At 40.1% G+C, this 141,565-nt stretch overlaps 9 protein-coding genes across 10 annotated transcripts; 5 read left to right on the forward strand and 4 right to left on the reverse strand.

Moving 5' to 3' along the window:
* Positions 1 to 580: 580 nt before the first annotated feature.
* On the reverse strand, positions 581 to 8,115 carry cops2 (COP9 signalosome subunit 2). The gene is made up of 13 exons (XM_083900947.1): positions 7,977 to 8,115; positions 7,466 to 7,579; positions 6,929 to 7,006; positions 6,704 to 6,829; positions 5,790 to 5,879; positions 5,619 to 5,696; positions 5,338 to 5,512; positions 5,071 to 5,249; positions 4,212 to 4,264; positions 2,928 to 3,025; positions 2,727 to 2,809; positions 1,531 to 1,589; positions 581 to 1,125 (listed from the first exon to the last, which is right to left on the reverse strand). Exons 1-13 carry the CDS (start codon positions 8,028 to 8,030, stop codon positions 981 to 983), a joined length of 1,332 nt encoding a protein of 443 aa, XP_083757073.1. The 5' UTR covers positions 8,031 to 8,115; the 3' UTR covers positions 581 to 980.
* Positions 8,116 to 49,645: 41,530 nt separating this feature from the next.
* fgf7 (fibroblast growth factor 7) lies at positions 49,646 to 53,930 on the forward strand (the record flags this gene model as incomplete). Its single annotated transcript, XM_083900625.1, has 3 exons — positions 49,646 to 49,931; positions 53,500 to 53,606; positions 53,712 to 53,930. 3 exons carry the CDS (start codon positions 49,646 to 49,648, stop codon positions 53,928 to 53,930), a joined length of 612 nt encoding a protein of 203 aa, XP_083756751.1.
* Positions 53,931 to 67,470: 13,540 nt separating this feature from the next.
* dtwd1 (DTW domain containing 1) lies at positions 67,471 to 72,007 on the forward strand. Its single transcript, XM_083900462.1, has 5 exons — positions 67,471 to 67,568; positions 68,803 to 69,121; positions 69,274 to 69,411; positions 71,359 to 71,644; positions 71,752 to 72,007. Exons 2-5 carry the CDS (start codon positions 68,864 to 68,866, stop codon positions 72,003 to 72,005), a joined length of 936 nt encoding a protein of 311 aa, XP_083756588.1. The 5' UTR covers positions 67,471 to 67,568; positions 68,803 to 68,863; the 3' UTR covers positions 72,006 to 72,007.
* A 278-nt stretch (positions 72,008 to 72,285) lies between these two features.
* Positions 72,286 to 87,406, reverse strand: nnt2 (nicotinamide nucleotide transhydrogenase 2). Its single transcript, XM_083901169.1, has 21 exons — positions 87,070 to 87,406; positions 85,353 to 85,582; positions 84,826 to 85,025; positions 84,246 to 84,333; positions 84,025 to 84,113; positions 83,753 to 83,940; positions 83,487 to 83,620; positions 82,949 to 83,140; positions 82,289 to 82,439; positions 81,686 to 81,847; positions 81,482 to 81,592; positions 81,250 to 81,395; positions 79,664 to 79,859; positions 78,348 to 78,581; positions 77,262 to 77,422; positions 76,777 to 76,956; positions 76,527 to 76,686; positions 74,960 to 75,041; positions 73,784 to 73,902; positions 73,259 to 73,374; positions 72,286 to 72,662 (listed from the first exon to the last, which is right to left on the reverse strand). The coding sequence occupies exons 1-21, from the start codon at positions 87,197 to 87,199 to the stop codon at positions 72,516 to 72,518; spliced, it is 3,216 nt and encodes a 1,071-aa protein (XP_083757295.1). The 5' UTR covers positions 87,200 to 87,406; the 3' UTR covers positions 72,286 to 72,515.
* Positions 87,407 to 89,939: 2,533 nt separating this feature from the next.
* Positions 89,940 to 96,141, forward strand: afg2b (AFG2 AAA ATPase homolog B; the record flags this gene model as incomplete). Its single annotated transcript, XM_083900626.1, has 11 exons — positions 89,940 to 90,045; positions 90,650 to 91,259; positions 91,350 to 91,535; positions 92,121 to 92,405; positions 92,495 to 92,680; positions 92,931 to 93,089; positions 93,174 to 93,383; positions 93,775 to 94,002; positions 94,096 to 94,230; positions 95,263 to 95,388; positions 96,001 to 96,141. Exons 2-11 carry the CDS (start codon positions 90,666 to 90,668, stop codon positions 96,139 to 96,141), a joined length of 2,250 nt encoding a protein of 749 aa, XP_083756752.1. The 5' UTR covers positions 89,940 to 90,045; positions 90,650 to 90,665.
* Positions 96,142 to 96,465: 324 nt separating this feature from the next.
* cUnh15orf48 (chromosome Un C15orf48 homolog) lies at positions 96,466 to 98,330 on the forward strand (the record flags this gene model as incomplete). Its single annotated transcript, XM_083901120.1, has 4 exons — positions 96,466 to 96,601; positions 96,712 to 96,800; positions 96,964 to 97,024; positions 98,262 to 98,330. Exons 1-4 carry the CDS (start codon positions 96,554 to 96,556, stop codon positions 98,328 to 98,330), a joined length of 267 nt encoding a protein of 88 aa, XP_083757246.1. The 5' UTR covers positions 96,466 to 96,553.
* A 6,945-nt stretch (positions 98,331 to 105,275) lies between these two features.
* slc30a4 (solute carrier family 30 member 4) lies at positions 105,276 to 115,388 on the reverse strand. 2 transcript variants are annotated; one of them, XM_083900970.1, is made up of 9 exons: positions 115,280 to 115,388; positions 114,343 to 114,394; positions 113,474 to 114,011; positions 111,837 to 111,983; positions 110,839 to 110,992; positions 109,156 to 109,381; positions 108,246 to 108,351; positions 108,019 to 108,153; positions 105,276 to 106,371 (listed from the first exon to the last, which is right to left on the reverse strand). In XM_083900970.1, the coding sequence occupies exons 3-9, from the start codon at positions 113,871 to 113,873 to the stop codon at positions 106,217 to 106,219; spliced, it is 1,323 nt and encodes a 440-aa protein (XP_083757096.1). In that variant the 5' UTR covers positions 113,874 to 114,011; positions 114,343 to 114,394; positions 115,280 to 115,388; the 3' UTR covers positions 105,276 to 106,216. The 2 variants fall into 2 exon arrangements, with proteins under 2 accessions (XP_083757096.1, XP_083757097.1); XM_083900971.1 differs by lacking the exon at positions 114,343 to 114,394 and having other exon boundaries at positions 115,280 to 115,326.
* Positions 115,389 to 115,468: 80 nt separating this feature from the next.
* Positions 115,469 to 118,899, forward strand: bloc1s6 (biogenesis of lysosomal organelles complex-1, subunit 6, pallidin). The gene is made up of 6 exons (XM_083900852.1): positions 115,469 to 115,603; positions 115,752 to 115,837; positions 116,602 to 116,761; positions 116,897 to 116,984; positions 117,066 to 117,152; positions 117,229 to 118,899. The coding sequence occupies exons 2-6, from the start codon at positions 115,789 to 115,791 to the stop codon at positions 117,346 to 117,348; spliced, it is 504 nt and encodes a 167-aa protein (XP_083756978.1). The 5' UTR covers positions 115,469 to 115,603; positions 115,752 to 115,788; the 3' UTR covers positions 117,349 to 118,899.
* Positions 118,900 to 132,328: 13,429 nt separating this feature from the next.
* mibp2 (muscle-specific beta 1 integrin binding protein 2) lies at positions 132,329 to 135,197 on the reverse strand. The gene is made up of 8 exons (XM_083901061.1): positions 134,911 to 135,197; positions 133,882 to 133,972; positions 133,621 to 133,669; positions 133,251 to 133,437; positions 133,090 to 133,161; positions 132,898 to 133,004; positions 132,709 to 132,800; positions 132,329 to 132,615 (listed from the first exon to the last, which is right to left on the reverse strand). The coding sequence occupies exons 1-7, from the start codon at positions 134,934 to 134,936 to the stop codon at positions 132,715 to 132,717; spliced, it is 618 nt and encodes a 205-aa protein (XP_083757187.1). The 5' UTR covers positions 134,937 to 135,197; the 3' UTR covers positions 132,329 to 132,615; positions 132,709 to 132,714.
* Positions 135,198 to 141,565: the final 6,368 nt, after the last annotated feature.

Genomic DNA, 141,565 nt, shown 5'->3' on the forward strand with positions numbered 1-141,565 from the left:
ACAAAAACATGTTTTTTTTCATCCCTTGCCAATGTACAAATTGGAGAAGTCCTTCTATTTCTTTTACATCAATTGGCATCTTTCATGTTGCATTACTGCCCCCCTCTGTATTTAATTATCCATTTGCGAATCCATCAACTGTAAAAGTAAAAAAAAAGTTTTAATCTCAAATAGTTTTTTCTATTTTTGGAGCCAAACAAGATGTACTTCAAGCAAAAAACAAGTTCAACATAGGTATAATCAAATGCAAATCTTTACAACTTGCCAAACATCCAGAGCGTGTTCACTGAAAAAAGGGTAAACAGTTAGTGGTTGCAAGTCACAGAAAACGCAGGCTACATCAATATTCCTTCTAAATTTCACCCAAAGTGCTATTATTATAATAGATATGAATATTAATTAAACTTTAAGTAAATTTCTGTTGGGAAGAGTCCAGCTGAGGCCAAGAAAGCCTTTTACTGGCCGGAAACACCATGAGAGTTTGCAAATAACTTACAACAATGATACAACTCAAGACAAAAGATTTCTTCAGGGCTCCTTCTTTTGAGTTAAAAAGATTTTTTATTCCACTTCAACCCTATTTCCACACCCTGTAGCTAGTCAAAGGCAGGTAAATCTTTTTAGTGCTGAAATAATTTTGTTTATTACCAACAGGCAACAGTATACATTAAATACTGTGTACACGGTTTTAACACACATTTAGATTCCTTTTGTACAGAAATGAAGTGTTTGTGTGTTGTACATGGGTCTGCCAATCAGGAACATGAAAAAACAAAAACAAGTGTCAGTGATTTCCTCTTGTCGGGACAAAACAACACACTTTGAACATGTTCTTGTGGGTCTGAGTCTTCTTGTTGGCATTCGCAAAACCTGTGCTGCGGAGCTCGTCTCGGAGGTTATACTTGAAGAAGCACAGTAGCATATTTTATGGATGTATTCAAACATGCCATATTCCTCGCCTCATGATTTTTTACATGTCATCATGTGAGCTTGCTAACAATGGCTTGGTTCAGAGAGTTCAGCTGATTTGTCCATTTGTCTAAAGCTGTGTAGCGGGCCCCTCCTCTCTTCTGGTAGTCCAGTTCCAGTAGCTGGTTTACTTGGTCAATGCGGCCGTGGATTGTGCTAAATAAAATGAGAAGGAAACAATTTAGTGAGGCTCACATAATTCACCCCAAAACCCCCATTTGCGGCTGATTTCAAATTAGCCAAATTGATTAAATATAATATTAACATACCAGCTAAAGGCCCGATGTTAATAATTACTAGTGTAAACGAATCACTCAACAGTTCTTAGTACGTCTATGTTTAGAGTCAGCCGAAGTTTTGATTTACGTCCAAGTCGTTCACGACAGCAAACCAGTGCAGCTGGTACAAGTAGCAGAACATAGCAAACTACTATCAGCGCAAGACGATCAAGTACAAAATGTAACTGAAACCGTGAACTATGAGGAACGACGAGTGTTTACGGGAAGGAGGTAATTATTTTTCTCTCAAGCTTCTCAGTAGTCACGTGGGGCAGAAACTTACTTATCCAAGATACACTGCACCAGCAAACTCTCCACATCGCACACATCGATGTTCAGCTCCTGAGAGAACAGAAGTAGAAAAGATTCAAACGTTTTCAAATTGACATTTGTAATTTTACTTTTCTATTTTCAATTATCTATGCCGATTTGATTTTAAAATGTGACATAAATGATCGAAACAATTTATACTTTTAAGATCTCATCTTATTTAAAATCTATATAACAATAAATATTAAACTGTAGCTTGACATAAAAAGTTATGCTGGCATGGTTATACAAATCATTCTGCCCTATTGTTTAAGATTGAGGGAGCGGAGTAAACAAACTGAATGGTTATGATACAATGTGACAGAAACCACAGAAACCACAAGAACGGGACTAATCAGAGTTGTGAAAGTGACCTCAACTTTTTGACATAAAAAAAATCTATGTGTGATCAGTTCAGGCTTGAAACCAAATAGATGTTTGTGTCAAATGGAAAGACATTTCCTCAAGGACATCCTGAGAAACTGTATTCACGAGAATGAGAGAGGCAGGCCAATAAAAAAATACAATAACAACATAACACCTTTGGCCTCAGCAGTTGACGGAGCAGATATTGTGATCCTCAAGAATGCAGAGACACTTGCTACATCCCCATCCATTTTAATTTGAAAATGGCTTTTTCAAGTGAAAGATCTGCGCCAAGCACCAAGAAGTAATCTGCGTCCAGCTAATTCTCTCCCCCCTGCAGTCAAGTCATGGCTGATAAGAACTAATCGGGAAGCAAATGTAGTCAACTGAGTCATAGTTACCAAAGATCTCAGTATCTGTCCATCCGGAATATAAAACAGCCCTGGGACTTTCCGGAGCAGAATTTCCACCGCATTAAGCAAAAATTGAGTAGAGCGGGTGTTTCGTGTTGCTTTCAGTGTTTCATTTACTTAAAGGCTTATGTCAACTACAATAATAATTAGCTATTGCTCTTCTTGGAAAGTCAGATAAAGTCAAATATTGTGACATCAGATTCTGCTCGAGTACTTGTGTGATTAACGAACTGTGGTTTTTCTGATTCTACCTTTTGTCTTCAATGATGTGACTGACTAGCTTTCAATACAGGCTGATTTAAATAGTAACAGTTTAACATTTGAAATAGTCTGGCTCAATAATATTGTAAGAAGTCAATATATACAGCAGTCTACGATCATGTAGACTTACCTTAGAAATGAAAGGGATGTGTATTCTCGTGTATGGTTTGATGAGTTTGATAAGTACTTGAGTTCTAATGTTCCGCAGGAGCTCTGAAACACAACATCACATGATCAGCTATGTTTAAAAAAACAACAACAACAAAAAAACAATGTTATTTTTCTCCCCCGTCTCTCAACACATGCATCATCCATGTGGGCGCTCACTCACCCTCTATGTGCTCTCTAATGAAGGGGTCATCCATTATGTTACTGTGATTTGTTTTCAAGATTTTCTCAAATTCAGTGATGTCATTGTTCTGGTAGGCGCTGGAGAGGAATAAGAAGAAAAACAATCAATGATGTTACACGATGTACAATCTCTGTGACTCAAAGACAAACCCTTATCCTGACAGCTGTCAAAAACCTTCCAAAATATATGACTTTTAGGTAAACACTATTCTTATTACAGTTCTGGGTGTGCTTCTTGTTTATGCAATAGAAAAACCTGAGCAGCTTGATTAAGTGACTGCAACTTATGTAAACATGAGGATAAAAAAAGCAGAGGCAGAAGATGTTCCAAAATTTGTAAAAAAATACTGTTCAGTCCACTGATGTTGTCAACGTATAATTTTTTGCTGTGCAACTAACGGTTATTTTCACATTTAACAGATTAATCGATTATGAAAATAATCGTAATAATCGTTTGGTTCACAAAATGTCAGAAAATGTTCTTTAATCGGGCCAGAAGTAGAATATAACTGAGATGTACTAAAAGTACAAATGCTGACCAAAGTTCCTGAGCACTATTAGTAAAAGTCACACAAATGTGCACCAAAATATCCAAACCTACATTCTACCAAGACACAAAAAGCTCAAAAAAATCCATTTAATTTAACACTATTTTGACTCAAAATGAATATGGGCCACAACGTCATGGAATCAATGGTCACAAGCAAAATAACAGCCCCTTTACTGGAAAAATGCTACAGGGAATAATGTAGGTCGAAATTTCTGTTCAAAAACATTACGGGAAACTTTTATTAATAGCACTCTGGCTTTATTTGTATCCTTCAGCCAACAACAACAATAACAACATACCTTCCTCAACAACTTGGTTATGATCCAAAGATGCAGTGCACAAAGCCAGGTCAGGTGAAACACACCCACTGTGCTGGTGAAATGCCAGCACACACCTAAGGTACGTGTATGACCTGTACTTTGGCCTAATGTAACCTAATGATATAAAGCAGTTACTCTGCCAAACACACAAACAGTGGGATGGACATGACATCATACACTGATAAGATAAAAAAAAAAAGTTCATCCTCATGATCTAAAACGCATCTGATAAAAAGGATAAACAATAAACTCCTAAAACTTTTAGATCAGAGTTTAGCAGAGTTTAGATTAGCCATCTGCTAATCCATCTCTGCGTTTGAGTAGATGTTACAGTAGGAAAATGTAGGAAATGGACATGTTTTTTTTTATAGAATTTACAAACATGAAAGCTTACCTTACTAAGTTTGTCATTGCTAGGATCTCTGGGTCATTTTTGTATGGTTTGGCCTTAGGAAAAAAGATGAAAAAGTCATAAAGGGAAATTGAACTGAAGTCACTGTTCAGTGATTAAGCACAAAACCCAGAGGGGCCGGTGACATACGGTGTCTTTTGAATGTGCAATTACATTGTCTTCAAAGGAAACATGCGTCACACACACACACACAAACGAGAGTGACACCATTAAACACGCCTATTAACCTGGGCATGTTCACATTGCTTCATGATGGAAACAGGGCCTTTTGATACTAAGGTCAAAGAAGTAGGTCAAATTAGGTGGTCTTTGTCCATACTGAAAGTAGCTTTGAAACTACAATCATCAAGACGACGCTCCTGAATCAGTTGGTGAAAAATAGGAAGCACCTATGTGCTGCATTCAAACGGCTTTTAATAAGTACATTCCAGTAAATAGTTCTGGATAGACACATTCTAGCTGTTAGTAGTCTGCTCATATTTCATAATCTTTAGGGCTGCAACTAAAAATTATTTTTAGAATCGATCTGTTGATTATTTCCACTGTCAATTTTGGTGGTGGTGTTGTTTCCCAAACCACAAATTGATGATGATCTCAAATGTCAAATTATTCAATCTTAATGATTTCTTTGTTGTATGGAGCAAAAAAAACACAATATATTTACATTTAAGACGCTATAAAATCAGAGCGCTTGATTTAATTCCTATTCATTGATTGGCGGTTAATTTAATTTAATTTAGGAATCAGTCAATTATATTAATTGATAGGTGCAGCCTTAATAATCTTTCATAGAGAACATGCATTGTTATAAAAAAATAAACTTTGATTCATATTTCCATACCTCTTGTGAGTCAAAGGGGTTTATTCCTGACTTCATCAGCATGTTGGCTAAGACCAGGTATTTCAGGCATGTCGTCCTCCGTGGGCTTCCAGACTCATCGTAGTTTTTAAAGGCCTCAAAGAAATCTGTATGCGCTTTCTCAAACTCACCCTCTCTCAAGTGCATCTTCCCACCACACTCTGGTAAGATGCACAGGGAAAAAAAATTCAATTAACAGCTATAACGTTCAACAAATGTGACATCAATACAACACAAATCTTATCATACCTCTGATAACTCCCATAATGAGTGGGTGAGGAATGGCAGATTTAATATGAAGTGATTGCTCATAAAGAGCTTTCAATTTCTTGTTGTTTTTTTGTGCCGTGTACATCTGGATCTCGAGAGCGTAGATCTCCAACAGCTGTGTGCCTTTCTTCAGGTCATCCTCTCCATCATCCGTCTGTGGAGAAACAGAATTACTCTATATAATGGCGTTCAAAAAACTTTTTTTCTATTGAACTATGGCATAATCAATAAATTAAAAAAATAAAAATTGACCTAATTACCTGACATGACTGGTGAAGTTGCCGTAGGATTTTCTGTAGTTTTCCATACTCCTCTCTCTCCAAGTAGAGCTTCCCCAGCTGCAAAGAAAGGAAAGAAAAAGAGCATTTTTAAGCGTGCGGTTTAATAGGAGATGATGCTTTATTACATGGATTCAGAGAAAAAAAGTGTACCTTTGTGTTTGTTTTGAACCACAGCCTGTCATTTTTTGCATCTTTCAAAGCCTCCAAAGTAGTCTCATAGAATTCCTGCAGCAAATCCATCTTGTAAAATAGGAGACACATTTTAGCAAAACACATTTCAAACATTTGGGAATCCAATGCCGTGTTTCCACCAAATGCTTTGGGACAGTACGCTACATGTTTTTTTTGCATTTTCATTAGGAATAGTACCAATAAAACCGGCCCCAACCATTGCATTCTTTGGCACCCTTCCCTTGGGGTACCAGAGTCAAAGGGGTAAGGTACAGTCAGTGTGTAGCTAGACTGGCTCCACCCATGACAGTCAGCTGATTTGGTAAAAGAAAAAGCATTACTCCCTTTGTGATTGGTGTAAACTCCCATGGAAGTTGAGGCAAAAGCCCACAGTCTATTCTCATAAAAAGCCTGACGTCTTTTTGAGACAAACAGCCACAAATCAAGCTGTTACTCAGATGTTTTGTGTCCATGAAGACATGGTCACTGTGGTCTTTTTCTTTATTTTTCTTTACATATGGCATTATTTCAGGAAATTCTTCATACACACAACCCCTCAAAACATCTTTAAACACCACTGTATTTGTACTAGGACTGCATGTGGAGCTGTAACTGCCACAAAAATACAACGAAAAAGGAGCAAAAATGGAGTATGCACAAAATGCTTGCAAGCTGTGTACAATCGCCACACACAAGAAGAAGACAACGATGACAACGGGAAATACCAAAGCAAGATCATCGTTTCACCAAAGTTGCGTATTGATAGTATAAATGGAAAAAACAAGGATGGCATTTTGAAATGTTTCCATCCTGGAACCCGGTTTCCCAAAAATAGAATTTTAGGGCTCCCAAGATGATTCTGACTCTTATTTGAGTAGGTGTCCTGTGTGTACCTGTTTGGAGGTAGAGATATAGTCCAGAATGGAGTTGATGGACTTCTCCGAGTAGTTCCTGGTTACTGCACTTCTGATATATGTAAGAAGCTGCTTGTACCTGTTCATCATCTCTGGAAAGTTTGTCTGAAGGGTTGAGACACACAAAATAATAACATCTCACTACAGAAATAACCTCTGCTACAACATGGGGAAAGAAATGAAGACATATGCTGTTAACCATACCAGCTTGAAGTTGATTTTGATCATCTGTTTCAACGCTTTGAATCCCCATTCTCCTTTCTCTCCCTCCAGTTCCAATACCTGAGAAACCATTATATTCAAAACATGAGTCAATATAATGATTTTCATGATACATAAACAGCATATTATGAAACCACACATGTTGGCTTCATGAAATCCATGCTCACATGCAAAACACTTCTAGAGTGTCAGTCAAGACTCTATTATATCTATTATAAACAAACAATAAAAGAATAGATACGGAGGCTCTCAATGTACAATAAATATACAGTACACATTTGACACTAAAAGAGTACTAAAATAAAGTTTACACTTGTCTATCTGTGACCTTTTTGCTTCTGCAGGAAGTGAATTACCCTGGTGTGGAATCAATTAATTATAGTAAGCAGCCCTACTAATTACACTGTTCAACCTTATTTCAGGTTTATTAAAGTTTCTGTGTCACTGGCTTCTAGGCTGTGTTGTTTATTGATGGAATTAACACGGAGTCGTTTAAAAAATATATACATATTACTCCACCTTTTGGAAACTGCTGAGTGCAGCTTTGGGGTCATCCTCCTTCAGGGCTTTCGAATTGTAGTACTGGTTCTCCAGGTCCACATTTGGCTCGGAGTTACTGTCCTCTGAGTATTCCTGCGTTAAAACACATGCATGTCAAAGTCACGTTACCAAATAAAACACAGCACTCGTTAGCATGCTAACGCAATGCTAAGCATAACAACACAGCCGCCGTGGTTTCATAACAAGCGCGCCGAGTTGTCTGTTGTTTCAGTGCCTGCAGTTTGGACCACACAATGCATACACTTTAATTCGGGTAACAGTTGCTCGCTTAATGTATATCGTATCAACCGGGCACCTGGTCGTTAAAGCTAACTGCGGTTAGCCGGCTAAGAAGCTAGCGACAGTGACCCGCACTCTGCTTCATATTAGCCAACAAGCTAAACAGCTAGCCCTCTCGGCGCTGGACTCTGTTAGCGGATAAAAGTATGTGCATTTCAAAGGCAAACGTAGTCATTTCAGTTGTAAATACCAGGTCGTAATCCTCTTCATCGTCGCACATGAAATCATCTTCCATGTCAGACATCTTGGCGACGTTTCCTAGTCCTTACTCAGAGACAGACGGTGGCCCGGCCTGTGCTGTGTTTCGCGGCCGCGGTGAGATGATGGTGTGACAGCGGCACTGAAACAAGCAGGAAGCCGTTTGTGTCCATAGATGGCGCTATTGGATCGTCACAGACAACCAACTGCAGAGCATACAGGTTTTTTTTTACCAGCCAGTCTCGCAGCGCTGCATTGGTGAAGCGTGACACTGGAATTTTATGATGATGAGGATGATGATGTGAATGTATGTGTTTGTTATCATAAAGAATACATAATTTGTTGTATGTATGTGTGTATGTATGTATGTCAGTTGTACAGTTAAACATATTATGCTTTGTTCTTTTTGTTATCATAAGGAACAAAGCATAATCTGTTTGACTGTATAACTGACATACATACATATGTACATAGATCCAACTCAGACAATATACTCACAACACAATCAGGCTTATTCCCTCTCATAGACTTGGTTTATATTTATTATACTTTGTACTCTCATCTTCTTGGTGTTGTTTCTTGTATTTTGGTGACATTTGCATTTTGTACTGTTTTCATACTTGCATATGGTGACCTTGAGTGTCCTGAAAGGCGCCTATAATACACCTATATATATGTATTATTATTATTATTATTATTATTATAACAAAAAGACACATATAGCACATGTGTAACATTGCACTTCACAACAAAGTGCATCAACACAAATAACTAATTAACAAATTAACATTGAGTGCAAATACTGACATGTTAGGCCTGTATGCTGACTGGCTGACACTTACACATAAAATGTCACATTACCTGCTATACTAGGTCAGATAAAAGAACAATAACACATAATTGAAACTCCAGGGCTTTATTTTATTCCTTATAAGTGTTTCTTAGAATATATCATACATATTTTATAGCAATTTAAAACTTAATTAGAAAACTGAAAAAGAAAAACATATATTTATATTTAATGACCTTTCACTGGCCACCTGCAGTACCGTCACGGCACACTAGGGGGCAGCGGCCCACGCTTTGGAAATCATTGCTCCGGTTCATCATCGATGACCAGGAGGAAGAGTGAGGAAGAGGTCTGTTAGACTCTTGTTCTAACCTCAGAACGGTCTCACAGTTGCCCTGCAGGAGTTACCCTGCAGGCCATACCATGGTAGGTGTATTGGATGAGGTAGATGAGTTTCTGATGAACTCCATCCCCACCGTCGTAGTCAATGAAGTGAATGAGTGGAGAGCTCCACTCCAGTGACTGCTCTGTAATGTGGCAATTTGGTCAGCACAGGACCTCAGAGCTTGGTGTCAATCATCCTTATCCTTATTTTAAAATAACTCTGCTTAGACTAATGTAGGTCTCTGATAGTAGCATGATCCCTCTGTAGTTGTAGTCCTGGAGGCCCCCCTTCTTTGATTCCCTCCTGCATGCCACTCAGTGAGGATGAGTTCCTCCCCCTGGATCTTGCTGAAGAGGATGTTAATGCCCATTTTAATCTTCAGCTTCGGTGACTTCTGCCGGTGTCTCATCTGGTCCTGTTGCATTTCTGTTTTTCAGAGACAGTATTTACAGTGCCCCAGGAACGATACGAACAAACAAATAAAAACATTGTGGTCACAAAATATTAATTTGTGGTCACACAACATACTAACATGGGCGTGTTTTTAGCCATCTCTATGGAGCCGGCGTCCATAGAGAGTAAACAAAGGTGCAGTGATGGAGACAAACGCCTTACATTGCAATGAATCATTAAAGCAGAATTTTGAGAGTCAGAATGCTTTACCCGCTGAGGTACGTCTGGGACGCTGGGATGGATTTCATTACTGACGAACGACAAGGCTCGAGAAAGGATCAGGGTTACAGGTGGAGATATACAAAATGTCAACAACAAGGTATTCCTATCAGAAAAGAACAGTCTTGTACCTGTAAGGGATACTTGAGTAAAAGTATCTGACCAGAAAAACACTTTGGTTGAAGTCACTTTTTATAATATTGTCTTAAAGTATATCGCCGTTACTGTACTTAAGTATCAAGTCATGTACTTAACTTTTTGAAGTAAAAGTAAGGAGTGAGGAGTTAGGATTGAGCCATGGTACTGGAAGGTTGTGGGTTCAATTTCTGGCTCTCCTAGTCTATATGTGACCTTGAGCAAGACACTTAACCCCATGTTGAAGTGTGTGAATGGGTGTGAATGGCAAAAATGTAGTGTAAAGAAAAGCGCTATATAAATACCGACCATTACTAACTCTTCTTCTGATTTTATTTGGTAGTAACGAGTATCAACGATAGTAAAATGTAGTGGAGTAAAAGTAAAAGTTGCTAGAAATACAAATAACAAAGTAAAGTACAGATGCGTGCATTTTCTAATTGAGTACTGTGTTGTGATGTAACAAAAGTATTTGTACTTTGTTACATTACTACACTGGAAAAGAAGATGTCAGGATCATCCTCTCTGTTGACAAACACCAAAGTTACATTGTGTTTTTTATAGTGCAATGACAAAAAAAAAGAAGAAACCCACATTTAATCCGCACAAAATACTAATTGCCAAGAATTTGTGTGTTGTGAGCACTTTTGTGGCCACAGTTTCTATTTGTTTTGCGCGTCACGTCCCACAGGGCACCATGTGAAACGCTTCATCACCGCAGACATGACTTAACTGTTCCGACAAAACCTACGCAATCAGCTTGTGTGTCATCGCGTAATGTGTCATAAGTTTATATCCAAAAAAACGGATGAGTGCGAGCGAAAGACCTAAGTCCATCATCTTACGCAGTCAGTTTGGCCATAATATTTATAATATCCAGACATGAATCACCAACACCAGCACTGGAGAGAGGAACCTATTCACAGGCTGATGTTGAACTTTGAAGGCATTTATAAGCCTCACGATAATAGAACTTTTGCAAGGGCGCATGTATACAAATGAGTCACAGACAGTGCACTTTCCTTCGTTATATAATCTTTTATGTTTGCACTGACAGATTAACTACATCTCCTACACAGAGATGGCCATGTTGGAGATGTAGTAAATCCCGGCTGTGCTGAGGATGTCTACTGGTTTCACACAGGAAACCAGAATATTCTAATTGCTCTCTGCATCAGCCCTGGTGATTTGTGCACACATATTTGTTTTATGCGTCACAAACACAAACACTAAACAAATGCTAACTAACGGAACCCACGACGTCAGAATTGCTGAGGGTTTGAGACGAGAGACACATGAATACTCGAAACACCCTGATCTGTCATCACAGCATCTTTGATAGCTGAAATACAGCCTTATTACCACAGACTGGTTGACCTGTCAACATATTCACAGCATCTCAAAGGTCCTGTGGTGGGCAGAGGCTGAAAAACAGCTCTAATTACACCCAATTTGTGCCAAATACTTGTATTTATCTGACCGAGTCAGAGGGACAGTCAGATAAACACAAGTTAATCAAACCTACGGACCTTGTTTACAGATCCAAAAGTGTGGTATTAGGTTGTATAAACACCTTCATCTTTCAGATATCACATGATTCACTCGATAAAATTAGTACATTTGTATTAGTCCCTGGGCGTAAATGTATACACTGGGCTTTATAGTCCATTTAATCTTTGGTTGCCAAAAACTGTTTTATGGCGAACCTAATAACCTTAATAGAGTTAATATAATCGAATTTCTGACAGTTCCTTAAACACGAGATGAGAACCGTTTAATGTAGCTCCAGCATGGCATCTGGCAGCAAAAAGCCTGCGTACCACTCTCAGCGGGTTCCTCTGCTCTGCTCGTATACTTGACACAAATGGCTCTCACCACTGAAGCTCTCACACGAGGGTGCTAATTCTTTTTGCACCACAGCCAATTCCCCTGTACATCATTACTCATGCATATGCACACAGCTAGATGCACACGCATAGTTTCATATATGTAAATATATATATATATACACATAGATATATATATATATATATATATATGTGTGTGTATATATACATATATATGTATGTATATATGCGTGTGTGTGCTCTAATATACTGTACACACCTGTTTAATCATGCGTGTCTGTGCACGGACATAAAGTGAAATGCCCCCAAAACCTGTGCCGTTGCCAGCCTTCAACAAGCTGCCCTCGGGTCATCATATCTGTTCTCACTTCTCAACTTGTGCAAGATGCGTGACTAGCCAGTTTGTTTTTCTCTTTTTATTTTTTTGTTGCTGTTTTCATTTTTACAAGGTATGTAAAAGCGTGTCTCTATTTTATGCAACATCTTCCATCAAGTGGGGCTGTTATTTACAGACGAAATCCAATTTGCGAGATCTAGAGCAGCCGCCGATGCCAAGTCCGCACGCACGCCCACTGCATCACACGCTAGAATAATATGGTATGTGTGTGGTATGTGGCCTGCGGTGCTGGGGTGCTGGGCTGTGTGGAGAGTTTTTTTGTGTATTATAAATGTAAGTGGGTAAGAAAAAACATTCAATTCAAATAAGGATTAGCTTGTGGATACAGTCCTTAGGACATTACTCTTTCAAGTCATTTCTCATTGGAATAGAATAAACACGCAAACCACCCCTAATTAAAAGGAACATTTGAACATTTCAGAAGATATATCTATTACTTTTCTTACAAACAGTCAAGGAGAATATGCCTGTATTTGATGTTACCGGTTATAGACAGGAAGCAGGGGGAAATGGCAGGTCATGCTCTGTACAAAGGCAAGAAAAAAACCCCATCAGCACCTCTGAAGCTCACCTAACATGCTCCATCTTGCTTGCTTAATTTGTGCAAAAAAATCAAATTGTAAAAACAAAACTAAGTTATATTGCGGGGTAATGTTTCGGACTATTCCTCGGCCAGCTGCAGAAACTGTTGCAACAAGACTTCTTGAAGTAAAAGCAAATACCTGCTTCTTATTACAGCAGACTACTCCTTTAAGGACGACTCTACATCCATCACTCGTTAAAAGACACAGCAAACGTGCAGTCAGACATAGCCGTGGTCGCCTTTCTTCAATTTAGCCTATACACAGAGTTAATAAAATTACCCATTTGAGCACATGGGAAGTTGGTATGGGTCTATTATTGTGTCATAACTGCCAACATGTCACGAAGTCCAGTCAGCCAAAGCTTTCCCTGCAGCGCAGAGAACCAGAATATCCCACCCGCACCCGCTGATGTGACTTCCCTCTGACAATGGAAGGCAAAACAGTTCTAAGATGCGCTGTTTTTTATTATTCTTTTTTTTATTTAAATGGATGAAAATAAAGACATATGTGGCATAAAAGCAGGTTCAGCTTTTAGGTCACGTTGAGGATGAAGAGTGCAGGAGGGGTCTTTGTGAAATACTTCTAAACTCTCCCACTCTCTCGTTCAGTTCTTGTCTTTCCCGGTGCATTTTTAAATTCAAATATATAATGATAAAGCCCAGGGAGTGTGAATATCAGTCGTTTCAACACTGTGGGATGTGCATGAGAGAGAGAGAGGGGGGGGGGGGAGGGAATTAAGTGCATGACAAGCGAGATAAAAAACTAACACGAACTAAGACAAGGGGTGGGAACTTCCAACATAACTGCAGTTTGATCCAGCCTGCAAGTCATGTGAGACAGTTCATGAATAAAGTTCAGTAATAATAAGTAATAAAATTTCTCACGACAGGAAGTTTTTTTCCTACGATAAGAGACAATAACATCAAAGGGTAGATTGATACGCCCTCTGAGGTGGTCTCTTCCAGCTGCGTGCCTGCTCGTCACGGTGAACACACGCACATGGCTGCGATGCGTCTTTGTTGACAGGCATCGTGAAAAAAAAGAAAAAATAGAGAAATGATTGAAGGAAAGGGCAAACCAAAGCAGGTAACTTTACACACAGATTAAAAAGGGCATTCCCCAGTGTGAGCATGCCTCAAAATACAGATACACTGATGAGTTCATGACTTTAGATCATTTCTCCCGATGAACCTGTTTCTACATTCTTAGCAGTTTGCTCTCAGGTCACAAAAGTTTGCTGGGTGATTTTTTAAACAGCTACACTACTGTTTGTACCAGTAAGTTGGTTAAGGAAATTAAATATATTAAAAAAAAACTTTTTCTTTCTGGCTTCTGATGAAAACTGTTTACTTGTTGTTAATACCACCTAAGCAGGTTATTGTTCTGTTACGTCTCTGTCTCTGTCTCTGTGTGCACATGAATGTGTGAATGCTATGATCTGGGTGTCACCCGGGAAAGTGATTTCCCAAAGACAAAGGTTTGTAGGTAATAGGTCAAAGATCAAGATCAAGCACAACAAACACAAATATGGCAAGAAAAACTGGATATCTCCAAATTGTAACAAGATATTCCTGAGGGCTTGCGAGACAAAACAAGCTCAAGATACCATTAGGTAAGTGGCTTCATGAAGAAGTTAAAGAAATCAGAAAATGTCCTCATGCACAGTAAAAAAAAAAATGCACTTTTGTATTTTAGTTAACAGTTAAAGTTTTGCCAACGGTTGAACATGAACAGTTTCTGAGCAGAGAAAGTGAAAAAGAGAGGGGTGGGTCAAAATATTGATTTGGTGATATATCATCGTCCTTCCTCGTGCGATATGATAATCGATACGCCAGGGCAAATACTGATATTATCATTAACAAATTAAAGAGCTCTAAAGTAAACAGTCCCATGAGTGCATTGTCACTATCACTTTAAACTGGACAGTACCAGGCTTTTAGCTAGGATTTTCTTAGAGGGTGTCCCCCTTCGTATGGATGGAATGGATAATTTCTCTATGCGCAGTTTTATCCCCACATCCATATAAGACACGTACATAATGATCTTTATGACGAGGATCGATTACAGTCGCGATGAAATACAGGGGATCCGAGTAGATCTTAGTAAAACGTGTTAACAGATTCTCAAGGGCGCACTTTTCATTGTTTTTACTCCGTGGTCTTATTCTTTCTTTAGGACGCTTTAGCGCTATAATTAAGGGAATAACAGATGCATCAGATGAGCTGATCTCTTAACTGCTCAAAGGGAGAGAGACAGAGAGAGAAGAGAGTGTCGCGGGGAGTTCACAATCCACGCTGCCCTGCAGCAAAGTTTCGCTTTTGCGCAAATAGACTTTCCAGCATTTAATAGGTGCTGTTCCACCGTGTGCTCACATCTTGTTGGAATCTTGTGGTGTTCCAAACTGATCTTGGACAGACTCTAAGCGGGTATAGACAGTCTATACCCGCGCGTCATCACAACATCGTTTTGGTGGTTACCGGGGGAAAAATAGGGTGTCTTTAGGGCGTCCTGCCTAAAAGTAGGGCGTCTAATTTCTTATTATTTTCAGTACAGGACGCCCTGCTGGCTAAAAGCCTGGACAGTACACAGCCCTCCACAGTGGGTGAATTGAATGGGTCATCGTGTGGAATTCACAGGATATTTTAACCTGAGTGAACACCTGCTTGAAAAAGGCAATCACACCGTTTCCATTTTGTCAGCTGTGCGTGATCACAAATAGTTAGAGGAAGAAGAAAACAGCAATAAAACAATGTCAGCGTTGTTACTGTTTTTCAGTGGCAAGGGAATAATTTTAAGGCAGTAATACGATTAAAGATGATATATCATCTTAGAAAGTTATAAAGTGGTTTGTTAAAACCTTTCATAGCTAATGGCTATGCTTACAGCATTCGTTTTGCTACAACGAATAAGTTGGCACAGGAAATAGAGAGTTCACTAAGGTCTTGTGCTCCCACTCTGGCCACAGTGTCACGACCTCTTTGCAGACGATATGCTGGTTCTGCTACAAGGAGTTCTTAATAATTATCTCACCTTTCTATGTCACTGTGCTGACCTGTCAAAGAAAGTGTTTTACGTCTTTAACTGACAGCCAAGCTCAGAGAACCCACAGCTGTGAACATGCTCGTCAGAAGAGGAGTAATAAAACCTCGGGCTCGCACGTAACTCATCTGTTGAAAGGCTTGTGTGTGTGTGTGTGTCTTTAGGTTTAACTTAAAGTAAATATAGTTAAAATACTGTATATATTCCAGGAAGGGGTGCTGCTTACCTTTTAAAAGGTAGGTTATTTATTTCTCATCAAACAATCTAGTCATTTCTTTTTGTTTTAATCTGCAGCTATTTTGGCATTATGGTGCAATCTGCTGCAATTATAGAATAACAATACAACAACATGTTGTGGAAAATAGTGATAGATGCAACAACTGCAGTTATTTGCTATAGAAAGGCATTTGTAGGAATATTTTTAAAAGATTTAGTGCATTCTATACCTTCTGCTCTGATGTTACGAGCTAATCGTACAGTTGATGAACATGGTGGACGTGCTTCAGTATCTTTATGTCACTCGCGCCGATTTCCACGTTGCATGAAAAAGCAGACACACACACAGAATATAAAACTTTCCTTTTCATGCCCAGTGAGCAACTCATCTGTCAGATATTTTGGCAGGTGGCAACTGTGGTTAAATGTTGTGACTGTCATTTCCAGCGAGTTCTCGACAGTTGCGTTTGTTTTGAGACCACATAATCCTGCCAGTGAGTAAACTGTGTACAGAGTGCTGTACAGTATGTGTACAAACAAAAGTATTGAATTTGAATGTGACAAATGAATCAGTTTGCAACAACGCGCAAGTTTAACGAGATTCAAACTTGTTTCATTTCGCTCTAAAGTGTGGAGAAGTTGTGTAGGGCAGCAGTATGGCATAATGCTTGGATGTGTGAAACATGTGTGCATGTATTCAAGAGGTCTGGGTGGCAGCCATGTGGGGAGAGTGGGAGAGAAGAGACCGGCTAGGTCTGCTTCTTGTATAGACTAGAGCCAATCAGCACGATGACAAACAGCTGTGAGGCCCTTCCAAGCTCTAAACCGTGGGTGACCTGCAAACATAAATTCAGAAAGCTTGTCAAATGACACAAAGCAGGTGTCTCCACAATCCTTTTACCATCTAATCCATGAATCTTCAAACAGACAGTACACCCATTGCGCAGCAGAAATATTTGGAGAAAGACAGGGGGACAGCTTCAGAATGCTCCATTAGAACCATGGATGTTTGGTGAAGGTGTTAACCCTGCCCCACACTAGAGGATTGTGAAGTTGTTGTTCTGTGACGCCATCTTCAAAGTCCTTAACAGTGCCGAACAATCTCTCAGTGGACACCAGTGCAGGAGAGTATTTGCATATTCCAATATAGGCTAGTACTGAAGTCGTAGGCGTAATGAAATGTCACGCAAATGCGTCTGTAGGAACCCTCTCCTCACTACCACAGAAGTAAAATGTTGGTTTGAGCTTTACAGCGGTTTTAAAAATAGCGACTTGTCTTGACAATGCCATTGTAGCTCGTTATTATCCAAAAATAGAACCTAGAATGTCTGTAACTCTGGATTTTTCTCTTTAACATCACTTAAGACTGTCTCTAAAGACATTCTGAGCATTGTAAACCTTAAGTGCTTCTAGTTTAACGCTGTCATCAAGGCAGTACGACACTTACGCTCCACTGATACTATTTGTTTGATTATGGCTTTTTCCGAGAAAAATTATCTGCATCCAACATCGTATCTGAAGAAAAAGCATATGATAAAACACTTAAAAATGCACATCACATGATTATTTAGCTACACTGGGCATGTGCGTTGCAAACAGAGGGCTGATTCTTTGTCCTTGTTTGCGAAGGTCTCGACGTCTGCCCGTCTCCAGTCTCAGAGTTATCAAATTTAAGCAGACCCAGCAGTGATTTCAAACTTGTAGCGGTGAACAGCTGGCACATCCTGAGACAAATTTATGATTTTTTAAAAGGAAAACAGAGAAATGTGAATGTAGCCTTAATTCATATTGCTCCTTTTCCTCTTAGGCTCGACATGGAGGTAGCAGCAGGAGGCACGTGTGTCTCGCAAGAACCTGCCAGAAGAGGAGTTGGAGGAAGCTGAGCTGAGCTGGTGGTTATCAAGTGTGTGCAGGGTGAGAGCCACAGAAGAGTTCACGTCTCTGGGGTGAGGCATATACTCATCTGCTTTTACTCACTTGCCTGATGTTCTTGACCCAGCATACTGGAGCTCCTCCACCTTTGAGTCTAATGAGTTTGGGAAAGGAAAAGCTTCTCAAAGACAAATGGAGGTGAATTCAGGGCTTGGTGGAATTCTTTCAAAGCACATGGCAGACAGAGTCTCCAAGCAGTTGCAGAGCAAGCACAAATTGGTGGCCAAAAGTCCTCACCTCAAGCAAGGAAATGTAATTTTAATGAAACATGCTCAAGCAAAAAGGAACAATTTGCCCATGGGAGTTTCCGAAGCCAGTGGTTTGGTGAGCAAAATTAATTTAAGAGATTCAGATCAGTGCCTAATTTGTATTCTACAACCTATTTGCACAGCATCATACACATTGTACCTATATGTGGAAAACCTTTAAACTGATGGAGAAAAGTTCAAAGCAAGTTGAAAGGACAAACAATAGAAGATATTACAATCAGTCATGTGTGGCTGACCTGTTGTTGTTACTCCACTGCACTATTTGAGGCTTGATTGAGGCTGAAGTCAAAGAGATTACTGTATCTCCTTGATCAGATAAAAGCCCTCACTTGCATCCACTAGGATCCACTTTGTTTATTTCTCTACCAGTGAGCTGCCCATATTCTGAACTGAGAATGGCAGTGAACTACCAGCGAGGCATGTGAGATTTTCCACAGTCAAGTCACAAATAGCAACTTTCCATTGCATGGAAGCAAGGTCGGCACTGAGAGATGACTTTGATGCACCGTATCTCTCCCTAAGTGCCCTCAGTGTTAAATGGTAACAAATTAGAGTGCTTGGAAAAGCGGTGGGCATTTAAGTGAGAGGAAAACATCTTTCTCAGAGTGTGGAATGATGGCCATTCACTGGCTCTGGCCTTGTTTACATTTTAGACAGCAAGTGTCCGTGCACACCATGTGTGTCTCACTGAGCCTGGTGGTGCACACATGTTAGTTGGAGCATCACTGTCTGGTTGCACAACCTCCCCAGATACAGATGGTGCTCTGTGATCTTTCATTTCCCACACTTGAAGTCGCTGCTCATACATGATAAAGAGCTGCTTTAAAAGATGACATGCATCCACTATTAACACTTTGTGTTCCTACAGTGAATATGTTATTAATATTGAAGGGGATAGTGGCCTTTAGTGTTTAAAAAGGTTACTGAAATATTGTAGTGTGTGGGTTGCCAAAGTTTCTGGAACATGGACACAAGCTGCACTTTTTACACTCTTACACACACATAAAATAGGGTTCCCACGGGTCTTTCAAATCCTTGAAAGTTTGTGTACTAATAAAAAAAATACGAGGCCCTTGAAGGTTTTTGAAAATCACCCTAAATAGAAGATATGGGTCATTGGAAGCGCTTCAATTTGTGCAAGAAAGAAGTTAAGCTGATATTTCGATAAATGTCTCCCACCACCGATGTGCCACCGACTGTTTCATGCCCTGCACTACGTAGACTAGGTCTACGTAGACTAGGTCTATGCAGAACAAACGTTGAGTTGTAATTATCAGCAGTGTTGTGGACACTGTCCACTGTAACGCCAAACATGGAAGACCAACTGGTGTGATGCCTGGGAAAAATGAAAACTCTAAGATCTCTGGCTCATCAAAGAAAATAACAAATACTGATGTTGCCCAAGATCCCAAGGACAATCACTTGTCCAGATGCAGAGCATGCTGCAAATCAATAAAAGTGAACACCATGGGCAAAGCAGCTCTGGCAGTTGCCCTTCCATCTTTAGATTCATCAGCACATACGCTCCTTAAAATAACGGACATTTAAAAACATTATATACGTTAAATATCTACCTATAACGTGCATGAGAGGGAGAAAGAGAGTGTTAGCTAACCTTTGGACGGAGTTGCTTCCATGTCCGGGGGGAAAATTAGCGACACAGGCATCGGTCGTAAACGTCCGCTCCTCTTTCAGCTGTAGATAGTTGTGGTACCAACCATTGTCTTGACTGAGGGTCACGGAGCTGCCAGTCCCAGCTGACATAGGGCAAAAGGTGGGGTACATCCTGGACAGGTAATGGGACGGGCAATTTGGAGCGACCAATTAATCTGGGACACATGGAAGAACATGCAAACTCCATGCAGAAAGGCCCGCGTTCTCACCGGGTCCTGAACCTGGTTCTTTTTGTTGCAAGACAACGGTTCATATAGCATTAATACACATAAATAAATCGCATCGTCACGGTAAACAAGAAGAGCGATCAAACACACTTAAAAACCACATTTGCATGCATAAACTACCACAGATGATGGTGTGGTTAACAACATTTAGGCAATCCCATAAGGAGGGGAATAGCAGTTCAGCATTCAGCATTTTTTTCTTTTTGTCTTCTGTGGTTCCAGATGAGTCGGGGCCTGCTGAACCTGAGGTAAGGCTATAGAAGGCAGAAAAACCCAGAGAATGAATGGCACAAGTTGGAGCAAGACCGGAGCTGACGTGGAGTCCCAGGCATGGGGTGGGGCTAAGGCTGCGGATAGCGGGGTTTGTGCTACATCAGATGAGACTTTGCACGCACAGATCGCTTTTGAACTCAATGTCAACTGCCAAAATTTTACACGTGAACACAAGATTTGTGCTATGTATAATAAACAAACTTTATTACACATTATTGGCGATTTAGATGAGGCACATGGCTCAGGTTTTAGCCATGACCACAGGAGATGTTGGCCGACTGCCAGTGCTTTCACGAGTCTGTAGACTCGTGCAGCAAAATATAGTAAGTCCACATAATTGAGAGTGTTGTCTACGTATAAATTGACAATTTCATGTCAAAGTGTGCTAACCTCAGAACACAAACACATGTCAACAGGTAATGGCATAGCTCGGCTGTGCTCTCAAAATACCATAGAAATTAATACCCAGCTGTGACCTGACCTGTGAGGTTTCCGTCTGTGAAGGGTAAATATGTTGTGTTTTGTGTGATTGGCCTTTTTTTCTTCCTTTTTTCATGTTGGTGGTCTCTCATCAACCGCAGAAAGGAGGGTCAACAACCTCACCAGGGTAACCCAATATAGAAATCCAAAGTTTTACAATCTGTAAAGAGTTAGGAGGCGGCAGAGTAAAGAGTTTACAAATGGTTCTGGGCATATTTCCCACAAAGGCGGGAATTCCATCCCGCCTCACCAATCTGGACATGTTTACCTACAAAATGTTGGAGCATGATGCAGTGCCTATGTGTCACTATTAGCATGCGTGTGTTTACATGCGTGTCCTTGCATTTGTTACCTCTTTAGGACTTTTTTTAGTCCTTGTGGAGACCAAAACCAGGCCATAATGGTGCAGAACCTCATTTCTGAGGAACTGGTTGAGATTAGAACTTGTGGTCCGGTTAATGTTAGGGTTAGGTATCACCTGATTATGGTGAAGGGTTAGGGTTGTTGAAATAAATGGAAGTTAATGCAGTGTCCCAAAAAGAATAGCTGTGCAAACCTGCGTGTGTGTGTGTGTGTGTGTGTGTGTGTGTGTGTGGTCAAAGGATACCCTTGGCTCTCGTGACTCTGACTGGGGATAGGAGCAGGGGGTGGGGATAGATACTATCAAGCCCTGATTTTTGTGGTTATGATGACATCCAGATAATAGCGCGCACACACACTCATGCACACACACACACACACAGGTTTGCACAGCTATTCTTCCTAGGGCTCTGCACTGACTTCCATTCATTTAGACAGCCTGAACAAAGTGTTATCCCTAACCTTAGCTACTTAACCACAACCAGTTAATGCCAAAACCCTAACCATAACCTAACCCCAATTAAAATATTATCTATAGACTTAACAAGTTCATCAAAAATGAGGTTCTGCCTCATTAGGACCAAGTTTTGGTCCCCAGGAGGACTTCTACTTCTGTGTGTTTATATCAGGTCCTAAAGAGGTAACAAAAACCAGTGTACACACGCACACACACACACACTCACTCACTCACTCACTCACAAGCATCTCCTCTTCTCCATGCCCGCCACTACTGGCCCCCTCTCACACACACATGCGTGCACACACACCTAAACAGACACACACACACACACACACACACACAAACACACACACACATACACCAGATCTTGAAAATTACAGCTTAGCATGCAAGCGTTGAGCAGATGGGTTGCCTAATGACTGTTGTGTACAGTGCAGTGGGAGTGTGCTGCTTTCCCCATTACATGTCGTCCTTACAGCTCACTAGACCCCAAAGCACAGGTCTGGCTTTCATTTACTTTATGTCTTAACTGGCACTAGCATGACATATGTAAGTTGCAGGTGGTTAAGACTATGAAAAAAAAAAAAAGAAGAATGAAAACATATTGGAGACAGCTCTGCACTTGCTTTTTTTTTTTTCTCTCCTGCATGCAAGGACGAGAAATCATCTCTTGTCAAATGCGATGTGAAGTTTCTTATTTATGGCACTGAATCACTTGATTAAGCACCATCATCTCATCGATTTCTCTGTTTTTATATCTGCTTGTTTTTTCGAGCGCCAACCATCGAGTGAAGACAATATCTCCCTTTTTCAAGTGTCGATAAACAACAGAAGGAACGCAGAAGGGGGGGGGGGGGGGGGGGGGGCTTTAAATGACATCAGTGTGTTAGCGTGAGAGTCAGAGGTAGACTGCTGAGGATCTGTCATGGCTGCTGTCAAAGGATGATTACTTAATGGTGATGTCATTTAATGATCTAATATTTTTTAAATATATCTCCTATCATTGGGGGGTTATAGATAATATGCCTTTTAAAAATAAACCTGCTCTCCGTTCCTTCTCCCCAGAGAGTGGTTGGACTACATCCTCGCGTATCAGAGGATTTCCAGAGATATGATGAATTGGAAGTGGAAACATTTAGGGAATACTAAATTATTAGAGCTAACACAAGGAGACAAGGCTAAGTTGAGCAATATTGAAGCTCATACTGTAAAGTATTATTTTTTATTATTTTCATTTCAAGCAATAAAAACAAATATGTGAGGAAATCAGCAGAGGAATGACTGAATATTCTGCACTTTTTATTACGCTGGTGATGTAGCTGTTCACTTTAATCATGACGCATGTAATGCAATCAGCTCCTGTCTTGTGCAATAATAATAAGAAGTTTTGCATGACACTGTACAGACAAAGCAGAGCAAATATTTTTTTTTTGTTGTTCTGTAATTTTATTGTTCAGCTATATATGTTAGTTAATTGGGATTCAAATAAATAAAAACTGTATAGCTGTATAGGAGAAGGCTGACACTTTATTCAAGTTTAACGTGCTGCCTCTTAACCTATAAAAAAAACAAGTAAAGGCCCAATCAGTAAAATCTACTAAAACAAACTAAAATGAGTCTTGGCTGAAGCTGGAGCCAAATATCTACTGATATACTTTAATATTCCAGTCACCCACTAAAGCTTTACAACCTGTATTTGATCAAGTGTAGATAACTGATAAAAAACAAACAAAAAAAACACACTTTCTCAAATCAAATGAATGTTATTTGTGCAGCCCAACTGCCATTGATCCTTACCTGAACTAAGGGTCTTTGTGTACAAATTGTAAAGCCCACCAAGGCAAACTTGTTTGGGAATTTGCGCTGCACAAATAAGAATGATTTCATTTTAAATGGTTAATGCAACATCCTCTCCCGCATTTTGGGTTAGGAACAACTCCCAAAAAACCTTTTAAGAGTGGAGGGAGAAGAACGGAAGAGGCCTCGGGGAGAACTCTCTTCCAAGATAAAGTGACACGCCTGAGTGTGAACAGTAAGAAAGAACATAAAGCAGTGTCAGCGTTGTATAGTGTATGCCCGTTTTTTGTGCTGTAAAATTTAAATGATTATAATAGCCCCATTAAAATGTTACCAGCTGACACCATGTGACCTGTTTGGCAGATAAAGTCCCACATACCTGCAGACAAGTGCGTTTACAGAGCCAATCCCGCCACAATGCATACATCAGGTCACACTCGCAGACACGCAGTGACGCACACCTATGTTTATTGCTTATTTCTTTTAAGAGGCATCAGTCAGCGGCTTGCTCTGAGGCACAGGAGAACATGATTGATGTCGTCTTCATGTGCGTGACCCCGCTTTATGCATGTTCAGTGGGTGCGTGTGGAAGAGACAATAGGGGGAATGGCCTGTCTGCCAGCTTGTCTATACCTAATCTGCCGTTGCATGCAAACGGTGGTGTGTCAGACAACCATGAAGGTAACTTCAGATGGACAACCGGCCGCTCTGAATTACATCACTTTGTGAGGATGCCATTGTTTCTGTGAAACCAAACACATCCACATGAATGACATGGTGGACTGGCTGTAATTGAGATGTCAGCGCAGGAAGGCGTGTTGAACTTCTGTTAGTCTCAATTTCCCCCCTTCTCGCACGATATCTCATCCATGATACCTCCTTTCCCCAATCTCTCCTCTTTCAATCTCTCCCCCTCCATCTTCATCCTCATCACTCCGTGTCTCCGTGAGGCGCTGTGAGCTGTGATATCCTATACAGTCTGCACTTTTGACCAGCGGCCCTGGATAATGGTTTTCAGACTCTTCAAGGTGGCCCGAATCCGTGCCAGAGCTGAAAATGGAAAGCAAACACGAGTCCACCACCCTCTGTTCCTACTTAGGTCCAATATAAGCTGATTATTCAGGTTCTTAGAGATTTCTGTCATGCTTTTTCATGCGAGAATCCCATCCCTTTAATATCCGCATCCACAAAGCACGAGTTTGTTTTATTACTGTATACCTTGATGGATTTCAGGGAGTGAGACAAGAAGCTGATACAAACCTCTACAAGTGTGACCCAGGTCTGTACAAACAAGGTTATAGCCGTTGAAGGTTGTGTAGGGCTCACACACAAACACAATATCACATAATTATTCTCAAAGTTGTTTTTTCCCATCACATTGCACATAGTTTGGATTTGTGGTTCGTCCTGACCGCAGAAATATGTTTACTCTAACAGCCTCCTTTTTTTTCCCCCTCTCCTCATCTTTGCATTGTTGTGGTTTTCAAGCTGCCTGAGATTTGTCTTGCAACCCACCATTACCGGACAAGAGAAAAAGTGAAATTGAATATTATAATGCAGTGGTAATACATTTCATTGCTTCGGAATTTGCCATGTAAACAGCAAATATCTCAGTCAGATCAATGACACATAATCCCCGTGAGGGCATGTTATCACTAGACAGCTGGGGCTACTTTCTGTGAATTCATGCCAAGTCCCAGATGCCTGTGCAAAACATGTGATTTTAGGCTTGAAGAAGACTTCATCAGAGTTGATGCGAAACATTTAAAGTTAAATTTGTAAAAACATCCTGCAGGACGAGTAAATTAGAAGGGGAAAACTAGCCACTTTTGATTAATTCAGTTCATTGCAAACATTTATACTCACGGAAAATGTTGGGAATTTTTTTATTTTTCTCCATTTTTTTTTTTTGCATTGGCAGTCCATGTCGACACGCAGATGAGTAATGACTGTTTAAAATGCTCATCTTCTGTCTGAAGTCTAAGCTCTTGTAAATCCAGAGTTATAAAAACATCAATTACAAAGTTAATAGCTGAGTAATCTACAAAAGACTAAATGTATCATGTCACGGATCAGCCACGATTCTTCTCCCTTCTGCCTCGTGTCGTGTTCATGTTTGTGTGTCTGCTCAGACTGATCCAGGCTGAATTCAAATTACCAGCCGCCTTGTTGTTAAAATCTGTTTTAAATCTGATAGATCAAATTTGATGGTTCACATTCTTAGATAAAATAATAAAGTAGCTCACATCCAAATGTGACTGCCCTCTCAATCCATTGTGATATAAGATAAGATGCATCTTTATTGATCCCCTATGGGCAAAATTCAGTAATAGAAGCTAATGCAGCTAATTTTTTAGTGACATTTAGCAACAACTCTCTCTCCAACATTGTTGTTTGACTTAGCCACTTTTCCATGGAATAAATCAATGAAGTAGTAACGTATAGAAAAAAGAAACTACATGAATTCTGATATGTATCTAATCCAGGAGCCCCTAAGTGACACAGATCTAATTTGACAGCCAGAATTGGCGCTTTGATTTCCGTGTCCTCAAAGCCATGAGTCACTTCAGCCTGGTAATCACAGTGTACCCTTAGATCCAAATATCCCTCCTATACTTTCAGCTGCAGCTCATCTTCTCATCAAGGCCTTCCTGCTCCATTTGTTTACATTCAGATGACGAGGACGAAGTGACTAATATCCAATATTTTTCTTCCATGGATGGGACTTTTTCAAGGCTGTGTGGACACAGAAATCTGATTGTCAATGATTACCTCTGTATGTGGTCCTAGATCATATATATACGTCTGACGTGCCTGTATGCGTGCATGCGTGCAAGCGTTGACGTCATTGACCTGCACCTGCAGCAAGACAAAGCCAAACAACAATGGAGGACAACACCTATTCAGCATTTTACCCTATTTTAAAAGTTTGGGGATCATTCTGATGGTTAAATATCTTGTTTTGGGGAGAAAGGGGGCTGCCTCCACTCCCCCTACTGTCTGTTGGAGGAAAACCAGCCTTGTAAGATCAGGATCTGGAGTCCTCAGAATCAGGAGGTCTCGCAAAGTCTCAGGTCTTATATGAATTGCTTCACACACACACACACACCCCCACACACACACACACACACACACACACATCTACAAAGAACTACTGGTCCGAGTACCATAAAATGTCTGCAGGTGGAGCCCCAGAGCAAAAAGGGCTGGATTTTTTTTTTTTTTTTGGTCCAAAATTTGACAAAAACGTCATATATGTCGTTCGAAATTTGAGAAAAAAAAATTTTGGTCCAAAATTTGAAAAAAACTTATACTATGTCGACCAACATTTTTAAAAACATATGACCCAAAATTTTTGGTCCAAAATTTTTGGTCCAAAATTTGACAAAAACCGTCATACTATATTCTGTCGTCCAAATTTTGAAAAAAATCTTTGCCAAAAAATTTTTGGTCCAAAATTTGACGAAAAACTCATACTATACTATATCGTCCAAACTTTGAAAAAAAAAATTGACCCAAAATTTGACAAAAACGTCATACTATACTATGTCGACCAAATTTAAAAAAAAAATGTGACCAAAAAATTTTGGTCCAAAATTTGACAAAACCATCATACTATACTATGTCGTTCAAAATTTGAGAAAAAAATTTGTGGTCCAAAATTTGAAAAAAAACTTTTGACCCAAAATTTTGGGTCCAAAATTTTTGGTCCAAAATTTGACAAAAACGTAATACTATACTATGTCGTCCAAAAATTTGAAATTTTTATCTTTTTTACAAATTGAGTATAGCATGTTATAGCAACCTAAGGAAGTGATTTCAATGAAAACAAAGTGAGGACCGGCCAAAATGTCCTCACTTCGGAAAAATGACCTCACTTTGTTGGTTAAAAACCCTCATTGGTCCTCAGTATGCCGAAAAAAATATGTTTTCTGTTGACCCATGCAAAAAGGCATCACATGTGCCATTTGTATTTGAGAGAAGAGTTGGGTTAACATGAAAGGCAGATGTGAGACACTTGCAGTGATGAATGTGAGCTATCATTTCTGATATTGGATTGAACAAAAATATGGCTAATAATGCCAACGCAGCCACATATACCCTGATCTCTGCTGCAAGGACGTATGTGACATCTGCTGTCAATTAACCCCCCCCCCCCCACACACACACACACACACACAGCCACGCCCACAAGCACGCTCCACTTAATCGTCCATTTTACATTGGGACCATAATTTACAAAATGGACATCATGCTCGATTGAAGCAGACCTGAAAGTGTGTGCGCTCTCTTTCTGACATTGTATACCAAATAAGAAGCAGGGGACCGCGACGTGACCGCATAGAAAACACACAGCAGAAACTATACTGATGAGCTCTGAAACTGATTAATGCACGCATACCATGTTACAGGACCACTAGGCCCATAAACTTGGAAAGTATTTATATCTCCAGAATGTGAACTAGTGTGTCCAATTGCTAAGAGCAGCAGTGGGCTGGAGAGGGGAAAATAGAATGCTCCGGGCATGCAGGAATTGAGTAATTCTAGATCAGATAAAGCCAGAATTTTGAAGAATGCACAATGCATCCAAGAAGTATTTCTTTGCACCAAAGATTCACTTCGTATCAGTGAAAAAAAGACCCACTTGTCAAATTTATTACAGTCTTTGGTCAGTTATAATTTTTGAACATGTCATCTAAAGTAAGGAGCAGGGATGAAAAGATTAAATAAAGAGGGAGAAAATGACATGTTCATGCATTTTTTTTTTTTTTTTTTTTTTAAACGTATCAAAGTGATCTGTCTCTGCTTCCATGTGTGAGTCTTTATTCTTTATTGTATTTATTATTATTTATGCATGAGTGATTTGTTGGGTTTCAGTGTTTTATTCAATGTACACACATGCTACACACACACACACACACACACACACACATGAACACACTCGTTATTTACGCCACTTAACCCCAGCTGCCCGGGTGTGAGGTGTGTGACAGGAGCAGCAGAGGTGTCCCTGCAATCCAACGAGGTGATGAAGAGGTGTAAATGTGCAGTGAGGGGTGGTCTCCGAGTCTGCCTCCTCAGCCCTGGCAGGACCCCCTGAACCCAAATTGAAAGCAGACTGTGTTTGGAGTTCATTCTCTGAGTTACTACTGTTCAATTGTGATTTACAAGAGTGTGTGAGATATGGAAATCTCTCACGCAACTCAAGATACGGGCTGAGTGAAAGCACATTGTGAAACAGCCCCTCCGCCCTGTGGGAAGGACTAATGTGTAAACTCATGCTATCCCTCCATTTGGACCGGACTGTTTATTCAGTGTTTTCATCCTTTCAGCCTGTCATCTTCTAAAATAGAGGAACAATGTCCTCTAATGGGAAAAGCATGCCAGGAGGACAGGCGAGTCGGGCTTTTTTTTTTTCGACGCAAGGTTCAAGGCTGAAATTATTTGGGAGGAAAGTTGGGGTGGGAGAGTGGGGGTCTGCATTGCAATTTCTTGGTTAATAAATGAATTATATGAGGACATGACAGCAACTGAGATCTTGGTCAAACATCTATAACCATGTTATGAGTGATGAAACTTAGAAAAATAAAACAATAAACAGTGGATATATATATATATATGTATATACACACACGTACATATATACGTATATATATATCTATACATATAAATACAGTTAGGTCCATAAATATTTGGACATCGACACAGTTCTCTTTATTTTGGCTCTATGCACCACTACAATGGATTTGAAATGAAACAAACAAGATGTGCTCTAACTGCACACTTTCAGCTTTAATTTGAGGGCATTTACATCCAAATCAAGTGAACGGTGTAGGAATTACAACACTTTCTATATGTGCCTTCCACTGAAAGTGTGCAGTTAAAGCACATCTTGTTCGTTTCATTTCAAATCCATTGTAGTGGTGCATAGAGCCAAAATAAAGAGAACTGTGTCGATGTCCAAATATTTATGGACCTAACTGTATAAATGCAACGGTATTCGGTATTTAAGTAAGTTTAATATTCACATATTTAGGTCATCCACTTGACAGTCTCTGTTATAATCCCTTATTAAACATCATAGCGAGGAAGGAAATATTCAGTGCTACTAATGAGCTACTATTTGTCACGAATGGATCATAAATACTCCTCAGAAGCTCTCCCTGAAGAATCACGAGAGCTTAAGAAGCAGAACAATCCTCATGACCCCGTGCTGCTTCCCTGCTTGTCAAACTAGGCCTTTTGTTATTGTTCTGACTGAGAGATCCCTCGCTGCAGAAACTAAATACTGTGCATTTACATCTCATATTTTATGTTAAATAAATATCTTCCACAGTAAACAGGGAAAAAATGTTAATCTATCTATAAATTCTGTCTGTCTGTGTGTGCGTGTGTTATTCGCATAATATGCGACCACCAGTTGGAGAAATAGTATTTCTCGTACCGGTGGTCAGATTGATTTCAAGTGTCTCGCTATGGGCACGAGTAAGTGCAGTGCCACGCTTGACGTTGTTCGAAGAAGTAATCCAAAATATATCGTTAAATATATCTGCAAAATAAGCACTCATTGGCTTTTGCCGCTCTACCGTAGCCACTCACACAGCACTGTGGGTCACATGAGAGGATAAGCATCCGTGGGGGAAAAGTTAAGCAAGCGCAAGATGTGTGGGTGATTATACTGTTTTTGCAGTTTCCGTGCAAAACGGCACTAGTCTGATTTAATTTAGGAACTGGGTGTAATTTAGTTTTTAAAAATACACTCAGTGTTACCTGTGCATGCTTTGTTAGGATGCAGAAGACAAATTAAGTAAATGTTTCATGTGTTTTTTTACGACTAATTACCTAATTACCAGATGTCACAGGTAAACAGAAACACATGCCTCACTTGTAGGTAAGGCAATTTTGTTTTATTGAAGTGGAAGGCCGCAGTACACCTTGGGTTGTAATCCAAGGCCAGTTCCGAGCATTACTGTTCACAGAAGTTATTTGGCCTCTCTCGCGTGCATATTGCCTCACACGGGTCTCTGTTGGATACACACACCCAAACACATATACACATACACAACACGCACCAGGCCCTTTCCTCCAGAAAACACCTGCTCTCCACACGAACAACTCCACTTCATCTGTCTCTAGCTCTCCAGGACTCCTTAAGTCGTGGTTTACCGTTTGATAGATGACTTTAATGGAACACATACACTCAAAAAAAAAACACAGATTTATAACGTCATCGGGGACACTTATGTACGTCAAGAGATAATGACATTACCAAAGTATGTTTGTTTCTCTCTCAGGCCAACACAGAGAATATAATACGTGCTTTAAGCACCTGCAGACTCAGCAGTCGTAATGCTCTATTTTCTTGTCTACCTAACAACAAATCTCAACTGGGAAAGTTTCTTGGGTGACACTTGCTTCTTGGTGCTCGATGTTGTCAGTTGCAGGACTTTGACAGGTAATGGATTATATATATATATTGCTGTATTCCCACGGTTGGTGTAGTGGTTAGCACTCTTTACTTTGCAGCAAGAAGACCCGGGTTCCTGGGTTCGAGCCCCGTTTGGAACATCTTCGGAACAAGGGCCTTTCTGCAAGGAGCATGTTCTCCCTGTGTGTGCGTGGGTTAGCTCCGGGTTCTCCCGCTTCCTCCCACAGTCCAAAAACATGCGATATGGGGATTAGGTGAATTGGTCACTCTAAATTGACCGTAGGTGTGAGTGTGTGAGTGATTGGTTGTTTGTCTCTATATGTGGCCCTGTGATGGACTGGCGAACTGTCCAGGGTGTACCCCGCCTATCGCCCAATGTCTGCTGAGATAGGCACAGCACCCTCTGGTGGAGGATAAAGCGGTAGATAATGGATGGATGGATGGATATTGCTGTATTGAAAGTGATCAGTGTCAGTGTAGTGTTCCGAATAAAGTTATCAGCAGCAAGTAACAAAGTAAAGTAAGGCATTACCTTTTTATGACTAGTAATGTGTAATGTATTATTTTTTTCAGTAACTACCCCGACACTGTTCATGAAGCAGCTCTTACAAGTTTCCCTCCCATTTTAAGCTGTGACAACACTCCCCGGTCCTCAAATTTGAATTAGTCCTAGAAAGTCAATGAAAAGTCCTTCAATTTGATGTCAACCAAGGTGTGGGAACCCTGGATCAGTGTAGCCTTCCTGAGAAAATGATCCAGAGTTCCAATGTAGTGTCCGTAATAAAGGGAAGTTAAAGCAAGAGAGAGCTAAAAACTCAGGCTCAGGCGACAGATGACAGGTGACTGTCATCACCTCGCAAGTTTAAAGCCAATCAGACAGAGAAAGAAAGACACTTCCTGGTAAGTAAGGGCTGAAATCAGGAGTTGATGGGGTCAGTTGTGTCTGTTCTTCTTCCAACATCAGCTTCTGTTCACCAGCTCTGCTCTGCGTCTCCCACCCACATCATTAAAAAGGCATCCATCCTTACAATGAGACGGAGAGGGAGGGAGGCACGGACAGCAGAGATGGAGCGTCACTGTTGCCGCAGACAGCAGTGCTTTTCTTGTCGAAAATAAAACCACATGGATACACCGGCCTCGGTATTTGCACACACTCAAACAAATTTGCAGATTGACTTACATGTGACATGGACATAGATGATGCAGAAAGACAAACACTGGTGAATAATGACTGACCTTTTGCAGGCAAATAAACATTAAAATACCACAGAGATTATTTTCACTGTTGAAAGCAATGGATGTAAACTTGATTAAGATACTTGTTTTGGGTCACGGTTTGAGAAAACTTTGCATATAAACTCCTAGTTGTGATGCAGTGTGTGTGTGTGTGCTTGTCAGTGAATCAGTGAACTCCTCAGCCTTTTTAATTAACATGAAATGAATGGAAACATTAATTCCCATTAACCGCCATCATAACACATGACACAGACATTCCTCGGTGGAGTGACTCAGTGTTATGGTTACGGCTCCAGTGAAGCCAGTGGCTATGAGAAGATGAAGGAGGACTTTAGATGGATCCAACACAAGCTCCGACTTTCACTCAAGGTGGATTAAATCTGATCACATGACCTGCTAATATTTTCACCTATTACATATGCTTGTGTGTGTGTGGTGTATCGCCGTGTCTCTCAGTGGTCAGTTCTGCGGTCTGTCTGTAGCAGCTAATGTTCCAATTTCTTTGTATTTTGACATTGGTTAAGCATAACTCTTGAACATTGTCCGTTACATTCAAACAATAGTCAAATTGTGTTTCTCAGTGTAAGCAGTGTTTACATCTTGCGTTTCCTGGCAACAATCCCACACTACAAACAGGAAGTGATTTGTTTTATGTCAACACAGACGGAGGCAAACAGCAACACTGTGCAGGGGCAGCACATGGCCAAGAGGAAAGGAATTGGACTTGTAACTCGAAGGTTGCCTGTTCAAATCTGTGCCCAGTTTGTGTGTGGTAGAGCCAGTCGTCTTTCAACTAGGAGATTGTGGCCGCTGGTGTGTGAATGGGTACGAAAGATGATTGATAGAAAATGTGCTGCACATATCTATAGAGAGTTAATGAGTGGTCATCAAGGCTAGAAAAGTGCGCTAGAAAAACAGACCATCCAAAGGCAGAGATCAAATTCAATATCACAAATTGGTGTGTGTGCAAAATTAAATAATTTTAAATCGAGGCAGCTGCAAACATGTTGAAGTGGGACTGAAGACAAAGAATTGCAGAAGAAAAGTTTCAGAAGTGAAAAAAAAAACGCCAAAGAGACACCTCCTGCATTTATAAAATGGGAGGAGTCAAGAGAAATTGAACCCACAACCTTCCAGTTGAAAGACAACCCAACCCTACCACTGAGCAACCATGGCTACCTACCTACGACTTTTACTTAAAGGGACACTACGTAGTATTTATGGGTTGATATAACCCAAAATCCACTTTTGTATACATATTATGTGCTCCTGCATTGTCTAGTCGCTGCATAATGTTTTTTTGTTGCATTGCCACAACGCCATGTTTCTACGGGAGCCTGTATAGACAAACTCGAGAGAACTAAACGAGCGCCGAGACGAGGATGAGAACGGATCTTTTTACGCGTTTAGAACGGAGGACCACACGTATTTTACAGCAGATAAAGGAACACCAGTACCTGACCGTACGCCCGCACCACGGAGAAAGACGGCGAGGACGACATTTGACCGGCTGAGGATACCGTAGTGCTCAGGGAAGGGAGGGGGTGAGCAGAGGAGCAGTTCGTTGTTGTAAATGTAAGCCTCTCCTCTAGATGTCACTATAAACTACTTACTTCACCTTTAAGTAATAAAATTACTTAATATTATTATAAAAAAAGTAGCTTCAAAGTCATTTTCTGGTAAGATACTTTTACTGCTTTTAGGTACATTATACAAGCACAACACTTTCCAGTCCAGATGGTTGCGTGCTCTCTGCCCCGACCCTCAGCCTTTTATTGACAACAGTGTAGTGTAAGTAATACCACAATACTATACTTCATGACATCTGTAAGAGATTGATCATTTTAATGAAAAATAATTATTTCCTTGTCCACCATGTGTTGTTGACATTGCTGGCACAGTTAAAAATATTTATTGGCCTTAATCACTGATAAAGATGTTTGAGTTTACTGTACAGATGCAGCAGCCTCTGGTTTCATATGAAATATATCCAGTTGTCAGCTTTTCACATTAAATTTAGCTGACTGCAGTAAAATGTCATACTATAATATTCTTCAAAAAACACGTTTAAAAGAGGACAGACATATTAATCTCCGCTTGTCCAACCATCAAACTTACTTTTGAATACATGTCCCCATATGGATAGGGCTATGTTCTAATAGAATAGACAGAATAATAATAAGAAGAAAAACAACAAGATGAATGTTGTCTCGTCTTGTGCAAAAAATGATGAATAAAGGGCTGGAATGGCACCCAGTGTGGTCTTCTTCTGCTGTAGCTCATCTGCTTCATTAATTGGCATGATGTACAGATGGAGTGGTATTTTGAGTTAATCTTTCCATTGTCTCAAACCAGTCTGACCATTGTTTTTTTTTTACCTCTGGCATATTCCCCAATGACTGCTCGCTGGATATTTTCTCTTTTTCAGACCATTCTCTCTAAATCCCAAATATCAGACCAGCATGTCTGGCCCCAACATCCCTGTCACTCATCTTCTACCACTTTATCCTCCACATGAAGGTCGTCAGGGGCGCTAGCACCATCTCAGCTGACATAGAGCGAAAGGTCTATGAGAGGTCGCCAATCCATCACAGGGCCACATAGTCTAAAGCCCAATTTATACTCCTGCGTAAAGTGCTCTGTGTAGGCTACGCAGAGTCCTCTGCGTCGAAGCAGAACCTGTTGTAGAGCCTCTACGTCGTCTCCGGCTGCACAAAATATTTTTTAAGTGTCCGTCACTTCGTCAAGGGACAACGGAGACGGCAAGAGCTGCGATTGGTCCTCAGGACAGGCCGAGCGAAGCTGCTCTGTGCCGGCTCACAGTGAGCACCGAGCGTCCACAGAGGGCGGAGCTGAACACCGCCGACTGCGTCGCTGCCGAACTATAAATACGTCATATCTTAACACACACAGCACATGTTTAGACTCTAAATGGCCAATTTCTCGCCTCAAATTATCTTAAAACTGCGTTCCGGCCACTGACAAAACAGCCACTGTTTCAACAACAACAGTCTTTCTCCCTCGGACGCCATTGCTCACTGTAGCCAAAAGCACAACAACCTTGCGCAGCGACCCCTACTGATCGGGCGGGAAATTGCAGCGCCTATCCGTCACCACGACGCAGAAGTATAAAGGCTCGAGTGGTCTACGTGGTGACGCAGACGGATAACGCATTACGCAGTCGAAGAAGTATAATGTGGCCTTAACGATCATCCACTCTCACACCTATGGTCAATCTAGACTGTCCAATTTTCCAATTTGCCTAATCCCCTAATCTGCATGTATTTGGACTGTGGGAGGAAACCGGAAAACCCCACGCACGCATGGGGAGAACATGCAATGGACCCTTGTTCCAACCAGAATAATCATTCTGAAGATCGGTTTTAACTTGCTAGCAGGTCGTCAACATGTCTGAAGGCGTTGAGTTACTGCCATGTGGCTTAAATATTTGCAATAACAAGCAATTAAACAACTGGAATTGCAAGTGTGTGTCTTTATCGGTGACATTCACGGCCGCACAAGAACAATTCTGACTGTAATTTGTGTTTTTACTGAAGCCCCCCAGCACACATTCACTTCCCAATGTCAGGGACATCTTAGGTTCATTACGTGCTCCATCTAGTCAGTGAAGGCCTACGCATGGCTCGTCTCATGAAATTAATATGCTTGGTGTGTTTGAACCTCACACATGTTATCATCACTGCACCCTGCTGTTTGAGCAGCCCTGAATGCGCTGCACCTAGATAAGCCATGGAATTTTATTGGCCCGCTATTTATTAGTCTGTTTTGTAGTGGGTGGGAGGGGGGGGGGGTTCAACATATTATTATTATAAAAAACAAAAAACTGCTCTCCACTGCACTGCAGCTGCATGGCAAGCGAAAGACTGCAGATGCGGCTAACGTGACAAAAAGAGGCACTGACTGAAGAAAGATGGTGAGAAGTGAGAAAAACTGGACAGATTAATGAGACACTCATCTGGAAGTATTTTGGGTCAAAGAGGAAAAGCAACTGTAATCCTGAAAAAAGGTTGTGACAGCGATCCCTTTTCGTTACGAGAATGATCTGATGTTAATGCTTTTAATAACACATGGCTCCAGGAAGCAATCGTGATCCCAATTAACATATTTGGAAAGATAAACTAACTGACTAACTGAAGACTTACTTACCTAGAATGTTAACACGATAAAATAGCTGTAGGCCTATTCACGCTGAGGTTTCAATGAATGGAACTGTAAATGCATGCGTTTTGCTGTCACGTGTCTTTTAATCATTAACGTTTTTGCACTTTTCATGTGTGCTATCAGTTTTTCGCATATTATGCAAAACCAACTTTTAATCATTTTAATACTTATACTTGGGACTCTGGAGGTCCTATCAGAAAGCAAAGTGTGAAAAAAAGATGGCTCACTCATGTTTTTGTGGTCTGCCTCAGACTGCACAGTCTGCACAGGAGATAAAACACGCAATGTTGACTTCCGCACTTTTCTGTGCCGTGGCTTCCTTATATTTTACTTGTTTAGGGACTGCTCTTATGTGTCTAACTATTGTATTTTTTTTTTCTACTGTTTGTTTCTTTTATCCACTTTCTGTCAAAAATGCAACAGTACAGGCTCCAAAAGAGTTTGTGGTCCAGTCCTGGCTTCTTTAACTCAACACAGTGCATGATCTATTCCAGTGGTTCTCAAATGTTTTATACCAAGTATCATCTGAGAAAATGCTGAGCTCTTGAAGTAACACCATTATCACCAACGTTAAAGTACAGTGGTGTAAATAGGTCGAGCAAAGTCAGCTTCAGACTTTTCACAGGAGGCAGATTTATTCCCAATAAGATGATTTGCTCTATCATCATCCTCCACAGAGAGGGAGGAGTATATTATACTTCACACACTGGTATAGTGAAATTGAATTAAGATGGACAGAGAAATGAGGCGTCTCTAATTATTATTATTATTATTATTTAAATTAATATTATTTCAGTTTTCATTCAGGCTTTAGGTGATGAGAATTCGCAGAAGAGCAAGATTTTCAAGCTTTTGTAAACAGAATAGTGACTGAATCGAGTTTGACAGCTTATTCCACAACCAGAGGAATCTTGTGGGAGAAAAGTTTGGATTGTGGACAACCCAGAGAATCATGAAAGTAAAGCTGTGTCATTTTATTCTTGTGAGGATTATGGACAAAGTATTATAGTCAAACTTGCGGATTCTGCCCAAGTGATATAAATCGAGACAACTAATGTGGGCAAATATGTGGGTTTTATTAAAAAAATATTCAGGGGAGTGTAAGTAATAAATACTTGAGAATTTATGCTGAGGCTATAACTATTTTTATTTTACTTTAGACGGACTAAAAGGAGCAGACTCAGTGTTGAGTGGTTTAAAAAGTGATACACTTGAATCAGAAAAGTTGGGTTAGTGCAACAGATATTAACAGGAGGGGAGTTAATGTGCAAAACATGTCGACACTCACACTAATGTCACATCTAGAAAGAAATTTAAGTATCAGACTACGAAAAAACAATAAAATCCATGGAGTTTCAATCAACACTATCCAAATAAAAGCGATGGCTGGGCATTAGGAAATAATGCAGAGATAACCGTATGTATAAAGTTACATGAGTTAGTTTCAAAATCACTAAATTCAGTGACAACAGCTTGGTTAGTTTACTACATTTCGTCGATCAACACACAAAAAAGGACAGGACACAGAACTGACCTGAGAATATCGGGTGGTTTGCTCTGGTCTACATTTGCTCATATGAGCACATGACCCATAACGGTTTCATATACTTTTATGACTCTAAAAGGAGGGCAATATATAAATATGAGACACTAGTTTAATATACACAATCACAATCTGTCTGGTATCGCCTGTTTCCACGTGGACAAGTGGTCATGAATTATCTGCACAGATAGTGCATATGGGTCTTGGTACTGTTTTGTAGTACGGTCTTACATCTTATTGTAATCTACTTTAAAGGGAGCTATATGTAAAACATGTACAACATTAGCATTTTAAAGGGGGAATGCAATCCTAATTCAAAACACTGAAGAGCGATGGTTGCCAAAGGAAGTTTCCAAAACACAGAAACGAGGAGCTGCACTCATTCCCGGCGTCACACGGTGTTACTACACGTACGATTACTCTTACATAACTGTCCCACACTCTGTTGTATTTTTTAAGAATATCAAATCAAATTGAGGACTTTTCACCAACAGGCAGAGATTGAAAGTGAAAGTGCATCTGCTCCGAGCAGCAGCAGCAGAGTCACAGCTGGGAAGAATCATCACATTCGATATTATGGACATTATTGTACTGTAATCAGTAATTTATTAAAACTAAAATAAAAAACCGCCTTGTAATCTTTAAGATCACGTTTTGGTAAGTACACCGATTGGTCTGACCTACTAATTATGTTTCAGTGATCAAGCAACCAACTGCTATTACAGGCCCTGGTATTTCTTCTCCTCTGCAGGTTGAGATGTTTTTCAAGTAAAATCAGTATTTATTCATCTATTATGATACATATCATGGGTATTTTATGACATAATAAAGTACATATCCTACATAATGTGCATTTAAAGACAGAGGATTAAGGTCTAAGCTGCATGGGTCTCAGAAATCTTTGGTCATGTGGTGGAAATGACACTTCCTGCTAAACTCAAGCCATAAAGACTGATCTTGGGCACTTGTGAGGAAAGGTTAAGGGAGAAAAGGAAAAGGAAAGAGAAGAAAGAGAATAGATCAATATCCACATAAAAGAAGATTTATGAACTTTTGGATAACTGAATCCAGAAAAAGGCAGTAATGCAACATTATAAAAACTTAAAAGCCTGTGAACTATATCCTGTATGTAACAGAGTGTATGTGTAAGGGAGCGTTCACAAATGACTCATTAATACTGAAAATTACAGCTGGGATACTTTTTTTTTTTCATGCACATATGCGTCATATTATAAATCCAAACCAGTGTAGACACATCTATGTAAACTGTCCACTGTTCAGAAACTCAAAGTGCTTATTTTAGAACATCTTTCCCTCTTTAAAGGCACTAAAGCAGAGCATGTTTTCATAAGCAGGGCTCTGTTTCTTCTGATACATGAACAGATATGGTGAGCAGCTAAGACGGTGATCCCTAACAGCTGTTCCTGCATTAGATGGGATCAGCATATTCCCCCGACAGCCAAGCACAACACTGGTTCACATTCTCTAACAAGGCCGATTACACCGACTTTAATGCACTTCAACTGCCTGCAACCTGGACCATTGAGCGTGCCTGCCAACAAATGAAGGCATGTGATGAAGATTTTTTTTTTTTTTTTTTTTTTTTTTTTAAATGGTACTTCAGATTATGTTAAGAATACCAAATGTGAAATAAATAACAGAGAAAAAGCAACCTGCAGTGGAAACCAGCTGTTGTCTATCATGTATCAGTTCCATTAATTCCTAAATGTCTGTTTATTTTTTACAAAATGATGTCTGATGTGGAGGAATTATCACTCTTTGTACATTATTATCTAACATGACCAGATGCATTATGGATATTATCTGGCAGGGTACATTTACCTTGTACTGTCAAAAATGATAATGTCATTACTAATATATTTTGTCCAAAATAAATGAGGAACTTATGGAAGGGAGATATCGTTGTATGCCCTCTTGGTGTAAAGTTTTGTCATCTCATCTTCTGATTGGCTGAAGCCTAACGGCCAATCACAGCTTTCACGATTATCGACAGCCGCCGATGCTGATTCATTGTGCAAAAATCTGCCCTGAATTTGTCGACAGGGCAAATGGTGCCGCATGCACGCACACACACACACACACACACCCCCGACTAAAGACAGCTGTGGACATTGATCCAAACATTGGTAGGTTGTGTGTCTCAGGTCTACGGCTACAAAACCCCAAAAATAAGTATTTTATTGTGATTATACACTGGTACAAACCTACGTATGGGTTGTATATTCAGTTTATGTCGATGAAGCTTTAAAAATCAAGAAATTATCCATTTCCAACAACTTGATCAACTCCAACTCTCATCTACAATACGTTCAGAAAGAGGAAGCAGCAGTGACAACCTGAGCTGTGACCATGTGTTGCCCCTTTACTGCACTAACACTCGATGTGTCGGCAGGAACCAGGAAGAGACGCTTCAAAGAGCATAGCAGGGACACTGTGTGTGTGAAAGCCCGATGTCTATTTTCCTTCAGCCTTAACAAATGAAACCTGATGTTTGAAATTTAATTTGTTAAAAAAACACACTTTTGGACACATCTTGATTAGAGCTGCAACTAACGATTATTTTCGTAATCCATTAATCTGTCAATTATTTTCTTGATTAATCGTTTGGTCCATAAAATGTCAGAAAATGTTAAAAACGGTGATCTGGTTCTATAACATGCTATACTCTGTTTGTCAAAAAAAATAAATAATTCAAATTTTGGACGACATAGTATAGTATGACTTTTTTGTCAAATTTTCAAATTTTGGACCAAACATCTTGGGTCCAATTTTTTCTTTCAAATTTTGGACCAAAAATTTTGCGTAAAATTTTTTTTTCACATTTTTGCCCAAAAATCTTGGGTCCAATTTTTTTTTCAAAATTTGGACCAAAAATGTTGCATCAATTTTTTTGTCATTTTTTTTTCAAATTTTGGACCAAACATTTTGGGTCTAATTTTTTTTTTCAAATTTTGGACCAAAAAGTTTGCGTCAAATTTTTTTTTCAAATTTTGGATCAAACATTTTGGGTCAAAATTTTTTTTCAAGTTTTGGACCAAACATTTTTGATCACATTTTTTTTCAAATTTTGGATGACAGTATAGTATGACGTTTTTGTCAAATTTTGGGTCAATTTTTTTTCTTCAAATTTTGGACCAAACATTTTGGGTCAAACTTTAGTAGATGTCCTTCATTAAGTAGATATTTGTAATTGTGTTAATTTATAAAGTGGAAATGCTGGTCCTCACTTTGTCAGCTCTTTTACCCGGTCCTCAGTATGCAGCAAGTACAAGAATGTGTGTGTGTGTGTGTGTGTGTGTCTGCTTTGTTATGTGTGTGCAACACACGCCAGTCTATTGTCTAACCTGAAAATGACGATGTTTTTGAATGTCTTGTTTTGTCCACAAACCGAAATGATTCAGTTTGAATGATTTCTTTGTTACGTGGAGCAAAGAAACAAAGAAAATATTCACATTTAAGAAGCTAAAACAATCAGAAATCCTGTTTTAATCATGAACAAAGCTTCAGACTGATTAATCGATTATCAAAATAGTTGACGATTAATTTGGTAATCAATAATTAATTGTTTCAGCTCTTATCTAGACTGTATGAAACAAGTTAAGATAAATCAAATGTTAAAGCCGTATCTAACTTGTTAGCTACATATTATCACATAAAGAAGATTGGGAGGGACATCAAAATTCAACGGAACTGCTGATCTGCTGGAACATGCGTTAAGAGCAGTTCAGCCATACTGGTGTGCATGTTTACACATGTGTGCATGTGTGTGTGTTGTAAATATAGTTTTATACATGTATATATAGAGTTGAAGCTAATTGTGAGGCTCCATCCCAGGAGATCCCCAATTATGATGGAATCTAGAAAGCAAAAGCTAAACCCAAACAGTCTAAAACAGCACTAAGAATAGCCTGACCTTAGAAAATAATCCATTCTGCCGGCATAATGCACTCATATCACAAGAAAAGAGGGGACACAAAGACATGGAGGCTCTGCTCTCTTGAGGAATGCTTTTAGAGCATAGAGAGCGCTCTCTACACGTGTGCGTGGGCAGATATCTCTGCGGTAATAGTGGAAGGTATCATAAATTCTGAAATCATGTGCAAACTCTCTGAGAGGTTCTTCAGATTACCTGCAACAAAGCGATAAATCACACAGCAATATTCTCCTCCTGAACACGAGGGACTTGAAACAACTTGTCCAACAACATGTGAGCCTTGGGACAGTAACGTGTGATTGGCATCACAGCGTTTGATTAAAAGAACTTTCCAGAATGCCTAGAGCATCATATTTCATTCACAAAAATAAAGGTTTTTCCTTTAGTTATCGCCATGAAAAACTGGTAAAGTAGTGTAGCAGAGAGGAAAACACGAGACATTGGCATGGCAAATGTTTACAAAGAGCAACGGCGAGAAGATACGGTGGCAATCGTATCGCTTAGTTGATGTTGTTGGACAAAAGCAGCAGCTCAGAGGCTCTGCGACTGGAGCTGGAGGTTATTCTGAATTTCAGAGCTGGAATGGGATGTGAGTTCTTTGTGAGCTTGCGTGTTTGCGTGTTACGCTGCAATCATTTAAACCCTTCACTGACTCTCTGCTGGCTTGTACAACATTAAACATGACATTCAACAATAGGAATCAATTAAAGGAGTCGCAAGACTTTAGACATTGACCTCCACTTGTCAAAACAGAGAACAACAGCCAGGGAAAAAAGGGAGAGAAACAGACACATTAACAAGATAGTGACACGGACTGATGGGAATGAAAGCATTCAGTCAGGGACATTTAAAGAGGCTCACTCACGCAGGTCTAATGTGCCTGCCTCACGGCCACTGCACTTCCTACTCTACTGTAAACTCCAGACAGACAGAGCTGCTCCTTTGATCCTCCAACGCCAGTAGGCAGCAATTCAGGCTATAAAACCAAACTACCTGCACACACGGGTTTGTGCATCTATTCTTCTGAGGACAGTGCACTCCCATACATTAAAGGTGACATAGAGTTGCACATAAATGTTAATTATGGAGGTCTACTTACATATATTAACTTGTTTTTATGGTCAAAAACCTTCTAGTTTCTGTAAACTAGCCGATAGAAATCCTCTTTTCTGACAGTGTTTTTCAGCCGCGATGTTTCAGAGTGAACTTTCACCCCCAGAAGACAGAGTCTTGTGATTGGCCAGTACTATCCAGCACATCCGTTCTCAGAAGCGCAGCGCCCCCCTCTGGAACGGCGGATGCACTGCTCCTCATTATCAAAACATTGTTTTAACAGTGTTTAAAAATAGCTTCTTCACGACTCCCCGCCGCAGTCCCTTTTATGACTTTAAACCGGAGTCAGACCCAGAGTCAGAAGACACTGTTGCTCGTGAAACACCTCCACAACGGACGTTATTCTTCTTCTGCGGTTCAATGTACGTAACCGGATGTGCCCGGACTACCGCCCGGAGGAGGACGATCGGTTGTTCAGGAGAACCGCTGCTTACGTAACTATTACGGGATTTTCAGTGATCTCGTTGAGCCCCGAGATTACAATAAAACACAACGTTCTCAGCAATGGCTGAACTGTTTGTTTAGAACCGTCAGGCTTCATAAACAAGGTAATGACGCAGATACACACCAAAAAAAACAGCGATAATAGGAACTTCCGGTCTAGTTCCGCTTTAAGATAGCCATAAACATAGCGTTATCTCTAACCTTAACCATAACCAGTTAATGCCTTACCCTAACCCTGACCTTAGCCCATAACTTAACCATTTCCTTTAGAAATTAGGATCTGCCTAATTAGGACCAGGTTTTGGCCTCCATGAGGACTACTGGTCCTGACAAGGTCAGTGTTTATGCCAGAAATGGAGGTAAAGAGGTAACAAATACAAGTACACACACACAGAGGATTTTAGTAAGAACATAACGTGTCATTTAAGGACACATGCAGCTTCCTACTCTCGGTTTCCAAGAATGTGAGCGGTTCACAGACGTCGCCTTGTGGTGATTAATTTTGATTTTTCCTTCATTTTTGACAAGGCTTTGCTCTACAATTGCTCTGCCACTGCACGACTTCAATAGGTTATTACACTATTACAAAACAAGACCAAATATGTCTTCTACTACTGAAAATAATAATTGTTGTTATGATTACAAAAGAAGGAAAGAATTTCAGGAGTGATTTAAAATCTGATACTGTTTGGACATAACAGGTGATTTATTTGACAGTGAATGCCTGATAAATCAGTTCCCGTGACAAAGATTAATGATTAATGCTGAGGTTGAAACCAAATCTGATCTGATATATTAAACAGGAAGTCGAACCACAAGTCACATGGGCGAGCACAGACGTCATACAAGAAAGTGAGAGCACGAAATGTTGAAATATTTAATAGAAAGTAAAATCTAACATATCTACCACTTATTTAATGTTCCCTGTTTTCCATGAACCATGGCCGCTTTAATAAAATCTCAATTCAAAACATCTTGGAACTGGGTTTTCTCAGGCTTCTCACACAAAAACAAGCAGAGGATAACTGGACACTCTAAGTTACCCCCTAGGTCTGCAATTGACTGGTGACGTGTCCAGGGTCTACCCCACCTTTAGCCCCATGTCAGCCAGGGTTAGCCCTGCATTTGGAGAATAAAGCAGCAGACGATGGATGGATGAATCCTCTCCAGACGTGTCTGCAGAGTGAAATCAAAGTGCCGGCACACTCAGCTGGGTTCACCCAGGCTATATTCCAGAACTGTAGCATAAAACCTAGAATATGAATTAATACTTCCTGGTGATATAACGTATGATTCCATAATGCTACATTCTCGAGCTGCAACACAGACTTCTATACCGTTGCATTCAGGAACAATATCATCTTACATTGAGGAAGAATATCTATAAATACAATGCATAACGATGCCTTCTGGAATCGTATTGAAAAATTTCGAGAGTGTAGATTCTTCTTGATGGGGGTTATATTCAGGAACTTCAGTGTTACATTCTACAATGTTAACGCTGCAGAAATGTATTCATGTAACATTGTATTCTCACTGTGGCTCAACTGTTCCAGCTGCATGCAATGTAACTTTCACATTGGTTTTCAATTACAGCAGCAAAGTTGTTTCATATTTCAAGCTGCTCGTCATGACACAATTTCCGCATTTCCCAACATGAGAACAAGGGTCACTCACTGGTTAAAATAAAATCTATCTAATCTATCTAATGATACCTAACCTCCAGTATTCCAGTCCCAGACCAACTTTATCCTCATGGTCAACTTTGAGGTGATACTTGCAGACACTCACTGGAAATACTTACTGGAAATGAAACGGTGGAGTGACAGAGCCGTTCATCCTTCCATTTTACATTGAAAATCCTGCTGGGGCAATAATCTCAAACATCTTTCTGTTCTGTTGCATCGCGTCAGGCTCTTCTGAGGAGAATACGTGGGGTTTCCAGGCCAAGTATGATATGTAATCCTTCAAGCATGTTCTGGGTCTGCACGCAGTTGGATGCCTTCACTGGCAGATATATTGACCGCATACACCGGTTCACTTAAAAATGAAGGAGCAACAGTTTGTCTGAGCTCCCTTGGACGTTTTTGCGCCTAAAGCCTTCCCCTACACTACAGGATAATTGGACAGATTTTGGTCCCGATCTGGCCCTTTCAATAATCATGCGTGCCTTCCAAGTTTAGGCTGATTTGAACAGATTATCTGGCTAAATTATTGTGTAGTCTTCCTAAGTTAAAGGTGAAGTAAGTAGTTTATAGTGCCATCTAGAGGAGAGGCTGAAATTTACAACAAAGAACTGCTGCTCTGCTCACCCCCTCCCTTCCCTGAGCGCTACGGTATCCTCAGCCGGTCAAATGTCGTCCTCGTCGTCTTTCTCCGTGTCAGCAGATGAGGTTCGTGAGGCGAGGGAGAGGGCGGAGCTACCGCGGCCGTAGCAGACGAAGCGGAGAGAGAGGAGGCGGGACTTCCTGCTACAAGTAAAGAGACGCTTGATTTGTTCTCTCGCGTTTGTCCTTACAGGCTCCGGTAGAAACATGGCGTCTCGCTGCTAACAGTGGCTATGCAACCGCGGCCCGCGACCATGTTATTTTACATGACTTTTTGAAACACTACGAAAATAAAACAAAAACTATTATACAGCGACTAGACAATGCAGGAGCACATAATATGTATAAAAAAGTGGATTTTGGGTTATATAAACCCATAAATACTATACATTGTCCCTTTAAAATCGTAAGTATTAAATAACCAATAAGAGCGAGTTGACCGGGGAACGGATGTTGCGTAATTTTGTTCAGAACCATAACTTGTACAACCCAAGTCCGTCTTCTTAGCCATGATTTCATCCACAGTTTTTTTTGTGTTTCTCAGGATAAAACATCGCACACACAACAGCTATTGACTGACGTCTGCTTATATTCTGAAATGATGTGAAATCATGCGGGTTTCTACGAGATTGTGTGTGGTCTTGTGTCTTGACTGCATCATCTACTCTGTGCTTTCTCTGGATTAAAACACTGAAAATCTGTCACAAAGTTAGTTGTGCCTGTGCGTTCCCACGTTTTTTAAAATCAAGTCAGATTTGAAAATCCTAACCCTGTTCGTTCCTGTGATCTTACTCTTCCAAGTTCATCGACACGTAGTATTTAAGGGTCCAAACCACAGACTATATATATTAAAATCCAACTTCTCCGTTTACAAAAAGTAAAAGTCTACGTGATAATGAGCCAAACTTTCACGAAATTGTCCAGGGTGTACCCCGCCTATCGCCCTATGTCAGCTGAGACCGGCAAAGCACCCTAACATCGCCCTGTGGAGAATAAAGCGGTAGAAAATGGATGGATGGATTTTTCCATTTAGAGGAAAATAGATAATAAAACACGACGCATATGACTTGACTCTGTATGATTGGCAGATTGCCCGGTTGCAGGTGGCATCTATAAACCTATGGTTTTAAAAAATGACATGGCGCCTGTTAATTCCCAAATCCAGAGGCTTTAAAACAGGAGATTAGAGAACACAGCCCCTTAATGGTAAATATTAAGCACGTATTAACACCTTATTTAGGAAAAATCTTAATTTGTGTCATAATAGAGGTAGAATAAGGTGTTAATACGTGCTTAATATTTACTAATAAAGGGCTAGTATGCTACTTATATTCATGTTAGTAAGCACCTAGTTAATGGTGACTATGTGTTCCCTAATCTAAAGTGTTAACGTCCATATTTATACAGAGTCTAAGGTTTGGAGAATATAAATTTAAAGGGGAAGTAAGTAGTTTATAGTGCCATCTGGAGGAGAGGCTGAAATTTACAACAAAGACCTGCTGCTCTGCTCACCCCCTCCCTTCCCTGAGCGCTACGGTGTCCTCAGCTGGTCAAATGTCGTCCTCGTCGTCTTTCTCCGTGTCAGCAGATGAGGTTCGTGAGGCGAGGGAGAGGGCGGAGCTACCGCGGCCATAGCAGACGAAGCAGAGAGAGAGGAGGCGGGACTTCAGCTACAAGTAAAGAGACGCTTGTTTTGTTCTCTCGCCTTTGTCCTTACAGGCTCCGGTAGAAACATGGCGCCTCGCTGCTAACAGTGGCTATGCAACCGTGGCCCGCAACCATGTTATTTTAAATGACTTTTTAAAACACTACGAAAATGAAACAAAGAATATTATACAGCGACTAGACAATGCAGGAGAACATAATATGTATACAAAAGTGGATTTTGGGTTATATAAACCCAAAAATACTACACAGTGTCCCTTTACAGACTTCAAAGACAAAAGCAAATCTCTTGGCAATAAACAAATTGTGATTCTGAATCTAATTGTTCGGCGGCTGCCTTCAGAGTGCGAAGTGTCTCTGGAGTAATTGAAGGGACAGACAAACTGACCGGAGTGACACCTAATAGATCAGGTCTTTATGACCCGCAGTTCACAGACGAGGAGGAAACCTGCTGCGGCTAGAAGTCCCTCACTCTCAGGCTCGCAGCTCTGACCTGCCAGAGGGAGCACATCATTAGGGCCCATATAAACTTTTGAAGTAGTGAGTCCAAGGAAAGGCCAGGTATGTAAAGCAATAAACTGTGAACACCAACACGAAAAGTGAAAAAAGTGCGTGACCCCTGACACTGAAATGACTACTTTTGAGTAGTTCTGTTCTCTGTTTTTCTCCCCTTGGATGCTTACCTGTCAGCCATAACTTACTTCCCACTACTACGCTCAATAAAAATAAGAACTAAAGCGTGCCTTTGAAGTTTTTCTTTTTTTTTTACATGAGTCAATAAATCCTTAGTGATGATGCAGTGTGGCTAAGTAAAACCACTAATTAATTGTGACATTTAAAATGATAGGGAAGACATTCTTCAAAGCTTAGTCAGTAGAACAAATATCTTAACCATCAGTTGTAAATGAATCTGAGTCACGGCGAGATCGGTTACACGCAAAGCTCGAGCCTATTTAAGAAACAACACGTTTCCAAGACACAGATTGTTGTAGTGAGTGTGTATGCAAATGTTGGTGGAAGTATTTTAGGAGCGAATACCAAGGAGAGAGCCTGGTATTTTGAGAGTTTATAGCTCCCTCTCATGTCCAGTAGGTGAGAGACAGTGAGAGGCAAGGAGAGGGTGTTTCTCCATTGCACCTCAGCCAGGGACAGCTGACTGGTTGAGACCTAATTGCTCTCAAGTGAGGTCAGCAGTAGGCTTTTATCTGAGCAGACAGTAGAAGATGCACAGAGTCAACAGAGTCAAACTGCCAGAATCAGGGAGACATACGTGGGAATTGACAGAGGCTTCCAGCACTTGTTTAGTTTCACTGCATTACTGGACCTGCTTTACAACTGAGGCTGCAGCAGTAGAAGAGAGGAGTGTTGAGATTAAAGCTCTTAACTGACAGGGAAAATATCATCTGACATCTCCTGTCATCCACTGGAGCTCATGTAAGTTATAGAAACTCCACATGTTTTTTTAACAAGTAGAATGGTTTGTGTTTGTTCAAAGGGAAGGGCTGGACAATAATTCAATATCAATATTTATCACCATATGATTTTCTTCAATCGGAATACGACAAAGAATATTTTTAGCTTAAATATTTTTCCTGTTTAGCAAATGTTTATTGTTTGGTTTTTTTAAATTCTCAAACGTAAGCAGTCATCGTCGATATCGACTGATTTTTTAAAAATGTTTATTGTGTGTTTATTTTTGCAATACTGTCCACCGCTATTGGGAATACATTTTGATTTAAACACAGAAAACCAGAAGCTTGACATGTTTAAAATGTATGGGATTTGTTTGACGGGACAGAGAATTACAGCAATTATTTTGTTTTTTTTAAATTATCTTATTTTCCTAACTGCATTAATTAATCAGGTCTCATTCTTTTTTTCTTTTTTTTACAGCGACAATATTTTTAACGTTTCCCGAACTGGATTATGACATCTCTTTTCGGATTATGGTCTCAAGAGGATGGAGCACTCAAAGTGCACCGTCACTGAGGAATAAAGAGAGACCCCATCTGGTAACTCTGTCACCAGTATTCTTCAGCTCCGGCAAACCTTCACAAAGTCTCCTCCACAGAAACCCCGTCTCACCGGCCCATCACGACGCAGACTGCTGCATAAACAGGGTCACAACGCAAGGGTCACATATCCCGGGGTCGCTGGGAGGGATAGTGTGCACATCTCCAGCTCACATTTTCAGTATGTTGTTCATCGATCCCCACTGCATTGTATTATAATGCGCAAATGGAGGCTGACATGGAACCTTCAAAATCTGTTCTCGGGACTGTACTTGCACGCAATGTTCCTGTTGGGCAGTGTGTGTGTGGTCTACAGTGACTGCACTCCAGAGCAACTCGCTGCCATCATGAACTGCTCCAGACATGAGCGTCACACCAGGAACTACGACTACATGGAGGGGGGAGACGTGCGCATACGACAACTGTTCAGCCGCACACAGTGGTTCCTGACAATTGATGACAGGGGCAATATCAATGGCACACAGGATCCCACCGACTGCAACAGTAAGGACAATTCTCTTTGTCTAATGCAAAACTAACAATTTGCTTTTAATGTATTAGCAATAAAAATAATGAAATATACTAATTACTCTCCAAATCGTTAGGACAGGCTTAGTCCTGGAATGTTTTCATTGTGCAAATCAGTTTTGAAATGTACTGCTTAATTGAAATATAAACAAATGTCCTTATTATTCAAACTGTTATCAAATCAGCTCGACACAGCTCTCTGTGTGTTTTTGCCGTACAGCGTTGTTCAGATCTCGTGTCCCACAGTGACAAGTTATGTGTTTTATGTCACGACAGTTTGAGGCAACACTGATATTGTGCTAGTAAAGTAAAGTATGACTGACAACGCAAAGAACAGTCCACGAAAAGTGAAATCTACTGCTCAAGGAACAGCGCCATTCAGCAGTTTGAGCAGATAAACACCTCTGCTCTGCTGCTGTATACACACAAATGCTCCCTCAGTCAGATCGTCAGATAGTTTTGCTCATAGAGACTGTTTTCAAGTGAAGGAAGCAGCATTCAAATACATGGTGTGTGTCCATGATGACCAAAAAGAGATAAGAATGACATTGACAACAACAAAAAAGTTACACACTGCAGCGTTAAATGCCACTTGGCCTGTCAAGGTGACAGAAGCCGCGTGGGAGTTGTTATTGTACATACATCGTTCTGCGTGTGTCACTGTTAGAGCAGCCAAAGGTAGCAAAAGGTAAAATAGAGCAGGTGGAGGTTTTGGCTTTTTAAATCATAACAGCATATAAACACAGACTGTTATGAAGTAAACCGAATGGTCATTGAGACTGATGGGTACCAGACCTCCGTGAACTGAGACTCACACAGGCACAGAAGCCGTCGATATTAGACCACAAAGCTGGCATCAGTATTAATAAAAACCTCCTGGTTAACAACTGACTTCTCACACGCACTGACCGGTGTCTAGTCAAGAATTACTCTGCAAGTTAAATGAACACAATCAAACACAATCAGCTACTGAACGGCTCGTTTGATTTGCTCGCCGTGTTAATCGTATGTCAACACTGTATATTTCAAGTGTCTGAGCCGATATTTTTGTGCAAAGTTAGCGATTTCACTACTGGAAATCTCCGTCATTGTGAGGATGTTATAAGTAGTTATCATTTCCTCCCGTCTGACAGTACAGCTGTGGCTGTGGAATGTTGGCATGACAGAGAGAGAGAGAGAGATGCTTCATGGAAAAGATGCTTGTGCAGCAACTGGCAATGAAAGACAGAAAAACTGATGCACCCATATGTGGCTGAGGATCGCACGCTAAAGCCACACAGTGATTAATCCAATCAGCCTTTGAAGAGAGCAAAGAGGTGCTGATATACAAGTTATGTAATAAATCACTGATTCATAATAGACAAGAACAAGTAGTGTGCATAAAGAGAAGGGGAGATGCAAAAGATTATCGCCTTTGATTGAGCTTATGAGGTTTTTTCTCACCCTTAGTGTAATTCAAAAGTTTGTTCCGACAAAGAAATAATAATGATTTTGTCCATTTAATAAAACTGCACTGCAAAAACACTGGGCAATATAGAGAACTTGTTTTTCACGTTTTCTCGTTCAGCAATATTCAAATACTAATAATAATGGAAATAAGAGCGAGAACAACAAAGATGGTTTATAAAACAGCGAAGAAAGCAACGATATTTGTTATGACATAAAGTGAATGGTAATTATAAACACATGCAGGTTTCCGCCTCCAACCAAAACACCATGGCATACCGTAATTTGAGTTTAAACAAAATGTGATAATAAAAATATCATCAAACGTAAACTGCTTCCAATCAACCTAAACCACTGCAAATAAACTTGTTAGAGGATGGTAGCGTTGTTTGGTTTCTACTGTTGCTCAGGTTACAGTGTAGTAGTGCTGTTGTCAGGTGAGAGACTGATTGTATCTGGATTGCGTTTGTAAAGCCAAACTGCAACATAAATAATCTGCTAAAGAGATTCAGGAGTTTCAGTGCCGAACATAAAAAAAAAAAAACCTGTTGAAATACAAAGTCAATACGAATAATGAAAATGAATTTGCCAGACGTTACACATTGTTATACGTCACCTCTGCGTAAATGCAAAGCAACTGGTGTGAAGCGGCCAGTGTGAATCTCAAATTGCACAATATCGCGCCATTCCTGGAAGGCTGTCTGGAAAACCCTCATTATCAAACGTAAACACTGGATTGAAACTCTGTTCAGGAAAATCAAAATTAGGGATAACCCCCAAGTTAGTTTACTTAGCCTGAGGCTGGACTAGCGAGTGACGACAAATCTGTTCAAGCTGAGGAAAGCTGGAGAGCATCCACATCAGAGCCAAAATATTAACAGTGTGTGCGTGTGTTCCATCTGTCCACAGCAGACCAAACAGATGTAGCCATTATTTACTTGTCATATTATAAGAATAGTTAACCCATGTGCACTGAGAGATTCTATATTTTCCTTAACAACCATGAAAACACACAATAGAACTTCCTGCAGACAAATGAACGGTCAACGGAGAGGTGTTAACAAATCAGTTCAACTTTCTAAAACAACAAAACTTTGATTCTTATTAATCAAGACCTGTTATGAAGGTGGTGTCAAACAGGGGAATAGAAAAGCAGCATTTTATGCAGATACGCGGTCAAAGGGCAGTGACGTTCAGTCAAATATCAAGTGAAGTGCAAGAGCAGCACAAACAACATTCCAAGATGGGGAGACTGCCATCTGTTTGTCATCTAGCAAATAGTGAGATGCAGCATGCTCAATGTCAGTCTGAAAATGCAAGTGACTTCACTTTTAAGTCTGCCTTTTTTTTTTTTTTTTACAATATGCAAGTCTTTAAAAGTCTATTTGGGCCTTAGTTCAATCACAACAACTAAACAAAGAGAATCCTGTCAGATTGTGCGCGTTTTTTTTAGGCTGAGCCAAGATTTGACTTTTTCACCGAGCTAAGCAGATCGATCACGGATGATGGCTGTACTAAGGATCCGTCATCTGTGTCTGATTAAACACACACTTGTAGAACAGACAGTTATCTCTTAATATTGTTCCGTATACATGATTGGCATTTAAATTTCTAAAGATGTAATTCATTTTTTTTACAATTTTGAGTATCACTTCAGTGGCTAAAGTAACGCCTGCAGGAAAATTCCTGAGAAATACAGTCCACTGTGCCATTAGTTCTAATGTTGCATAATAAAAAAAATATATATCACGCCCCAAAATAGCTAAGTGTTTTAACTCTCCCCACATTTTGAAGGGCAGGCCTAAAAATGTAGCGTGCAAAGCACAGGCGAGGAGGTAGTTTTCTCAATCCCAGGAGACGGAGAGGCCTAATCTGTCTCCCATATGTGCTACGGCCATATAGGTTGTGGTTTGTGTAATGGCCACCCAGGGCAGTTAACAATGCCTGAATGAATCCAGAGAGCGCAGGGGCTGATTAACCACAGGAACTTCCGCCCCCCCCCCCATTTGCTAATGATGATGAATGTCGAGTGTGGGGCGACGATAGTGTCTTATCTGTCCTGTAATGTGTCTCGCTTTCCTGTGTGACCGTCTGGCAGGTATCCTGGAGATCAGGACGGTGTTAGAGGGAGGCATACTCGCTATCAAAGGTGTAAAGAGTCAGCGGTACATTTGTATGAACAAGGCAGGAATGCTGCAAGGCAAGGTAATATTAAAGATATTTTATCATCAAGCTTCTAATTGAATGTCCAAGATCAAGAAATAACAAGAAGTAACGTTTTTTCTTTCTTATTCAATCTTTCTATTACAGGAAAACTACAACGTAAACTGCAACTTCAAAGAGGTTTTCCTAGAAAACTACTTCAACGCTTACTCCTCTGCAAAGTGGACTAAAAATGGAAAAGAAATGTTCATTGCCCTGTCTCAAAAGGGAAAGCCGATGCGAGGGAAGAAGACGCGGAGAGAGCTCATAGCATCACACTTCATCCCTATGAAATGCAGGGAGGACGAGAGGAGGGCGGTGGACTGAGAACAGAAGCAGGACTAAGCCGTGGGACTTGCGTATGACTTCAATCCGATATTTTATATGCTAATGGACACATGTAAACTCATTACCAACTCCACTCTCATCCAGTTGTAGATTAGTTGTGCTTTTCTATTCTGTAATATGTTGTTGTTTTTTTTCATCCAAGAGAACAACAGATTCAAATGATGTCAAAATATCCACAGATAAGACGTCGAAACAGCTTCAACCTGAACATAAACTGTAAAAACACTACAGTCAACCACAGACTGCATCTAAAAATGTGACGTAGTTTTCCGTGTGGAAAATTAACTCCTATTGTGAGGCCTCGACATTCACAATTTGACTGGAACTGTGTTTTTGAAAGTGGAAATTCAGAGACGTCACCTGTAATCAGGCATTGACATAATTTTCCTCCAAAAGTAACATCATTTACTAAATTGACATCACGTTCTACTGAAGAAGGCCTTTTGCAACTTCCATCCACCACTCATATTTAAATAAAGTCTATACAGTCAACTCAAAGTGACTTATAAAACAAGTTGTAACTCACAGTCAGGGCTGTAGCTTCTTTTTCTTCAAAAGATGAGTGACACACCCAGTCAGATGAGGAGGAGACCTGCACCATCATCACAAAGTCTTCAGGAGTGTAGATCAACGTAAAAGGTCCTGGAAGAGAGATATGGCTCGACTTAGATGTGCTGAAACAAGCTGGACTTGTCTTAACGGTACAAACAGAGGCTCAACAATTACAAATACAATAGCATGTTCAGTAAAATTAGAGTGTGTGGGAACGTCTGTTTGTGGATGACCTCGTTTGTGTTGTTTTTGTGTCTGTCCTTCCTGCACTGAGAAGCAGACTCTGGTCAAATGCATCATAGCTGCTTACTCACTCACTCCCTCTCAACTATCAAGGTGTGATTTTTGAAATATTAATAATAATCTACTGCTGCTGATGAAAACAGATATCCAGATTAAAATACAAAGTTAACTTAACTACACAATGAATGTGTAAGCTATGCAATCTATTTCCATTAGCAATCCTGTACAATAAAAGTTCATATATATATATTTATAAGAAGATGTTTTTTTTAGTGTTTTCATACAAACATCCATTTATTTTTATCCAATGCTCATCTAAATCAACAAATCAGTCAACTCTCTGTGCATGATATTGCTGTAATAACCATAATTCTGGTCACAACATTACACCATCTTATAATATACAGTTGTAAGTTATTTGTTTAATTTATATATATATACACATACATATATATATATATATGTAATAAATGAGCTATATGTTAAAGCATCCCCTTAAAGCCTGAGTCTGTAATTTGTTTCTGAAATACTCTCTTCACATCCTGATGGCCATCAATAAAAAGAAAGAAGTGCAGTAGGAGGCTGGGAGAGCAGGCTACACGGCAACAGATGATATCGACACTGTGCTTTCTCCTCTCTCATGAAATCTTCATCCTTAAAACAAAAAACCCTGAACCACCTGAAGCTGAGTGGAGGAGAGAGCACCAACTACATCATGTTGGAATCACCTGTAACCACCTACAGCTACCTGTAGCCACTTTATAACTCAGGTTAGTGTATTTGTTTGTTTGTTTTTTTTATCCCCGGTGAACCCGCTACAAAAAAGGTGCTAATCTTTGTTCTGCCCTGTTGTATTGTTTTCTCCCTTGCGTTTACTCATGAAATGTTCCTTCACCAACGCATCGGAAACAACAACACAGTGAAGTTATTCATGATAAAACATTAATGGCTAATGGCTGGAAGATGAATGTACAAATAATTTACATCAAGTAGACAAAGGATAAATTAGCAATTAGAGCCAAAGCTGATAAAAACCCATGTTTTTGCATAGTCATTTAAGTCAGTCATTCTGTTTCTGACCAGAGAGAATGTGGTATAAAAACATTAAACATTATCTTTCAAACGTTTTATTTATAATACACTTTTTATTTGAAAACAACTCTAAAAAATGCCACAAGTACACATAACATTGCATCAATGTAAAAGTGATAATAAGTAAACTGGTGAATGACCAGTGAATCAATATATTTAGTCCAAGGGTTTATGTCAGTGTTGTCAGGGAGTTTGATTGGAACAATGGATTTTATTTTCTGAAGGACATGAAAATAATTTCAACAGACATGACAAAAATGTGTTTTAGAACCTACTTTCTGACTGTTTTTCAAGGTAACATTAAGGGGCTTTGTCCACTAGGGAGTCTAAAAGTATCAAGTTTGGTGTCATAAAGAGTAATTAACTGTCAAATCCTCCCTGAATGACAATAGTTTTTGGCTAAACGCTGCATGTTTTGGAAAATAACCAAGTTCCCTTGTGTCTAAATTGAGTTGAAATTTTTCCGCGAAAAAACCCATCCTTGGTGGCCAAGAGAATAGCAAAAGACGGATTGTTTGTTTTTATGTCGCCATAACAAAAGGGTTATTAATTTCACTTTCAAGAAGCAATGGCCTCAATAATCACAAGCACTTTGGACACATTTTAAGAAGAAAAATATCTGGTGTTTGTTATCATGGTAAATGTTCAAAGTGTGTCATCAGCCACTCCACGTCAGCAAACTATTTGTTTCTATATCAGACTCTTAAAATTGTCTGGGCAGAGCTGAGTATGTGGATTTGGCAGAACCAGCAACACTTAAACCTTATTGGACATGATTTTATTCAGTGTCAGTGTACAAACATATTGGTTCATTTAACTTCAGAAATGTTGCAAACGAACATCATTCTCCCATGTAGAGCATGAAACTAGGAAGCCCAAATTGAATTTGTATATCCAATCAGAATCTGATCTTCCACACGTACTAGAAAAACAATAGTCTAAATGAGGGCTGCAACATTTATTAGATTCATGGATTATTAACCTATTACTAAATTAATCGTCAAATATTTTGATAATCAATCAAATGGTTTAAATGTTTTTTTTTTTTTTTTTTTTCAATAATCAAAACAAGCTCTCTGATAATTTTTCGGCTTCTTAAATGTGAATATTTTCTGGTTTCTTTGCTCCATGTAACAAAGATAAATCACTAAAACTGAATCACATTTTTGGTTTGTGGACAAAACAAGACATTTGAGAACATCATCATTTCCAGGTTTGGTAAACACCGATCAATAATTTTCAACATTTCTGTCATTTTATAAACCAAACAATTACTCAAAACACTCAAAAGATTAATTGATTGTGAAAATAATCATTAGTTGCAGCTCTAGTCTAAACAAAATGAACACATTAGACGGCAGAAATCTGTGCCTGTTTCTGTCCCGAATGGATATGTGGAGCCGCGGCTCAAACTTTCTTCTGATTTTTAAACTATTGCCTCCCAATGTGTCACTCATTTAACGTGCCTCCAATTAACTTCTGTCTCTCCAGATCTACGTCATTGCTGTCGTACTGCGACTGACGCAGAAGACACTTTGAAATCCTATCTGAGTGACCGAGACGTTCAGGTTGAAACAAATCTGTACAAATCCATATGTGCATGTCAGCTTTGGAAAAATCGGATCTTATGTCAGATACAACTCGGATATGTTTAAAAATCCAATTTGGGCCGCAGTCTAAACAAGGCCTCGGTGTTATTAGCATTCGTCTTAACCTTTAAATGTCATTCGATGACTTTAAAAGTCATTCAAGCCTCCGGAGAAAGAGAAGTGCACACTGAGCAAATGCAGTATTTCCAACTCTAAAATTGCAGATATATATCCTCCGGAGATATTAAGAAGTCAATATCGCAGCTTAAGTGATTTAATGACAAGATTATCAAATATGTGGAAGTTGTCTTTACGAAAACTGAGCACATATTGTAACAAAACATTTGGGAAAACGTTGGAGTCCTTGGACAATCCTCAGCACATGAAGTTCACTTTTACTTTATGATAGAAGATAAAAAAAAATGTCAAATGTCTCACTGATTCCTGCTGATTTTCTTTTTTCATTATTGGGCCTCAGTGGAGTTTTGTCAGAACATCGCAGACATATTGGCAAGACGCCAACACCATATACTTTTATACGTACACGTACATAAACCTGCTCAAGCACAGACTCGGCAGCACTTTACCTTTCGCCCGAGTTCACATCTGGCTTAGTGAACCCCCTGTCAGATAAAGACAGTCAAATTGAGAGAGCAAACCCCTGAAATACATTTGACCCAAACAACATCTGAGCAAGGTGAAGGCTTCTGCCAAGTCACGCAAAGTTAGTCTTAGCAGATAATTTGTAACATGCTCAAAATGTAAACACATTTCAGACTCAAGGCTGTGTATTCCCAGCAGAACTGGGAGAGGCTGAAGCCAACAAGAATGAGAGAGAACTGTCATAGTCTAACACATGCACGCCACACTCATAAATAATACTTGCACTGGGATCCAAGACCCACAGATTTTGTTTCAGAAAATGCTCCTGAAATCACAAATCATATTTATACTCTTTTTTTAATACTTTGTTCTTCTTAAAAATCTAGGGATTCCCATGCACTTGTCTTCATCTGTTGTGCGTTAGAGTTATCAAAAAGTAAAAATATGAAAGCAGTCAAACCCTTGCCAGCAATGACACAGAGTTTCTAGGCAATAAACAATTTTTGCCTTGTAATGTTGTCACTTATTGTATGCAAGTAGATTGTTACAACAGACAGGCTGAGCAGACTTTGTGTTTTATTATTAATAATTACATATCAGGTAGTCAGTATTTATCAATAATAATGGAATATAAAATTTGGTATTAGCTGATAGCATGTCAGCAGTTAAAGGGATTTACTGTGGTTTGTTGTTGTTCTTGTCATTTTAAAGGGACAATGTGTAGTATTTATGGGTTTATATAACCCAAAATCCACTTTTTTATACATATTATGTGCTCCTGCATTGTCTAGTCGCTGTATAATAGTTTTTGTTTCATTTTCGTAGTGTTTCAAAAAGTAATGTAAAATAACATGGTCGCGGGCCGCGGTTGCATAGCCACTGTTAGCAGCGAGTCGCCATGTTTCTACGGGAGCCTGTAAGGACAAACGCGAGAGAACAAAACAAGCGTCTCTTTACTTGTAGCTGAAGTCCCGCCTCCACTCTCTCCGCTTCGTCTGCTACGGCCGCGGTAGCTCCGCCCTCTCCCTCACCTCACGAACCTCATCTGCTGACACTGAGAAAGACAACGAGGACGACATTTGACCAGCTGAGGACACCGTAGCGCTTAGGGAAGGGAGGGGGTGAGCAGAGCAGCAGTTCTTTGTTGTAAATTTCAGCCTCTCCTCTAGATGGCACTATAAACTACTTACTTCACCTTTAAGGCAGCTGGCATCTGTAATGTTGCTTTACTGCATTTTTCTTCTCCTCTCTGTCCTTTGCTTTCCTTTATACACCTTCCTTCAGTCTATGCTTCATTATTTTCTAATTTTAAAATGTAGTTCAAGAACCTATGGGACAGATAATCACTATATGACAGCGATTTACCATTTATTATGGTGATTTAAAACAGTAGTAACACAACAACACTTACTGGCCACACAACTGCAACTGGTGCATTTGAAAACATGCATTTCTGCATTAAAATATCTAAAATAAACAACTAAAATAATACAACATATTTTTTGAGTAGTGCTCACATCTTCTTTAAATGCATAAATTATATTCAATTGGATGGGCTATTTCAATGTTGTTGCGTTTATTTGCTTTGCTGAATCCGCCAGGTGCCACTACAGACTGACACTTTAAAGCTCCCATAGAACGGAAGTACCAATTAACGCTGTTTTTTGGTGTGTATCTGCGCCATTACCTCGTTTAAGAAGCCCTGAAGGTTCTAAACAAACAGTTCAGCCACTGCTGAGAACGCTGTGTTGTATTGTAATCTCGGGCTCAGCGAGATCTCTGAAAAAACCCGTTCTGGAAAAGTAAATAGCATTTCTCCTGAACAGCGGATCCTCCTGCTCCGGGCACTAGTCCGGGCACATCCGGTTGCGTACATTGAACCGCAGAAGAAGAAGAACGTCTGTTTTGTCGAGGTGTTCCACGAGCAACAGTGTCTTCTGACTCTGGGTCAAAGTCGTAATAGAGGCTGCGGCAGGGAGTCCTGATGAAGCCATTTTTAAACATTGTTAAAACAATGTTTTGAAGCCCTCGCTGGCTGGCCAATCACAACACAGTCTGTCTTCTGGGGTGAGATTTCAGTCTGAAACAGCGAGTCTGATGAGAGCTTCAGTGAGGAGAGATTTCGATCGGCTCTTTTACAGCAACTAGGAGGTTTTACGACATAAAAACAAGTTAATGTATGCAAGTAGACCTCCATAACTCACATATTTGTGCCATAGGCCCACTCTATGGGGGCTTTAATAGGTGTGTACCTAATAAAGTGGCCTGCGACTGTATATTTGCATGTGTCCATGTATATGCAGACAAGAGCAAAGCCTGCAGGAAGGCAGAAATAAGTCTAGCGATGCACAGCACTGCAGGCAGGGGATGGAGTGAGACCGAGAGAGAAATGAAAGGATGTGGAAGAAGGAAAGGCCAGTGAGTGAGAACAGGGACAAAGGCTGGGGAGTCTCGTGCGATGTGAAGAGGTGGTCCTGGGAACAGCAGGAGAAAGGGGAGGCCCCAAGGGAAGGAGGGGGGCACGCATCTTAACTTGATACATTTCAGGGCTGTAAACCTCCATAACCCCAGTGAAAATCTGGGGTTATGTAACCTGGGCAATTCTCTGTTTGCCGGCTTTAGCACGGAATCCCCAGAACACCAGATCGTTGTGAAAGAGGACCAGGACCTCCAGCAACTCACTGCAATATCGCGCTTTCCCTAACAGTGAATTTTAATCCACACGGAGAAGTAATAATTTTTTTTTTTATGAAAAAAAGATGTTTACTTATTCCACTTCAAAACGAAAAAGAGAAAAACACTCACTGATGCAGTCACCACTAATTTCAGAATGACGCTAAAAGGACCCCAGAAAAAAGCACAACTGGCACTGCTGGCTTTTAACTCTGCTGCATCAGGAAACTATTGTGGATTAACAACAAAAGATCTGCATAGCTCAGAGCTCCCATTCAAAGGATTTCTAATGCCAGTGATGTTTCAAGCACAACACGCTCTTTCTCAGATTATTGACAAATACAGAGCCACCATTTTTAAATACCCTACAATCCAAAAGTATGGGCACCCCTGTAAATTCTCATGATTTTCCTTTATAAATCATTTGTTGTTCGGATAAGAAATTTCAGTTAAATATATCATATAGGAGACAAACACAGTGATAATTGAGGAGTGAAATCAAGTTTATATGATTTACAGAAAGTGTGCAAGAATTATTAACAAAATTAGGCATGTGCATAAATTTAGGCACCCTTGTCATTTTATTGATTTCAATACCTTTAGCACGAATTATTGTAACTCAAAATTGGTTTGGTAAACTCAGTGACCTTTGACCTCCACACACAGGTGAATACAATCATGGGAAAGGGTATTTAAGGAGGCCAATTGTAAGTGTTTCTCCTCTTTGCACCTTGACCTGAAAACAATGGTTGTTCAACATCATGGTTTAGGGGAAGGATACAGAAAGCTATCTCAGAGATTTAAGCTCTCAGTTTCAACTGTGAGGAACATTGTGAGGAATTGGAAAACCACAGGCACAGTTTTAGTTAAGGCCCGAAGTGGCAGACCAAGAAAAATCTCAGATAAGCAGAGGCAAAGGATGGTGAGAACAGTCACAGACAACCTACAGACCAGCTCCAAAGACCTACAACATCATCTTGCTGCAGATGGTGTCACTGTGCACCGTTCAACAATTCAGCGCACTTTATACAAAGAGATGCTGTATGGAAGAGTAATGTAGAGAAAGCCTTTTCTCTGCACACGCCACAAACAGCGTCAATTGAGGTATGCTAAAGCACATTTGGACAAGCCAGCTTCATTTTGGAATAAGGTGCTGTTGACTGATGAAACTAAAATAGAGTTATTTGGGCAAAACAAGGGGCGTTGTGCATGGTGGAAAAAGAACACAGCATTCCATGAAAAACACTTGCTACTTACTGTAAAATTTGGTGGTGGTTCATCATGCTGTGGGGCTGTGTGGCCAGTGCAGGGACTGGGAATCTTGTTAAAGTTGAGGGTCGCATGGATTCCACTCAATATCAGCTGATTCTGGAGAACAATGTCCAGGAATCAATGACAAAGTTGAAGTTGTGCCGGGGCTGGATCTTTCAACAAGACAATGACCCTTAATAACTGCTCAAAATTTACTAAGGCATTCATGCAGAGGAACAAATAACAATGTTCTGGAATGACCATCTCAGTCCCCAGACCTGATTATTATTGTAAATTTGTAGTGTGATTTAAAGCAGACTGTCCATGCTCGGAAACCATCAAACCTGACTGAACTGGAGATTTTTTGTAAAGAAGAATGGTCCAAAATACCTTCCTCCAGAATTTCTGCAAAAGGAGGAGGCACAAAATGTTTCTTTTTTTTTTTTTTCCTAAACTTATGTGCCTAATTTTGTTTAAAAAGTTCTTGCACACTTTCTGTAAATCATATAAACTTTATTTCACTTCTCAAATATCACTGTGTTTGTCTCCTATATGATATATGTAACTGAAATTTCTTATGCAAACAACCAATGATTAAGAAAGGAAAATCATGAACATTTACAGGGGTGCCCAAACTTTTGCATACCACTGTCCTTAAACTATCCACATTCATTTATTTCTAACATTTTCCAGACCACTCTGATTTTCAGCTGAACTACAAATTAACCTCATTCTTCTGATTACACAGTATACCATAGTCTGCCAATGAATTGTGGATATTTAAGATGATTTATCAACAGTCTGAGTTAAAGCCTGCTTTAAATGTCACTGGTCTTAAAAAACCCTTTCTGAGGTGCACAGCGCTTTCATTTGACTATTTTTCCCTTGTGGACCAAGAACAAAACACACATGTCCAAATACAACACAACAAGAATGAATAAAATTGCTAAAAAAAAACCGAAGAGAAAAAAAAGAGGCAAAACCTCTATCCCTTTAGCACAACAATGTAGATATATATGTTTAAACACAGCTATAGTGAAAGTTTATCTTTAAAATACTGATTAAGTCTTCACCAGACGTTAGGGACCAACTTCAGCATAAATGAAAGGTTATTAAACATATACCTTACCTGTTAAATGAGCGTCACAAGACTCCATGGCTCAGAGCTGAGGTTTTAGCTGTTAGCATAATGGAGTTAAGCTAGCAGAGCTTAAAAAGCAGCCATTTGGTCACGTTATAGCAGGAAAAGCACAAGTGTTACAGATGACACTAGCAGTGGCCGTGTTCGGTTCATGTAAGTCAGGATAATGTGTCCGTAAACCAGTAATTCAATCTGTGAAACTAAAGAAAATATAGAGAACTCAGCTGATAATCAACCCATTATTTACACCTGTGATTTTCTGACGATGAGCTGACAAAATGGCCGCTGTGTGTTGCGTGAATGCTGTATTTCTGACTGCATTTGAAAGCATCTTTAGCCGCCTTTTTTTAACTGAGAAGTCTGTTGGTTTGAAGCTTGTTGTTGAGACTTTGAAATTAAAACAAATGTGAAGCAAGGACGCGAAAATAAGAACAACATGGCAAACGCAATAAACGTTAAATGAGTTTGTCAGACTTGCTGTGCGATTGTTGGTTGATGGGCTGAGGCCAGATTATTACGGGTGAGACTTTTTAACCAACAACAGTGCCGTGGAACGCACGCTAAAAACTCTTACGTCGTAAATGAAATATTATGAAATCTATTGATTGGAAATGTTTGACACGCTGCCATGCCGCGCATGTGTAATGAATGAGCAGTGAACTCTCTCTCTCTCAGCGCACCTGCCAAGCTATTATATATTTATTTATTTATCTCAGCCTATTAGTTTTGTTTGAAACCCCCACAAAGCTCAGATTATAACTGAATCCTCAGGAAGCAGACCAAAAAAAATATACTAGTTAAAGGTGCAATATGTAAGAATGTGGCCAAAAACATTTACTACATTCAAATTCAAAATACAGAGGTCTTTTAGGTTTTCGTTTTCTGACGTAACTGGCAACCCGTGGTTGCTCGGCAGCTGAGACTCTACTGACTGCAATGATTGGTAGACGGCGGTAGGTGGCGCCACATGACGCCAAAACATGATTTCAAAACATAAACATGATTTGCAGTCTGCAAAATGTTGTTTTTAACACAAATATTTTGGCTGTACTGTTGTTGTTGAGTTCAGTTTGTTATATGAACATCATTCCTGAGTCTCTGTGACATATTAGGAGGATTTATGGTCAGTTGTTTTTATTACATAATGGACCTTTAAATCAAGATATCAGTATATATTTTTTTTCTTTATGGAATTAAGTCACAGGCCGAATTGGAAGATTTTTTGTGGTGGGATTCGACCCGCGGGCTGCCAGTTGATGATCCATGTAATATGCTCTAGACCCGTAGTTCTCAAACTGGTACTTGTCAGCTTCCTCTGGTGGGTTACTTAGAGGAGAATCAGAAATACTGTTCTAATTCCACTATACCAGTGTGTGAGGGAGGATGATTTTGAGATCTGCCTCCTGAGAAAGGTGCGTAGCTGACGTTGCTCGGCTTATTTACATTTCTATTTTTCTCATGTGGTGCTTGGTATTAAAAATTTATGAACCACTGCTCTAGACAGAGAGGTAACAAACCTATAGATATTCAATTTAAACCAAAATGTCATCAAAAGTGCACCTGAACAAGACTGGATTTTGAACATTTCATAATTTTATTCTTAATTTCACCTAAATTAAATACTTCACACAACCAGTTTTTTCTACTTGAACATGTTTAAAATCTGCAGAATTTGAGATTGAGGGGAATGATACCTGTTCTTATTTGAGCAAGTAGACGTCGGACTCCTTGTTCAGAGTTGTGGTGGTATGGGAAAAGAAGCTGTTGTTGGTGAGTTTCTTTGAATTCGCTCAAAGAAACACCTCCTCCCAGATGGCAGGTACATATTCAGAGAGGTGATGGGAGAGTTCAGCCAGCTTTCCTGGTACACCTGCAGGTGTAAACATCACGTATTCTGTGAAGAACGGCGCTTATGATCTCCTCTGCTGCTCTGACAAGGTTTGATTCTTGTATCAAGATTTGTCTAACTTTATTTGGAACTGGAAACAACACACAGAGGAAAATAATGTATCAGCGTATGGCTGTGAACTTTAACTGGACTGTTGTCAACATGTCAACAAACTTTAGTGACATGTGCTCATTCAGACGAAATAGAAAAACCATGGGAATAGAATGGATTCTAATGAGAAGACACTATTCAGACAGATACTATTCTAATTTGATGCAGGCAGATGGATCTCAACCATAGTGTGTGACAATCTATCTGCCAAAGGCAACACAGAGCAGATGACAGCAAAAAATAGCACATTCACAAGAAAAATAGGAAAGATTTCGAGAGCAGAGTCGCTTTGAATCCGTAGAAATGACTATGCGTGACCACTTTTTTTGCAGAGAAAGGGGGGGGGGGGAAAGTTATCAGAGGTCCTACGTAACACAGCATGCAAGGATGACAGGTGAGCCTGATGTGAATAATATAAATAGCATTGATAAGCTTTGTTTCACTGCCACGATTCTCAGAACAACCTGGCACACACTTCACATATGGCAGTGTTCGGATTGTTTGGAGTTTAGCATCCCAGGCACTGAAAGGTCTCATTCGATACACATCTGCTTGCCATGCGAGTCTGCATACGATTGTCTGTTTCGTAAAAAGTGTGACAGTTCAGGTATCTTTGAAATCTGACATAAACCAATCTGTTTTACATCACACCAAGCACATCTGGCTTTGAACAAGACAAATGCATTTTAATATTTTTGCTCTATACTTCACCCCTTTGATCAGTCTTAGTGGGGAAATATCTGTGTAACCAGCATTTTGGTAATGCACAGTAATGCTAAAGGAATCCAGCTGCAGAGCATCCCCTACATTTCAATCATAACCCAATTTATACAAGTCATAATAATTAGACGGAATCACTGCTTTATTGGATGTCAACATTAATTTTCATGTTATTACAGTTGTTGAAAACATTTGGGTCCAGACAGTAGTGAAAACATTAATTGTGCATGTGTGTTAACAGAATGGGAAATTATAGCTATTACAGAGGCTTTGTGATTTCTGTTAATTATATTAGTTATATCAACACTAGGCTGTACTTTGTAAATGTTATGACAAACCACCCACTACCGAGACCAGTTATGATGACAGAAAAATGTTCAAACTTTGACAAAGATAGAAATGATAAGCATGAAATCTGATATTCTCATTTTAAAGCTCACATAGAGTGGTCCTGTTGCACATATATGTTAGTTATGGAGGTCTACTTACATACATTAAGTTGTTTTTATGGTCAAAAACCTCCTAGTTGCTGTAAAAACAAGCCGATAGAAATCCTCTTTTCTGACGCTGTTTCCCAGCCACGAGATTTGAGACTCAACTCTCTCACCCAGAAGACAGAGTGTGTTGTGATTGGCCAGTACCCGGAAGTGACAAATTCAGCACACCCGCTCTCAGAAGCGCAGCTCCCCCCTCTGGAACGGTGGATGCACTGCTACTCATTATCAAAACTTTGTTTTAACAGTGTTTAAAAATAGCTTCTTCACGACTCCCCGCCGCAGTCCCTTTTATGACTTTGACCCAGAGTCAGACCCAGAGTCAGAAGACACTGTCGCTCGTGAAACACCTCCACAACGGACGTTATTCTTCTTCTGCAGTTCAATGTACGCAAACGGATGTGCCCGGACTAGTTTCCCCGGAGCAGGACGATCTGCTGTTCAGGAGAACTGCTGTTTACGTAAACGGACCAGGTTTTTTCAGAGATCTCGCTGAGCCCGAGATTACAATAAAACACAGCGTTCTCAGCAGTGGCTGAACTGTTTGTTTAGAACCTTCAGGGCTTCGTAAACAAGGTAATGACGCAGATACACACTAAAAAACAGCGATAATTGTAACTTCAGGTCTAGGTCCGCTTTAAAGTGAAAAAAAACGAAACTTCAGTGGTAGTGACAGATGTGAAAAAATGGACATGGAAATATTTAACGGCAACATATGAACACATGAACGCTGTGTTATATATATATATATATATATATATGATACCTCACATATACTTCAGACACTGGTATAGTGAAATTAGATTAAGATAGAGTGGGAAATAAGACGATTATTATTGAATTTACTGTTTGTTTTTTTGTTATTTGTTTCATTTCAAAATTGCTCAGCCCCACTTTTTTTGAGCACATACTCGGGTAAATACAGTAGCTACAGTATTTCTGATTTTCTAAAGAACAGAGGATGCTTGCGTTGCGTACCACTGGTGGTACACGTACCACCGTTTGATAACCACAGCACTAGTGACAACGAGATTTTAAAAACAAACAGATGAATAAAACAGCCAAGAAAATAAGTAATTCTTTCATCAGAGCCTCTTTTGGTGTGTTTACCTTTACTTTTCCGCGTCTCCGGGGCTGTGTCGCATCACTTCCGGCGTAGAAGAAGAAGAAGACGCTCACGCTACATGAGCTGAGCTCTACCGATCTGTCACATTTTTTATCTGGAGCAGCGAAAGGACAACATAGAACCCACAGCAACACGTGTGTGGTATTTGAATTGATCAACATTAAGTCGCTGTGTTTTGTGTCTGCCAGTACTGCCAGAGTCTGAACTCTAACCATGCTAACGGGAGCTAACTTCGCTAGCATGAATCAAGCGTGTTGACTGTGCTGTGCTGCTAGCTGCACTTTGCACACTGAGGGTGGTGAGCTCCATGATAACACACCGGGTTAAGTTGACTTTTCACAGTACTTATCGCTGACTTTTAGGCTGTCGCGAGGGCTGAGACGAACGATTATTGTCTTGTTTGGTCCGCAAAATGTCAGAAAATGTTGAAAAATGTCGATCGGCGTTTACTAAATCGGGACATGTCAAATGTCTTGTTTGGTTTTGGTTTGTGTCCACAAACCAAAACTATTCCGTTTAAATGATTTCTTTGTTATGTAGAGACACATTTAAGAAGCTGAAAAAACACTGATCAATCGATTAATTGGAGATTAAATTAGTAATAGTCAAATAATCATTGGAAGTGTAGTTGTCACTTGTTTCTGGCTCGTTTACTATCTCTGACATGTCAGTTCATGCTCGTCAGCTCAGTAAAATTATTAACACATCACTGATATAACAATGTTAATGTTTTAAAGTGTCCATTGTCAAGACCACACAAAGCGAGACCAAGACTGTAAAGACTAAAACTATTGCACCACATAGTCATCAGCCACTGAAAGTCAAAGACTCAAAGCAGATAAGTTACAGCAGTAGAAGACCACATATAACATGTCCTGTGTACCTAATAAAATGGCTGGTGAGGTCTATTTTACGTAAATAACTGCAGTGCACTTTAAATAACAATCTTAAGTGGAATTTGAATGCATTTTACTTTATGTAAAACCAAAAAGATTTCATGTAAGCTGACACCAGAAAACAAAACATACCAAACTGCTGATGTTATTGTTTGCATTTAAATAAATATGTTTTCCATTCAATGACAACAATGACTGAAATGAAATTAATCTGTTGTGTTCTCGATTAAAATGATATGAATCCAGGGAACAATGATTGATGATGAACTACATATTATTGCTGTATTTATAGTCTTGGACATTCTCCAGTCTCATCACAGTATTAGTATATTAGTAGACCGATCTATGACCTTTTTATCAACAAGCCTCAGTTTGTTTAATTGCTTTTCTACATTTTTGGTCCCTGACTTTTCTGGGACCAAAAATTTAGGAAAGTCTGCATTTTTAACATTTGATTGTCATTCTTGTTCAGCTGTGTCACCGTGGGCCCCCACATCCCAGAGAGCTTGCCTGTCAACGATTAAAGAGCAAGTATGAGCAGCCTGGATCAGGACCAGCATCTTCAACTGAGTTGCCGTGACAAAACAACAGTCTCCACTGATTCATCAGACGCTCCTGAGCTGGCCAAACACCCTCTCTGTGGTCTAAAATTGGCATCACATGCAGTGCTGGAGAAAGCACAGCAGAGGGGCAGGTTGAAGTGCCCTAAATGTGGAGGATCAAGGATGTTTTTCTGCTACACATGCTGCTCATTACTGGGTGTCGGCTTGCAAGAAATCCCCTCAATTAAGGTCAGTGAGAGGTTAGGACTCACTTGATTGTCCTTTTAAAGCAGCCTTATGTTGCTATAATAATCCTAGTGTTGTGGATTTAAAAAAAACAAAAAAACATGGTGTGGTTGAATTGTAACCGTCATCTATTTATTGTGTTATAATGTTGTCAGCTTCCTGTGAAGATAGACATCATCAAGCATCCAAATGAGACGGATGGGAAGAGCACGGCTGTTCATGCCAAGATCCTCGCTCCAGACGACGTCACCATATACACTTACCCCTGCATACCCGAGTTTGAAAAGGACAAGGTTAGTTTAATATTTTAAGTCGCCAAATAAATTAGCTGAATTTTCGTCAAGCCTTTACTTTATGCATGAAATGAACATTTGATTCGTTTATCAAACGTACTGTACATCTTTGTACATTTGTGTACTTTACCTGTTCAAAGTAAGATGAGGCTTATACAGTCTGTAACTGGTAGAAATGGCAGTAAACATAATGCATTATGCACAAATGGGAAAATTAGTTCTTGTATAAAAGGTTTGGGAAAAACTGTCATAAGTGAAAAGAGTCCGTTTTCAGATTGATGGTTTGTCAAATTGAGCTGAAACAGATTCTTATGTTTTTAATAAGTCATTTTTGATGGAAAAGCAATAACAGACTGGTGCGATGCACCTTTGTGCTTCTTTGGTGCATCCTGCTGTTGATACATGGTTACAGTGTATCTAAAAATCACCTAAAAAAACAAATCTTACGAGCCACAACTGCAACTAGACGTCATTGAGAATCTCTGTTCTGTGTGGCTGCTGCTCATTTTCATGATTTATTATCAATCACTTCACAGAACAACTAATCATTTGAGTCATTAGAACCACAATTGTTATTGTTCTTTTTACGTTTTATAGCCCAAGTTAAACTCTTCTGTACATTAACAGCCAAAGAAAAGCAGCTTTTTTGAAAATTGAAAAACAAAATTGAAAAGGTTTTATCACCTTGTTTAACAACAAATAGATTTAGCTGTAATACTGCGAATTGTTTTCATATTTCTGCTGCTTGTTTTTTTCTTTTGCCTCTTAGAAATACACCCAGCGTCGCTGTATCCCATTTATTTTTTCATCTGTGTTTTATTTTTACTGCACGCAGATGCTTTTGAGTCATGTTTTGATTCTGTTACTACTCTCGAACTTCTCACTGTATTGACGTAAAAGCCTGTTTTCGTTCATTATGTTCACCTGTATTTGTTGTAGCGTAACCACACTGATCCATTGATCCGCCTCGTAATGACAAATGTGGAATTTATAATAGATTCAGAGGTTTCAATTAGTTTGTTTTTTCTTATTTCATGCTTGACAAGTTTATGATTCATAGCATTAGTTTTATTGGGTATAATCAAGTTCAGAATTACAGTGGCTTTAGTGCACACGCTATGTTGTACGTTTACTGCCTTAACAGTTTCAGACGTAGTATTTCTTCCTCGTGCCTCCTCAGTTGTATGCGGGGTACAAGGAAATCTTGTTTTGTTTTTAATTTTTCTCCAATCTTTTGCTCCGATCACACCCTATTCCAGTCATTGCCACAGGTCATTATTTGTGTTTTTATTTTGAGTGGGAGTTGCCAAATATGCAGAATTCTTTTCCAGTCTTTTACTTAAGATTTGTGTGATTGTTTGTTTGAAATGTGTACTGTAATATAGTCATTGTACTGTTGAGCTTTTCCAACAAGATTAGGTCTTACACAAACGGCAGTCACATGGTCAGAAATGTGAGCGTATGGAAGAGATTTTTCAAAAATGGCCTATGGTATCATTTACACGTATTCATTTAATCATTCTGTGTTTGTTTTGCCACTTTAAAATAATGCAATATATGAATATTAGAGACAATGAATATCTTATAGGTTCTTCCATTAGTGTGTAGTAATTAATGTTGATTGTATCTAAAGTAGCATCTTTCAATAATCTATAAGTTTCAAACCATTAACAAAAATTAAAATGCAATTGGATATTTTACCCAAACTTTAAACCTCATATTCTTACTGTTATTTTCTGACCATAGTTTGTTTTGTCTTGTGCTTTTTTTTCTCCAATTCTGTAAAAGTGACATTGGGTAAAATCTCTCATCAGGATTTATATGGTGAATTTGGTTGTGATATTTTATCTTTAAAGGCTCCTGAAACTGCCTTGTATCCTTGAACCAATCCTGAAAAATGCTCTTTGTGTACTCACTTTATTCTCCACGCCTCTTTGCTTGCTCCAGGTGGTTTTGGTGTTCCCTGGTCCAGGGGCCGTCTCAGTTCAAGACATGATGCAGTGTTTACTCGACAGGACTGACAGTAGGTCACATGACTTTGACGAACCGTGCATAAAGAGGCGGAAAAGTGAGGAAGTTCATGGTGCCACACACGCTGCCAAGAACCCGGAGACGGGGACTTCAGATGAAGCAAAGGGCTGCGAGTCAAGGGTGTATCCACTCCAGAGGGTGGTCTTCATCGACAGCACGTGGAACCAGACCAACAAGATCAGCTCTGATGAGAGACTGCAAGGTAATTCAATTTATGCAGCCTTTCAAAGAGCTTTGACTGCTGAATTTACTTCACATGCGATGACCTCACTGTGTCGTCTCGTCTGATCCGTGTGTGTTCTCCAACAGGTTTGCTCCAGGTAGAGCTCAAGACGAGGAAAACATGTTTCTGGCGTCATCAGAAGGGCAAACCAGAAACATACCTGGCTACTATTGAGGCAATTTATTATTTCCTCAAAGACTTCCATGAGCTTTGCCTTGCTCAAGAGTATGAAGGAGAATATGACAACCTTCTGTTCTTCTATTCTTTCCTGCATTCAGTTGTCAACAAATCGATTTCTGAAGGAAAACATTGCAAGGAAAATAATTTGAGGAAAACATGAAATGAGCCAACGATGAACTGAAGTTGTAAAGTAGATTGATGTGGAATCTCCAGCTTATCTGATGGAGTGATATTTCTATTTCGATTTGCTGAAAAATATGCTTTAAAGCCTTTTTGTTTCCAATTAAAAAAACATTCTGCTGCATACAACCTCAGCTTGTCTTATGTTTTAAATGAACCCGTCAGCAAAAGCAGGTAATTTGGTTGTTTTAAAAAGGATATTTTTGTTCACCTTGAATGTTATGTGCAAGAAGGTTGACCAAAAAATTCTAAAATTCTGTTTTAAGATTTTTATTTACAAATCAGTACATGTGTGAGAAGTCCATGTCTCTTATTTTCCAACAATAAATATGAAATCGTGACTCGTGGGCACCTAGATTCACTGTTGTTGCAGAACTAATTAATCTGTTCTTCAAAAATATATATCCTGAAATTCTACCTGCTGGAAATATAGTCCGTCGACCCGCTGAGAGCTACTGTACACGATGCACGGTAAAATAACAGATGTTGACTAGTAATAGGTCTCTCTGATCTTTGCTTGCAGGCTGTCACAGGTTTTCTTGGCATCTCCCAGCAACATGGATGTGTTGGGTTTGTAGAAAATGGGGTTATCGACTGCAGCGTAGCCCACGCCCAAAGTACGCTTCATCACCACTACCTGTAAATAATTTGAAAGATAAGTGGTTAATTTTTGTAGCATAACGATTAAGAAATTCTGCCTTTTAGGTTTTGATTGGCTGTGTCAAGCAATACTATCAGACCTGACTGGCAGTGCTGTCACTAAATACACCAGACATATCTGTACATATTGAGATTTTAGAAATTGACTTGCTAAATGTTGGAGATTAAGACGTTTTTTGGGATTTTAAGGTCTACAACTGATCTACAGTTCGGCATTGTTCGCTTTGAGTCTTGCGTCTCATGACTCTTCCAGTGACAACACTCTCCGACCAATCAGTGGCCGGCAATCTGTCCACGTCACATTTTAGTATTGGCTCAGCTCACTTGGAACCCTGCCAGAGCAGGTACCAAGAGAAGCACCAGGTACTACTTAATTGAGCTTAACTAGAATTGTATAATGGAAAGGGGCCATAAGAGACTGTTGCCTTTGTCCATCTCGACATAAAACAAATCATTTCCTGTCTTGAGCACAGAAAGGTCAGCTCGTTTCAGTGTTTTTTTTTTGTTTTAATGGAATGGAAATTGGTTTATATTTAAAAAGTTACACTACAGTGTTAAGAAAGACAGACCAACCTGTTTGGACTTCCACACTTCCAGGACAGGCATGCCGGCAATGATGGAGTTAGGATCTTCTTGCGCTGCAGAATTCACAGTGTCGTTGGCTCCGATGACCAGCGTCAGGTCCGTCTCTGTGAGCCACAGACAAGTGTAGATGTAAACATTAAAACGGATAAAAGAAAAAAAAAAATCGCTCACCAAATGTTATATTGTCCTGACTAATGTTCCTGGGTGCTCCAGCTCCATACTTATCTACCTTTCACATAAACAGAACCATATGTCCTCAGACTACATGCCTGGTTGCTAAGAAAACAAAAGACTGTTGCCCTGATAACATGGCATGTCTAAATACCAAGACGCAGCACAAGGCTGCTACAAGCGTAGATGAAAGGTGGGGTGGTGATTATTAGTCATAATTGATCCAGCAATTTTATCTGACGCATTACCACCAAAGTGACAGCCTTGCAGCAATAAATGCGCACTGTTGTGAATAACAGCTCCCTCATTTAAACAAAATAAATAAAAAATAAACAATTTTACCAGGGAAGTCTTCATTGATCTCATCCATCTCCAGGACCACATCATAGGGAACACCCGCCTCAGCTAGCAGGACGTTCAGCTGGCCAGGCATTCGACCAGCAACTGGGTGGATACCAAACCTGTCAAGGAGAAAAAAACAAAACACTAAAAATTAAAGCTCATCATCGACACTGACATTTGACTGATTTAAAACACTCAGCTCCCCGATCAATAATGTGCCGCTCCTGCAGTTTGTTGCCCCGGGTGAAAATGCACCTGTCTCTGTGAAAACAAGCTCAGATTTGTCAGAACATGAGCAGAAAATAAAGACCCAAAACAGTAGCAACATCACAATGCAGTACTACTTTTAGGCTTTGAAGTAAAGAGCAGACTGGGTCACTTAACAGGCTTCAAACTTGGTGTGCCGTGTCGACTTTTAAGTTGTTCGGATAAGAAATGAAAACAGATCAACGGTAGAAAAGCAGAAACACTTTGAACAGGTACTGCACTAGTGTCTGATAATTGATGGCATTACATCATATGATCACAAGTTTAAATAAATCTTTGAACTACTAAACCCAAAATCAGACAAAAATCTCCCATCATTGAACACATAAAACATGGAAATGGTGTGGACAAAAGTGATTGTACCAGCAAAGTGATTTGCTGGTTTCGCCAAAGCAGCAAAGCAGGCGAAACACAAGCACCCTCCATGTTTCACGGTAGGTAAGCTACGAGGGGTCGTACCCATGTTCCACGGGTCCTATGTTCCCCACTGTTCCCCGCTTTAAAAAAAAGAAAAAAGAAAAGGGTCCTATGTTCCCCGCTGTTCACCCAAAGGGTCCTATGCTCCACGCTTTGTATGTCACAGGGGAACATAGGACCTGGGGAACATAGGTACGACCCCAGCTAGGGGGGGACCGTATCTATGTTCCCCGGGTCCTATATTCCACGCTTTGTATGTGACCGGGGAACATAGGACCCTTTCACTAAAAAAGGGTCCTATGTTCCACGCTGTTCACCCAAAGGGTCCTATGTTCCCCGCTTTTGTATGTATGCGTTCACCCAAAAGGACCTGGGGAACATAGACCCTAACCCTTTACCCTGGAGCTCCACACCCAGGCTTCCACAAAGTGCGGAACATAGGACCTTTTTTTGGGAAAAATGACAAATACTGGTGGTTTGTAAAGCACTCACCTGACGCTCTTTCCCTGTTCACTCAGCATCTTCACCATGTCTGCGATAGGGTACTGAGCTTTGGCTGCACACAGACCCCAACCTAGAACACAGACAACATAATAGTCAGTGTTTTTAATCTTACCACAGCTTCCCCACCTGCACCCAGGTTGTTTGTCTGACTGTGAGCAGCATTTTCTGGGGGATGGAGGTTACAGACCAAGGAAGAAATGATTAGGTTTTGTGGATGAGTGTGGGAAACGGATAGACCATGGTCGAGGTTCTCTGCGTGCTTTCACAAGTATCTAGAGAGATACTGTAATTCTTTTCGAGTCAGTTGTCTAATTTTCAAGCATTACACAAAACAGAATTTATGTTACTGCCTTCGTGAAAAAAACCCCAAAACATTTAACACGAGTTACAGTTAGTTCTTCAATGAAAGCACAGCGAATCCTGCAGGGATTCAACAACAATAAAGCCTAGTTCTTCCTCTACCCCTCATTCTGTCGTTTGTCCTCTCCCTGTCTTCATTCACCACAAGTCTCCTCTTCATTAAATCGTTGGTCTGAGAAGCATTTCATCTGAAAGGAAACTTTTGCATGTGTGCATGTGGGTAACCCTGCGTGCAAAGAACTCCTTTTCCCTGCGTCTGCCCAACCCCGATTTAACCCCATTGGTCAGGTACCTTGAAGAGTTCAGTATTACCCCTTATCGAGTTTTTTGTAACTGGTCAAACATAACCTGTATCTTCTAATTCCCCAGACAACTGGAGCCTTCTGTTTCCTCACTGTCGTGCTTTGTTGTTGACAGCACACGGAGCAGTCGTGAGTCTGGACTCAATAGCTCCTATGACTTTTCACTGTTCCTTTAATTAAAGCAGCATGTTGGACCACACAAATGTCCGTGCGTTGGTTTGGATCTGTTGCAAAACAACAGCCATCCAAGCATCAGAGTTATTCAAAGTGGTTCCTCTTGCTCAGGCCACTCAACGTCTCAGCTGTCAGACATTTCTGGCTTTTTCTTTTTTTTGCATTTAATAAATCAATATGTGGTCATGATCTAACACTCAAAAATCAAAGCCATCGTCCTTGACTCTTTGCTCAGAAACATGTACCGACACTTCATATACCGCGTTCATCTGTGAGATCATTTATGGGCAAACTGCTCCCTCTTGTGGCTTACATGCTTCAGTATTCCAACTTGCATTTCTGCCCTGTCAAGTTAATTCTAGGATTATGATCATTTCTAAATATTGTGCAAAAAGAAAACTTCTGAACTTCTGCACAAAACATTTTTTGTTTTGGAAGAGCTGCCTGGCTCAGCCCGTTTGTCAGATGTAGTCAATCAGATGAGAGAGGGTGTTGATGTTTTTGAGGCTGAGGATTTGCAGCAACCTGACCCAAATCTGCACGTCTTTTTCCTATGGGAGGAAGCTGAAGTATACGGAGAAAACCCACAGACGCATGTCAAGAAAATGCATGCAGGGTTCCATCATGCTGCTTTATTCTAGAAAGAAAATCATTTATTTAAAAACTGAAGTGAAGTGAGAATGCTGTTCCAGTGGAGCATGTGTTTTTGTTGCACGTACCTGGTGTGATGATGATGTTGTTGGCTTCTTTGATTATGTCGATGGTCTGATCGATGTTGACCTCGGTGTGAGTGCCAACAATCTCCATGGGTTTACCGCCCAATGACGAGGTGGTGCCGTACCCGCCCAGGATCACGTTGGGCAGGGAGCGGTTCATAGCCTTGCAAGAGAAGAAGGAAATAATTCACGCTTGGGGGGGGGGAAAACTGAGTTTTGTGAACTTGTGGTGGGAAAAAACGCACATACTCACCACACACATAATGTATGAGAGGATGGCACCGGAGGAGCCGATAAGAGCACCAACGATCGTCATGAGGTTGTTGTCGAGTAAGAAACCTTCAGCACAGAGAGCCCAACCGGAGTAGCTGTTCAACACGGTGATGACCACGGGCATGTCAGCACCCCCGATGGCTGCTGTGAGGGTGACACCCTATATCAGAAGGTTGGAGAAGATGGAGAGAAGAAAAGAAATGTGATTAAGAACATTTGGACCATTTCAGTTGATTAAAACTTGTTTCCAATATAATTAAACAGTTACCTGGTTTAATCTAACAACGCTGGTGTTTGTTAATATCGAAATTTGATAATGTTTTTGCATAATTTAAACATGTCAACACAACATAAGGTTATGTTGACCGCATGGTTCGAAAAGAAGGAACCATTAAAGCATGAAGTAAATGACACGCCAAAGAACTCTCCAAAATGTTACACAGTGAACCTTTACCGGAAACTCACCATGATGGTGGAAAGCCCCGACACTCCTACGAGACACCCCATGCCGGTGCCATAGCTGGAGCTGAGCATGAAAGGAATCATGCCTCCCACCGATGCTGCCATCAGGCCAGCGTTCAGCATGTGTCGCCCCGGTAACATCAAGGGGGCTGAGTTCAGGACTCCTATACAAACCAAAAGGATTCTCATATTGATTATGCATTCTGGATATTTTGCATTTAAACTGTACAAGATGAGTCATAATCATCAAATGTAAACAAGCGGAAGCTACTTGCACCCCAAGAATCATGGGGTCAGCAAGCAGCAAACTATACATGTAAATGGAAACATTTAAAATGTTTTTTTTTCATTATACACACACTGCAACATAAATGACTAAACGCTGCACATGCACACAAACCCAGGAAGCAGAAAATCTTTGGCTTTCACTTGAGGAAAGAGACAAATCGCTGCCCAATGTCTTTTCATAGATGTGTGAAATGAGGTCAGATACAAGTCTTTATCACAGGCACATCTCACATATGTACCGCAGAGGCCAAAAATATTCGACAGCCCAGTGTCTAAGAGTTAGTGACATTTAATGGTGATACTGCAGATTGTAATAAATGGATAAGTCCTCTGCTCTCCAGCACATCAGGGAACTATGATGGCTAAGGATGTGGCAATTTCAAGGTATATTGAGGTATTAATTTAAAACATCAAAGTATTTATATATTTTTTTTATTTTTTTTTTGTAATGTCTTGTGATTTATGTATTCTTTTGTACCATGTCCTGTTAAATGTCTAATGTACTGACCTGCCTTAGGACAACGGATGAAAACTAGCTATTGTGCCAACTCCGGCATATTTACATTGTTGCTCTATGCTGACATGTCGATGAATATGCATTGTCCTAATTTAAATAAATAAATAAATAAATATATATATATGTATATATACACTTCTACCGTACCTGGCTGGTTTGTCCATTCAAAAACCTAACCATTTTTACTTTAAAGTGATTATACACTCACGAAAAAATACTTCTATTCAATTTCTGCCATTAAACCGTTCAAAATGTTGCACACTGGACCTTTAAAACATAATGACCTTGAAGTTTGCCATAGGCCACTAGTGATCCACTAAAGGTGACGCCACCGATGTAGGTTCCCAGATAGGCCACGGTCTTGATAACACCGGCAGCCGGGTGAGTGTCCAGGTGAGGAAACTCGATCATGAACTCTGCGACGCAGGTGAGGACGGCTGCCAGCCCCACGAGGCTGTGGAAGGCTGCCACGAGCTGCGGCAAGTCGGAGATTTCAATACGCTTGGCGATGGTCAGACCTGCAGGCGAGACATGATGATCAGCCAAAGAGAGGGAAAAAAACATTTCACGGTGAGTTACTATGTTTGGCTTAGTGAAACACCAGACACTAACCTTCTCATGCACGCTGGCTACGTTTTGAGTACAAAAAAAGCTCTATGAAGTAAGAAGTTAAAAAAGAGCAAATGCTTAAAAAGGAAAACACCTGTTTTTAGTTACAGGGTCTGATCTTCAAAGCCAGCACGATTAAGTTAAATACTTAGTGTTTTTTTTTTTTTCACGAAAGCACAGGGACACTAATTTAACACCGAGTAAACCCTGGTGCTCTGGTGCCTGTGTGTGTGCTGCTGATTACAACATCATTCTTCATCTGGCTCTCTTAAATTACTGTTAACACGTACAACATTCACGCATGGTGACGAAACACACTCATCTCTGTGTGTGGACAGAATGATTGATGCTCTGTAATGAATTGGCAAAAACAAACAGAGAAGGATGCATGCAAAGTTAATAATGCTTGCGCAGTTTTGTTAACAAACTGTCGGACTTACAACGGCACGGCGCCAAAGAATCATCAATTTTTAAATGAAGACATGAAACTCAAAGATGCCTTGTTGGTAGGTCGGCTCTCCGCAATTACACAGTACGCCATATATTTAGACTGTATATAAGGAAGGAAATGCAGCCTTCACTTTCAAAGTGAAGCCGAGGAAGAAGAACGGATGTAGCACTGATTCCACTGGTCACAAAAATAACTTAATTTGAATGGTAGTCGATGGGAAAATAAGATTCTACTTCATATTTGATTTATAACATCAGTGGATTTATCGTTTCAATCACTACTTTCACCTCTTCGCCAATAGAAGATGATGTCACTTATGTTAGGAGTTAGCTGTAGGCAGTTCAGCTCATTTCTGAACTGAAGAAGCCTGTTGGACGAGATCTTCATCTAAATCGAGCAAGTCCAGTTGTTTGATCTCTTGAGAAGCTTAAGCTAACCCTTGGCTGTGCTGTAGTAAGAATAAGCACCAGAGGACAAAATGTTCCGCAGAAGTCCTGTCTGTCAACCGTTTGACTTTATAAAAAGCTGGAAGCTCCCTACCAAGAGTTCCTCCAGTGGCCATGGCCAGAGACATCTGTGACAGCAGCTCGGGTGAGGGTTTGAGGGCACCGAGCGTGGCAGCAATGCCTCCCGCCACTCCCATCATGCCCAGAGTGTTCCCCAGGCGACTGGTGCCCTGAGCAGAGAGGCCTGCCAACGCCCCAACACAACACAAGCCTGAGCCCAGGTACATCATCTATGAAGCAAAAAAATAAATAAACAAGACATTAAAGACTTTTCAAAATGGACCGACGATGTGGGAGTTTGAAAAAGTTTGAGTTCTGAGACTGAGCGACAATCATACTCACATTAGCAATACCATTAGCGAATATAAAGCTATTTATGGGCCCGGTGACTAACATTTTGGATAGTAACATCTTCACACACATGAACCCAATGCATAAAGCAACAAATGAGGAGTTGAAAACTGCAGAGAGAGGGAGTGGAAAAGAGAAGCTATGGGAACCTTAAGTGCTGACACACTAGTTGACAATGACAGTGTTTCTGGTAGGTGAAGTGACCGTAGTTCATGTTTGTGAAGGTTTTCAGTCGTCCAGGTCATAGTCCTCTTCGGTAGCGAGCTGTAGGCAACTGGACTTCCTCGAGTTGAGTTGAAGATGTTTTTCACCTCTCATTCAACAGGCTTCGTCAGTTCTCAAAATTAAAGAACAGAAAGTGAGGAAACATCTTGGATGACAGGAGAAATATCTTCTACTTAAAGGGGAAGTATGTAGTTTATAGTGCCATCTAGAGGAGAGGCTGAAATTTACAACAAAGAACTGCTGCTCTGCTCACCCCCTCCCTTCCCTGAGTGCTACAGTATCCTCAGCAGGTCAAATGTCGTCCTCGTCGTCTTTCTCCGTGTCAGCAGATGAGGTTCGCGAGGCGACGGAGAGGGCGGAGCTACCACGGCCGTAGCAGACGAAGCGGAGAGAGAGGAGGCGGGACTTCCGCTACAAGTAAAGAGACGCTTGATTTGTTCTCTCGCGTTTGTCCTTACAGGCTCCGGTAGAAACATGGCGTCTCTCTGCTAACAGTGGCTATGCAACCGCGGCCCACGACCATGTTATTTTAAATGACTTTTTGAAACACTACGAAAATGAAACAAAGAATATTATACAGCGACTAGACAATGCAGGAGCACATAATATGTATAAAAAAGTGGAATTTGGGTTATATAAACCCATATATACTACACAGTGTCCCTTTAAGAGAAGTGAGTCCAGTTGCCCACAGTTAATCCCCAACTGACACCACAACTCCCAGATCTTCTTATATATATATATACACTGGACCTTTATTTTTATACCATTATAACTAGTTTGGCCAGAGAAAGCAGAATGTAAAAAACCTCCACCAAAGCTGATCATTTTCCAACAATGTCAGTTACAGTAAACTCCTCTGAATCACAACTTCATTCAACAAGTTTACAAGTTTCAATTATGGATCCTTAGAACATTTCATCCAACTCCATCCCATAAAGTTATGCTGTTAACAGACAAACAGCCAAAAACATAACCCTGCTTGGCTGTAGTAACTAAAGTATTTTACATCAGCTTTAACATACTCTACATATACATATTCACCTGTTCAATGTTGTATCCAGCTGCCACAGAAGCTCCGTATCCACCAACAAAGGCACCTGCAGGCAGCATATACAGGTAGTTGTACTCGGGAGGGTCAGTGGGACGTTTGAACATGTCCAACATTCTCTTGGTGATCAGGAAACCACCTACACACACACACACAGAGAGAAGAAAAAGTGGATTAAAGTGGGAATTCAATGAAACTAGTTAATATTTGTGTTAAATATCAGACCAGCAATGTTGATTGAAGAAATGAAGGCAGCAGCCAGAGCGAGACTCTCAGGCAGTGAGGAAGGCGCGAGACCTCCGCCCATCAGCACCAGACCTCCGACCGCCGTCAGACCTGAACACCCCGGGAACATCGGAAAAGAGGATGAGAGATCGTGTGACGTCACAACAAAAAGAGATTTAGCCATAATCTACATAGTTACACGACCTGAGATGGCATTGGTGACGGACATGAGCGGCGAGTGCAGAGCGGGGGTCACGCCCCACACTGTGTGGTAGCCAACAATCCCTGCTAATCCAAAGGTTGTGATCATCTGAGTGAACGCCGCGTTAGGAGACATGATGCCCAGAGCCAGACACGTGGAAACACCTGGAGAGACGAGCGACAGAGCAGATGGCGTCGTTGTTAATAATCTGTATTTCTGGAGAGCAAACGTTTTATACCAAAAACCACCTGAAAAAATATTGATTTTTAACATCGGTAAACACTTTCCTGATGAAAACAGACCGCAAACCATGACGGAAAATCAACGTCCACTTTTATATACAGACTATGAAAACCAAACAAGTTTTTTTATTTATTTTTTTTATCAATTTTAAAGTGATTGTACAAACATAGAGACACAGAGATTTCATAAAAATCCAAATTCAAATGCACTATGATGACTAAACGGCTTCTGTCAAATAAACTCAGGTTATTTATTGATTCAACTACTGAACGAATTACCTTCACCAATAAAATAACTTTATTTGTGCCACATGTGTTGAACTCTTTCTGCACGGACGTGTGTGTGTTGTGTGTGTGTCTGACCTGTGGTGTAAACGCCAGCAGAGGTCAAGGTGCGGTTGAAGGGCGAAACGGCCGCTGCCTTCTCAGCCTTCAACTCGGAGACGCTTTTCTGTTTGACTGGAGCCGGGGGGGCTGTTTTTGGGAGTGGTGACGGGAACATGTTCTTGCCGTCCTGGATTCACCAAAAAAACCCACGAGAGGAGCAGTTTGAGAACACGGCTGCTTTTGCGTGAGAAACACACATCAAGATCTTTGGAGTCCTGCGCGGTGGGTGATCTCACCAGCACGGTGGGAGTTGCTCGCAACGCAAGACTCAAAGGAGTTTCCGCCGAAACAAACAGCAATCACAGACCAGTTACCAGAGGTTTTGAAAGATAGATTCACTTTTAAAGAGCCTAAATAACTCTTAGTTTAACAAAAGGGGGGAAACTGATACGTCCTGTTGAGGTTGCACGCTTTCTTTGCCATAAACAATGTGTCAAAGTCAAAATTCCTGGACAAGTATTTTTTTGAAACGTTCATAACATTCTTGTTGGAATCCAACATGAGCTATTCCCAGCAGGGATCTGGTTTTTAGTGCTCATTTGGCGCAGGATCGTAGCATGACAGGACCCGATAACTCATGCTGAGAGGGAGCGATGCGGCTGCCAGTCAGACGGTTACAAACAAATAAAAACCCACCTTCATAACCAGAGTCCCACGGATGACATGGCCAATTGTTCCATAGTCAAATTCGTCTGCGGCCTCATAGTGGAAGTAGTCCTTGTCTGGGCTGATGGCCTTCAGCAGCTTCAGGACGTTGTTGGAATACAGAGTGCTGGCCTGCGAGGCCATGCGACTGGGCAGGTCTGTGTAGCCGATGTGTGTCACTCCCTGGTCATGAGAGGAAACAAGTACATAGAACAATAATAATAATAATAATAATAATACACATGTACATCATTATAGAAGTTCAAACAGATGTTCAAAAACAGCAGAGTGAATCAATTCACATTGGAAACTTATTTTCTTTTCTTGTATTTGCACCCTGATTAGTTTTGTTTTGAATCTATACATCTTACCTATGGCAACCAAACAGAGCGCTAGACGATAATTAAAACAACAATAACAACAATAATAAAAGCTTTCTCATTTCTGTCAGGCTCAGATTAATCAAGTTATTGTTACATTTGCCTTAATAAAGTTTAGACCCGTTTTGCAGAGATTGGTTGAAGCTCACCTTGTGAACGTACAGCTCACCAGGCTTTGTGGTCTCGATGTTGCCCCCGGCCTCTGCGGCCATATCCACCACCACAGAGCCGTCCTTCATCGACTCCACAAACTCCTTCTTGATCAGAATGGGAGCCCGCTTCCCTGCACCACAATGTTGATTAATGATGATTTATTATTACTCAAAAGGACGGAGAAACAGATTTGTGTATCCACATTAAATCTGCATTTATCGTTCGTTTTATGCAAATTTTTAACACTAAAAACATACTGTACCCGGAATCAAGGCTGTGCTGATGAGAATGTCGACCTCTTTACACTGCCTGGCGAAAAGAGCCATCTCGGCATCGATGAACTCTTGAGACATCTCTTTGGCGTATCCTCCAACTCCCTCACCAGACTCTTTAATATCTACTTCTAAAGGCTCTGCCCCAAAAGACTTGAACTGCTCCAGGGCTGCGGGCCTGAAGAGGGAGGAAACAGTCAGGTTTGTTTTTTAATTCTACACTGGATCAAGATCATAATTAAAATAATCTGAAGTCATTTACCTGGTGTCAAACCCTCGGACTATGGCTCCCATCGACTTGGCTGCACCTGCTGCTGCTAAACCAGCCACTCCACCTCCAATAACCAGGACCTGTGTGCAGCACAAACAACCATATAATACACAGTGGTACAAGAAGGAAACTGTGGCAAATGTTATTTAAAATACAGAAAAAAGAAAACATTTAGACAGTAAGAGACGGAAATGACTCATATTGACTGTTACCTTAGCAGGGGGAACTTTTCCTGCCGCTGTGATCTGACCAGTGAAGAACCGGCCAAAGTTGTTGGCAGCCAGAACCACGGCTTTGTACCTGCAAAAATGACGACAAGATTCCTCACCTCTACAGTTCTTTTTTAAAATTACATTACTACATTTAAACATTTAATTCCTCAGTTTGAGTAATAAGAAATTATGTATAATTTTTTGGACAAGAAGCATTTATGCTGTAAAATTGCTGAACGGACATGTTTTTGGAGCATTAGATGGGCACTTCTTAGTGTTTTCATTCAAGTACAAACATGTTTGCAGCCGTCTCACTTTACTAATGAAATGTTGCTGTTGCCTTGTTGGAAAACCGCTGCTAATGGCTGTTATTCTTTGCACAAACGATGATTGATTGAAAATCTTTAATCTATCATCGGTAACAAGTGCTTGGAGCTCCTGCTTTGGATCATTTATCACATATGAAAAGTGCGCGTCTGTCAGTGCTCAACTGGTGGGACGGCCTGCGGATGAGACTCTGTGATCATCCATTTTTTTTAATAGCCCTACCGACTGCACATCTCACTGTCTTTGTCATTACCCAGCGATATTGGCCATGGAGCTGAGGGCATCGTAGCCCTGTGCGATGGTGACTCTGGGCACCTGGTCCATGGCCAGCACCGTGCTCTGTCTCTCCGACAGCTTCTTCATCAGATCCGGGTTCTGCGCTGGATACACGAAACTCACCAGGGTGTTGTTCGGCTTCAGGAAGTCTGCCTCACTTATACTGGGGGCTCGTACCTGAAGAGGATAAGAGTCATTATGAATCATGAGAGGAAATTCAGACTTTAACCAGGACTTGAAAAATGTCACAATTACCCTGACCAATATAATTACAATTCACGATATGATGGCAATAATTGTAAAAACTAAAATAGGTCGAAAACACACATTTTGTCCTTTTCTTATCATTTGTAAATTGAGGGGCAGTTAAACCACTAATACTAGCATTTTCAGGGGACTCGCATGACAACTTAATTCACTCTTGATGGTCCCAGTAATGGAAATTCACTAAAATCATCTTATTGCAAGAACTATAACATAACGTCTTAGAAGATGTTTGCAAACCTTGAGGACCAAATCTGAGGCAAAGGCTCCCTTGACGTCAGTGATGGTGGCTCCAGCCTCTCTGTACTGTTGGTCAGAGAACTTGGATTCCAGTCCAGCTCCGCTCTCCACCTGCACCTGGAATCCCTGTTTGACCAGTGCCTGCACTCCCGCAGGCGACAGCGCCACGCGACGCTCATTCTGCACCGTCTCCTTAGGAACGCCCACCACCACGTCCTTGTAGAGCACACCTGGAAAGAAACATAAATCAGGTAGCACAATAAAAAAATCATTTTAACCGTTTCTGTGCATGAAGGCCACGTTCTCTGGGCTTAAACTCATCTAAGATGGACTGAAAAACAACAGAAACAGGGTCAATTTTTTTAAAGAAAAATGGTCATTGGATCCCACTTGGCAAAGATGAAAAAAAACTATGCAGGTGCACACACCAGCATATTGATAATCCGGGTGAGCATCAATGGTGATCTGCACATACGTTACAAGACATTCGTTCACATCAAGACGACATCTTTCACCATAGATTACATTGACCTACAAAACTGCAACAATGAGTATCTTCAATGGACTATAAGTATGGAGCATCACTTACAACTTCTGATAAAATATAAGCCAGCTCCATAACTTGGCCAGTTGTTGCTGGGAAACTAGGACCTTTTATTAAATGTCAAGTTACCGATTAAAACATCTAATATCAAAAATGTACAGTCGTTTTAGTGCTATTAAAAGTGCATTTAAATAAAAGCATGTGAGCACAGCCTACACTAAGTTCTACAATTGTAGTGGTAACTTCTTCAGACACTGACTGTAGAACATCTCTGCATTGCTCTCTGGCAGATTACTGGAAACAGTGGTACTGGCTTACTGAAAACCAGGAGGAGACTGAGATGATGATGATGATGATGATGATGTGACCTGGTGGAAAACTTCCCCACGTCACTACTTTTTTTTTCCCCTTGAGCGTGATGAAGGCATCTGTTTCTAAATGTGTTTATGTTCCACAAACAGAATAAAGTGCCTTTTGTCTGTTAAGTATAAAGGTTTAAGTGTTTTTATGTTTTATTTTTAGAAAGAAACTTTTCAGGGAATGGGGTTTGTGGAAGTATTCAATGAAAAAAAGAGAGCCGACATGGTGTGGCTGTGCCTCCTGTGGGCAGTGTCAGATTACACATTTCTCTCCATACACGGCGTGGTGACCTCGTCCCAGTCGTGACATTATTAGCAGGTGATTGGCTCTGAGCCAGCACATACACACTGAGCGGCCTACACCTCAGACACACACACACACACACACACGCTCAAAGTCAAACTTTAAAGCACTCACTTTCACACACATTCAATGACTCGTGTCCTGAAAACGGCAGAGACTCTCGATAAAAAAATGTGTGTGAACAAACTGTGAGTCTGCAGTTTCACTTTGACCTGTCACCTCTATCTGACCTCTCATGTGCTCTCACACATTAGCATGCACGGCTACAGCATGGGCCACGCCGGTGGCCCTATTTTGAGAGACATTTCTGGTAAAGTTCTGTAAACAGATTAGGATGTGTGGTAGTTTTCCACTCTTCTGGCCAGGAGCAGTGTGTCCTTGAGTGAACTGTTATTCTGTCATTCCTCAACACAGAGGAAACACAGACCAAAGTCACGACAGCCTGTCCTCTGTGGAAAAATAATAATAATGCCAGGGTGAAGCACAAAGGTGGAAACGGACACTTCCTACCTCTGGAGGCCTTTTGGTCCCATAACACAGGGAAAGTCCTGAACTGTCTTCTACTGGGTATCTTCTGACGGACTCCCCTCTGCAGGAGAACGACAGAAGAGCTGGAGATGCAGCGTATGAGGGAAGACATGGCCACTGACTCCCTCTGCCTCCTGGAAAAAAAATGAACACAAACAAGCAGAGGTAGTTGATAATCTAGCACTACTTCTGCCTGTGCTGTCAAAACACCAAGAACATTATAATTTCCCCCCCCACAGCTGAGCAGGTCCTGAGCCCCTACAGCCACGCTTTCAGGCTGTCTGTGCTGTGAGGCCTAGAGACAGCAGTGTGACATTTCAGCTCTACATATACACACACACACACACACACACACACACGCGGGCTTGTTTCGCGAGATCTGGATTTGTGACGGCACAGAGTGAAACTGTGCCAAGTCTGGCCAAGTTGTTGTGCCCGGCAGGAGCAGAGAGAAGTGAATCAGAAAAAACCTTTAACACTTATCGTGTGTGCAAAATTGATATAAAATGCACTAAAACATGGATTATACTGTATAATACATACACTAATTTTACTTACATAGCACTTTTCCCACACAGCATGGAACTCAAAAGTGCTTCACAGGATGAAAACATTGTCAAAGAAAGCAAACCCACCCAACAACCACTTCAGCTGACACATTTCTGGTATTAGGTATTAAAAAACAGCAATGGAGAAGTGAAGAAGTGAGGAAAGGAAGCGATGAAGTGAGGAAACGCCATCATGGAACTCACAAACAGCCGTGAGGGCGAAACCACTGGAGACTGAAATAACTAATGGGTGATCTAAATGAGAGGTAAAAGAGAAATTTAAAAACATAGGTAGTAACAGATAAAGTGTAATGAGTCGGTGCTTAAAAATAAGTCAGTAAACAAATGAGGCAAGAAAGGACACTAAAGGGTAGAATTAAATTATTTGTGTCAGACCCTAAAATAAAAATAAAAAGGTACAAATAAATAAATCTCAGGTAAAAGCCAGGTTAAAAACGTAGGACCCAAATCTAAAGACCATAATAACAGAAGGAGGTCTCACGGAAAGTTTGGTTCAAACTTTGGGCAGAACCAAATCTTAGTACACAATGGTTCTCAAATCTGACAAATAAGAGGGGCGAAGACCATTTAGAGCTTAACCTTAACCTTTAGGTACACATGACACCTGATAAAGGGTCAGTGGCTCCAGTCACATCCTCTTCATACTCTAACGCGTGGTTTTTCAAGTTTCTTTATGAACCAGTCTGCTCATTTTCCTTTGACATTTGAACCGCAGCTCACTGGATATTTTCCTCTCCTTTTGAATCATTCTCTGTAAACTCTAGTGATGGCTGTGTCTGAAAATGTAGGTATGACGCTGGGCCTGAACTTCCGGCCGGTCATTTTGACCATGTGATTTGTTGCCATTAGTATGTAAAAAAAGGTAGTGTGGAAAACTGTCCAGGAGCTTCTCGTGTGGTATCATCCATTCATCCATCACTGACACTGAGAGAAACACTGCACAGTCTCATATCAGTGTTTCCTAAACCCACTTTTTTCCCCCCAACGTGACAAAATGACTCAGTTCACAATAAAAATTGTAACCATTATTTTCTACAATTTCTGTAGCGACACTTCCACGAGATACACTGTGTATTTGATTAGTTAATCAAACTTGATTGACTGCAAACATTTCTGCACATTGTGCACAGACTCTAGAGCTGATTCATCCATTCATTCATTCATTCATTCATTCAGCCACTCTCACCTGTCCTTCACCCTCCTCCTTTTCACAGACTCTTTCACACACACTGATCCACTTTAATCTGACTTGCCTTTCAGACTAGCAGTGAGAGCAGGTTAATGCTTCAGCAGCAGCAGCAGCAGTCACCTGAGAGACAAAAACACAGACACAGACACAGACGGACGGACAGACATACAGACAGATGACCTTCCACAGTTTCAATATCACTGCTCCACTATCAGTTTATAACAAACCACGTGACCTGACCTTTGAGTCTGATAAACTCACCACACACACACAGTGAATGGCAAAAGCAAACACCGGACTACCTGTTATTTAAAAACTGGATTAACATGTTTATCACAAACATTTCCTGCAGGTGTCGCCAAATTTGACTGAGTGAATGATGTCCAATCAGAGCCAAGGACCCGCCCACTCTCCACCAGTAGCTGTCGTTGATTGGAGGAAGCTTTGCTCAACTGGGTAAATATATCATTATTCATAAGTTTATTAAAATGCTGGAAACTCTCCCAACTCTGTTTTGAATATAAACTGAAACATTAACTGTTTAGATTGTAATGTCAAAGTCTGTCTATTTAAATAGTATTTTTATTTGTCGAGTTGTTTTATTAATTAATTGATGCACTTATTGTTGCAGTGCATTATGTATTTATATGACTTTTGACGTTACTATGTCATTGTTTACTGTTGTTGTCCCCATTTGAAATTGTTAAAGAAACTTGCACATCCCATACCTTTAATTTTTACTTATTTTTATTCATATTCTTGTAAAACAATTCCTACCTGCATTTCTTTTCTTTTTTTGTCCACATGGTGGCGTCAGAGCATCGAGAAACATTTTGAATTAAAAGCCTAAATTTGTTGGACAATCATGACTATTTCCTTAGTTTCAGCGATGTCAGACGTTCAAGTAACCCCTATCTAAAAAACTACAAGTATAATAATATCGCTCATTATGGTACAAATATTTATATTTGCTATGATAATTGTCATGAAATAAATAAATAAATTAGGACTTATTAGTTACATTTGCAAAACGGAAACGGTTCTGTCCGTCGCAGGAAAAGGTTTTAGGTGACCGACTCGTTTCAGTACCACATGTGAGTTTGTAAACATTAGTCTCTCTGGTTCTAGTCTCGGCAACAGCTCAAAACTGCAACATTCATAACATTTAAAGCACGAATAATACGTGTCTGGTTTTACCCGGTGAGTAAGTAAGTATGTGTGTTGTTGTACATTTTAATTAAAACCTGTCTATCGTTGAGAGTCAGAGTTCTTGCTACGAGCAAATAGCATGTAGCCTAGCTAACGCCTGCGGCTGAAGTTATGGCAACGAAGGCTTTATATTTGCATCTTAAAACCAAAAACGACACCACCAATCGACTACGCGAAGAAAATTTATCGATCGGTTAAAAAATAAAAACGTTTTAGTAATGTGTCTCTTAGTACGGAAGCCGACAGCGCCCATGGTTAATCCGAATGGACTGAAAACACTATAGTGCCGACCTTTGTCGGCTTCCGTAACTTAAAGACAAGAAACATTTAATAACATTTTAACTCAGATATCCTAATGCAGATGTTTCAATCTTGAGGCCCCAGTAAATATATTTTTATTGTGAACTATACCATGGTCCACATCTATACAGCCACTTTTATTTTGAAATTCCTATGTGCAACGTAAACAGTGTGCCTAAATACAGATATAGACAATATTGAGGTTTATAAAATGGTAAACGGAACGCAAAATTAACAAAAATAAACCTGGATTCCAGAAAATACTCCCATGTGCTGTGCTTCTCTGTGTCTTCAGTTGCTGCTGATGTTCAATGAAGACTTTGAAGCTGCTGTCAGTGGATCCATCAGACCAGGGCTCTCAGAGATGCAGACTGGGTCCAGAGTTGATGTCAGCGGTGGGTCTGAAGCTGGGCTCTCCCCTCCTGGTGTCTGTCCCTGGGGGAAGCTGCCTCTGCATTGCCTGGCCTCGGTCTGACCTGGCAGAGGGCTTCTTACAGATGGACCTGAAATGTTGCTCCCCCAGTCTGATTCCTCACCCTCCCACACACCTGCACGTGGACTCGGATCAGCTCACGCCTGTATCCTGCCCCAAACTGAAAACTATCCAAATAACTGTGGTCGTCCAGAGTGTCGATTTTAAAAAGCACACACCTTCCAGCCTCGTTCATGAGCTTGTGAAGGACATGTTGAAAGGTGTCTACATCCACGAGAAGCATGTGATAAATCTGGAGGACTTTGATACAGAGATTAAATATGTGGTTATTGAAGGCATCCATCCGGATTCTGCCAGTTCTGGATTAATCACCGCAAAAACTGGCGTGGAGATAACTGGGATCCAGACAGTCAGACATTACATGAGTCACCTGCGGGAGGAGCACACAGTGTCACTGGGGGGTCTGGATGAGGTTAGCATGTTTGTGATGACATCATTTCTCTTCATCATCACAGAGTGTATTCACCCTGATGTGACACACACATGTTTCACTGTATTCTAGGTGAGCGCTTCCCTGAGAGAGATGCTCCAGCTGCCTCTGCTTTATCCAGGCACCTTGAACTCTCTCGGTGTGTCGTGTCCCAGAGGAGTTCTCCTGGTGGGGCCTCCAGGTGTGGGCAAGACCCTGCTGGTCCGCAGAGTGGTGGGGGAGGTGGGAGCCAGCCTGATGGTGGTCAGAGGACCAGAGGTACACGCAAGATACACACTATATGAGTGTATGAGCAGAATTTCTTGGTAATAGATTGAGAGTGATTACAAAAAATTACGTTGAGATCCAAATTCAGCCAAACTATTTCTGTAATCATCATACTTTTTGGAAAGTGCACTGGATCGCTTGATTTACAGAGGAAAATAAATGTGCTTCACGTCTTCAGAAGTAAACTCCAGAAAACTTGGTCCATATATTTTGCCGTTCACTTTTGAAGAAAGTACTGGGAGATTATGTGGGTCAGTTATGGTTACATCAGCAGGAGAATGTCCAGAAAACCAGGTATGATGTTGCGCCTGGCTTGACGATGCAGGAAGCTGCACACTCACTGTGAATTATGTGGAGATTTTCCATCTGTGCTCACAAATGGCTTCACTCCAATATTATCCAGAAATGTAAATGTCCAGAGTGACGATGTTGTCTCACCTACAGCCCCTGTGGACAGTGTCAGGGAAATGTCTGGACATCATTGTTCATTCATTCTTTTTTTAAAAAGCAGTTGGAGCAGGAATCCATGCAGAAAGTTTATTATTGTTGAACATGTTTGTTGATTTTTGATTTCAGGTGGTGGGATCGCGGCCGGGTGAGAGTGAGGAGCAGCTGCGTGCTGTGTTTGAGCGAGCTCGATCCGCAGCCGAAGAGGGTCCATGTGTGCTTTTCTTAGACGAGCTGGATTCTCTTTGTCCAAGGAGAACCGGCTCCTCATCCCCAGAGAACCGCTTAGTTGCTCAGCTTCTCACGCTGATGGACGGGATGGATCGGTCTGATCGCTTTCTCATTGTTGGAGCCACCAACCGACCAGACAGCTTAGACCCAGCTCTTCGCAGGCCAGGAAGATTCGACAGAGAGGTACGAGCACATGCTGTAACTCAATACATGTATCAATAAATGTAGATATCTGACTTATTATTAGCAGTGTTCATTTTATATTTCCTCAGGTTGTTATTGGAGCTCCCACCATGCAGCAAAGACGATCCATCTTGTCTGTTCTGTGTGCGAAGATGCCCGTGTGTCCCAGTGTGGACATGACGGAGCTTGCACAAAGAACTTCAGGCTATGTAGGAGCAGATCTCAGTGCACTGTGTCGGGAAGCTGCCATGAACGCTATCAGGGAAAACGCCAAGGTAAATATAGTAATCTAGCAATTTATTGTAGTCACACAAAGCAACTAAATAGTTTATTACTTATTATTTGAATTTATTTGTCTCTTTTATCTTTAGTTTCTGTCAAAAGAAAATATTTTCACCTACATTTTACAAACTGGACCTTTAATTGGGCTGAACTACAACTGAGGAATAAAAACTTAGTGTCCCTAGAGAATTGCAGATGTAGATTAATACATGTTTTTTCCTGTGTTTGATATTATATCCTCAGGGTTCAGGGTCACAGACCGTGTGCATGAATCACTTCCAGGATGCACTAAAGTTGGTGCGTCCCTCTTGTCTGCGCAGCAGCCTGGGCAGGACGGAGCTTTCTCCAGTGTCCTGGGAGCAGATCGGAGGCCTGGACGATGTCAAACTCAAACTGAGACAGGTGAATATGTGGCAGTGCTTGATTTGATCAGTGTAAAACACAAAGAGCCGTCAACTGAATCATCTCTTGTGTGTGGATCATCAGAGTATCGAGTGGCCCATGAGGTTCCCTGAGGCGTTTGTACGTCTGGGTCTTAGTCGTCCCCGTGGTGTGCTGCTCTTTGGACCTCCAGGATGTGCAAAGACAACTCTTGTCAGGGCCGCGGCAACCTCCTCCCACTCTTCCTTCCTGTCCGTCAGTGGTGCTGACCTCTACTCTCCGTATGTGGGAGACTCGGAAAAGGCTTTGGCACAGGTACGTTTTTTTTAACCACCTGCTGTTTTTGTGTCTGTGGCACCGCCCAGACCTGTGTTAACATCTGTCCTCAGTGATCTGATCGCACATGGACAGCAATTACAAGTACAATTGTTGATTCCTGTTATTAAAATGAGTCATGGATGCATATCCTGTGACCACATATGACCGGATCTGACTTTCCGTCTTCCACTGTATTCAAACACACACTGATGTTGTGTCTGTTCACGTGAGCGACGTTGTGCACACATGTCTGAGAGAGTAAGAGTGAACCAGAGCAAATCTGAACCAGAGTGAAATCGCTACTAGTCACATGAAGTTGAGGTTCAGGTCTCTAATTTGCCCTCAATTCGTCTGTTTCATCCACAAACACCCATCTGTCCACATGCAGCTGTTTCGGCAGGCCCGCGCCTGCGCTCCCTGTGTTCTGTTCCTCGACGAGATTGACTCTCTGATCGGCTCACGGTCGACCGGTCAAACGTCCAACGGTGTGCACACTCGCCTCCTGTCTGTTCTCCTGAATGAGATGGACGGCGTGGGCCTGAAGACGGCGGAGAGGAGAGGAACCGAGAGGATCCTCCAGGCAGAGGGAGTGGGAGAGTGTCACGCACAGGAACAGGTCAGACATTAGACACGTGTGTGTTACAGGAAGCATCTGCAATCACTTACAGAACATGTGTTAAGTCTGAAGCTGTCATATACTCTCTGACAGATGGACAGCCAGGAAGTGTGCAACAAAGATGTGATGGTTGTTGCTGCCACAAACAGACCTGACTGCTTAGACAGCGCCCTCCTCAGACCTGGCAGACTCGACCACATCATTTATGTGCCACCTCCCGACCAGCAGGTGAATTAAAATTGAGATCATGACATTAAAAAAAAAAAGAAGGCATAAATGCAATATGTTTACAGGTGATTTAACAACCACAAGTGTTCAAAATGGGTACTGCAATCCATATCCACTTTTTTGATTTAAACATGATAATAAAAATGATTGCGCAATGTGACTACAAAAGAAAAACACCAGCATCTGTGTTTGTGTTGGTCCCCTATAATCCTTGCTCTCACCGTGTTTGGTCTTGGCTACAGAGGTGCAGGTGTATGCAGAAAAAGGGCTAACATGATTTTACGGGCCGCTGCTGCCGTTTCTCTCTAACCCCACCCTGCACCAACCCTCGCTGTTTTGTGTAAAGCAGCCATTCCCAAACTGAAGAATAACACGGCCCATTTCAAAATCTGAAAAACTTAAATGATATATTAAGTATTTCTTAAACGGGTTTGAAAATAACATTTGCATTTTGAATCAGGCTTCTAATATACGCTGTATAATTTAATAAATTCACCTAAAATTTAGGAAAAAGGCAAGTGGAAATACCTGTTCATCTCAATGCTTCCCTACTTGCTGTGTTTACAAAGTGCTTTGTAAATGACCTATAAAATATCCATATCTGTCCAACAAATTGCTATGCAACTGAAAAAAATCTAAACTTTTGACATTTATTTGAAGCATCTCTTGCTGCCCAACTGCTGAACCTTCACAGCCCACCAGGGGGTAATACACCCCTTTGGAAATCATTGATGTAAAGCAACTTATCATCACTTAATATTATTAATATGCACTGCTCATCAGTTACAGTTGTTGGACAGTATAACACTGTGAACACTGGTGTAGCATCGCTGTGTGAAAAACTCTCTTGATACATGAACGCCATTCCCATTGTACATGATTACTTTTGCTTGAAGTGTTAATAAATAATACAATGACAACAACAACAACAACAACAACAACAACAACAACAACAACAACAACAAGAGTGTCATTACAGAGCACAGAAACAGCTGGCTAACCTTTTATATGCCTCTTTTTCCTTGTGTCCAGGCTCGACTCGCCATCCTGAAGGTTTGCACTCGGTCCATGCCGGTCCATGCTGACGTGTGTCTGGAGGATCTTGCGACACAGACTGAGCTTTACTCTGGAGCTGATCTGGAAAATCTGTGTAAAGAGGTAACGTGAACAGTTAATCCCCCCTTTTAATCAAATATTGCAATTAGCGAAAATCACAACATATGCAATTTAATTATATGCAAATTATAAAATGTACATGTGCATGAAAAGTGTTCATATCATCACGTTCTCGAGTCCTTATAGTTTTGTATGAAAGTACAGAATTTTCTTTTTCATTGCATTTTTAGAATGTGTAAATAAACTGGTAAAGAAACTTTCCAAGGCACATTTTGTTTGGGAATTTTGGAAATATTGCAAATTGGAACTTTCCATGGGAATGAATGAGAATTAACTGAATGTTTCTTGGTAGAACTTTTATCAAAGCTTAATTCTTTCTTGTTCTAAAAACTTGTTTTAGCGAAAGATGTTGCTACCAAATATTATTTAGGTTCCCAACCTTCAATTTAAAAGAAAATGTTATTTTGAAAACATTTTTGCAACCGTAGTCCTCTCTAGTAGGATTTATTTTTTCCTGAAACCATTTTAAAAGTATGGTCATGGGATTTTTGTCTGTTGTTTTGAGACAGAATCGTGCCTAGGTTGTTGCATCTCCATAGCTTAATTTCCAGTGTAATGTGGTGAAATATTGTTGTTGTTGTTGTCGTTTTGCAGGCTGCTCTGTTGGCGCTACAGACAGAGAACATGGAGGCTCGCGTCATCAAACACACATACTTCCTGCAGTCCCTCAGAAAAATGAGCCCGTCTCTCACCGCCCAGCAGATCCGCACATATCAAACACCGCTCAGATCATGATGACGTATCTCTGCACTGATAAATTGTACGACGAATAAAATCAGTACAACATGAGCTTTTTTGCGTTTAATTTCCTCACTTTCAATTCCTCAGTGTGACCACAGGAGAGCGCTGATCATCCACAAGCTGCATTGATCAGCTGAAGTGGGTCTGTGGATGTATGTATGAATCAAGTGCTGCATGTCAATGCAGGAAGCTCTCTCTGTGTCTACGTGCCTCTCACCTCGTATCAACTCTCTCATCCTGCCTACATCAGCCCGCCTCTCAGGATGCTGAGCTGAGAGTCATCCAGCGCTTCTCTGCAACAACAGGTGAGACCTGTCACACACAGCTGGTCACGCTCTGCCTCAACTGTTGACTGGAATATTTGGATATAGTTGATTTTATCTTTAGGTTATTTCAATAAGTCAGGATGTCGGCAGTGTCGGGATTTTTCCAAATGCTGAGAAAGAGAAAGGAGGTAAGTTAGTTTTATATTATGTTCTATTTTAGATATTACTTTTCTTACTTGTTTATGATGCTGTTATGTTATGATCAGATTTAATAACTTATTTTTAATGTATGTTCCAGCTGATCCCTCTGGTTGGGATCGTGGTACTTGTTGCAGTAGGATCCCCTGGTGTTGGATTGTACTTTCTATTTACTAAAACCGATGTCGTGTGAGTGTTATTACTATTATACATGTATAGTTGTTTCTTATCTCTAGAAAATGAAAACCCACTGTTTATTCTATAAAGTGATTTCACTCTCCCCTTTATCTGTTGTTTACATACTTAAATCCCTAAGAAATGCTTAATTAATGACGTCCTATCTTTTATGTAGACTGGATAGGACCAGAAACCCAGCACCATGGGAGAGAGTGGACCCAACCAAACCTCAGAAGGTAACGTTCACATTACATTATGGTTGACCGGTTTGTCAATAAGCTGCAAATACAAGGGAAAACGTCCTGGGTGAGGTTGTAATCTGCTGAGTCACTGAGGGAACTATTATTTAGAGTGGTACCAGCCCTCGTCTGTCCGGCTTTGCATGTCATCGGCCTCTTAAAGGTCCAATTTTACTATGCTTCAAAACACTAAATGTTCACATTGTTGTAGCCTTATATGGGAATAAGAAGAAGAATCAGAATCACAATAGCTTATTAATCCCTGTTATATTTCCAGTTGAAATAAAGATGAGAAACATAAACATAATCAAAAACACAATATTGGCACACATATACGTGAATAGATACAGAAAGACAGTTATTAGTGAATTAATAAGTATTTTGTTAGTGCCCAAATGATGGGTAGGGCATGTACTTTGGGTATGACCACACTAGTGGTCGGAGTGGATGGCCACGTCAAAACAAGGACGTGGAAAATGGTCTCTGCTCGTTTCAGCATAGAGAGAGGTGTACGAGGAAGATTCTGTGGAATAATCTTATCTACCATCCAGGGTGAGCTGTTTGAGTTTTGGATGCTTCTTAATGGAGCAAATGACCTTGTAATACTACCTCCTACCATGTACTTTATACAAGGGCCTCACTTCAACATCCTTTCTGGTGTGTTGAGGAATCCCCCCCCCCCCCCTATAATTCACTTGCACGATGTGGGAGGGATGAAGGGTGGAATCACAATCTTCAGTCCCGTCATAGACTATATAAAAGTGTAGGTCGTCTTCTGGTTTCAAAACAACCCTTCCATTTTGAAGCCATCGAAGTCATCAAATGACTGAAAGCTGGCAGACGTTTCCAGCACCTACTGGACAACATCAGCCGTCCGTGTCCACTTACATTTTCCGGGATTTATCATCCATTTTCCTCCAAATGGGAAAATAATTTAAAAAACTGACGTGTTCTAGTGAAGAAGACCAGAACTAGCAATTAAGACCATTAATAAGTAGCATTCCGGACACTATTATTTTTGAAATTCTGTGAAATATCCAAAAATGTTAAACTCAAATTGCTCACCCTACTGATAGTTGGCCCCATACTGCCCAGACTAGATGCTCAGTGGTTCCCCCCCCCCCCCCTTTGTTATTAAGTCTCAAAAGACGACACTAATTGTGTGACACACTGCAACTTTAAAAGTAGGTCAGACAAAAACCTAATTTTTATGTTTTTTTCCATTTCACTGCAGTTCATCACTATCAACCAGCAGTGGAAACCAGTGGAGGGTCTGGAGCTGGTGAAGAGCATGACCAAGTGAGCAAAGAAAGACCCACATCTGCTTATAAACATCCACAATGTGTCAACCTGCCTGCCCATCTGCCAGTCTGCACGCCCACACCCCCCCCCCCATCAGTCTAACAGAATCCTTTCTGCACAAACTAGAATTCTTTGACACTCAGTGTGCGGAAATGCTTCTGCTCCACTGGTGGGGTTTGACCCTGCCGAGTCCAAGGACGTCCGTCTGAAAACAATAGACGACTGTGATTTAACTGTTCATTAAACTGTTGTGACGTCAACGCTATTTTTGAACTGTGAGCTGCATGTGTGATGTGATGATGATGGTGCAGCTGGTGGTCACACAGCAGTAGATGTGAATGGGTACAAAAGCGTCTAAATGTAAACTGAGTAAATAATGTTCTGTACAGTGTCATTAAATTATTATTACATGCATCTTCATTTGAGTGTTCTGTTCTCTCTTATAATGAGTAAAAGTAAGATTTCTTTCCAACTTGATCTGCCTCACAGAAAGTGTTCAGCAGCAACTGATGATAAATACAGTAATTTTTTACAATAAGTGAGTGTTTGATGCTCTTACTACAGGTACACGAGTCAAACCGGTGAAACCAAACCTGGCAACACCACACTGTTAATGAAATTATGAACTTGTTGTAATAATATGGCACTGATGTGAAATGTCTCGCATTCAGACGGAGCAAATAAATAAAATAAAACAATAACATTAAGGCAGGAACTGTGGCCTGACAGGACAATAAAAAAAAAACTTAATTTACCAAATGAATCAATGATTGTTTTCATGATTTGGACTAACATTAGAATCCTGATTATTCATTGATAACAGGGACATGCAGCATTTTGATTTGTGTTTATGTATTTATTTTAGGCATCACATTTTTTCCAAATTTCTGCTCTCATCTGATTTATACCTTGTGGTGACAGAATGTGTTGCTTCACAGTCATATTTATTTGTGCAGTGATATCCTCCAAGAATAATATAACTATTCACTGATTCACTGGCCACCTCTGTTCTCTCAGTAAATTCAAAATCTCTTCCTCCTCCATTATATCAGCAAACGTTATCAGACAAAGATAAGGACAGAAATAAACAAGCAGACTGTATCTTAGTTAGCTGGAAAACTGTCTCTGAGTCAGCCTGAGGTGTGTGATAATATGGACACTGGAAGATTGAAAACATGGCGCGACGACTAATTTACTTTTGCAGCATGACATTTCTCAAATGGAGTATAAATGAGGTTTGTGTGATACGGTGATACAGCCTGAGATACAACGTTTCAAAATTAGCATCAAATCACAACAGACATTATCTCAAAAGGTGCTTGACATCGTCAGACAGAGACTTTACAACGTTGTAGAAGGAGAAATAAACCCAACAGTTCACACAAGGTGACTTATCAGTGGAGAGAAAAAAAAGCTCCCTCCCACACAGTGCAGTAGTGGCCATAGCACTTGCCTCACATCAGAAAGGTCACCAGTCTGAATCCCAGTTCTCCCTCTATATATGTGGACACACTCTAAACTGACCGTAGCTTAAGTTTCATTCAGTCAGACAGAAAAAAGAAGGGGTTTTCTTTTTTGGTTACCAAGGTCATGTAATGTCATGTGACCTTTCAGAGGAAGAAAGTTAAGCACAAGTTTATTACTCAGAAACATGCAGGACAATAGTCTAGACCACACCACTGGCCACGTCTCCTCTTTTACAATTTTTCCCCAATCATCAAATCACTACATTTTTCTAATCAAAAAAAACATCAGCTGCCAAATCATTGTTATCATATAAATCAGGGGATCAGCAAGTAAATGTGGTCGAGGGCCAATTTCTTTTGTAAGCAATTGAACATTTGGGCCAAATCACGGTGTCTTCATCAGGCATCAAGTGCCTTTAAAACGCCTTCAGTCAGAAACAAAACCCTACGTTTGCTGCCTTAAACTAAGAATAATGTGGACGTTGCCTTTAATCAGCAGCTTGTTATGAAGACAAATGTACTTATGTTCATATTTATTGTGCATCATTTCAATTTTAAGAGTGACTGCTTCTGTAGTTATTTTATGGACATTTACTCTCCAAACCTGGCTTTTAGTTTAGGTTAACTGTCAATTCTATTCTTTTAGAATAAAAGCACTGAACTTGATATGAATGAAATAATAATAATAAAATGAGTGAAGATAATGGCAGCAAATAATTTAAGACCAGATTTGTTAAATCATATGCCAGGCCAGATACGAATATTGGCGTGCCAATTTTGGCACCAATTGCTGACCACTGATATAAATACTGATATAAATGAATCAGTTGGCAAAAGTCTAAACAATTCTCATTCACAAAACACATTTACACACAAAAATTATACACAACTAACACAACTAACTCCCCCCATTGTCAATGCAGAACCTCCGATGCACGCGTGTCCAGTCAGTGATGAGTGGAACCAAGTCAGTGGACAGAATAAAAGCCTGGTGACGTTTGATTTGATTTGATTTAATTTGAAAACGGAGGAGGAGGACGACGAGGAAGACGAGGGAAGAGCTCTAGTTTCAGATGGAATTAAATTAGCTCGACAATCTTTGGGATCGTGTTCTGGTTCATGGTTTGACTGTGAGAGAAACTGTCGGATTCGACATTCAGAGACGAAAACGGGTAAAGTTACTGTGATTTCTGTACTGCAGTGTTTGGGGAAAAATATTACAGCATGGGATACAATTATCTGTTTTGTTCATTTTTGAAGTAATAAACATGAGACATGAATTACGCCGAGGCAGCTTTTTCTGTGAAAATATACCACAGTAAATAAAGAGTCTTCGACTGTGTGTAATAATTGCAGTGTGGTGTGCATGCATTTGCTGACGGCAGTTAATTAGTAGATATTTGTGGCTGCAGCTTCAATTGTGGGGGTTTGTGTTGATTGTTTTTGAAAAGAGAACGTGTTTCAGGAAATGTTAAATGTTCATAACAAAAAAAAAACACAAGGAATGCTGTTGGGAGGAAAGAAAAGGGTGAGGTTTCAGTAGGCAGGTAATACATTTTAATGACAGTGAAAAATAAAGTGGTACGCCCCTCGATACTTTGGCATTTATTTCCTCCTTTCAAACAAAAACAATAGAGTTGATATTTTACTGTTTAAGGCCAGTTAGGGAATGATTGATTTTATTCTCACATTACTGATAACTCTCGTCTTTTATAATGCTTTATATACGTCCAAATAAAAAAATAAACACATAATGGAGTCATAACCCAGTCACTGCTAAGCAACAGGCACATGCACTCATCTGCTCACTTCACGGTTGTGTGAGCCGTGAACTCTTTGTGCTTCATGATTAGAGACGAGCGTCTTAATGTCCACACTAAAGACAAACAACGTTACAGGCTGCAGGGCCTGCGTTGAATGGATTCTTCATCAATTATTAAACATTAAACAGAAGAAGGTGCAGAGACAGCAGAGACAGAGAGAGATGAGAAGTGTTTCCTGGTTTTAACATGTTGTTTCACCACACTCTGGTTTAACAGTAAATGCAAATGTGCACGTCCTCTTCCCCTTTGCTGCCTTTGAGTGAAGAAACTCTACAGCTCCTCTGAAGCCTTAGAGGCAAACACTCTACTGTAATTCTGCAGCCCCTGAAAATAATCATACCTATTGAGTTATGTGCATGGGGGGGTATTTAGAGAGACATCGAGAGAGCAAGGACATAGTGTGTGTGCAAATGTCTTTAGTAGGCTGTGTGAGGACATTTTGGCTGGTCCAAACTCCTTTAATTGGCTTTTTGAGGATTAAGACCTGGTTTTAGGGTTAGGATTAGAATTGGGCTTAAGTTAGAGTTAGGATAAGATACTTTGTTGTGATTGTTTAAAGGTGAAGTAAGTAGTTTATAGTGCCATCTAGAGGAGAGGCTGAAATTTACAACAAAGACCTGCTGCTCTGCTCACCCCCTCCCTTCCCTGAGCGCTACGGTGTCCTCAGCCGGTCAAATGTCGTCCTCGTCGTCTTTCTCCGTGTCAGCAGATGAGGTTCGTGAGGTGAGGGAGAGGGCGGAGCTACCGCGGCCGTAGCAGACGAAGCGGAGAGACTGGAGGCGGGACTTCCGCTACAAGTTAAGAGACGCTTGATTTGTTCTTTCGCGTTTGTCCTTACAGGCTCCGGTAGAAACATGGCGTCTCGCTGCTAACAGTGGCTATGCAACCGCGGCCCGCGACCATGTTATTTTACATGACTTTTTGAAACACTACGAAAATGAAACAAAAACTATTATACAGCGACTAGACAATGCAGGAGCACATAATATGTATAAAAAGGTGGATTTTGGGTCATATAAACCCATAAATACTACACATTGTCCCTTTAAGGGGCGAAGAGAGTGTGATATATCTATGGTGTGTCCTCACTAAGATATAAAAACACATGTTTATGAGTGTATGCTTTTATTTGCTACCTCTTTTCTGGCATAAACACTGACCTTGTCAAGACCAGTAGTTCTTAAGAAGGCCAAGACCAGAGGCAGAACCTAATTTCTAAGTAACTGGTTTAAGATTTGAACTGTGGTTTGGTAAGATTAGGGTTAGGCGTGAACTAGTGATGGTTAAGGTTATGGGATAACACTTTGTTTAGGCTGTTCAAATGAATGGCAGTCACTACGTTTACTTAAGGAGAACTATGTGTGTGTGTGAACGCGTGTGTGTGCTGGAATTTGAGTACGTGACTGGACACAGACGTGTGTGAAACCACAGACCATGTGACGAGCGAGCAAAGGCAGGTAGTGCTCGCACGGAGCATGACAAGCGAGGGAGGACACTCACCACGTCCTCACCAAATTTAAATGCATGTATATACGTACACACGTCGTCTCCCGTCTCCTGTAATGTAGCAGATGTAACCGAGTTTGAAGGCTGCTCACTGACAGGGTTTTGCACAGCCGTTTTATGGCAGGCGGACGCTGCTATAAAGTCATACGTGAGCTGCAGAGCAAAGTAAACACTCCTCCACCTCCACTGGTTTCATAAGAGAGACACACACCCAGTTTCCTCATGATTCCAATAATAAACCACGTGATGCGTCTGCTGAGTAAATACTAATATTCTTTTGTGTCAGGTTTTATTTTTACACGTGTAGTGAATGCAACAGACTCTACTACAGACTTAAAATCTAGTATTCTTTAAGACAAGTTCAATCACTCACAGAGCACAAACCTGCTCGAGAAATTCATGTATATGTTATTATAATACGATTGTGCTTTGGAACCACATTGTATTATGATATATTATTATAAAGATAATGCATTGTGAGGTTATTTAATGCTTAACCCTAGATGTCTTTCTTACCGTCATGAATTTAGTTTTGCTTTCTGTTTCTTGAAAAGTTTACACACACACACACACACACACACACACACACACACACACACACACACACACACACACACACACACACACACACACACACACACACACACACACACACACACACACACACAGTTGAATCAAATTGAAGAAAACCAATTAATACATTTGAAAAAAAGAAAGAGAGAACAGACACTGCTCTCATTCCATATCCACATTATCACCAATATTGTAACCTGAAAGAAAATCCTACTTTTACACATCGTTCACCAGATGAATCATCCCTTTTTCTCAGAAATACAGGTTTGAGAAAATGAATTCCAACTTCATTTTGTGCACGTGTTTATAATTAAATTAAGTTATAAAAAAAAGCTGGAAACAAATCAGGCTAATTGACCAGAAAACCAGAGAGCCTTCAACGACTCATCTGATATTCTGAGAATTTGTATTTGCTCATGCATATCTGTGCACCTGATCATAAAAGTGTGTTTTCATGCTGCAGTGAATCATAAACGCGGGGATTTGAGTTCGATAAACAGGGAAGTGAAATAAAAACGGTAAAGTATAACAGCCTGAAGGGCTTCGTGTGCTATCTCAAAACGGTGCAGCGCTGACTGAAGAGCACCACCTAGCGTTGGGAAGTAACAACAAAAACATTGATGGGACACTTAAGGCAATTTCCCGCCCGATCAGTAGAGGTCGCTGCGCAAGGTTTTTGTGCTTCAGGCTACAGTGAGCAATGGCGTCCGAGAAAGAAAGAGAGAGAAAGACTGTTGTTGTTGTTGAAACAGTGGCCGTTTGTCACTTTTCTGTGTGACGGAACGCAGTTTTAAGATAATTTGAGGCGAGAAATTGGCAATTTAGAGTCTAAACATGCGCTGTGTGTGTTAAGATATCACTTATTTATAGTTTGGCAGCGCTCTGCGTAACCTACGCAGAAGTATAAATTGGGCTAGCTAAACCATTATAGCATTAGCCATTCAACTAAAACGGTTTTACAGCAAACCTGTGTATTCCCCCTTTGTGAGATTAATATAGGACTTTTTTTTATTATTTAAGTTATTCATTAAAGTTTTATGAAGATTTTATTCATGCTCCAAGACACGAACTAGCGACTAAATTACTTTTAAAATGGACAATCGAACAGAGGCTCGTCACAACGGGTGACGTCATTATCCGCTAGAAGAAGTAGAAAAAAATGTGTTCTGTACTCACCTTAAGTGTCGTTTTTTACTGCTCCTTCTTTATGCTAATTTTTATTTTTATAACCACTGACAACATTAAAAGTAACGTTTAAATGATGGCTCCTCCTTAAGTTTCCTCTGCTCCAGCACACACCTGACTCTAATCAACGGCTCGTTAACAGGCTTCAGCAGAGCTTGATGACGAACATTTGAATCAGGTGCGTCAGAGCAGGGACCAATAATAACAACAATAATAATTAAACTGTATTAAACTGAGAACACGTGTGTAGTTGTGATGTCAGAGTAAAAGAGACACACAGCAGATTAAATACTTTATTACAAATAAAAACCTTGATTCAGTCCAACAATCAATTACATCTTTATCAAGCATCATCACAACACACACACACACACGCACGCACGCACGCACACACACACTTAAACAAAGTTATTGACACATTGAATTAACACCTTTTTTTTTCTTTACCTGCACAAACACTGCAACTGTGAAATACTGCCGAATTTCCCCAAGCCCACCTGCAATGGTCAAAGATATGTTATGAGTAAAAGCCGAGTATATACTGTATTATGTGTGCGTGTGGATGTCAAGCGTAAGGCTGAGACCACCGCGTGGAACACTGTTCACGGTCAGTCATACTGATTGTCAGTTGCCTTGTCAGCACAGTGAATTTTTAAAAAAAAGATGCGAAAAAACAAGGATAAAACACAAATCAGTCAGTACAGCCAATAAGGGACTATGTTAAGAATTTCTACGATGGTTAGCGTTTAAATCCCCCCCCCCACACTGCCACACAGATTTTTTTGGTTGAGGAGCATAAGTGATTAGATGCATTAGATGACAGCTTATTAACACATTAACCCTCCCTCACTTATGCCAGCAGTGAGGGATACAGCTTGCATATTATAATAATTACAGTTTATCAAATGACTCGAGGTACCGTCACATTTTGTTGACACCTTTAGTTAAAAAAAAAAATCTTAGTATACAGTCCTTACATCTATTAAAAGATACTTTAATTTGAATCTGATGACAAAACACCAGTTATGGCATAGAGAGGCATAAATGGTGAATTTATAGATAGATTTATATATGTATTCTTCTCAGATGAAGCATTTAACCTTCACCCAGTTTGCAAACAGTCCCCAGAGGCTCTCGTGATAATTTAATTAGAAACGTGCATCTGTTGTTTGGCACTTTTTTTTTCCCACTACAATACTGTGCGACTGCTCTGCTGCTGTGGCACTGAGCTGCGACAGACGGCAGCAAATGTCCGTTCAAGTTACTGTATTCTCAGCTGTGGAGCTGCGGGAGTCAAAAATGCACTTTGGAAGTCTGTGTGCGAGTCTTTTCCTTTAACTACTGGACTGCTGGCAGTGTGCACACATGTGTGCCAGCCTCAGCCGGTGCGTCTGCACCTGCACCGTGCACCTGCTGAGACCATGGGTGTGAAGCAGGAGGTGGCGAGCCTTCGCCTGCACGTCCTCCCAGTTGTTGGCACTGGAGGGCACTGTGAACACAAGGGGGTCAGGATTAGAGGCAGAATTAGGTCAATACTACTTGGATTGTTGTATTTCACGTTTATGTTTATGTATGACATCAGATCTAGTTATGATTGGGGGCGTATTAAAGGGGCGGAATGAAAGTTCCAAAAAGCCGACGTCACACAGTACTGTCATGCAACAGTTGGAATCAAAACAACGCCATGTTGGCCTCAACTCACTGTTCAACTTATCTCTTTACCAGCTGCAAAAGTGAAGATGGTAAATCAGCTGGGATGCTATAACAGTCAGGTACAAGCAAATAGGAGAACATTTTACCAGATACCCAAAGATCCTGAGAGACAGCAGTGATAGATCACTGCTATAAACACCGACAGGCAAAACAAGTTGTTTTACTAGTGCCTGGAGCAGGAGGATCTGCTGTTCCGGAGAACCGTTGTTTACGTAACCGGACCGGGTTTTTTCAGAGATCTCGCTGAGCCCGAGATTATAATAAAACACAGCGTTCTCAGCAGTGGCTGAACTGTTTGTTTTGAACCTTCAGGGCTTCGTAAACAAGGTAATGACGCAGATACACACTAAAAAACAGCGTTCATTGGAACTTCCGGTCTAGGTCCGCTTTAAAACAAAACATGAATTATGTTACATACGGCCCTTTAGTCTGCACGTATTGTCATATTGGAAAAAACGATTTTCATATCTTTGGTCTTAAAATGTCATAATCCTGACGAAAATCTAATAAAGATGATATACATTATTTATGTTATATTATGTTCCAAATGGAATTGGGCACTTCAAGAATGAAAAAAAGGTATATTACCTTATGTTTATAACATAAGGTGAAAGGTCACCTTCTCACATTTATAAGCTCCAGCAGCAACTGAGGACATTTCCACACCTGCAGGTCTGGGCTACTTATGCCATAGCACCCCCTTGTGGACACTCTGAACACAGAAAGCTCCAGACTAAACCAGTTTCCTTATCTTTCCTTGTCAAGTCAAAGGTGTAGCATCCTTTAATGGCAACATCTTGTTATGGATCGACTTGAATTTAAGCTGTGTCATGTCACATTTTTGATAATTGAACGGGTTATTGTTCAACTTTACAAGGAACAAGGAACAAAAAGAATTTCAAGTGGAAAAAACGAGAAAAAGGCCCCGCACTTGAGTTTCTTGAGGAATCACGATGACTTAGTGAAAACTGAACCGTTTCAAAACATCCATTCAGCAGGTGAGACATGTTTTTCTCTGAGAATATGAGGAAACACGCTCATGGAAACTTCTAAAATCATTAAAAAATACAGGAACGTCAGACTGAAACAAATACAACACTTGTATGTTTACCATGTTATCTAGTTAATTTTCAGTAAATATGCACATAATCAAAGTCTGAATCTGGATCCATACCAATATCTAATCATGTCTTTCTTGGGCCAAAGCCTACATCCCCAGATGAAAATTCATGAAAATCAATAATTAACTTTTTGAGCTATGCTGCTTCCAAACAGGAGAAATACAGCCAAAATGTATTTCAAAAATTGTTTGTCATAATTAATTCTTAACTGTGTAACCATAAAATGAATCGATCTAAATATGAATGACATTTTGGAGGAAACGCTTTCCTCTCTGTGACTGAGTGTCAACTGTGTTACTCACTGAGCTGGATGTGCACCATTGCTGCAGTCTTGTCAGTGGTCAGCGCCCAGACATTCAGCTCGCTGACTGAGTGGACGTCGTCCAGCTTCAGAAGGTCGTCTCTGATTCGCTGAGAGTCCAGGTGCCTGGGAACACCTGATACAGTGACATCGTGTAAGCGCTCGGCCCACACTCTTCATACTGAACAACAAAATGACATCGACAGCGGGATGGGAGCAGAGACTCACCCTCCAGCACGATGACGACCGTGTCTCGCATGATGCGGAATGTGGTGAAGATGACCAGAACGGAAAAGATGTAGGTGCAAATGGGATCTGCCAACTTTAACTCCGGCTGCGAAGACACAGGTTTACATCACATCAACTGACAATCAGAGATTTTTTTTCCTGAGGCTTAAAAGTACTTTCCTATTGCACGTCCTGGGATTTAATCTGAACTAATCTTAGTTCTAGAATTTGAGGTCCAGTGTGCAACTTTTAGGAGGCTTTATTGGCAGAAATTGAATATGCAGCCCGTACGTATGTTTGTCTTACGTGTAAAATCGCTTTAAAAGTTTTCACTTTAAAGGTGCATTATGTAATAAATCTAAAGCAACTGGCCATAAAATCCTCCTAATATGTCACAGAGACTCAGGAATAACGTTCATATAACAAACTGAACCCACCAACAACAACAGTACAGCCAAAATATTTTGAAGACTGCAAATCATGTTTTTGTTTTGAAATCATGTTTTGGCATGTGGCGCCACCGTCTACCAATCATCGCATTCAGTAGAGTCTCAGATGACGAGCAACCACGGGTTGCCAGTTACGTCGGAAAACGAAAACCTAAAAGACCTCGGTATTTTGAATTGTATGAATGTAGTAACCGTTTTTGGCCACATTCTTACATATGGCACCTTTAAACAAACTTTATGGAGACGGCCATCTTGTGCCACGGTGTTTACACTGCAGCCCGCATGGACCAAGCATTTCAAGTCTGAAGCAGAAGCAAAAGAAAAGAAAAGAAAAAGAGAGTCCTCCGTTTGTTGAGACCTCAGAGTGCATATCCAAATAATAAAACGAATCTAATATAAAGAATGTTTAAAGAGAACATACAATAACTGTTAACTGTTACACAATGCACATTATTCTTTACCTTGAAGCGGACGATGTAGGCAGCTATGAGCACACCGACACTCTGGACAAGGTCTCCCAGAGCATGTATGAACGCCGCTCTGACCGCTAAGCTGCCCTGCTGCCTCTGCTGCTGAGCCGACTGTGACCCCGGGGCAGCTGGTGGTCCATGAGAGTGACCGTGACCGTGGGAGTGACCATGACCATGAGAGTGCAGGTGACCACCTTGGTTTAATAAGAAACCCATTCTGGGAACACAAGAGATAAAGAGGGAATTATTTCAAGACATAAGATGTATTTTTTTTTCTATTCACGTCAAGTGACTGAGAACGTTGCAGTTATTTATTCACTGGCTGGCTGTGGTCAAACATTACACAGCCAGCTTCAGCAAATTAAATCTACAAAGCGTGGTTTAAATAGTACTTTGAACTGTGCTGTTAAATTTTTTGCTGGTACTCTACACTTGCAGGAATGTATTCAGCCTCATCGTGTTGCTCTACTTCACTTCTGAATTTGTGAAATCCTTATGTCACCAAAAGTAGACTGCAAGAGAAATGTAGGGCCCTGTGATGTGACTGGCGACCTGAGCAGAGTGTACCTGGCCTTTCACCCTATGTCAGCTGAGATTGGCACCAGTGCCCCCCATGACCCTCATGTGGAGGATAAAGTGGAATATGGATGGATGGATGAATGTAGTGCACCAAAAAGATTAAAGCACCGGCCTTTTCTTAGTCTTTGCATATGTTTGCTTTTCCACATCCACGTGTGCTTGCTTTGAACCTGTTTTCTTCATGTGTAAAGTACAGCTGAGCAGGAGGGCAAATATAATTGAACTGAAAACATTTCAAATCCATTACATCCTTCCTCACCGTACTTTTTTTTTTACTTTTACTCTCGGACGATAGTAATGAGACTTTCAACCATGGTGGGCTTGGATGCAATTTTAGTCACTGATTAACCGGTAGACGTTATGTAAGACATCTGTTGTATGAAGTCATAAACAGACCATTATATGAGGAGACATTAAATTGAAATAGAGGCTTCACTGATAACAGTGGTACAGCCATTGTGTATTTCAACTATAATTTATGGCCTGCAACCTCTGTTCATGTTTCGATTGTTCTGTTGTAGCCAAAAAGAGAAGTAACTTGAAGTACATCAATAAATACTCAGAGAACCAGAAGTGTTAGTCAAACACACTGTGAACACACTGAGTTTATACACAAATTCTACTCCAATTCAAAGCTGTTTAGGTTCTCTATCCTTCAGCATTTCCAGCACTTGCTGCACTCTGCTGGCATCACCTAAAGCCACATATGCTGTGTTCCCATCATAATACGTTTTCGATTTGCTTCAGTATGGTGTGGTTTGGAATGGTTTAGCCCTGGGTCAGGCTCGCAGCTCTTTTTTCCCTGCTCAGTTTGTTGCTGTTTTGTCCGATCACAATGGAGTGACGTTTTCCTGTCAGCTGTCTGTTGTGGGTATAGCTGATCTAACTCCACCCTGACTGTATCGTGCCATATTAATCTGGTACCCCAAGTGAGGGGTGCCAAAATATGGAATGGTTAATTTGGTACAATTGCTAATGGAAACATAAAAAAAATCCACATATACCGCACTGTACCGAACCAAACCACTCCACTCCACTGGTAGAAGCATGACTAAAATGTTCTCTACACCACTGTTTCATGAGCATTTCACTTACATCAGGTTGACCGCCACGCCAACAGCTGCAGTGATGAGCATGACGTCTCCATCTATGTCGAAGTCCTGGGTTACAGTCCTCTGAACTGCCTCGTAGAGAAGTATGGCCGTCAGGATGTAGATGAGCACCACACTGAGGACTGCAGACACCACCTCTGACAAAAGGAAAAGACAATCAGCTGAATAAAACACAACGCTGAGCAGTAACAGTTACTGTAAGCTTGTGAGCTCTTACCAAACACACATTACAGGTCATGTAGCCGGTAAGGACCAATTATATGCAGTTTATGTTATATTTATGTATGTAACATCATCAGAGGTTTGAAGTGAGGTCTATTTTGCACTTAACTGTTCCTGTTTTTGATTAGAAATAAGCTTTCAGCTCTTGATGAGATCAGATTCTTGAAATAACCCTCTACATTTAAACTTTTAAAACTTTGACTACAACAGACGTTTCAGCTTAAAAAGACATTTATAAACCAACATTATCTCTCTCTTTATTATTGTGAGGATGCCTTTACTCTGAAATGGACTAGAAGTATTTTGTTCTTGTTACCCTTACTTAGTGAAATTACAAACTCACACAAAGGTGCTTTTATGCGTCAAAGTCTGTTGGCCCAGCTGCACACATTTATTGATTTACAAAGCCCTTGTTTTACAGTTTCCATGTTAGCTGCCAACCTGTTATGTTCGATTGTTTACACAGAACTTGTTTGATTTTCAGGGGACCGAGTTACAGTCAACCTCTCAAAGGGGACATCACAGAATCCACCTGCTGTGATCATGTTTTTCCACGATGACATTTCATATCCATCATGCACTGGGCTAAACGGCTAAAAGTCGTTTCATCTGCGTCTTTACTTTTCAGCCAACTTCAAAGTTTTGCATCTGTAATCCGAGCTGGACGAAACACTGCTGAGCACAGACAAACCTCCGCTTGTCTCACACTAAACAGAGCAGAGTGGAGACACAGAGAAAGTGAAAAGAGGAAGAGCGTACCGAGGCGATGCAGTCCGAAGGTGAATCTCTTGGTGGGGGGCTTGGTGGAGAGCCACAGGGCCAGCAAAGTAAACAAAATGCCTATCACGTCTGCAAGCATGTGGACAGCATCAGTCATAATGGCGAGGCTGTTTGACACGTAACCACCTGGAAATGGGAAACAAAAAGAGAATGTCACTTTTCACTTGTTAAATGACAGAATGGATCAAAAATATTTAGTCATGCAAAGATTTTGAAAGCACAAAACCCAAGTTTAGGTAAGGTTAGATTAGGTCAGGTTACACTTTGCCCACAATGTGGAAAACCGTCTTGGCTCTTCATAGAAACACAACATAAAAATAAAATTGTTATGTGGAGCAAAGAAACAAAGAAAATATTCACATTTAACAAGCCAAAACAATCAGAAATCTTGTTTTAATAATGAAAAAAGCGTCAAACAGCTTAATCGATTAATTGTTTCAGGTTTAATAATTTAACCATAACTACTTAAATCCAGGTTCAACCTTCCAGTGTGGGAGTTTGCATGGCCCCCACCGTGAGTGTGTTGGTTCTTTCCGTGTGAATGGTTGTTCATCTCTGTATTTTGACCATGTGATAGTTTGGCAATTTTTCCAATTAAATATTTATTTAACTAACAATGTATTTGCACTTAGATGAGGGTGTGGCTCCATTAAACAATAGCTTGACCTGTCATGCACTATCAGGAAAAAGAAGCTAATTTCCAGTCAGCACTTTTCCATTCGAAGCCACTGATTCTAGAGGAAAGAATGGTCCCCTGTTTATTATGAAAAAACTAAACTGTGTTTCCTCCAAGGAAACAACAGACTCTTGAAGAGTCGGGTGCATTAAGGCTTCTGACGTCACATGACGACACAACACAAAAGAGAAGAGCGATTCACATCTTCTCCATTCTCATAATCCCGCAATTCCATTTGATTCAGTGAAGAATGGCAATGCATTGCATCCTCAGTTTTCTTTATCAACGCACAAGGCTGCTTTCACCAGTCGATACACTGTAAGCAGTCGGACGAAGAACTTGCATAGAAATAGTAGACATTCCTTTACAAGATCTGCACATTTCATGGTGTGATATCACCACTATCAGTTCTCTGAAACACTGTATCAATGTGGAAATGTTCAGTGATTTTGTGTTATTTTGTTTTTTGTGTTATGTTTTGTTGCGTGTCCAATAGCTGCTATCCTTTAGCCATTTGACTTTCTTCTCCTTTCACTAGACAAAGGAGACAGTATATTTAGCCAATGACTTTTTTTTACTTGGATCATTTTCTTGTTAAAATACAATATTTTGAGGGGGAAAAATTGCAATAAACTAACTTGTGTCCAAATATGTAACAATATATTGTATCGTCAGTCTGTATCATGCCAGTAAATGGCTTAATATAATCAGTAGTGTGATGTCACTGCATCGATGTAGAATTATCCACGTCTTTATAACAATTATTATCAACACTCCAAAGCTACTTTTATATATTTCTGAACAAATAATCATAATTATTGAAACTATTTAGACAAATGACACAAACCAAATCAGGAGCCTTTCGTGTTGGCTGTAAATGTAATCATGTACCTGTGATTAAATGTGCTGTGTGGTTCCAGTCTTCTCTGCATCTACTTACCGATAATTTCACCGGTCATGAAGAGTAAATACAGCACAGCTGCAATGATAAGCCTCCTCATCACCTTCTTGTGCTTGATCAGCTCCCTCTTCTTCGTGCAGTTGTCACAGGGGTCCATGTTTGTCCTCGGGCTGCCCGAGCTCGAGGAGGAGTCGAGCAGGGAGTCGTCGTCATCGTCCGCCACGACCAGCGTGTTCACCGTCACCCCGTTGGACGCTGCCCCTGAAGAGTAGTCGGACATCTCTCCAGAGACCACCACTTTCAGCTTGTTGAATTTGGGCGTCTCATCGTCCACCAGCTCATCGGAGAAGTCAAAAGGTGCCGAGTCGCTCAGGTCCCAGTCGCTCGGCTGCCTCCTGAAGGCTGACCGCACTTTGCTTAAGAGATTCCCACCTGACATCTTTAAAGATCTTTAAAGATCACGAGGGTGAGATAAAACCAGACTCTCTCTCTCTCTCTCTCTCTCTAGGTTACTGTCGTCTGAGGTAATCATTCACATTTTTGTGACCGGTTTCAAACTTGTTTACCATCTTTGTACCTAGAAAAACAACAAAAGAAAAAAAAGCATATAAGGGAACGGTTTTAAATGTGGAACTATACATTCATTAAACCATGCATTTTGGGAAGTTTGTAAAACTCAGGAAATTTGGCCAGAGACAGAACACTGATTAGTAAATACATCCATTCGTGTTCTCAGGATGGGCTGCAGGGTGCAGTAGACCATCTAAGGGGCTGGATTATTTCATTTTCGGCAAATGCATTAAAGTTAATATGGTTAATATTTGGACAGGGAAAAGACACAAAAACCTGGTCTAAATGTACAAAATGGGTGTCTTGTGTTGTTGCTCGTTTATTAACATGTGGTATACCTTAAAGTTGTAGGTGCTTAATGTAGGTGTGATCCATGTAGGGTTGTGTGATCTGTAAATTATAAAAAATAATAATAAAAAAAATGTCAGAAAAAGTAAAATAATGTTGAATGACGTTTTTTGTGTTGATCTCTTTGAAATATAAAGCAAAGAAACCAGCAAATATTCAAATTTAAGAAACGGGAAAATCAGACAGTTGTGTTAAGTATTAAAAAACAACACTCAAACCGATGATTGGATTATCAAAGTAGCTGAAGATTAATTTAGTATTTATTATCAAATAATTAAACAATGTTTGTTGCTTATGCTGATATTTGGAAGAATAAAACATTTACTGAACTAAACTTTGAACTAAACTTTTAAATAAAGTATGAACCAAATATTAAATGCATGACATGACACAGGTATGCAAAAACAAAAACGGTCGTGGGTGAAGTAAAATGACTTCACTTCATTTATATGTGTGTAAAATGTGTAAATTAAATCAATAAATAAGTGATAATCAGTCGATTAACTGAAATATTTTCGGCCACTAACAAATAGTTTAGCTCTATTGTTTTTGAATAGCGAACAAAACGGATTTAAAACACAAAAGAAGAAGAGCACGTTAAAATATATATATATAGTACATATTTATAAAACGAAAAAGAAAGTGGCAGCAACCAGAGCATCTTTCTCACGTTGGTACAGCTCAATAATCTCACCCATGACTGTCCCGGAATTGTGACAATGAATGTGATGAATGTGATTAAATCACTCACGTGAACTGACATAAACTTTAGTCCCTTTAAAAAACAAACACAAAACAAAACAGATTCGGCTTTGAGTCATAAGCTAGCCGCGAACGGTTAGCTGTGTCTTCTCGTGTCACTTTACGGCTAAAAAACGATCCAAATAAGTGATGTAGTCTGTTCAGAAAAGCCGGGCGGACTCTTACCTTACACGTGCCGTCCTGTTTGTATGAAGTTAAGACGAAAAACGTTCGTATTAAGTGGAAAAACCAAGTGAGTCAAACACCAAAATGCCAAACACCAAACACCACCTCCTCCTCCTCCTCCGCACTCGACAGTTGCACCAGCAAGTTTGGTTTCGCCCACAGTCACATGACAACGCGGATGTCACATGACTGACGTTTGCTTGGAGGCCAAAACAAAACAATTCAAGCTTAGCTGTGTTTTCTCTATCTATGTGTACTTCATCAAATGTGACCCCCCTCCTTCTCCTCACAACCGCTGCCGCAAGTGAACACACACTTAAACAGGTCAGAGCATGTAACGTGTACATAATGTATGGAGCGGCTAACACTTAGCCGCTAAGCTATTCACTTCCTTAGCATAATAAGAAGCTCGATGTTTCTGATAAAACCGCGGAATCATCGTTATCTGTTCGATCCGTTGCCTGTTTTTCAGGTTTTAACAGCGGTCTGAGACAACACTGTCGCTGCTTATGGAGGCAGACGGACTGGAAGACCAGGGACCCTCGTCTCAGAGTGAAGGTATGTGTGTAGTTGTTGTCTTTGTGGAGTTGTGAGGACCAAGAGTGTTGTCAACACTGTTGTGAGCAGGTTTTTCACTAGTCCTCAGAGATAAGACTAGTCTAGTGTTTTTAAGGGTTATAATGAGGTCAAGTTGAGCTATCTGTAATTACATTTATTTTATACATGTACACAGTTATACATACACCAAAACAAACTTCAAACACATGAAAGATAGTACACTGAAAGCTCTCAAAAGACAACATTTTGTTTTGCATGACAGGCATGATGGTTTATTGATCCCACCATAGGGGAATTTCAAAGGACTGATCTTTGATCTGTGAGGGTCTTTCATGGTTTTCTAAAACATCTTATTCAGATCATTTAAATATACAGTACACTATTTACTGACTGAAGTCTGGCCATATATTCCCTCCCCAAACAATTAACATCGTACGATTACTACTTCCATACTCTGTCACGGACATAAAAAAAAAATCAGAATTGACATTAATTTAGTTCCTCAAACAGTACAAACATGGGTGGAGTTTCTCTAATTACATTTGGACATAATTACCATGCAAGCCACACCTAAATACTTCCAATTCTACTACTTTAATTACCACAGTGTCGGCCACTGGTGATGATGTTCTTTTTAAAAATCAATCACTAAGTCTTCAGTCTTTTCTTCGCATTAACTTGATGGGTTAGTTGCTTATTGACTGTAAATTGTCTTATTTATTTATTTTTTATTTTGTACATTTATTTTTTTTTGTATTTGACAGATTTCCAGTTGGCACAGCAGGACTCCTCACATCAGGAGAGTTCAGCCCCTGTAGACGATGTGTATGTGGATAAGGAAGCAGTGGATAAACTCACAGAGGGATTACTCTCTCACTACCTACCAGACCTACAGAACTCTAAAGGTGTACTTCAAGAGCTCACGTGAGTATTTGTTTATGTGGTGCGCCATGAGTTATTATTACTAACTAAATTAACAATCGATCTTTTTTAGTTTTATGACTTTTGTGTACTTAACCTTACATCACAAATAATCTCACATTTTCTTGACCCAACCAGACAAAATCAGTTGATATTGTTAGACACGCTCGACCAGGAAGTCACAAAGATCAGAGACTGTAATGGTTTACTGGACCTGAATTCACTGGTATGTGTGAACTGCAGCTATAGTTTCATGTTTTGTTTTGAGTTGATGACTGATTTCAAATCAAGTGTGTTGTGTTTTTAGTTTACTGAGGCAAAAGTTTACCACAATAAACTGGTGAGCATCCGGAAAGAGATGATCATGATTCACGAAAAGACAACTAAACTAAAGGTACCTAACTTAGGACTTAACACGTGTGGTGCTGTATTTGGGGACAAAAAGCTGATTAAATGTTGGTTTCTCTCAGAAAAAAGCGTTGAAACTGCAGCAACAGAAGCAGAAGGAGGCGCTGGAGAAGGAGCAGCAGCGTGAGAAGGAGCTGGAGAGAGAGAGGCAGCTTATCGCCAAACCCGCTAAAAGGACATAGGATCCCCAAGCAGTATTATCAACCACACAGCTGCTGTAACATGTTTTGCCTTATTTATTACATATCAACAGACATTTTCCAAAGAGTGGGGTTGTTTTTGTTTTTGTAGACATTTTTTCTTTCTTTTTTCTTTTGCATATCTTGCATTTGTTTGACGTTTCACTGTTGAGTCTCAGATCGGAGCAGAGATGGGCTAAGATTTCCTGGGGCTTTGATGGTAAATGTCATATACTATAAAATCTAGTGGCCAAAACAAATCATTTGAAGATGTTTTCACTGCCATACGGTCAGCCATTAAACTCCTCTTTTTCTTTTATCATTATTATCCATCTTAATGCAGACGTAGTGTAGCGCCTGAATGAAAACACAGCTACGAGGCTGAGATGTTGAAGTTTATGCAGATTATTCAAGAAAATGATTCATGACAAACTGATGAAAAATAATAATAATGATATGATACTCAAAACAAAGATATATAAAATAATGGTAATGGTGTCAAGTTCTGGTCAACACCGTCTTTGTCTATAACTTTTTATGTGCCAGTGAATGATGAATTTATCAACACTGTTTATGTGCTTAACGCTGGAAGTGACATAAACTAAAATGAGGTTTTAGCTCCGACAACATTCAGTAAATAAACAGTATACAGAACAGCTGGGCAACATGTTGCCTATCCCAGAATTTGAGTTATCAGTTTTTAGTTTCCTCAGAACAATTACAATTGCAAGTAAACATGATTTTATTGCTTTATATTTCAGGAAGGATTCATGTTTGGTACAAGGTAATTGTCGTTGACCAGGTTTAACCCCGTTGCCCACTGAAATATATATATATATATATATCGTTAAATATGTATATATTCAAGTAATATTTAAGTAAGAAATGACAGAAACATGGCATAAGAATCTATATGAAGCTTTTAAAATAGGACTGGAGCTTGTAGAGTGTATTGTTTGCTTGACTTTGAGGATATGAGTTGTTGCAGAGTAGCCCGACACCTCGTGTTTGTTCACTTTTATGATGGCGCTCTTTCGTCGTTACAGCAAAGTGCAAAGTGGTGTGAAACTGTCTCCGAGGAAGGAAACGTAAACAGGGTGTGTTTGCTTTGGAGAAATGGTTCAGTCGGTGTATGACGAATGTTCTCAATGAAGGAGCTGAAATGTTCGGTCCTTTTATTCCTGACATTGACAAAATCGCCACAAGCCAAAGACACGAGGACTAAATCGTCAAATGCTGGTATTTACACGATCAAACTCTGAAACACGAGCACTTTCCCTGAGAGCAGAACAAACGAGTCAAAGACGCATCACATGACCCGGAGGACAGGCAGAGCGTTAACTATCGTTCCTCTTTTTCTGTTTTTGAATGTTTACATATGTTATTGCTGTTTGTGTTGAATGTTGATCTGTGCTAGATTTGACTGACTGAATAATTGAATAATTCATAATAATGATGTGTCAAACTTTACCCCCCACTATAGCTCTGCATCCGATAATGATAATAACAATACATATTTAAAAGAGGCTTCTATGCACTACTTTCACCTGGAGAGCCGCCGTTTGTACTATTGTGTACTATATGAATAATAAAATCAATACAAACGAGTTTGTAGTAAAATATCTTTTTTCCATTTAGATTTGAACATGTAACAAACTGTAAATATAAAAACATATAATCGGCCGACAGTTAGACACGTGAACAAACTGAAAGAGGGTTAAAATAGTGTATTAAGAGACTTTGAATATGCTGTGGTTTCCATGTACTTTAGTAGGTGTCCTGAGTACCTAATAAAGTGGCCTGTTAATGTATAATATACAATATACATAAGTCTTGTATGCACGTCTCGTTATATCTAAAGATACACAATTATAGACTTGAATATTTCCCACACAGACATGTTTTTGTGATAAGTATTTTCTCAATTAATTGATTTATTTGCTCTATAAAACGTCGGAAAATGTTGATCATGTTGATGTTTGATAAAATTATGACTTTCTTACGTTTTGTTTCACACTAACGACATTTCTGTTATATGAGAAAGAAAGAAATCAGAAAATAGTCAAATGTAAGAAGCTGAAAAACCAGACTTGTTACAAACTTGCTTTATTATTCAAAAGTAATCCAAAGTAATCGATTAATACTTCATGTTAATCCTATAGAGGCTTTTGAATGAATATACATGCACTATACATGCATGCTGTTCTAATCCTCTGTGTCCACTAGGTGTCAGCAGAGGTCTGTTCCTGTCCATGATGCGTTCGTCTCTTCAGTGGAAATTCAACATTTTCCCCGCAGGTTTTTATTCATTTCTGCGCCACCTGGTGTTACTGAAGCGCAACTACAGTCACACAGGAACCTACTGAGTTCAGCCCCAAATTACAAGTTTGTGTAATATTTGTGTATCACTACGAAAATGAAACAAAAACTATTATACAGCGACTAGACAATGCAGGAGCACATAATATGTATAAAAAAGCGGATTTTGGGTTATATAAACCCATAAATACTACAAATTGTCCCTTTAAAATGTCAACACAGATATAATTATTTCTTTGCATTTTGTATTATATTGTTATTTTATTTTATTTCCTTATGAATAACAATAACGACAATCAATATATATGTATGTATATATATATATGTATATATATATATACATATATATATATTTTTTTTAAATTAGACCCTACAGTATTTCAGATACAGGCCTCTACCGAACAGTTGAGATGTCTGTTCATAACAAACCTGGTTTCCATAATTCATAAAGTACAACATTCAGTACAAGTGACATTACTTTAGTGTTAGTGAGTTCAGCTTGATGCATTTTTCAATGACATGTAGTGACTTAAAGTGTGGTCGACCAAATGGTTGAGTAGGGTTAATTTTATTTTAATACCTTTGTCCCATAGCAGTTACACAAATGGACCCTTGTTGACATAAAATTAGGGCTACATTCCTCCGTATATCCCAACACAGCCGTGTGTTTTGCCCACTCCCTCCTTTTTCACATAAAGCTCTAATTTTGTCCTCACTTCTGCAGCGACAAAGTCAGTCAAAACCGACAAGTCTGCCTCCGTCTGCCTCCGTCTGCCCCCCGGTCACTCAGAGCCAATGCTCGCTGCACAAAACTGCAGTCCACATTCAGAGACGAGGGGGCAAACTCACACTAATGAAAAGTGTACTGTATATAGAGTGTTGATGGTGAGTGAAAACCACATTTTCGATATAGGTTTTTTTTTTTTTTTACATTCTTGACTCTGTGTTTTGTTCTGTGCGTCTAAAAACAGTGGCTCTATATTTATGAACGTACTTTGCAATTTCTGTCATTCATTTCTTTCAGAAAGTGGGTCAGTGCACTGTGGAGATCAGCACGTGTCATTGATATAGATAGATAGGTGGATACATACATACTTTACCCTACTGTACTTAACTCGCTCACTTACTTACTTTTTTAATTTTTTACTTTCTTACTTTCTTACTTTCTTACTTATTAACTTATTTACCAACTTACTTTCATACTTATTTACAGACTTACTTATTTACTTACTTACTTTCTTAGCTATTTAACTATTTACTTATTTACCTACTTACTTACTTGCTGTCTTACTTACTTACCTACTTACTTCATTTCTTTCTTTCTTACTTACTTATTTGCTTACTCACTCACTTTTTTAATTTACCTACTTAATTATTTACTTACTTTCTTACTTATTTAACTACTTACTTATTTACCTACTTACTTTTTTACTTACTTACTTGCTTTCTTAGTTACTTACTTTCTTTCTCACTGACTTTCTTACATACGTACTTACTCACTCACTTACTGACTTTCTTTCTTACTTACTCACTCACTGTCCTACTTATTTACCGACTTACTTATTTACTTATTTCCTACTTAGTTACATACTTTATTTTTTTTAATTTACTTACTTACTTTCTTACTTATTTACCTACTTACTTGCTTTATTGCTTCATCCATCCCAAATGGGAAATGAAGGCTTATTCAATAGCTCAACACAAATTTCAGTTAAAGAGTATACGTGTAAGTCAGAGGTCTTTTAAACATGCAGCCCTTGGCCCTCGGTCCCCGAATCAACTTCAAGCGTTTAGTAATAATTAAGTCGTTTTTGTGTGTTTGTTTGTTTTTCATTTATAGATTACTTTTGCATTATAAACACACTTTTTTGTGAAAATAAACACAATTATGTGAAATATTGTCACAAATATTATTATTGCGATATCACGATGGACCTGTGATGGACTGGTGACCTGTCCAGGGTGTGACCTGGGATGATTGACCCTCATGTGGAGGATAAAGCTGAAGACAATGACTGAATGACTCAATGTAAGGACATATGACACAGTGGCTCATAATAAAACTGGGAATATCAGTCTATTATGAATCGTAAATCTATATATATACAAGTGTGTGTGTGTGTGGGTTCTGCATGTGCAGAAGAATACATTCAAAATAAAAACATTCCACATTCAGTGCCCTGGGCAGAGTTTTAAAAGAACCCACACACACGTACATAGAGGCACAATAAAAGCTACACTTTATAAAAAGCACAGAGTCGTTTAAATGCTGTGTGCTGAAGAAGAAAAAGAAGAAGAAGGAGCTGGCGCCAAAAACACAGAATGTCCTCACAGAATGAGAGTGTTTATAGCTACAGGGACAGAGGAATTGAGCACAAAATCACTGTATCATTTATGTTATTATTATTATTTACATTTTTTAGATTTGTGAATGAAAACCTAAAAAAAGGTTTTAAACTTTATACTTTACACTTTATATAACAGTACTATAGTAATAATAAAGTGATGATTTTGTAAAAGGGAGGTAATATTATAATGTTATTTATATAATAATCACTAGATAGTTACATGTGTGGGATATAATAAATGTATAATTACCCAGCAATGACCTGAATATTACTGTGAAAAAATATGAAATGACTGTAATATTATCTCATTATTACCACACTGTTATCATTGTTATAACCAGGCTGTAAAATCCAGATGTTAATGCTGGCGGCCATCAGTTACAGTGACCAATGCTATAACATTTCCTCCCTATCACCATAATATTACCATGTTGTAAATAAACCATAATGTTAAGTAGCTTTTTCCTAACCTTTCAGTCAGGGAATCAGTGTTGGTCAGTGTTGGTATTATCAGTCCGAAAAAGAAAAAAGAAAAAAATCAGCAAAAGCATTTTAGCCGAGTCATGTTTTGGCTGTTTATTTCAGATTTTTGGGAGAACAGTATTTGTTACATAGAAGTTGGAGAATTATGTCTTTGAAATGACTCAGCACAAATGTGCCGTTAACAGCTTCATAAATGGTCAATTGAATGCATTGGAATAATATTGGTATCGGTAGATATACCGATCTGTTGTTACGACTTTAGACACGACACTGGTGGACTCAAATGCACGACTCAAAAACAATAAAGAGTACTTTAAAAGACTGCAGACATAATTTACCCTATTTCTCCAAGTTAACCTAGTTCCCTGGTGTCCTAATGAACATGTCTGTGACATGCTTTTGTCAAAACACCTTAAGGATGAAGCACCACAGCAGTTCAATCACTCTGCCAAAACAGCCCTGTTCAGAACGCTCAGTTTTGAGTGCCTGTCTCTTTAAATATGCAAATGAGACACAGGAAACTACGTCAGCGTCACTGAGGCTCCGGCAGCTAACAGCAGTTAGCATTTGGAAAAGCCATCATTTGCCGACTCTAGCCAGCACATTGTTGTCATATATAATATGTATCCACTGGAAACGTAAATCCTCTGAGGCTGGAAGTTTGTGTAGAACTCTGTGCTGCACTGTGCAGCCAAGAATAGAACACTTAGTGGACTTCCGCTCTTCCGGATACTATACACCTGTACTCTCGTGTTTTTTTAGGGACAAAGTGGAGCTCCGCGAGTCGACTATTCCAGGAATGTGTCACTGTGACGTAACAATGAGTGTGGAAGTCAACATTGTGTGTTTTATCTCCTGTACTTAGACTGAGGTGGACCACAAAAACATGACTGAGTCATCTTTTTTTTACACTTTGCCTACTCATAGGGCCTCCAGAGTCCTGAATATAAGTATTAAAATGATTAAAAAGTTGATTTTGCATAATATGTTCCCTTTAAGTTTAGTAGTCAAAATGATCAACAAACAAAAACACAAAAAATCAACATACCAAACTTGGGAACATGGAGTTCTGGCTACTTCTTCTCAACATTAACACATGGTCCAAACAAGACGAACTGGCAACAAGACAAGGGAAGATGAGGACTATTAATACTATATATGAGGGAAGTGAAAACAGGTGAAACCAATCAGGGGTGGGGCAGACCATCTCAAAGGCGGGAAATCACACAAAGGGAGGAAGTCAGGGTCTGAAACAAGAGGCAAAGATGAATACAAAATAAAACAGGAAGTGTACAATATCACTATGCTCTCAGAAATATGGGTTCCAAAAGGGTTCTTCTACAAGGGCTGAGGTTCTACCTGGAACCATTTGCTAAAAAAGTATTTTCCGAAGAAAGGGTCTTTCAAGGGTTTTTGGTGGAACCCTCCAAAAGGGTTCCAGGTAGAACCTTTTTTTTTTATAAAGGTTCTACCTGGAGCCAAAAAGAGGTCCTATGAGGTCCTATTATCCTATGAGGACAAGCCAAAGAACCTTATATGGTTCTACTTAGCACTTTTATTTCTAAGAGTGTAGACATGAGTGACGAAACTTAAAGCGGAACTAGACCGGAAGTTCCTAATAACGCTGTTTTTTTAGTGTGTATCTGCGTCATTACCTTGTTTATGAAGCCCTGACGGTTCGAAACAAACAGTTCAGCCATTGCTGAGAACGTTGTGTTTTATTGTAATCTCGGGGCTCAACGAGATCACTGAAAATCCCGTAATAGTTACGTAAGCGGCGGTTCTCCTGAACAACAGATCGTCCTGCTCCGGGCACTAGTCCGGGCACATCCGGTTGCGTACATTGAACCGCAGAATAAGAATAACGTCCGTTGTGGAGGTGTTTCACGAGCAACAGTGTCTTCTGACTCTGGGTCTGACTCCGGGTCAAAGGTCGTCAAAGGGACTGCGGCGGGGAGTCGTGAAGAAGCTATTTTTAAACACTGTTAAAACAATGTTTTGATAATGAGTAGCAGTGCATCCACCGTTCCAGAGGGGGGCGCTGCGCTTCTGAGAGTGAGTGTGCTGAATAGTACTGGCCAATCACAAGACTCTGTCTTCTGGGGGTGAAAGTTCACTCTGAAATCTCGCAGCAGAAATACACCGTCAGAAAAGAGGATTTCTATCGGCTCATTTACAGCAACTAGGAGGTTTTTGACCATAAAAACAAGTTAATGTATGTAAGTAGACCTCCATAACTAACATATATGTGCAACAGGACCACTCTATGTCACCTTTAACAAACTTGACTTCATAACGACAACGACATAACATGTGAAGTTTGTATAAATAAGAGTTATGTCCCATCCCTAATTTCTATCCATTCATCTATTAAGGATTTATTAAAAGAATTATTTTTTATTATTTAACCTTTACTATTTTTCTTCTTGACCTTATGTCACAGGCGACTTGAAGCTTGAAGTGCTTTTTTCCTGAGTATTCACACTGTGCCATTGTAATATTTCACCACCAGAATCGCGTTTAAAGCTTTGATTGAAGAGGGATCTTTTGTTGTTGTTCCAGATGGAGAGAAGGGGAGGTTTGTGTGAGGCTTCAGAGGTAGACGGCGCTGAGGAGCAGCGGTTTCCGAGGGCTGGGCCGTGCTCCTCCAAAGCGCTCGGTTTTTGACTTGTCTCTACTTTTAGAAACTTGGCCGTCGCGGAACACACAAACCCCCCCCTCCTTTCGCCCCAAAGCCACAAGCGAGTCACAGACTTGGAGCAGCAGCAGATGATGATGATGTTGTATAGCGGGCGGCCTTCCTGTCTAAGTAAACAGTGATTCAGGCTGGTGAGGAGTGGGTGGCTGTGGTCAGCATCAGACTGGTCTGTACCAGGCCTCTCCCAGAGCCACCATAACAGGATATGGTCCCTCGGGGCCCACACTTAGCACGGTTGCATCATGTTATTATTTCCCTCAGGTTGTACCATTTGGTTGCTCTGGTAGTGTCTCATGCACACATGTGAAGAGGTGGAACGGATGTTCTGGAAAACATATCTCCCTGTGGTGTTTTTCGACCAAAGTGACAGTGACTTTCCCTTCTCGAGCACGTCTTATATAACTCTTTATACGCAAGTCTGGATAAGTGGGCCTGGGAGAGACATTAGTAATTATGTTTCTTTGCCTCAACAGCACAACAGTTTACTACACGACCACCACATTTTTTTTTCTTCTGCAAAACTCTATTATGGATTTATTTTAAACTTGTGCAATCCGTAGAAGTAACTGGATAAAACTATAGTGCAGCCGGAGAGTGATGACCTCCAACGTTGTCAACACACGTCTCCTTTTTGACACTAAAATCCTATCATTTCTACCTTGAGCAAAAATTTCACAATTTCACATGTTATCAACGTCAATTCTTTGCTTTTTTGGACGAACAACCCGCCCCAAAACATCCTCAATATTTGACAGTTTGGTAACACTTTACTTCACAGTACAGTTACTATATAATAATAGTGTGGTCATCTTTTTGTAATAGGGAAGTTATATGATAGTAATACAATAATTTATAAGTAATAGCAAAAGGCAAATGTGTGTGTGGTACATAAAGGACAATACATATTAACTTTAAATTACGATTTCGATTCATGATTTGATTCAAGAAGAGATTTCATTTGGAGTTATTACACTCATAGTAGCCGATATTACTGTAATATTATGTCCTTATTACCACACTATTACCATTGATATTATTATCAAGCTCGAAATTGCTATAAAATAGGATTGTATTGCCATAATATTACTTCAATATTGAAAATATATTATGAAGTTGTTACTGTACCGTAAATTGTTACCTGCTGATATACTTCAGTGTTATTATTTTATTTATTTATGAGTTTTCGTCCAATGAATGAGAATGATATACTTATTTACCTTTAAATAAAGCATCTTTCTGACTACTTTAATCACTCATTCAGTCATCATGATCATTATTATTATTATTATATTATCACTATTATGAACAACCAGAGAGCACATTAATCAGTTAAAGTGGCTTCATTTTCCAGGTTAGCCTATGGACTTTATGGTTTTGCAATCATTTCCGATTACGCTTTGTGACATAGCGAAAAATATTACACACAGTAATGATTTTAGTGAGTTAACACAAGATCTAACAAGAGATAAATATTCAGGGGGAAAGTTCACATAAAAAGGTTGATGTGACAAAAACACTGATACCGTATGTTGTTGTTGTGCTACTGTTTGAACGATAGTGATGTTATGTCACGGGTCACGGAGCGCCGTGTTGTGTCTGCACTGTGGCACAAGGTTTTTATTAAGGGACTTGCACTCAGAGTAAACACAGACAGAGCGTGCGAGCCACATTTTTTTTCCGAGCTGTTTTGACATCAGCCACCACCACAGGTGCAGCGTCAAAACCTCCTCCTGCAGCTCCGGCGTCCACTCTGGATTTTTTGTAAGGTCACATTATCAAATCAACTTGTTACGACAACATCCAATTGTCAGAGCAGAGGAGGGTTTTATGGAACAAATGTCTGGTGTCACAGGCTCCTCTTTGACTGTGGTAAACGTAGTAAATATAGAAACAACAAGAAGGAGGCTTTGAAGAGCAGAGTGTGTGGCAGAGGGAGAGGATGACTCGATTAAATTGGGTGTTTTTTTTGCGTTGGGTAAGAGAGGAAAGCTGTAGGGAATATTTTTAAAAGGGCACGTTGCAAAGTTGTGAGTGAGACAAAGAAATAGTTTTGAGTTTGGCAGCCACAGAATCACCTCTGCTGCCAGGGTGGTTAGTGGTTGCCTGGACGTGTCCCGTCTGACCTGCGTGAGGTGCAGATGTTGTAATCCGGCCAGCGACTGTGTGAGGAACTCAGAGGTCTGACGGCAGGATTTATAGTGTTGTTTATATGCTCTATTTAAGTCGACCGCAGCAGACTGTTGCTTCCTCTGCCTTCTGGACGCACTGTGGAGAGGTGTGAGCACAAACACACGTACACCCATGCAGACAGAAATGCAGGCAGACGCACACGTGCTCACACACATAAACAAGGTCCAGTAAGAGCCAGTACTGCAGCCTCTCTAACCCCAGCATGGTTCGCCAGCGTGGTTTAGGAAAATGCAGGGTTCGTTGGAGTCCAGAGGCTGTTAGGGGTGTCAGAGGACCATGTCCTTCACCACCACCACCGTGCTATTCATCCATGAAGTATTGTATGTGAGGACAAGGGGTTCACACGAACGTAGTTTCTGCAAGAACCGCAAATTCTGAAAGAAAGCTTACAGCGATGGACATTTTTTTTTTTTTTACTTGAATATGTTTTTTTTTTTCGGAATTACCACATTTAGCTACGTTTTAAATCACATAAGATACTGAGTAAAAATGTTGGCCGGAATAATAAAAAAATTAATTCATACATCAGAAAGGACAGGTGAATGATGAGGACAGGTTAATGATGAGGACATGTGAACGATGGGGACATAATGACAGGTGAATGATGAGGACAGTTGAATGATGAGGACATAAGGACAGGTGAATGATGAGGACAGGCGAATGATATGGACAAATGAATGGTGAGGACATAAGGACAGGTGAATGATGAGGACAGGCGAATGATGAGGACAAGTGAATGATGAGGACATGTGAACGATGGGGACATAAGGACAGGTGAATGATGAGGACAGTTGAATGATGAGGACATAAGGACAGGTGAATGATGAGGACAGGCGAATGATGAGGACAAGTGAATGATGAGGACAGGTGAATGATGAGGACATGTGAACGATGGGGACATAAGGACAGGTGAAGGATGAGGACAGGTTAACGATGAGGACAAGTGAATGATGAGGACAGTTGAATGATGAGGACATAAGGACAGGTGAATGATGAGGACAGGTTAATGATGAGGACATAAGGACAGGTTAATGGTGAGGACATGTGAATAATGAGGACAGGTGGATGATGAGGAACACAAGGACACGTGAATGGTGCGGACATGTGAATGATGAGGACAGGTGAATTATGAGGACAGGTGAATGGTGAGGACAGGTGAATGGTGAGGACATGTGAATGATGAGGACAGCTGAATTATGAGGACAGGTGAATGGTGAGGACAGGTGAATGGTGAGGACAGGTGAATTATGAGGACAGCTGAATTATGAGGACAGGTGAATGGTGAGGACAGGTGAATTATGAAGACAGGTGAATGGTGAGGACAGGTGAATGATGAGGACTGGTGAATGGTGAGGACAGGTGAATTATGAAGACAGGTGAATGGTGAGGACAGGCGAATTATGAGGACAGGTGAATGATGAGGACACAAGGACACGTGAATGGTGAGGACAGGCGAATTATGAGGACAGGTGAATGATGAGGACAGGTGAATGATGAGGACATGTGAACGATGGGGACATAAGGACAGGTGAATGATGAGGACATTCTGTGTTTACATATTTTATTTCGTCAGCAATTTATTTTGTAAAGGTTTGCCTTTAATTAAAAACAGTTCATGTGAGATTTGTGTCCCTTGTCCTTTTTGCACGACACAAGAAAGAACCTTATTAAAAAAGTAACTAAGAGTACATTTTAAACAAGCTACTTTTTTTTTACTTTAACTTGAGTAGATGTTTAGACCAGTACTTTTACTTGTACTCAAGTCAAACCTTTATCAAAAATAGTGGTTCTTATAAATATTACAGAACTCTTTGCACCTCTGATTGTTTGTAGCTTCAACATTTTTGAGTTTTTCTGTACCTTTTCCCAGAGAGAGAATCGAAGTCAGGGAAACATATGCAGCTACACTTTAGTGCAGACCTGATAGTCTTGTTTTTTTGGGAGTTTTTTCTTTCCATGAGAGGCCCTGCTCAAGGTTATATAACTGCTTATCTCTCACACTGAAGTCCGGAACGAGCAGCTCGTACACTCTGTGAAGTGACACCTGGTGTAAAATGAGTTTGCTAACCTTTGAGGAAATTAACACAGTCTCAAAATGATCTTTGACATTGAAGCTAAGCATATCATGAGCTACTGTTAACGACGATTGATGAGAGCCGTTGCTATATACAAATGCTATTTTTTCTCACACACACACATTAACACAGTGTTTACAATGCACTATAAGTTTGTGTCCACATACAAACACTGTAACTAGGTACACAATTCCCAATAATTGAGTTTACAGAAGCTAGAGGCTTAACCCGAAGCATTGCCCTCTTCGATCTTCTGTTGACCGAAGTGCAGGGGTCTGCAAACCTGCGGCTCTAGAGCCTCACGTGGCTCTTCAGCCACTCTGCAGTGGCTCCTTGTAGCTTTGAAGAACAAAACATCTCGTGTTTTTCACACTTTTTTTGTCAAGATAAAGGTGTGAATAAAAGTGTTTTGATATTGTTTGTCTGGAGTCATGAAGTTCACATTTGAAGTCCTGTCCATCTTTAGATCCATGTACTTACACCAGGCAGGTTTTCCTCAGACATAAACTACACAAAATCGTTTTATTTCAAGTCGTTTTTCTCCACTTTAGAGGTTGGGTATCGACTTTACATGTGATTTTATCTTCATTTTAAGGAACAAACTGGTTTTTTTTGCGGCTCCAGATTAATTTTATTTGGGTGCAGAGGGGACAAAAATGGCTCTTTTCATTCTAAAGGTTGCAGACCCCTGCCATAGTGTGTATGCAGAGGCTAAGCATCTGTCCTCTGCAGTTCAGCGCTTGGAATTGACACTTGACTCATAAAGAATAAAGATCTCTTTGTTTGTTGAAAAGTCTTGTGTCCACATCACCTGTGGTTCTGAAGAAGAAGGAAGCCTGACTAAATGACAAAACCAAACTGCAGAATACTGACATGATAGTTGGGAATTCAACACAATACATCTAGCTTACACTCAAGTGCAGCAGGGTTATTGTAGTTAATGAAAACTAAAATTGAAATTTTCATTTACAAAACTAACTCAAATCTTAGCGAAAATGTGTTTAGTTGCAAATGTATTTCATACATATACACCTTTTGAGTTTATATGAAGTGTATGTATTTAACTAAAACCAAGCATTTGCAAAAAATAAAATGAATTAAAACCAACTAATTAAAAAAAAAACAAGAAATCAAATCTAAATAAAAACCAAAACGAATGAAAAATTTAATGCATATAATATATGAAGCCCGTGACCGAACAGTCCGAAGATAATGGACGACATGAACGTTGAGGACGACATGATCACTTCAGAAGTAATCAATTAAACATCAGCTGCAAAGTCTAAGTAACGCACCGTGTATTTCTTCATTAAAGCATGTGCTTCACAGATCACGTTTCCACTTTGTCTGTGCTGTGCGTCGTCGTTGACGTGTGTCAGTGAATCACAGACACAGACAAGGCCACAACAGTGAATTATATTAAACTCCCAACAGCATGAAGCTGCATGCAGAGCCACAAGGAGAGAGAGAAAAAAAATCTATTTCCCATATTTAGGTCAAAAAGAAGCTTTCTTTATCCAGTCCATATGTGGCTCTAACCTACTTCCTCGCATATGTGGAGTAACATGAAATGTGTGCGTTGGCAGGAGCTGGAGTGAAGAAAATAAAACTGGTGTGGAAGTGATTTTACTCCTGACACACCCATGACTCAGTGAGTCACTCCCAGACTTCTCTGAATGTCAGCTGTACTTTTCCTTTACAGGAAAGTTCATGTTGTACTAACACACATTTTTTAATGTGTGTGTCTAATGCGGGATCGTGGCAGCGAGTGCAGACTCGCACCAACTGCACATATGGATAGAGTTGTGTGGGGGTTTTTCCACTTAAAAAGGTCACTGTTTGTTTGCAGTTTGCATTTGTAGGGTTATACTCCTCACTTTTTTGGTGAGGATCCACTTTCCAGAGATGGCAAACTTTCCTGATATTATTTTTGAATTTCATTTCAAGTAGACATTTAATGAGTCACAATTTCATTTTAACCAGTGAAAACGTGTACACACACACAATTTTTTTTAAGACTTTCATAGAATTCTGCCTGAAGTTCCCCTGAAAATTCTTCAAAGTCACAATTAGCTTCATAGAGCTTGACGTGCTGTCACATTCTCCGTCTTTAACCGTGAGGAGTGGTGGGGGAAAAACCTATTGTTCATTTGGTATAAATGTTACGGTTTCCGGACACATCCTCCTCCTCATTTATCACCAGGAATTCACTTATTCACACCCATTGATTGGATACATTCAGTAATGTGGGCATTGCTTTAGGATTGAACCCCCAACCTTCTAGTTGTTGACAGGGACCAAGTGCTGCTGGGGTTAAGCCTATTTTTGGACTTTCTATAAGAATATGTACATGGATAAATACATTTAAGGGTTCTTGTTTTTCACTATATGGTCTTTTTTAAAAGTTGTAAGGAGATGATGAGCGTCATGAAAAGTGCACAAGGATCATTACTGTATAATTTTAGTGCCGTTGCTCTATATTAAACCACACAAAAATGACCTTAAAAATAGTCATACTGATGTCAAAGTAACATGAAGTGTCCGACTAGATAAGTCAAGCTTCACACTCTCACTCGAGGTCATGAGGTTTAGCCGGGTGATGCTGCTTTATCACTCACACCAACTGCGGACTGGGAGTGAGATAGTGAAAGTTGCCTTCTCACTGCACCTGACTTGGCAGCGTTTTGAATGGGGCCCATAGTGAACACGTCAGCGTAGAAGTGTGTTTTTTTTTATTTTTTTTATCAGTGTGTCGATACATCTTCAAGGCCTTGTTGACACTTTCGTGTTTATTTATTTAGCAGGCCTTTAGCGCAGCAGTGGTGGTATTGACGTCATCTCTCTATGAAGTAATTACAAGAACACGTGGGTTGAAAAGGAGGATCATTTATTGACAAAAGGCAACCAAATGTACCCATCCTCTGAACAAATCCATCAGCTCGCTAAGGAGTGTTGGCTGTAACAAAGCAATAAATACGGCGGATAGAAAAAAAATCATACCAGCACCCAATGGTGTTAATTAAACATTTACAAATAAAATACATGTAAAAGGAACTCATAGCAGTCAGCTGAATGAAGCTGCTAGGTTTGAAACTTAAGGCAAGGTGGTCTTGTGCTTGCAGGCTGAGTATATGCTCCTTTTAGCTGATCACACGACCTGAAATGACAAAGAAATAATTAAGTATATGTCCAAATTTAATAATAGTTGAAAAAAATAAATAATATTGGACAATTTAACGATTCGATATACCTTTTATTAAAGAGTCGTCTGGATGTTATTCATGATGTCACCATAGGCGACGTTGAACAGCTGTTCTTTTGAATTGGTTCCATCTAGCTGCGCTGTAATAGCAAGAAAACACATTTTATTAATGTGACATCCGTGTGAATAAAAGAGACAACACTAGGAAAACGAGTGTAAACGAATGCACAAACTTACCAACATCAACATCTGATACCTCCATGATGTTTTTATGCTTAATGTACATGGGCCAGACATGACCGTCGAACAGGCCTGGTGGGTCTGGCACAGAGTAGTTCCTGGCACTACAGAGAAACGGCAGCAATTTTAACCAAACGGTAATACAACAATATACCAGACTAAATTGTTTAGGAACAGTGAAGCACTTACCACCTCCTCTTTTTGCATTCTTCATATGGGATAGAAATAAAGTAGCGTTGGTTCAGCACGTCGATCAAAGGCCTGAACAGAGAAATACATTTTGATGATTACACGGTCCCATTTATTTCACACCAATACAAACTGAGCAGGAATAGAATGTGTGTATTTACTTGTAGGTGTAAAGCAAGAAGCCCTCAACAATAAGGATGTGGGTCTCCTCCTCCTTATGCTCAGACTTGGGGACGATAACTGTATCCAGGGTGTTATTAACGCCGTGTGACTTTTCAAACTTCACTGGATTGTCCAGCCATGCGTAGATCGTGCTCATCATGGCGTCCATGTCCAGGGCAGTGATGACTGTAGAGGAAATCAAAGAGGAAAGATGAAGGAGGCCGAATAGAAAAAAGGAAAACAAACATGAAGGTTCCAGACACACACACGTGACCAGTATTCATGTTAGACTGTATGACATGCAGACAAATTAGTCACCATGTTACAGCAGGAGCAGACACACATACAGCATTAAAAACCCAGGCTTACCATCGTACTGCTTAAATCCATCTTCACCAACTTCAATCTGATCTTGGGGCTGAAACATACATTGATAACAATGTACCCAGGTACGTTCCAAGAAAGATACACTTTGACATGGAAGGCTCTGATAGCGTTTTTTTTTTTTAACACCACTTCATGCTATATCTATGAAACACAGCCAACCCACTAACTTATGCAACACAAAAACAGTCCCCTTTGGTAAACTAAATGCAAAATTCTGAGTGTGTCCAAGTGTGCGCGTCTCACCTTGAAGAAGTCATCCTGATGGACCACACAACAGTTGGGCAGGTTCTTGACCAGTCTGTTGGTGAGGGTGGTTTTCCCTCCATTGGTGACTCTGAATGGAACAAAAGTAATAAGAAAAAGGGAAGTGAGTGGCAGTTGATGAAGACCAATACTTCAAACCATCATATACAACACTGAACACACACTACAGTGACAGATCGTCTTTATGTCAAGTCTAGGGCTGCAACGAGATGTACTCCATTACTAATAATGGATTAATTGCTTTGAACGTTGTTTTCCTTCCGTTTTTCCAGCTTCTTACATGGGAATTTTGCTCTATATGGCAAAGAAATTAATTTTGATTTGTGTACAAAACAAACCATTAAAGATCATAATAGTTTCCAGGACAACCATGGACGTCTTAAATAGACCAAAGTAGTAGATGCAGCCCTGGTCGAATTCCATTCATTCTCTCCATTACATGCAACAGTCACGTAGTCATTTTTCCACTTTGTTTACAAAGCAACTAACACTTACTAAGGCTGCAAAGATTATTGATTTAATCTATTATTATTTATCATCGATTATTCAGTAAAGGTCGATTAATGAGCTCAATAACTAATGTACTAAATATATATTTTTTAACATCTTGGGACCAGCCATTAAACATTTAGACGAACATTTTTCGTCATTAAATGATGGAAAAATATTAATATTTTCGTCATATATAAAAATGTATGTCAGGTGCATTTAGGGCGGGTCAACCCTTGAATTCACTGCATGAGCTTTATCGTTCCACTAAATCTATTAGCCTGGCGGGTTTAAGCTAATTGTTTACATGTAGCACAAGGTAAACATTTGGTATAACTAGTCTATTAACACGAACATGAGTCGAACAGCAAAAAAAACGGTGAAAGAACAGCGACACAGCTGCCGGAGACATGACCGCTTATCCTCCACGTGTGCCTGGCTTTCAGGGCCTAGCAGCCCCGTTAGCCCGTTAGCTTAGCCTAGCTGCGAGGCGGTGCCCATTCATTCCGTCCTACTCACCCGCCAATGCCGATGATGTACTTCATGATGTCCGGTGGGTGGTGGATAGAATCTCGTCGAGTGAAGAGAAATAGAATCAAAAATCGCCGAGACTTCAATCGAGTCGGTGCCGAATGGTCACAATGACGGGACGGAACGGGAAGAAAGCTTAAAAAGAGAAGGTTGCAACAGGAAACGTCAACTACTGGATTCCTCCATGGCAGCGAGGGTTTGAGTTGGGTGAAGTAAGAGCGGAGACGAGGTGTCGCTCGACGCTGTCTTCACCGAGAGAGGGCTGTTAGTTCCTGGACTCAGCTACACATACTACATACAGCGCCCCGATTGGATATTTAAACACTTCCAGCTCCGTGGAAATCCCAGGGCAGCCAATCAGAAGCGAGTGTCACCGCAGTTCCGCCCTCCTCGCGCCCTCGCCCCGCCTCTCTGTTCTAACTCATGATCTTTTTTTTTTTTTTTTTTTTATGATAATGGAAAAAACCTAGTGGAAGAACCTAGTTTTTTTATTGAACATTTACATAACATTTTTTATTTCATATTCGTCACACACTATTATCGAATTATCAATGTGTTATTCCTTTACATTGCAATTGTACAATGTGTTTTCTTTAGGCCTGAAACGATGAATTTATTACTAAATGAATTGTCAACTATTTTGACAACTTATTCATCTGTTTTGAGTGTTTTTTTTATTTATTTTATTTTTAGAATGAATACAAAATACAGCAACTTAAACGCGAATATTTGCAGGTTTCTTTGCTCCATATCACAAATAAATCATTACATTTATTTAATAATTATTAAATAATCAGGGTATAAACACTCTAAAAGTGCACTTCACACATACATTTATGACTATTTATACATTTTATTTTTATTCATTTGGAGAAACATTTAGTTGAGGTTTGCCAATCACTAAATCTTTGATAAGTACACTTGTGTTGTTTTCTTGTAGTTGCATATGTCATCTCCTACAAAGCTAACCACAATAAACCCAAATTTATTCAAAATGTTATCATATTTTTGTGTGAACCAGACACAGAAAAAACAAATTATAACATCTCCTAAATCACCCACATTGCTGTGGTGTTTCTCCCACCAGCCGGCAGTGGACCTCTCTCCTGTTTTGTTTATAAATGTTCCCGACCAAACACCATGACACAGTTTTCCTGAGGTTACACCAAAAATATTACTTATGTTGGTGTTTACACCCCAGAGGACCGCAACTATGAAGATTAAGTTGCCAAGTGTGGTGCTCGGCTCGCTTTGTCAAAACTTCTATTCATAGGTTGACTCGGCTTCGTTTGGCTCGTGGAGCTTATTTTGACTTTCTGTGGGGATTTTGTTGAGTTTCCTAAACTCTGCACGGAATATACTGCACTGGAACTCTACTGTGAAAATATACTGCACTGGAACTCTACTGTGAAAATATACTGCACTGGAACTCTACTGTGAAAATATACTGCACTGAAACTCTACTGTGAAAATATACTGCACTGAAATGATGTAAAGTTCCTGGATTGAAACACATAATGTTTCCTGGGAGTTCAGCTGAGATGAAAACTCCGCTCCACTCCTAATCGTGTCACTTCTACCGTGACAATAGGCTGATATCTGTGACATTTACTAGTCAGATGATTTGCTTCCACCCGACTCTTGCCTTCACATTTGACCACCACGTGGCGTATACTGACAATACTCTCACGTTTAAAAATGTAATTGAGAATGGATGGATTGTGAAAGACTCTTTATACTGACAGCGTAAAGCCTGAACAAATCTAATCACATCTTTCATGCTTTCACAAGATTTAGTTGAAACCCTTTTTCAGTGAATTCCCTTTTCTTGTCCCCTTGTGTGACCCAATATGTTATTGGTCACACATATAACATATGTCTGTTTTACACAGATTTTGACATTTGACATTTCATAGTTTTGACGTTTTCCAATTCTGATTTCTCTGAAGACAGCAACGTAGTTACCTAGCAGCCTCACATGAGTCCTCGTGCTTGAACCGGTCTATTATACTTCTGACATTTATGGCTGTTTATATCAAAGATATCACAGACTATTTGGATTTTATTCGGTGGGAGATACAGTGCATGCACTTGTGTCGAGTCAAATAGGCATCACTTTTGGGAATCTCACATGGGTGTTCCAGCTGATGACAGTCAGCACTGTTGACACTTTATCACCTTTGAGATGATGCAGTGCAGCTGATGTGTTACGTGGGTTATTAAAGGTGCAGTTTGTACTATCTGCATGTATTTCTGGAGGTTTATTGAAAAAGATTTAATTTACGACCCATAAGGCATAGAATAAGCCTCTTACGTACTTTCACCTTTCATATTCTAAAGTACTTAAAAGGGAAAAGTATCTTACCATAAAAAGACTTTGGTAGAAGTTGATGTCACTTTTTTATATATTATATAATATCACATATATTATGTATATATATATATATATATATAAAAACAGTGTAGTAATGCCCTGTGAAAAAAAACCAACACCTCTATACACAGATAAACAACAACAACATATTGTAATATGCAGTACTCAGCAACCAGCGAAAAGCCATTAGCACCTAACTTATTATCTAATATTTCTAAAAGCAAATGTTTACACATTAAAAAAAAAAATATATTTATATATATGTATATATATATATATATATTTATATTTATATATATATAATATTAATTCAGTAAAAGTCTTAAAGTGTATGACATTTACTGTACTTAAGTATCAAAAGTTTTCAGATATACAATGGACTTAAGTTTTAGAAGTAAAAGTATTAAAAATAAAGTGAGCAGTAAGGTTTGAGTCATAGCTCAGTGGAAGGGCAAGTTGTCTTTCAACTGGAAGGTTGTGGGTTCAATTACTGGTCTATAATGTGTCTGAGCCAAGACACTTAACCCCAAAGCAGCTCACCAAGACTAGAAAAGTGCTATGTAAATAAAGACCATTGCTAACTCTTCTTCTTTTGATTTTATTTGGTAGTAACGAGTAACGCACATAGTGAGAGGAAATGTAGTGGAGTATAAGTAAAAGTTATCATACCCTGAGCTAACATTGCAATGCTAATGATATCCTAGCTTTAGCAAAAATAACGCTAGCAGAATTTTGAGCGGAAAAAACACAATGATACACGCTGATTACATGACTATGAGCTGAAGTTTGTTTAGAGCAGGGCTCTCAAACTCAAATGACCTGGAGGCCAATTGTAATGTAAATGTATTCATGTATTAATATCAACAACAGACGTTTATTTTAAATTACATAAACAATAGTGTGGACAACTGTAATTGTACCTTTGTACCAGGAGCCATTTCGGCCACTGCCATTCGTGGCTCGGGCCCTAACAAGCATATTTATATGTAATTGAATGTTGTATACTGTATGATACATTTAATAATGGGATAATTATGACCAAATGTGTTATTATTACTTGCATTGCTTGAAAACATATATTATATTCTATCACCTCGCTGGCAGCTGTGCCTCAGCTACACACTGCGTTTAAAAGATAGAGAAGTCGTGGGCCATGTTTAAGTTTATTAGTATAAGTATTAAAGGGACAATGTGTAGTATTTATGGGTTTATATGACCCAAAATCCACTTTATTATACATATTATGTGCTCCTGCATTGTCTAGTCGCTGTATAATATTCTTTGTTTCCTTTTCGTAGTGTTTCAAAAAGTCATTTAAAATAACATGGTCGCGGGCCGTGGTTGCATAGCCACTGTTAGCAGCGAGACGCCATGTTTCTACCGGAGCCTGTAAGGACAAACGCAAGAGAACAAATCAAGCGTCTCTTTACTTGTAGCTGAAGTCCCGCCTCCTCTCTCTCCGCTTCGTCTGCTACGGCCGCGGTAGCTCCGCCCTCTCCCTCGCCTCATGAACCTCATCTGCTGACACGGAGAAAGACGACGAGGACGACATTTGACCGGCTGAGGACACCGTAGCGCTCAGGGAAGGGAGGGGGTGAGCAGAGGAGCAGTTCTTTGTTGTAAATTTCAGCCTCTCCTCTAGATGGCACTATAAACTACATACTTCCCCTTTAAGTGGGGGGCCGTATGTAATCGATTTGGTTTGAGACCCCTGGTTTAGAGCATGTGGATCTATGTAAACCTCATCAATGTGCTTGATGACAACAACAACATGGTTTCTGGTGTGTGACGCTAACTCCCTGACATGAGAAACTGAGGGATTCATTCTCACCATGTTATTTGTAAATCGTAAGAGAAATATAAAAGTATTGATGATGTCATATTCTCAATCGGAAACAGTCCATTATATCGTTCTTTTACCATATTTGAAAAAACTATCTACCGTTAGGTGACATCCTTGAAAATATACTGTAAGACATGCAGATGTTGTCGTAATCTGTTTTTACGACCGTGACAGGCGAGACGGCTGGAGACCTTGACATGAAATGATGTTGTTGTTGTTTTTTTTCTTCCTGAAATATGTGAGTAAATGCCAAGAAATGTTTCTACGCACCCAGACACCGTGTCATGGATTCATGACTCAAAGTAAGAATGTGCAGCTTTTCAATGAATTTTAGTCAGGGTTCCACTGACCTAATACGTCAACGTTGTAGAAACCACCAACACGTAACTCCCCTGCCACTATGGCCTCATGGGCGTGATTGTTGCGATGCGACAAAATCGTGTTCGGGTCACGTCACCATAATGGTTACCCTCAAAGGGCCAGATGCAACTGTCATACAGAATAAATGGAACTAAATAGAACCAAAAATATTGTAAACTACTCCATATAACATGTTGCTAAATAACTTTCTGTGTTTATTACTTATTCAAGTTACAAATATGATGCATTATAGATGCAACCCGGTCCGCGATGGTGTTTCTTGACAAAGTAACATGTTTAAAAAGTCTTTTTTCTGGTCAGGACAGACCTGCTCACACACCTTCAGCATACACTGCTTCAAAAACACACACCCTCAGAAAAAGGCTTTAAGGCACGGGTGATTTCTTCAGCCACGATAAAGCTATAGCTTCCACTGCCTCATCTTTTTCGGTTGTGGCTGTTGTGAACACATTCTGCTACTAGCACTAATTGAGTCTCAATCTAAATTTCACTCGTCGCGTGATGCATACACAATGATACACTGCGATCTAGTGGCAGGGTGCCGTCACTTTGCGGGTAACGCAATCGCCGTGCTTTATGGGAAATGTAGTTTATGGTCAACGCACGCCTTAAAGCAGCATAGACCTATTTTAACACAGATTTTTAAGACCAATTAATCACTAGCGGGCCACATAAAAATGACGTGGCGGGCCACATCTGGCCCCCGGGCCTTGAGTTTGACACATGTGCTTTAAGGTAACATGCAGATGCCGGTTGTTGTCGTAATCCGAGTTCATCCGGTTTTTTTTTACGACTACAACAGGCTGGAAATATATACATGTGCTTTTCTTTTTTCCCTGAAATACAACGTGAGTTTGTGGAATGACGTGGAAGGGTTTCTCCGATTCGCATAAATGTCGTGACACGCACTTTAAGCCGTGGACGTACGGATCAAAGCAGGAATCTGCAGCTTTAAAATGAGTCTTGCCACACATGATACCTCAATGTTGTGTTAACCTTTCACCTGCAATGGCCTCATAGCTTCATTTACTAAAGCTATATGACCCAGGACTCACTGTACTGAAATGGGGTTTCTGGGTCAAGACTTTGTCACCAGTGTGAGTCTCACACGATTTGAAATACCGAATCAGCTGGACAGCAAATAACGCGCTGTCCCATTAATAAATGTCTCATAACCCTGAGAGATACTGTGAAGTGTAATCACACCCCACTACTATGTACTCCTTCTCCCTCCTGCTGCATTGTCGTCACATCTCCCCACAGATTGGCATCAGTTAAATTGTCATATCCTGGATTCTTCACGTATAATGCGATCGGATCTCCGTGAATACCATATTTTCTGCATGACCTTCACTTTGTTCACAGTGAATTCAGGAATTCTGAGAAGTCTTTGCTCGATTCTGGTGGCGTGATGCAGCTGCTACATCACGTTAAACCAAAGGCATGCGTTGTGCTGTGTAATTGCTGATTTGTAGTATTTGTGACAACTCAGTGCAGCGCATTATTGGCTGGTCATTTTGCTCTGCACTGACTGACTGAGTGTTGTCACACTGCCATCTGGTGGTTGTAATTATGTCTATGCCTCTGAATTTTCTCTATTGTGTCTTATTACAATGTGCTCCAAATGTGCTCTCTTTTTATTATATTAAATGTTTATATTTCGATCCGCAGTAATACTAATAATAACACATTTTAAAAAGTAAGTGTACCTTTCTTTCATTAAAAGTAGCTACATATTCCATCAAAAGGCTTTTTCTGCATTACTCTTCCATACAGCATCTCTTTGTGTAAAGTGCGCTGAATAGTTGAACGATGCACAGTGACACCATCTGCAGCAAGATGCTTATCTGAGATTTTTCTTGGTCTGCCACTTCGGGCCTTAACTAGAACTGTGCCTGTGGTTTTCCAATTCCTCACAATGTTCCTCACAGTTGAAACTGAGAGCTTAAATCTCTGAGATAGCTTTCTGTATCCTTCCCCTAAACCATGATGTTGAACAATCATTGTTTTCAGGTCCTTTGAGAGTTGTTTTGAGGCTCCCATGT

This window comes from Microchirus variegatus (genome assembly GCF_963457635.1).
Source record: "Microchirus variegatus genome assembly, chromosome: 14".
NCBI lineage: Eukaryota > Metazoa > Chordata > Actinopteri > Pleuronectiformes > Soleidae > Microchirus > Microchirus variegatus.

Bases quoted from the DNA above. Each gene is read 5' to 3' on its own strand.
- slc30a4 (XM_083900970.1), bottom strand. From the start codon at position 113,873: ATGTCAGGTGGGAATCTCTTAAGCAAAGTGCGGTCAGCCTTCAGGAGG. The intron at 108,352-109,155 runs GTAAAGAATAAT...GTGTCTTCGCAG, and splicing joins CCTACATCGTCCGCTTCAAG to CCGGAGTTAAAGTTGGCAGA. The intron at 108,154-108,245 runs GTGAGTCTCTGC...TCACTGTATCAG, and splicing joins GGTCGTCATCGTGCTGGAGG to GTGTTCCCAGGCACCTGGAC.
- cops2 (XM_083900947.1), bottom strand. From the start codon at position 8,030: ATGTCTGACATGGAAGATGATTTCATGTGCGACGATGAAGAGGATTAC. The intron at 6,830-6,928 runs GTATGGTTAACA...TCAACCCTTCAG, and splicing joins TCAAAATCAACTTCAAGCTG to ACAAACTTTCCAGAGATGAT. The intron at 2,810-2,927 runs GTGAGTGAGCGC...GTTGTGTTTCAG, and splicing joins CATTAGAGAGCACATAGAGG to AGCTCCTGCGGAACATTAGA.
- bloc1s6 (XM_083900852.1), top strand. From the start codon at position 115,789: ATGGAGGCAGACGGACTGGAAGACCAGGGACCCTCGTCTCAGAGTGAA. The intron at 115,838-116,601 runs GTATGTGTGTAG...TGTATTTGACAG, and splicing joins ACCCTCGTCTCAGAGTGAAG to ATTTCCAGTTGGCACAGCAG. The intron at 116,985-117,065 runs GTATGTGTGAAC...TTGTGTTTTTAG, and splicing joins TACTGGACCTGAATTCACTG to TTTACTGAGGCAAAAGTTTA.
- mibp2 (XM_083901061.1), bottom strand. From the start codon at position 134,936: ATGAAGTACATCATCGGCATTGGCGG. The intron at 133,162-133,250 runs GTAAATACACAC...TTCTCTGTTCAG, and splicing joins TTCTTGCTTTACACCTACAA to GCCTTTGATCGACGTGCTGA. The intron at 132,801-132,897 runs GTAAGTTTGTGC...TTGCTATTACAG, and splicing joins GGTATCAGATGTTGATGTTG to CGCAGCTAGATGGAACCAAT.
- nnt2 (XM_083901169.1), bottom strand. From the start codon at position 87,199: ATGTCTTCCCTCATACGCTGCATCTCCAGCTCTTCTGTCGTTCTCCTG. The intron at 83,941-84,024 runs GTAAATGACTTC...CTCCCTCTTCAG, and splicing joins GTCCGAGGGTTTGACACCAG to GCCCGCAGCCCTGGAGCAGT. The intron at 72,663-73,258 runs GTTGGTCTGTCT...AATTATTTACAG, and splicing joins AAGTGTGGAAGTCCAAACAG to GTAGTGGTGATGAAGCGTAC.
- dtwd1 (XM_083900462.1), top strand. From the start codon at position 68,864: ATGAGCAGCCTGGATCAGGACCAGCATCTTCAACTGAGTTGCCGTGAC. The intron at 69,122-69,273 runs GTCAGTGAGAGG...TAATGTTGTCAG, and splicing joins AAGAAATCCCCTCAATTAAG to CTTCCTGTGAAGATAGACAT. The intron at 69,412-71,358 runs GTTAGTTTAATA...TGCTTGCTCCAG, and splicing joins CCGAGTTTGAAAAGGACAAG to GTGGTTTTGGTGTTCCCTGG.